We start from the raw sequence: 129,686 nt of genomic DNA on the forward strand, positions 1-129,686 counted from the left end.
AATCGATAGCTGAATCATACAAGCCACAGCCGCCCCCTCACCGTCTCTGTCTTGCTCTCTCTGTCTCCAGTTCCCTCTCATTACTGCCTAATTTACAGTGCTGTGAAGCAGACCAAATACCATACTGCTGCATATTTCCGTTGGTCTTACAAATATTAAGAGTCTAAAGTTCAATATTTTCCAATAACAGCGTGTCCTGACGTTTTATTCCTCTTAATTAAACAATGGTACGTTTTTATCCAATTATAGCAGTAATATTTAATGTTGTGGAACATCAGTCATAAATGTTAGCTCCTGTTATAACTTACCTTATATCAGATGTCTGTGAACTGTCTTCCCCTCAGCAGTCTCTCTTTTTTCTCTCTCTCTTGATTTTAATAAGACAAAAATACAGTTTTGTCATGTTACTGAGAAACCACAAAACCCTTCATCCTAAAAACTTTCACTTGTTGGAGAACGTAGAGCTTTTGCTCTGATGGTTACAAAGTGGAATGTTTAAGTTGATACTTTAGAAATTATAATGTGTTAGAACCACTGCATTAGTATAAACCTGTGATTTGCCTTGTAGCCAGAATTATTGTCAGAGCTGCTGTTATAGAAAATTCATCACCAGCTTCTAACCAATCAATATCGAGCATTCATTCAACACTGATGTGGTATACCGACACAGTAGTGGACCTCTGATGTGATGGAATTACAGACTGGGCTTGCATCATGTGACCAAATGTTTGCTGAATGTCAATGACAAGGATTAATCAAACCCTCCAAAGAAATACTCAGCATTCAAAATGGCAGAGATGACCGAAATGATCCAGACTCTAAAAACAAGGTTTTGTGATATCAGTATAGCAAAGGATAATACTGGAATATCAATTCTGGAACAATATTTTGATTTGATTTTAATCCTGGCTGTTTTGTTATTTGTAGACAAATATAAAAATAAATAAATAAATAAAATAAAAACATATTAATGGCATTCAGAACAGATTTTGTAAATCTTTTACAAATTCTGAATGCCATTAACATGTTTTTTTGTTTGTTTGTTTGTTTTTTCCCTCCCCCATGCAATGCAACTTTGTTTAACTTCAAATTATGCTTCCTGGAACTTTAAAAGCAATCTTTACATGGTACTATGCAAAAGAATAATAATTAATAAAAGGAGGATAAAATAAAAATATTGTACAAGATTAAATACATAATATCAAAAGGACATTTAAAAAATCCACCTTAATAACATTTTTTATCCTGAATTTAAGGGTTTGGTGCCTTTATCATCTGGTCAATTGTAAGCCACGTCTACTGACTGTGAATTCTTTTTATTCCATCTTACTCAGAATCTGGCTTTAAAAAACTGCGTACACGGAACATGCAGGCATAACTCAAGAATTGATCTGTCTTTTTCTAAAGGTCAGGCTGTAAAGTATTTCTGTGAAGCTGGAGAAAGATTGAAGCATTCTGACATTTTCATTACAGAGGAGATGGACAATGCAGTGTGCAGGAAAATACTGCTAATAATTAATAAACAAACTGAAAAAGGTTTTTGAAACAGTTTGCTGGTTAATTTTTTTTAATCTTTTTTATGGTTTAAAACCATTTTTTTTTTTCAGTGTAAACCCTCATAACCCTGAAACTGAGTGCTTCTTGTTGTATAAAAGTAACCAGCAGGGGGCATTGTTGCTTTTCCAATGCAACATGTCTTCTCTATAATATACACTTCTAGCCATGATCACTGGTAATTAAGTTTTAAATAGTGTTATGATTCACTCTATCCCTTTCATAATTTATCTTAATAGTTTTATAGTTGCCTTGAAAAAGCATAGCATGCTTAAAAACGTGCATTATTTTGGTATTCGAATCAATATGCTACGAGAAGTATTAGACTGACACATGGTTGTAAACATACCTGTTTGTTAGCTAATGGCAAAAAGTGAAGTTTGAAGAAGAAATAAGCACAATTTAAAAGACCAGCTGCTCATTGCACTTTTGTGCATGGTTATGAGATTTCTTATTATCTTATATCTTATTATATTAAAAAACACCATAAATGGTCAAGGTCAGAAATGAATTTCAGGTGCTGGAAGACTGATGAGATTAGATAGCAGTGGAACCAGTTTGAATGTGTATTTTCCCTGTAACAATTTTAACAGCACAGATAAAGAGTTAGTTAGTTGCTAAGGTTCATGAGTTATTCTCACCAGTGCTTATTCTATACTTTTTCTTTTTATTCTTTTGTCTCTATTCAACTCTTTTGTTTTTATTCATTGAGTGTAATACGTGAGCATTTTTTCCTGTCTCGCTTAATTTTTAAGCTGCAGACCAATCAATGGCACTAATTTGGATTCTTCACAGGCTGGCTCATTTACCTAATTGCACAGGAAAGGCAAAATCAATATCACTGTATTTTAAGTGTTTCTAGTATGTGTGAAGTCATATACAGAAAGTATTCAGACCCCTTCAATTTTTCCACATTTTATTGTGTTACAGATGTAATTAAAATTAAAGCTGCAAGCAGCGTTTAACAGGGCCAAGCAACGAATGCACAGCAAGTGCAATGCGGAGCCTGAAGAACATGAAGAGGAGAAATAGAATGTACATGAATGAATAAAAGATAGGTTCAGAAGCACAGCTAGGTGTAAGATTGAACTGGAAATGAACAGAACAGAGGCATTTATTTGCATGCCAGAGGTTGAAAGGTTAGTGCAATGCTGAGCCACAGAAGAAAGGAATCAAAAGACACAGCATTACACAAACTTTTAAGAACTTGCACCAGACAGGAATCGAACCCAGGATTTTCAGATCTTGTTTATCACAGTGCACCACACAGAGAAGGTATGTACATTTGTTTTGATGCTGAGGAGAGCTTCCGAGGTGAAAATGAGCACACAAAATGGTTAGTTAAAACAGTCAACAGATTAGTCAACAGATACTGGATCATAACTTTTGAGCAAACATGAATATCAAAATTCTGTTGTCATTTTGTGCGCTAATCATCTGAGCTAATTTTGGTAAGGTTTTTTTTATTATTATTTTTTTTTTACAAAAAATCTTATATCTCTAGAACACTAGGTTGCACTATGTTCAGATTTCTCAGGTACATAGAGGACATACTATGAATGATCCCTACCAAATTTTGTGCCAATATGTCAAATATTTAAAAAAATATTACAATATATGACAAATTTCAAAATGGCAGACAGGTGGGTCATCCGATCCTGGCAAAATTGGTATCCCATGATCCAATGAATCAGTAGACACCAAGATAATTTTCAGATAAACTATTCAAAAGTTATAAGCAAAAACAATCATTTTTCAAATATCATGACCTGTAGGTGGCACTGTTCTCAAATTTGGCTTGGACCCTCAGATCATTCTGCTGAAATAGTGTACCAAGTTTTGTTATGATTGATCAAAGTATGTCCAAGATACAGCCTGTGATCCAATTTTGAGTCAACATCGTTAAATTTGAGACACCATAACTTTTGAAGAAATATGAATATCAAAATTATATTATATATTATATATGCAGCTCTGTCCACTGATCATCTGTGCCAATAATGGTAAATGAGCAGTAGTGAAAAAACTGAATACCGTACATTGAAACATGGTGACTACTGTAATGGGTGGAGTAATTAGGAGAGTAATCTGATTAACTAAATTGCTTTTCTCTAGGACAAAGTGTTCAACAAATAAAACCATTTGAAAAGTGACTTTTTGAACCACTGGTGGCGCTATAGAGTTGGTCCTAGAGACCCCATAATTGGTCCTGTTCATGATCATATCTATGAGTGTGCCAAATTTCATCATTTTCCTACTTACGGTTCATAAGGCTGCCATAGACTCCCAGTGGGGAAGAAGAAGAAGCAGGATAATAATAAGAAGGAGAAAAAAACTTGTGCGGAGTTTGCATGTTCTCCCCGTGCTGCGGGGGTTTCCTCCAGGTACTCCGGTTTCCTCCCCCAGTCCAAAGACATGCATGGTAGGCTGATTGGCGTGTCTAAAGTGTCTGTAGTGTATGAATGGGTGTGTGAGCGTGTATGTGATTGTGCCCTGCAATGGACTGGCACCCTGTCCAGGGTGTACCCCACCTTGTGCCCGATGCTGCCTGGGATAGGCTCCAGGTTCCCCGTGACCCTAAAAAGGAGTAAGCGGTAGAAGATGGATTGATGGATGGAAAAAAAACAACTGATACAATAGTATACCTATATAGTATATCTATTATACTATAGTATAACTATAGTAGGTTCCTACGCACCTTCTGTGCTTGACCCCTAAATAGATTACATTTGCAAATTTATCAGAAAACAAAAACTGAAATATCTCATTTAAAGAATTATTTAGACCCTTGACTAAGGCACTCCAAAGTGATCCACTCCTGAGTAAAAGGTATATGGCAGGCACTTAAAGGAATCTGACAGCACAAGGAAAAAGACTCACTATGAGACAAAAATGTAACTTTGGGCTGAACCCCAAGCACTATGTCTTACAAAAATCAGGTACTGCTCATCAACTGATAACACCATTCCTATGGTGAAGCACGATGGTGGCAGCATCATGCTGTTTGGGTGCAGCAGCAGGTACAGGAAAACTGAGGAAAGGATGATAACCTGCTCCCCAGTGTACATGACCTAAGACTTGGGAGAAGGTTCATTTTTTAGCAAGACAACAATCTGAAGCATTCATCTAGAGTGGTCCAGCCATAGCCCAGTCTCTGAATGTCCTTGAGTGGCCCAGCCATAGTGCAGAAACCCAAAAACATCTGTAGAGAGACCTGATGATGGCAGTTTATTGATGTTTCCCATCTAATCGGATTGAGTTTGAGTGGATCTGCAAGTATTAATGGGATAAACTGCCCAAACCCAGGAGTGCAAACAAAATGTCCAAAAACTGATCTGATCTGAATACTTAGAACCCATCAGTGACATATGGTGGTTTTTAAAACAGAGGAAGCACTGATGTCTGTTACTGAAGTGTATATCTCTGTATGTTCTGTTTTATCTGTTCCTCTCTTGGTCTGCCCTCCATTTTAATTTTCAATCTCTCCTCATAAGTAAGAGCATCAAAAGACTTTTCCAAAATCTGGTCAACAAAATTAGTACTGTTTGCCAGCTAAACGGCTAACTAGCTAGTTATGATTAATGATCAAATAATCAAACACAACATTATACTTACAAGTAATTTACAATATTTACAGTTACAATACTAAAGGAACTGTTATGGATTCAGTTACTGATCGACTGCTGGAACACTGAGCACTCTGCAGGTCTGGCATTGATACTGTATGTTGAAATTGGAGCTGTCAGTCATGTTCATTACCATTCCACTGACTGGCAGTTTGTTACAAGGTTCAATCCCTTTGAGAAATCTCCCAATCATCATATGGAGAAGACGTGCATGCGAAGAGCACACTGTTCCATAAACATTGAGATATCTTTTTTTATGCAAAATCCACCCACTCACACTCCCATTCACCCCGACAGAAGCCGTGCGTCCTGGCAAGACCCAAAATGATGTATTAAAGCATTTTGTCGGATGAGTGTTAATCTTTGCTCCCATTAAAACACACTGTATTTTAATCTGTTGAGAAGGCAAAAGAAGCCATGCTTCAAAGCAGTTCTATGGGGGGCGTGTTGGGGGGGCGTCAAAGGAGATTTTCACACAGGCTGTGCTGTCTACTGAAAACAGTTTGTGTTAAATGAACAAACGGCATGGCATTGCAGTGAGATATTTGATCATTTGATTCGCTAAAATATTGAATTTCACCCAAAGTAATGAATAATAAAGACCCAGTTCTACATTTAATATAGAAACATTTCATTGCTGCATTTTTTATGAAATTTTGAGGGAGGCAGGGCTTCCCATTGCCTCCAGCACACACTGTGGCCTGTAACTACAAACTGTAATGGCAACTAAAATGTAAATATTGCTGATGTTTCTAGTGTTACTGATGGATTAGTATAGTGTAATCCAACTATTACAATAGAATCCACAGCTTTCCATTAATTATTTAATAGATTCTTTATTACAATTGACTGAAACGGTCAGTACATTTTTTTTTTTAAATTGCCTCACTCTGTTATTTTCTTAAAACAACTTGTTTATGATGTAACAATAGGAGTGGTAGTTCAGAAACGATTTCCTGTCACAATTGTACGGAACGATTCACTGCCACGCCACAAGAGGGCACCCTCCCCTGAATTCTAGCACTTCCTCAGTTTGTCTCAGTCACTTCCTGTACACTCGCTATATAAAGCACATGGTCACACTGTTTCTATGTATACCTTGTACCTGGTTTCCCATGTATCTCTATGGGGTTAGAATTGTTTCATAATTCCAAATAAATAGATTACAATCCACAAAGAAATGTAGTGAGATTTACAAAAAGAAAAGAAAACAAGCAAAATTATGGGTCATAAATTCTTGATTTAATGAAATATATGTGTTTTCACCAGTGTTTCCTGCATCACTACTGAATTCACGGCGAAACCCGAGTTGTGATTTTACAGTAAATTGAGTGTGGTGAGATTAAAAGACTGTGTATCGGGAAAAGATGGTATTGGCAAGAAAATTCTTGTCCTCACAGGCAGCACAACCAGTGTCATCCAATTCACGGGTTAATGATACCATTGTCTAAACGAACCGTGCTAAAAGACTCATCGTAATCTATTTATTTGGAATCATGAAACAATTCTAACCCCATATATCTCTGCCTTTGACTTGTCCCTCTGAGTTCTGGATATTACTAAAATCATTGTATTTAACCCCTTTCTGTTCTCTCATTTACTGTACTCTTTGGATCTGTGCTCTGGCTCTGAGGTTATTCTGATTCCTGTGCATGACCTTGGGCTGTCTAATGTTTCTGATCTTTGGATTGTGGAGTATATTGTCAATACACCTCCTGCCAATGGATCCTCCCAAATTCACTGGGTCTGTTTATGTTACAGAAGGCTTTGTCTCACAATGTGGATCCATCAGGGGTACACAACCTTCAATCAGCCATCGAATCAAGGTACAAGCTATATCAAATCTCTCCATCATGGAAAAACTGTAAGAGGGATTCACAGCCCTTACCACTGCTACAGCCGGATATGATTGTGGGTAACCCTGTTCACCTCATAATCCGAGTAAATCAGTTCTCGCCTTGTATTGCTCAACCTGACAAATATGATGATTCTTTTGGTAAATGCAAGGGCTTTCTGATGCAACGCTCTATTTTATTCGCAAGTTCTACATCTGTCTATCATAGAGACGTGGATAAAATTCAACCATGCAAACCGGATGAGTGCTGACATGGGCCATTGCTATGTTCAACCAAGGGGAAAGGGACATTTCTGCACTGAATGACAACCATGGCCTAAGGACATCCAGCATAACCAGGTGAGCCACCCCTTTACGCCCATGATAGAGAACAAGAAAATATATTTGAAAAAGAGAACAAGAAAAGATCTATCTTTGTATGTTTATTCTGGTGTTCACAATCCCAATACTTTCCAGTGTTCAGAGATTCTAGTGCAGATGGAAACTTTTTGGATGAAGAAATCGCCTGTTGAAAATTTCTCTTGTCTCATGCACACGGCTTGGACAGATCACAACTAGGGCCAGGAGAAGTAACCAAGTGTACCATCCCACTACAAGTGTGCACTAGAGTCTTGCAAAGTAAACTATTTTCTTCATTGTCACAAAATCGATCTAGAATGACACCATTTTAGGATCATTGTGGCTCGTCACATATGACTCAAACATTTTCTGGAAGGAATGTGAACTTCTTTCATGGGATTTAAAGTGTTTTACTAACTGTCTCCCTTTTCCCTGTCACATAAACCAGATTGAAAGCCCTGAAGTACAAATCAAAGTTAAGATACCCACTCCTTATCTTACTTAGAAGTGATATAGCAGAGGAACTTCTTCTGAAGTTCCTCACCAATCTTGGGATTCTGCCATCAATCTGCTACCTGCACCATCCCACCCTCATAGCAGAAACTACCCTCTGTCGATTCCAAAGTCAAAGGCTTTGGAGAAGCATATCCAGGAAGTCCTTAAACTCGGGTACATTCCTCCATCCACTGGGTTCTTTTTTTGTGGAAAAAAGATGGAGCTCCTCAGCCATGCATTGAAGCATGGATAAAGTACACCATGAAGTATCGGTACCCTCTCACAAAACTTTCAAACACCATAAAGTATTACTACCCACGTTTTCGCAAAACTTGATCATGTAAGTTTATCTGCATCTGAGAAGGTGATGAATTGAAGCCTTAATGATGACATCAGGCCACCACAAATATTTGGATATGCCATATGGGCTCATCAACACATCATTCTTCCAACCCTTCCTAAATGAAGTCCTCAGAGAGTTCCCGAACCAGTTGATCGTCAACATTGATGGCACCCCGATCTTCTCAACCAGTGAAGAAGAACATGTTCAACATGTCTGACAAGTGATGACAAAATTGCTGGACAGCTACTTCTTCGTCAAAATAGGAAAATGTTAGTTTGATTATCTGTCAGTAAAATGTTTGGACTATGTGCTCAATGACAGGGGAGTGGAGATGGTTAAGTCCAAAATGGAGGCAGCTACTTTGCACTACTACGGATCTGCAAAGTTTCCTTGGTTTCTCAGACATTTCATCTGAAACCTCAGCTCTGTGGATGCTCCATCAATTCCCCTGCAGAAGTAAAAGCCCAAGATACTTAAGTGAACAGAAGAAACCACTCAAGCATTTGAAAAACTGAAAAAATAGTTCATTGGGGCTTCCTTATTGCACCATTATAACATTTTGCTGCCTTTAATTGTGAAGGTTGGTGCTTCAGGGAGTGGAGTTGGGACTGTGCTTTCTCAATGTTAGGGGAATCCTCCCAAAAGGCCATCAAACCAGCACTTGAGGAGTAGCGACATTGGGTGTCATGGGATGACATCCATTCCTAATCCTTATGTAGGTTACATCAGCAAAGAGGGAGGGAGTTCTGTGATCTCTGTCTGGGACAGTTCACCACCATGCTACCAGAGGGCACCCTCCCCCAAATTATAAGCACTTTGTCAGTTGTCTTAGTCACTTCCTGTACACTAGTATGATAAGGATTTAATTATTTTAATAATCACCTATAATGATTCCAATCCTTTGCCAGTACATCTGTATTCACATTTCCCTCCTAAAATTAGAATAGCCGCTTACTTTTTTTTGGAAAGTTTATATTAAGTAATCCATGTCAAACACTATTATTCACCCTAATCTACCTGAATCTTACATGGCATTTTCAGATGCCTCTGCAAATACCCTTAATCCCAGGTCTCCCCAGACCATTTACCAGTGCACCCTTCGAAGTTATCAGGCTTTCTGAAATGAGATGTACAATTAAGTATTCTAAAGCCAATTATGATAATGTGCAACTCCCAGTTGTTCTCACCAACTGAGTAAGCTCCTTTGATAGGGCGTTAATTAAAGCAGGGGAGAAAAACAAATGAGTAGATGACTCTCACGGGGAAAGTATAAATGCATCTTAGTTGTCATTTCGGATTTAATGAGAAATGTGCTAAACTTCCAGTCCAGTTGGGTTTAGAGTGTGATCAGTTTTTAAGGACTACAGGAAATAGAAAAGCATGGTTCATCAACTACAGCATGATCTGTGTATAGGCTAATGTACCATTCAATGCTTCACTTTAATTCACAAACATAAAATACTTGCCATACCATCTGACCAAAGCCTCTTCTAGTCAGTTTCCTATTGATCAAAGGTCATCTTTCCATTCACTAGGGCTCTGTAATTTCTAGTTGTAGCATGATTTGGATGTTTAACTCCCAAAAGGCTTATGAGTTTTACATTGTTAATCTGCAACTGCATAGTGGACCTATGAATTATTGAGTATCAATTGTCTTCTTACTGGTTCTATTAAATTAATCCCAGATAATCTTGGTTATTCCAATAAACATCATGTAAGTGGATTTTTGAATGATAAACCAATAATATAGCGGCTAATATAGAAAGTAAATCCTTAAGTTGTCCAATTTGCCATAACATATCCATCCATCCATCCATTTTCTATATCGCTTATCCTTCCTTCAGGATCACGGAGAACCTGGAGCCTATCCCAGGGAGCATGGGGCACAAGGCGGGGTACACCCTGGACAGGGCCCATAACATATGTATGAGAAATTATCATTATTACCATTTATTACCATAATTATTACCATTTTTACACATAATGCACATAATTTAAGAGTTTCCTTTATTCAGTAGATGCTGGTTCTTGCATTCCATGCTCTGTGCTGTAAAATATGATATCAAGTTAAAATATCGTGCATATAATCAAATTCATCTACACTGTATAGCATAAAGTATGTAGACAAATGACCAATTACACCTTTATGTGCTTGTTGAACATCCCATTCAAATTTAGTCCCCCCTTTGCTGTGATAATAACCTCCACTCTTCTGGGAAGGCTTTACACTAGATTTTGGAGAGGTGCTGTGGGGATTTTTGGACATTTAGCCACAAGAGCGTTAGTGAGGTCAGGCACTGATGTTGGATGAGGAGGCCTGGAGTGCAGTCAGCTTTCTGGTTCATCTCAAAGGTTTCAGTGGTGTTGAGGTCAGGACTCTGTGCAGGACACTCAAGTTCTTCCACACCAACCTTGGCAAACCATGTAACCATGCACAGTTTAAGACTAAATGCAGCTCATGCCTCCATATTACTCCTTCATCCATGGCAGCAAATTATAACAAATAATAAAAAAATGCCTTTATAACAAGGTAAAAAAAGAGAAAGATTTAGAAAAAGTATTTCCCCTATTCCCTGTTCAGAGCATAGTATACTGTCACTGAGACCCAGACTACTTACTTGTTCAGCAAATTCAGTCTCATCCCTATTCTGCTGTTCCTGTATCCCATTCTGATTACCATGTGTAGTCTTTTTCTTGCCTTGCGGCTCCTGCCAGGTCTTCTGATCATCATCTGCAAACTCAGCTCAAATCCCTTTTTCTGAGCATTTCTGCCAGTTCATAGCTTCAAGGTTCCCTCTTTAGATCAATATCTGCCATCACAGGTCGATTCAACAGTTCAAACACAATCAGCCTGTCACTCTAGGCTTTCAGCTCCAACTGTGATATCTTTTTGACTTTTTTTGAGTTCCTTCAATGAGGCTTGAAAGAAATTACCCTTGAGAGGAATTTGAATTGCCCTGAAGTTTAGAAAATACCACCTTATAAAATAATACCCACAAGTTTTAAAATGTACCTAATTTATATTGAAATTGACTTTATTGTCAGAAAAGGTCTGAAATTTTTCTTGCATGACAGTATGTTCATTCACAATTCATAAATCACTAAACCTTCACATTCAAAAAGGGATAAGTACAACAAATACACATCGCACAAAAAATGTATTCCAATTAGCGTAGTTCTTATTTTTTAGGTGCCTTATTCAATTCAAGGACGGCTTGATGCACGAAAGACTTCTTTAGTCACACTTGATTAAATTTCGGTCGCTCGTACTGACGGTTAGATGGTAAAAGTACAGATTCATTGTGCAGCACATGATTTGGGTCAGAAACAATATTATTGGCCAACCCTAAAAGACTTAATAATTCCTCACTTCATCCATATTTGACAGTGTCAATCATAACTGACCAACAAATTAATATTGAATTTATTACACCTACCGATTAGTCTTAGATTATTTCTGAGAGTGTAGGGCTCAATAACATTTCAGGTCAGGGGAGAATTTTTTTTTCTCATAATCCACCGAATTTCCTTCAGTTCTGAGATGCAATTAAGCATCATATCAGGAAAAGTGTCAGAGTATCCCACAGCCCTGGAAAATCAAGCTGTAGTAGAAAAAGTCTGATAATGTTTCTGAAAAATTAGAGTAGCTGTCAGCCCTCAGCTATGGAGGTGTCTGATCTTCTCATTATGTGGTGAAATATATCATTAATCAGGTTCTATGAGCTCACTCAGCATTCTTGCTCTAACTCACGGGAAATGTTTCAGTATCCCACTGTGCAAGTTCATTATAAATGACAGCAGGTGATTTGACATCTCCACAGTGGTGATAGTAGTGGATCTGGTGTTACAGGGAAGATAATATATGTTCAGATGTCCTATTCTATGATATTCATGGTGCCAGATGAAAAAGAAAGATTACTTTTCTTTTTTCGTGTCTTGATTCCTGCCGTGGCCCTGTGTGTGCAGAGTTTGCACGTTCTCCCTGTGCTGTGGGGATTTCCTAATGGTACTCCGGTTTCCTCCCCCAGTCCAAAGACATGCATGGTAGGCTGATTGACATGCCCAAAGTGTCCATAGCATATGAATGGGTGTGTGAATGTGATTGTGCCCTGTGATGGATTGGAGCCTGGTGCCCCATGCTCCCTGGGATAGGCTCCAGGCTCCCCGTGACCCTAACGGATAAGTGGTATAGAAAATGGATGGATGGGTGGACTTTTCTTTTCATAAATTAGAGTCTTATTTAACTGAGTAGTGGTAATGATAATAGTGATGGTGTGAACTTATCTGTAGAGACTATTTAAAATTTTCACAGTGTGCTGGTAGTTTTTTAAAATAGGTGAAGCAATGGAGTCTATTATTTAAGCCATATCGTACAAGCAAGCGTGTGGTTACACTGAATACCAGCATGGCTGTGAGTTGGATGTAGGCATGAGCGTAGGCAAGCAGGTAATCACAGCTGTGCCGATACATCAGTTCTGTAAACAAGTATGGACACAGTATGGCCCAATGTTCAGTTTATTTTTGCAAATTAGTTTTAATAATAGCTCACATTAATTTACACATTCCTGTTAAAGGTGTTTGCGGTGAAATCGGTGTGCCTTCTTCGTTTGCATTTTCATTTGATGAGCTACCCACAGGTGCTGACCCATGTTCACAACAATCTATATTTAATAATTATATTAATAATTAAGGTTTCTGGGTATTAAGTAATACTTTGGATGCTATACACTTATCCAGTTAATATATACACGTTTAAAAATAAAAGGGTTAAGGGTGCAATGGATAAATAATGTTTTGTTAGCTTCCAAAAAAGTTCTGATAGGATTATTGGAGCACGTTTAGTGGTCTTATATTTTGTTATTACCTCATAAATGTTTTATGAGGTTGGTGGTGCTGGAAGCATACATATGCTTTTAATACACACAGAACTAACCATGACTGCATCTCCCCTCAAGTTTCCACATCATGTCACTCATATCTGTGACTCACAGCAATGTGAAAACTGCCGAACTTGCAGATTTGAACCTGAATATCAAAAAGCTTCTGTCAGTATGAGCTGTCAGGAGAGATCATGTCTTATGGCCAGTGAAATTTCATTATTCATAATGTAAAAAAATAGAAAGAAAAAAAAAAACCCTGTTCATTTTCCTTCTTACTGAAGGAGCACATTTTTGTCATTCACTGATACTAAAATCAGGGGAACGTTACTAATACTGTCATAATACAAGATTCTATATTCACATATCGCTTTGAAGCATGTCATATGAACTACCAAATTAATATCCATAATGGTCAGCGAAATGTGATATTAGCTTCCTGCAGTATATTTAAAAATTATTTGGTAATAAATCTACATAATAATACATAATAACCCTGTCTTAATGCAATGCTTATTAAACCAAAACTGCATTAGAAATGACTCTTGATCCTGAATCTAAGTAAATGAATACCAAATTGGTTTTAGTTTGACTTTTTATGATCTATATATGCAAAACAAGAAATGCATTTTGAAAAAGAATTCCTGTGTTCGCACTTGTCCTGATTAAATCTTCAGCCGTATTTATAAGTTATTTATACGTAATATAAAGGAATAACAGTGTGTGCTGGAATTGTTCTGAGCACAGCTGAGTTGTATAGCTGTATTGCATTCTGGAAATTTCCATCCAGCATTTGCTGTCTCCACTACCTCTATGCTGGATTTCTCATTAATATGATATTGAACACTGCTTGGAACCCCCCCCCCCCCCGCCCCCCCCAAAAAAACCTTACATTTATTTATCTAACAGTTTCTTTGTGATTGTTGAAAGTACTCACAGGAATAATGAAAATATAGCAACAACCAACAAATTAGCACCAGCATCAATAAACACATGTTGAATCATATAAACATGTTGAAATGTTCCTATCATTTCCACAGAATGATTAGAAACAAATAAAAAGCCATAACTAAACTCGAAGGCTGGAATAAATGCAGATAGTCAGGGATACTAAGCACTGGTCACTGGTAGGCTTCGGCTCCACCACGAACCCTCACCTGGATGAAGCACTTACTGAAGATGAATGAATGAATGAATTGACTTCTCCTCATTGCACTTTCCCACAAGTAAAGAAAATGATTAAAAAGTGACATTAATGGGGCATAAACATTTAATTTGAAGCTTTTATGACCTAATGAGCTAACAATAACTGCAATCAACCAAACTGTGTGCTGGCCTACTGAAACAGGGCATGCATACAGAAATGACAAATATGCTTTCATTTTTAATATAACCTATTGGACCAGAGGCAACAAAAGACATACACAAGATTAACCAGTAATAGCTCAACAACTACAAGCGCTATACTCATCTTAGGGTCTCAGTAACATCTACACTGTGAGAAATAAAGGTACTGTACAGGCAGACATTAGATTGTAATAGAACTTATGGGAGATAATTTCTCTAACTTTGGTTTATGCAAAAGACAAACAGAACTCAGTGTTAAGTACTATCATTTGATGGGCATCAGTGGGCATGGTGTCTTGGTGGTTAGCATGTTTGCCGCGCATCTCCAGGGTTGGGGTTTAAATCCCGCCTCTGTCCTGTGTGCGGAGTTTGCATGTTCTCCTTGTGCTTTGAGAGTCTCCTCCGGGTTTTCCGGTTTCTTCCCTCAGTCAAAAGACATGCATTGTAGGCTAACTGGCCTTTCCAAGCTGTCCGTAGTGTGTGAATGGTTGTGTGAATGTGTGTGCAATTGTGCCCTGCAATGGGATCGGCACCAGGCTCCTCTGTGACCCTGTGTAAGATACGTGGTCTGGAAAATTGATGGATGGATAATAGATCATTGGTGGTATTAATAATGATGATGCAATACATACAGTATGCCAAAACTGACAAATAAGGAACATTGACAACTTTCAGCCATGATTAAATTAAGTCCTTAGGACAAAAAAAGTTTATATATATATATATATATATATATATATATATATATATATATATATATATATATATACACAGTATCTCACAAAAGTGAGTACACCCCTCACATTTTTGTTAATATTTGATTATATCTTTTAATGTGACAACACTGAAGAAATGACACTTTGCTACAATGTAAAGTAGTGAGTGTACAGCTTGTGTAACAGTGTAAATTTGCTGTCCCCTCAAACGGAAGGTGGAGGAGCACAAGGTCTCTAACATCCACCAGCTCCGTGATGTCGTCATGGAGGAGTGGAAGAGGACTCCAGTGGCAACCTGTGAAGCTCTGGTGAACTCCATGCCCAAGAGGGTTAAGGCAGTGCTGGAAAATAATGGTGGTCACACAAAATATTGACACTTTGGGCCCAATTTGGACATTTTCACTTAGGGGTGTACTCACTTTTGTTGCCAGCGGTTTAGACTTTAATGGCTGTGTGTTGAGTTATTTTGAGGGAACAGCAAATTTACACTGTTATACAAGCTGTACACTCACTACTTTACATTGTAGCAAAGTGTCATTTCTTCAGTGTTGTCACATGAAAAGATATAATCAAATATTTACAAAAATGTGAGGGGTGTACTCACTTTTGTGAGATACTGTATATATATATATATTTCCATGTTAACAATATTGAGAACCCTTTGCTGTATATAGTAAATCCTAATTGATCTACGTTGTACGGGTATATTTTGCTTCTCAGGGTAAAACCACTGGAAATATACCCTTACAGTAAATGTACAACATAATTTTCCAATAATGTGTAATAATCCAATAACGTGGTTGATATACATGCAAAATAGAAAGATATTTATTTCAGTCCAGGAAAGACCTGTTAAATTATCTTTTAAATTATTATGACATTTCTGTATTATAAATTCTTTATTCTAATATTTTCGAGATATTGTATTTTTGATTTCCACGAGCTGTAATCATCAGGATTAAAACAAACAAACAAAAAAAGGCTTAAAATATTTCACATTATGTGTAATGAATCTACAATGATAATAATAAAAAAAACAAAAAAGAAAATTCTACTTTTTAAATTAAATTACGGAAAAAAAGAGAACTTTTCCACGATATCCTAATTTTTTGAGATGCACCTGTACCCTGTACACCGGGGTAGTACCATCAAGTGTATCTTTAGTGTACATCTGGAAAGGTACTTCTAGTGTAAAGTATTACTCTAAAAGCGAATTAAAGATTAAAGATACAACAGTGGCCCTTAAGGACCAGTTGTATATTTGTAAATGATTTTTAAAGGTAAATGATATTTTGGGGCATTATGATGGTGTTGTCTAAAAGAAATCAAATGGATTGTCAATGAGGAAGGAAGAGAGAGAGAGAGAGAGAGAGAGAGAGAGGGGGGGGGTGGGGGGGGGGGTTATGGATTTGTTTGCTGTACAATCCGGTGCCTGGAGCAAACCGGGGTCGCCATCTGTTTCCTCCGAGACTGTGAGTCAAATGGTAGAGATCTGTGCTCGCCGTTGAGGGTGTGCGCGTGCCGCCGCTTTCCCCGGTTCTGATGCAGCCTCTCCAGCCTGTGTGAAGAAAAAAGGAGGAAATGACAGAGGGGACATTTGGTGAATTACTCTGGGATGGAGATGGAGGATGTATCACATATTACACGGGTTTCTAACCTGATCGTGGGTAGATTATCTTTCTCTCTCTCTCTCTCTCTCTCTTTCTCTCTTAGAATAAACTAACAAACCCTTATAATAAAGAAACGGAGCGTCTCTGCGGTCATCACTAAGGATGCCATGCTGAACGGGAAATGTGCCACTTTTTCTCTAAATTGGTGAGACACATATTACTTTTGTTTATCAGTATTAATAAGCAGTTCTCTTTGGAGAAAAGTTTTTTTTTTAAACAATAAAAAATAAATAAATAATTAAGCTCTAATTGCAGTAGGAAATTAAATACACACGCTCTAGCTAATTTTCGCATAGACTAACATTTATTGATTAATTGATAGGATTGTAACCCACGCCGTTGCATCCTGTTCTTTGCTTAAATTGGTATTAAATTCGGCATGCATGGATTATAAGGCATTAACTGTTGCTGTTATTATTAGGAAACACGCTATTGCTGTAGCAGCCTTGAATAAAAACGAATCCATGAATGAATGAATGAATGGGGTGCAGTGTGTGAATGGGAGCAGTAGGTCTTAATCCTAATAGAAGTTGCAGACAGGTCGCGGCCTAATCACTTTCTCTTTTCACTGTAATCTGACAGAGATCCTTTCCTCCAGATCCTTGCCCTGATTCTTGACATTGGCCACTGCGCTGACTAACACCCAGCAGGAACATCTGCACCAAGTCATTTCCCATCTCTAGAAAACAAAAACGCGTTTTTATTCTCCGCTCGCCTCAGCGGACGACAAGTTTGGCCTCGGTGAGCCGCCGTAGAAATGGGAGACAGTATGTCGAAGAGATTAAAGCTGGTGACGGCGTCTGAGTCGGAGATGGAGGAGCGTTCATTTCCTAATCCCTTTCCCGACTGGGACCAAGGAGTTCTCACATCTTCATCCTCAGCAGCTAACAGCAGCACCGGAGACCTTTTTGATGCAGATGGAAAAGTAAGTCATGCTGTAGTTTTGCAGAATTTAACCTGTATTTTCCTGCAGGTCCCGCCTCCTTATGCTAAGCTAGACGCTAGTTTAGGTTTGGTTCCAAATGGCTCCATAATCCCTATATAGGTACACTATGTAGAGCACAAAATAACCACTTCTACACTGTATATAGTGCACTATTAGTGTGATAGGGAGCAATTTGGACTGCAACTTCAAAACTGTTGGATGATAAATAGTGCTTTAAATGATACAGTATCTGGTTTACTGCTTAATTAAAAGTGGCTAAAGTTCATTTCATAACTTTGTTTAGTTTATCTAACATTTTATTCCTTATTTTTTAGATGCCTATAGGATTTAACCTGTATCAACTAGTACTAGTACTAATAATAGTCATAGTATTACAGCTAGTAGTATTTCTAGTTATTTCTTATTAAATTTTTAATTTTGAATGCACAGACTAAGGAGGAGTAGGCCAGGATTTCATTTAACTTTAAGCTATATACCATATATAACTGTGTATGTGACACAAAAACTCTGACCGATTTTACCTTTACCATGTTATTTGATCATTTAGATACAATATTTATATGTATAATAATAATAATAATGATAATAATAATAATTATAATAATAAGTCAATCATCACTTATTCTTCTGACGTTAAGGTGTAAACAAGCCTGTACAATGCCTTGCATAAGTATTGATCCCCCTGACCTGTTCCACAATTTGTCATATTAGAAACTGAAATGAGTTACACTATATGGCCAAAAGTTTGTGGACACCTGACCATCACACCTGTATGTGCTTGTTGAACATCCCGTGCAGGGTTTAGTCCTACTCTTTTTGCTTTTGGGAAGACTTTCCACTAGATTTTGGAGCGTGGCTGTTGGGGATTTTGTGATCATTCAGTCAGAAGCGTTAGAGTGGTTTGGGGTGCAGTCAGAGTTCCTCTTCATTGCAAAGATGTTCAGTGGGGTTGAGGTCAGGGCTCTGTGCAGGACACTCGAGTTCTTCCACTCCAACCTTCACAAACCATGTCTTCATGGAGCTCGCTTTGTGCACATGGGCATTGCCATGCTTGGACAGGTTTGGGCCTCTTAGTTCCAGTGAAGGGAAATTATAAAACTAAAGCATACCAAGACATCCTAGATAACTGTGTCCTTCCAACTTTGTGGCAACAGTTTGGGGGAGAACCTCATTCACTAATATTATCACCCTTGGTAAATACTAGCAAAGAAGGCTGTGAAAAATTGTCTTTATTGTTTAACCTTTTGATCTTTTGTTCTAAAATTTCACAAAAATACTCTGCTCTCATGGATATCAAACAACTGCAAACAAAACAGAGGTGTATCAAAATATAGCTTTGTTAAATATAGGTGTGCACCAATTATTGGCACCATTTTAGTCAATACTTGTGGAAAAGTTCAAGGGGGTGAATACTTAAGCAAAACATTGTTCATTTAACTGTGTCACTGTTAAAGGACACAAATAATAGTATTGTTTTACAATTATTTTCCATTATTATCCTATATTCCTTCAAATGTAGACATCTTTGAATGAAAATAAGGCTTCATCACATTGATTGAACAGCACTTTTGAATGCTAAAGACAATTACACTGATTTAAAAAAAAAAAATACACTTACCACTTTATTAGGAATAAATATGTCCACCATCTCCCTCATGTAATTATCCAAGCATTTGGCAGCAGCACAGTGTATAAAACCATGCAGATACAGGTCATGAGTATTTTAGAATAAACATCAGAATGGGGAACAAAATGTGACCTTGACTGTGGCATGGTTGTTGGTGCCAGATGGGCTAGTTTGAGTATTTCAGAAACTGCTGAGTTCTTGGAATTTTCATGCAACGCAGTCTCTAGAGTTGACACAGAATGGTGTGAAAAGCAACAAATGTGATTAATTGTGCAGTCCTGAGTTTGTCCATTTTGAATAGCTGCTTGCTGTATTTTGCTCCTTCCAATTCAGAAGCAGTTTTTTGTGTCTCCACCAGAATTATCTCCCAGATGCCCTCTGTTGGCTCCTGGCTTATTCAGTAAGCTCATTTATCCGACGACGGCCCACTTAGACATAGCTCAGTGTGTGTGTGTGTGTGTGTGTGCGTGCGTGCGCACGCACTGTGCTGTAGTATGTGTGTTGGAGAACTGTTAAGGTCTTTACCTCTTTAAAGGTGACATTAAAGGTACAAATCATCTTTTTATGAATTCAGACTCATGTCATTCGTTTAAAAGTAGGCTAAGTAATGGATCTAAAATGGTATCTTTAGCTTAGTCTCAGTTTCAGCTTGATCCTCTTTGAAACAGTGCTTATTAATAAAGGTGATACACTCTGTCAAATGACACATAAAATTGACACTTCGTAGTAATTTTCACAATTTAAATGAACAAAAAACGGATCAGTCACATGGAAAAAGTAAGTACACCCCTACACTTATCACAACTTCAAATCCATCAAAATAGAATCAGGTGTTCAGGATTGGGTGCCAGTGATCAGAACCTGCTTAGGGAGTGCAGGTGGAACCTGTCTTATTTACACCCCTCTCATATCTAGTGTCTGGTGTTCCCTTTGCTATTGAGGTGTGTGGTGTCATCATGCCAAGATCTAAAGAGTTCTGTAAGGCCTTCAGAAAAAGGGTTGTGAATGCCTTGCCTGTCTGGTAAGGGATTTAAAAAGATCTCCAAATTATTTGAAATACCTCATTCCCCTGTAAGGAAAATCATCTACAAATAACGCAGATTTCAAAAGACTGCCAATTTGTCCAGGACTGGCCGTCCCAGCAAATTCAGCCCAAGAGGAGACCGTCTGATTCAAAAACTAGTCTCCAAGAACCTCAACATTTCATCACAGGATCTGCTAGTAAGTCTTACAACTGTTGGTTTCAAAGTGCATGCTTCTACAATCAGAAAGAGATTGCAAAAATTTGTCCTGGATGGGAGGCGTGCCAGGAAAAAAAAACCCTTTGCTGTCTAAAAAATTTTTTTTAAGTTTGCCAATGAGTATATAGGCAAACACCAGGCCTTTTGGAATAATGTGCTCTGGACAGACGAATCAAAGAGAGAGTTGTTTTTCCACAGTAACAGAAGACATGTTTAGCGCAGACCAAAGACAGCTTTTCAGGAGAAGCACCTCATATCAACTGTGAAGCCTGGTGGTGGAAATGTTATGGTTTGGGATTGCTTTGCTGCCTCAGGGACTGGACAGCTGGCATTCATTGATTCAACTATGAATTCTGCATCATATCAAGGAGTGCTCGACGATAATGTGAGTCCATCTGTCCGAAAATTGAAGTTGAACCGAAGGACCTTTCAACAGGATAATGATCCTAAGCACACTAGCAAATCCACCAAGGAATGGCTCAAAAAGAAGAAATGGAGGGTTATGGAATGGTCTAGTCAAAGCTCGGCTTTGAATCCCATTGAAATGTTGTGGGGAGATTTGAAACAGGCGGAACATGCAAGAAAACATTCAAACATCTTGCAACTGAAAGAATATTGCATGGAAGAGTGGTCAAAATTTCCAGCAAGCCTGGTGGACAATTATGCAAAAAGCCAAAAAGTTATTTCTGCTAAAAGTAGCAATCCTAACTTCTGAGGCCAAGAAGAATTTCACATCTTTCGATATGTCTTTTGAATGAATAATTGAAAAAACTATTTTTCCCCTGTGCTTTTGTTCAATGTATCAACTTTATTAATAGGCACTGACTGTTTCAAAGAGGATCAAATGTTTGCTTGTCCAGATATGTCAAAAAAGCCAACCATTTCCATGAGGTGTACTTATTTTTTCACACGAATGTATTTTGTACACTTTTCTGGCCACAAGCTTCATAAAGTTTGAATGGTTCTCTGCATTTCCATGTATGCACAGTTCTGTGTGCATGAGCAAAAAAACTTTTGAATACTGTATGCATTTCTGAGTAAGATATAGTCACTAGATTGAAAATGGTTCATGGAAATACCTTCTTTAACAGTTATTAAAGAGTTTGTATGAAGCACTTAGGGTAGGAAAAGGTCTGTCCTGTGACCTTTAAAATCAAAATCCAATGTTGATCGCATGTTTGCTTGTAGATAAACAGGGACAACTGTTTTCTGCGATCATTTAATAGTGTCCAAAAGCAGTCTTGTTTCCAGCCATCATGATCGCCACAGAAGTGGAGAAGTGTCTAATTGATTGACTCCTCTTTGCACAGTAAAAGCCTTTCGTTTTGCTCTAATTGGACATTTCATTCATTATTTATCCAGGCTTGTTTTCTTCTCATTAGACATAGCTACTCTATTTTCCTCAGATGTGAAGAGAACTAATAGTTCATTTCTTTGAGGTTTAATTCTCACTTCATTCTGGCTAGTTACCAAGTAAAAGCACCAAAAGTATTTGAATAAATAAGATACCGCTACTACTCTCTCCATTTTTTTCACCTGAGATCACATCAGTGACGAGGATGAGGCTCGGTAGTAGACAAATCAGTATCCTGAGCACCTGTGACCCATAGAAAATAGAGTTCTTGTCAGGGTTTTTAGTTTGTTTATTCATAGTTGTCCCATAGACATGTAGATCAGTAGACTTAACAACCAGAAGAACCTTTGTTGCAGAATAAAAGTTTTCGTTTGGTATGCACATTGGAAGAATAAGCTTAATGAGTGCACTTAATTCAAATGCATACATCAATTTCACGTGATTCGAATTTACATTAACGCAGTTTGTTTTTTCGTAGTTTCATCCAACATGATTTTATCAGGTATTTTCAAAGCCCTGAATAAAATCGAACTCTGTGCTCTCACCTGGACTGAGGATCAAACCCAGGCCTCAGCCGTTTTGTATTGGACACATTACCGCTACATTGTTCTACCGCACATGTGTTAATCAAGTTACTTTAATACTATAGTTATAGTTCCTTTAACTGTTATACTGTAATTGGTTTATGTTAATACTATGTGAATGGATCATGTTTACTCTATATAATTCAACCTAGAAATTAGAAATGTGTTTAAGTTTACTCAGTGAAACTTTTATTTTTTATCGAAACTATGCGTTATATAATTCTCTTAAGTCTGACTGACCACGTATTCCCATTTCTTCAGTGTATGTTTAAAACTTCATTGATTTGATGCACCTCGATGCTGTAACTTTCAGATGTTGCTACTGGATCTCTCCATCTGCTGCAATACAGACAGCAGCCAAGACATGATCCAGGTGGTGGTGGAATGATTTTAGCTGGATTATTTAGCGTGCATGGATAGCATATGACTTTTTCAAAATCAGGAACATGTAGGTACGTGGAAACGATGAAAAAACTGAGTGAAACGGGAGACAGGAGTGTGCAGAGAGTGAGAAATTAAATATGCTATCTTGACTCATAATACTCTCTGTGTGTGACGCAAGGACTGAAAACCAAATCTCATAGAAGAAACATTCGGCTTTTTTTTCGCCAAGGGCGCAAATGCAGAGTGCTACATGTTCATGTACCTATTTGTTGTTTTCAGTCTGTAATAATACACTTGAACATTTAAAAATTTGTTTTTTTTTTTATCCTAATCGGTTTCCGGCAACAAAACGGAAGAGGACAAGCACATTGGAGCTTTGCTAACCTGGTGGGCTAGCTTATGAATTTATTATTTGAGACTGTAAGGTGTGAAACAGGCTTCTGTTGGTGTGGTGTATTTGATTGATAAGGCAGATAAAAGTATAATAATGAGTCTTTATTGGTCACATATACATTAGAGCACAAAGAAATTCTTTTCTTTGCATACCCCAGCCTGTCAGGAAGCTGTGTTCAGAGCGCAGGGTCAGCCATGATACAGTGCCCCTGGAGCTGAGAGGTTAAGGGCCTTGCTCAAGGGCCCAATAGTGGCAGCTCAGCAGTGCTGGGGCTTGGACCCCCGATCAGTAACCCAGAGCCTTAACCGCTAAGCCACCACTGCCCCTGAAAAGTACACCATACACTGAAAAGTCTGCTATCATGTTGGATGAAAATTATGACCGAAATAAAACACAAGGGATAGAACTGTGTGAAAACAAGGGAATATTATTAAGGGAAAAGGGTACACAGGTTAAGAATGAGGGCTGGTAGGAGAATAATCAGTTGGGGAGCGGGGAGGAGATGGAGAAGAGTGTGGAGAGTAACTGGGAGAGTAAGGAGAGGGACTGGGAAAATCAGCCGAGTTATCAGCAGGGCTAAAACCATATTCAGCCCCAGACGCAGTCATGTCTTCATCAGAGGGCAGCTCAAAGGGGTCCCCAGAGAAAAAGACTGAAGTTCTCTCTGTTTGCGCATCCACATAAAACTGCAGCTGGGACAATCCTGTAGCAGAGAGGTGGCGGAAAACCAGAGACACTGTGCTCAGCAAGGAGCTGTTATATTGATATGCTGTTACAGCGCTTATTGTTGAGCTCTATGTTCTGTTTCTGCCGCTATTATGGGCATTTCTGTCCCAAAGATTCCGGCAGTCATGTATATAATATCCGATCAAGGACTTTTTAGGTTTTTGCCTTCACATTTAGGCAATATTAGATGTATGCAATGCGAATGTTTGCTTTAGTCTCAGATGAGCTGAACCCACATGCCATCTGCTCATTTTTCACTGTTTGTTTTCTCTGTCAGTCTGTGGAGGAGTGGAAGTGTCTGCTCGCCGTCTTTATCTTCTGTATGTTAGCGTGCGCTCTGCAGCTTAACACTCATCATGAAGCCTGTCTGCATAAGGGAGTCATTACTGTATCAGTTGTACACAGGTTGCTTTAGTTTGGATGCAGTTACGGATGTTCTGACTGGACACTGAGTATCAGATCAGGGCTGATGGTGGCGTCTTGGATGAGATTCGACATAATTTCCAATCCAGCCTGCTGTATGTGTAACACGACACATCATGCACATGAGCTCGAGTCCTCGCAAGTGAAAACGATTCCGCATCATGGCAAACACAGTAAACACATAGATTAAAAACAAAACAAAACAGTTGTAGCCTAATATTAATCAACAAAATGTAAATCCTTCCAGAAACGTAGCCCTCATGTTCATCTATTGAGTCATGATCATGCGGCAAGTTTAGTGTTCTGATGAAATGCGCTTATTGCACATGACCACTGCAAAGCCACTGGTATTAAATGCAACATGATTAACATTGGAGCATTTGCAAGCCCTGCTGTTCTGTCTTTTTGGTCTACTCGACAGTGTTTAAGCACGTCAAGCAACAAACGAATCCTCTAGCTGATGAATGCAAAAACTCTGTAGGCCATATAAAAATTGAAGCGAAATCAGTACCCAGGAATTCGGATAATGATCACATTTTCACATCCCTCGTGAACAGGACACAAGTTATCTTAAAGCACGCTGCCATCACGCCTCTGCAAGTGTCTGCTGCCAAGTCACGAAAAACAGAGTCGGTGTCGGCTCGGCTGCTGAACGTGTCCCAGTATCAGGAGATGTGTCTGTTTAGATAGTTAGCCAGATCCTGTTTACCTCCTTCCAACATACTGATTAAATTTCCTGACTTTTATGACCCTGTGTGGCTGGGATTTTAATACGTGGGTAGACAAAACTAACACAACAGCCAGTTGACTAATAGAACAAGTAAGTAGGCATGAGACGATACACTGAAGCCAGGATACAAGACATATCTTGACACAGGCTTCACGACATGATATTGACACACATAAAATATTAAATTAATTACATTTATTTTGTTATGACAACAAATCGAATCACTGACATATTAGTACATTTAAGCAGATCAGAATTTATAATTTAAGGTGTGATTTCCCCCTGTTATTAATGTTATTTTGATCTTTTTCGGTGTCATAAATGTATTTCATGGCAATGTTATTAACATGGAAAGGATGTTTGATGGTAGATTGTGCTTTAAATATCAAACGTGTGTCACCGCGGACATCCACCCGAAATGCAGATGTTCATCACACTTACCAGTTTAATTGTACAGATGAGAAAAATGGGTTTAATGGGTTTATTTAGTATATTTTCCCATCCCTACTGGATTCATTTCTGGTTATGCAACTGCCAGAACAACAGATGAAGTGCTTCCGAATTGTCTTAGACATGAGAGGATCTTGCATCAAGCACAGCACACAGACATTGATTTTAAGCGTCTCAGGCTGCGGTCCAGCCACTGTAGAAACTGGAGTGCAAGTGTATATACAGTGGTTTATGATGAGTACCCTTTGGATAGCTACAGATCTGCTGTGAATTTTGTACCATGTGCAAATGTCGAGCCGTGGTGTACTACGAGCCGTTTCAGTATGATTTTTTTTTTTTTTTTTTTTTTCCCCCCAAATGAAACAAGGCTGCCGTCCGTGTGTTTGACACATGTGCCATAACGTTTTTGGACTTTAAGTAAGCTTTCTTCGAGGCCGTTAGGTTCCCACCCGCAAACTTTGTGCTTTGTATGAAGAAGAGGTAGAGCTCATAATGAATACTAAGCTTAAATATTGTAATTATGCTATATGAGCAGCACATTTCTTTTAGTATTTTGTATTGCGATATTCCAGACAACGATATTCTGTCTCATGCGTATAACCAAGTAGTAAAACACTTTAGGTCATTCAGTTATAAGAAAATAATCAATGACAGGGTGGTGTGATGTGGCTTAATGTGAAGCGGGCTGAACTTGACTAATTGACGAATGAAATTCTTGGATTGTTGAAACAGTGTTTTTTTTTTTCCCCTCCATTATTTATTATTATATACATTTTTTACTTTTCACCATCTCAGACAACAGGGTGCAGTGTGCTGCAGGTCTGAGCTGAGCCAACCTTCTTTTATTAGCATTCATCTCTCAGAGAGCACTGCTGCAAATGAACTGCCAGTAGACTCTATTCACTTCTTTCTTTGTGTTCGAGATACTGATAACAACTTATCTCCTGCCATGTGTGTGAGAGGAGCTGATCGGTAGTGCTGCACTAGCTCTGAACATCCCTCTGTGATTATGATCAGTAGCCTCTGAACCGTCCTTTCTCTGCAACTAAAGGCTTTCTTTGTGTCCGAGCCAGCACCCAGCTCTGTACCACTGTCAGCCAGGAACAAGTCTTTCTGTTGGACTGACCACAAAGAGATCAGACTTGTTCTGTTAACGTGTTGATTTTGTAAGATAATTTGGTAGAAGTACCTCGGTCCATTGAAATGTAATAAATTACAATATAATGACCTTATAAGGAACACAGGAATCTGTTCGCTATATGAGTACATAGTGTCGGAGCTGCAACGTTATAGGTCTAAGGCAGGGATTCTCAACCTGCTTTGGTCGGTGACTCCGTTGGCGTTTTTATAATTTCAAAATTCATTTTATGCAATAGCAGAGCAGCGGTGCTACAGTCCCATGTGCTGCTTAGATTATGAGCATAGAGTGCAAGGTATGCCATGAATGTTGTATTTTGTAGTGTTTCTAGATGAAACGTGCCACCGTGCCTCAGAAAAATGATCTTCATACAGTGTGTGGTGTAAAGACCACTTTGATTAGACTGTCATGAGAGCGTGCCAGGCAAAGTGGTGTAAAATGGGCTCAAGATTAGCTCCAAACTGAATGAAGACTTGAAATGTTAATAATAATAATAATAATAATAATAATAATAATCTGACAGTTTGAATTACTTTTATAATATTCCTTAAATTAAGTTCATATGCATAGAACCACATAACTGTTTGTACAAATCTCTTGTAATCCCAAGGATGAGAACCAGCGGTCTAAGGCTTGGAGACTACACTGTAGTGTGTTGCTTTGCTTTGTTGCAATATTGCAAGGGTTTATGTTTATTTATATATATATATATATATATATATATATATATATATATATATATATATATATATATATATATATATATATATATATATATAATATAAAAAAATATATAAAATTAGGCCCTTAATGTACTATTTCTCCCAAATTCTATTAATTTCTGGAAGTGCACTGTGAGATCCCACACAGCTCAATGCTGGGTCTTCTACTTATCATATTAATGCAGTCTCGAGTATTGCCTTTATTGCTTTCTGCTGCTAAATCCAATCCAATGTCTGTCAGTGTTTGTAATGGTAAAATGATGAATTCTTTTATTTATGTAATAAAAAGTTAAGATGTGCAGCTTTAATAAGAAAAGTCAGCAGCCAGTCACGTCTAGATGAAGAATCCTCAACAAAGAGTCTTTTTTTCATAAATGTTAAATAAATGTCTGCGTAAGGGAAGATGATAGATTTTTGCTAAATAATTGCACATTTTTTATTATTAGGTTTGGGTTACGTGGCACGTCCTCCATACAGTTCGCCGTGTAAGGTGTTAGTACAGACGTGATTGCATGTTAGAACAAGAGCATTAATATAAAACTGTGATCTGCCTTGCAGCCAGAACTGTCTGAGCTGCTGGTAGAGAAAATGAATTCAACAGCGCTGTAGTTTAAGTATTGTAAGCTTATCACAGCGTTCCACTGGTTGGATTTATGCAACAGCACATTCGCAGTTTTTTTGTGCCGGTGTTAACTGCTCAAAAGGTTTACATACAGCCCTAGTTTTGTTAAAAAAAAAAAAACCAACAAAAAAACAAGACATCTCTGTTTATGACTTTTTGTTTCTCACTATTAACAAACAGATCACAGAGGCCTTCCAGAAGAAAGTACAGAATAAGATCAAAGATCTTCTCCAGCAGATGGAAGAGGGACTAAAGACTTCAGACCCACATGACTTCTCCACCTACACCGGCTGGACAGGTGAGGGTCCTCTGGTGGCCTCATAACAAGTAGTGATTTTCCCCATTCCCATTTAGTTCCCCAACTAAATTGAACTTCATCATTTGTTGACATTTAATCCCTGTCATTCTAGTGTGAATTTACTGACAGGAAGTTATGTGATTGTACTTTAATGATTGCGTGGCATGTTATTTTAAAGCGGTCGTTGATGTTCTGTAGGAATTGCCCTGCTGTACCTGCAGCTGCATCGTGTGAGTGCTGATTCCTCTCACTTGCAGCGCTCTCTGGATTATGTTAAACGTACGCTGCGCAACCTGAATGGCCGGAAAGTCACTTTTCTGTGCGGTGACGCTGGACCACTGGCTGTTGCTGCCGTCGTCCACCATCGACTAAAGAACCAGGCTGACTCAAAAGAGTTCCTCACCAAGTATGATACTAATTTCACACCATGTCCTTCTAACTCTCTTATTTGTCACCATCTTACACAAAAATGTTCCTGCTTTGACACTGCCATGAAAGCTATGGTTTAAACAGCAGCCCTGTGTGCAGACATTGTACATGTAGAGGGTTGGGAGGTTTAATACCCAGTTTCTACAGACCAGGACTGTGAAGTGGTGCAGGGTCTGGTGCTTGCTCCAGGTTGAGAGCAGAAATGTCCTTTTCAGATGTGAAAAATTGGTGGCTAACAGGGTGGCACAGTGATGCAGAGGTTAGCATTGCCTTCTCAGTGCTTCAGGGTCCTTAGTTTGGTATGTGGAGTTTCACATGTTCTCCATGTGACCCTGTAGGTTTTCTGTGGGTTCTCTAGTTTCTTCCCACCTCCTAAACACAGTCCAGTAAGTGTATTGGTGCTAAATTGCCCCAAGACTTTCCGTAGGTGGGAATGTGCATGTAATGTCCTGTAATGGACTGACATCCCATTGTGACTGGATTTTCTGTCTCGCAACCAGTGTTCCCAAGATCCACCTCAACCCTGACCCAGATAAAGTGGTTACTAAAGATGAATGAATGGATAAATGAATGTATGGTTGGCTGAATTGATGGATGAATGGCTGGACGGATTGAATGGATGGATGGAGAGATGGATAAATGAATGAATGGGTGAATGAATGAACGAATGGCCGGTTGGGTGAATGGATGGATGGATGGGTGGGGGGATGGATGGATGAATAGATGGATGGATGGATGGATGGATGGATTAATGACACCTCTAGAGACTTTCAAGTTACACTTTTGGCTTTGAAAGTAGAATTTTACCATCCAACATCAAATCCTTCAGCATCTATACACAGTACAAAGACATTACCCCAGACAATAATTACAGGTAGAATGCTAGATGTGTGCTAGACCTTTTTATTCTGAGTTTGAAGCTGCTTGAAAGCTGTTTTTTAACATTAGCAACATCCTATTTAGTTCCAGTTGCTGATAAATGGTTCTTTCTTCTTGAATTGCTATAATGGCAATGAAACAACACCTGCAAATGTCAACATCAAGAGTTCAACATGGTGGTAAAACCGAAGCATTTGCAGACAAACCAGTTTTCAGAAGAGAAAGCCCTTTCACATCAGCATAGGGCTAGTTTTAGTAATGACTGCCTATGGCTAGGGTGCTTTGCCAGTGTGGCCATTTGCATACTTACAAGTGTAGTATAAGTAAGTAAGTCAATTTTATTTATATAGCACGTTTCACACAGCAAAGCTGACCAAAGTGCTGAAGAGAGTAAGGAAAGTAATAATAGAAAACAGAATAAAACCAAACAAAAATAGACAATAGTAAAAATTAGATTAAAACGCCTTGGAGGAGAGATTTGTTTTAAGCCGCTTTTTAAAAGTGGTAATAGAAGATGCAAAGCGGATGTCCAGTGGCAATTGATCCCATAGATGAGGGGCAGCAACTGAAAAAGCTCTATCCCCCTTTGTTTTTAACCGGGAACGAGGGACATGCAAAAGAAACCTATTAGAAGATCTTAGAAGTCTGCTCGATAAATGTGGTGTAAGAAGATCCTTGAGATAGGAAGGAGCATTAAGAGTTTTAAAAACAAATATCAGAATTTTAAACTGAATCCTAAAACGGACTGGGAGCCAATGGAGCGATGCTAAAATTGGGGTGACACGATAAAATTTCTTTGCCCTAGTCAACAGCCTTGCAACTGCATTCTGAACCATCTGGAGATGAGCCAGAGAAGACTGAGGATGACCCAAGTATAATGAATTACAATAATCTAAGCACGAAGTGATAAAAGCATGAATAACCTTCTCCAAATTTTGGAAGGACAAAAATGTTTTAAGTTTAGAAATAATCCGTAGTTGATAAAAACTATTTTTAACGACTGAATTTATTTGCTTGGTTAAGCATAATTCTGAATACAGAATGATGCCAAGGTTCCTAACCTGGGAAGAAATTGAGGGGAAATGGTTACGAAGCTCATTAATGAGACCATCTCTCAATCTCAGGGGGCCAAAAACAATTATTTCGGTTTTGTCTTCATTAAGTTGGAGGAATTTATTTGTTAACCATTTTTTGATGTCATCCAGACAGTCCAACAATGGCTGAATGGAGTCACCAGCTTTCAATGGGTACAACTGGGTATCATCAGCATGTAAATGAAAAGGGACATTGTGTGCCCTAATAATATTCCCCAATGGACGCATATATAAGTTAAAAAGAAGTGGGCCCAGAATAGAGCCTTGAGGTACACCACTAATAATAGGAGCGGAAGATGAGGAGAAATTACCCAACACTACCGAGAAGGACCTGTCCTTAAGATATGAGCTGAACCATTGTAGGGCGGTACCCTTGATACCAAACAGATGCTCTAAGCGCCAAAGAAGTATGTTGTGGTCTACAGTATCAAAGGCAGCTGTAAGATCTAGTAGCATCACCACAGTATTTTTTTTTTTCTTGCATCCACTACCAGTAAAATGTCATTGGACACTTTTAACAAAGCAGACCCCGTGCTATGATAAGCATTGAAACCAGATTGTAAAGGTTCCAATAGCATAGCTGAATTTAAAAACAGGAGCAATTGTGACTGTACTACTTTCTCTAACAGCTTTGACAGAAATGATAGCGTAGAGACAGGCCGATAATTATTAAAGCAACCTTCATCCAAACCCTGTTTCTTAAGCAAAGTTTGAACAATAGCATGCTTAAAACAATTCGGGACCACCCCAGCATCCAAAGATGAATTTATCAACATCTGGATACAGGGGCCAATTTCAGAAAAAGTTGCTTTTATAATCACAGAGGGAACAACATCAAGTGTAGTGGCCGTTATTTTCATCTGGTCAACCAGATCACACAGTTCCTTTAGAGAAATATGTTGAAATTGATCAAAGGAAACCGGTATAGCCAGCGAATTCAGGGATGGGTCTGAGAACTGTGAAGTGAAGGAAGAACGAATGGTAATTACTTTATCAGCAAAAAACATTAAAAACTTCTCACAAAGTTCAGCCGAAGGTTCCCCATGGAATTGGCAACTCGGATTAATAATTGAATTTATCGTGGTGAATAAAACCTTAGGTCTGTGACAGTGTGTAGTAATTAAATCGGAGAAATACCTAGACCTAGCTGACTTTGCTGCATTCTGAAACTTAAACAAACAATCTTTAAAAAGCTGAAAGAACACAGTTAAATGATCAAAAAGCAGCATGGGGTGGTAAGGGGTGAGGTTGGCAGGAGTGTATGGGATAATTTGCTGCTTTGTGTACTCGTGCATATTCATAGATACGTGCATTCTTTAGGATGGAAAAGGTGTCGATTTTCATATGCCATTTTTTTGCGGATCTTTTTAATGGCAGTTCCATACACAATTCATTGGCGTTTTTGGCATAACCGCTCACGACTTGACCGGTTTTTTGTTTCCAGACCAGCAGGTTTCTGGTGGTGTAATGGAAACATGATTTCTAGCTGAGAACCTGATCTTTTGTGTTGGAAAGATATGGCTCCATCATCTTCATTTGGCATTGTGCACTGTGCACTATTGGTTTGTTCATATTAGCTGTCTGAGTTGAAGCTGAATGCCTGAAGGCATACTACATACCTCACTCTGGGCTTGTGTGTGTGTGTGTGTGTGTTGAACGTTAATGAGATTAATGAGCAGGACTGCTTGCTGTGTTCAGTGCACACCCCTGGCAATGAGAACTCTGCAGCTCTCAGCATGAGACTGAATACATATCATTTAAACTCAGATCTTGCTCTGTAATATACACATACACAGCTGATAAATTAAAGAAAATAACAACATAAAGTGTCTAAATTATGTGTTTGACTGCCACAAGCCACCAGAACAGCTTCAATGCACCTTGGCACAGATTTTACAAGGGTTGAACACCATTCGTCCAAAAAATATTTGCTGTTTTGATGCTGAAGGTGGAGAACACTATCTAACATGTCACTCCAAAATCTGTTCAGTTGGGTTAAGATTTGGTGACTATGAAGGCCACTGCTTATGGTTGATTTTACATCGTTTTCATCTTCATCAAACCACTCAGTGAACCCTCTTGCTCTATGGATGGGGGCAGAGTCATCTTGGAAGAGACCACTCCCATCAAGATATACATGTTTCTTCATAGGACAATGATGAGTCTGAAGAACTTTGTATTGATTTGCAGTGACTGTTCCCTCTGAGGTGACAAGTGAGCCCAAAAAATTCCGGCAAAATGTCTCCCAAATTATAATGGAGCCATTGTTTCTTTTTTTAATTTGCCACCTGTCTATATATATATATATATATGACTGCCAAGTCATCGTCTTCTTTCACTGTTGCCGTTCCAGCGTGTTTTGTTTTTTTTTCCTCAGCCTGTAGCCCATGCTGTAGTATGTTGGCAGTTTTACTGTCCTCTTGCTGAGTAGCCCATCTGCTTAAGACTAGCTATATCACTGAAATGACTTCTTCATTCTTTTTCATCTCTAAGAATCTCTTTTAGAGGGCAATTTGGTACTGTGGCAATTTTGTATTTGCATCTGGTTAATAAGTTTAAGATGATCCTTTTCCTATTTCCTTTGATTCTGGGATTCTGCAGGCTGCTTCAACTCCAGCGATCCGTCATCAGTCCAGACTCGGAGATTCCAGATGAGCTGCTGTATGGCCGTGCTGGATACCTTTATGCCCTGCTCTATGTTAACAAGGAGATCGGCCCAGAAACGGTGGATGAGAAGATCATTGCTAATGTGAGCACCATCTTTACTTCAACTTTATACCCAATTTAGTGCACAAACTGGTTTAGGGCAAGCAAGGGCACACCAAAATCCTGCCTGAATTAATTCATTTTTATAAAGCATGGATGTTTGCTTCGGTATTATATGCAATTTATATAATTTATATATATATATAAGGGGGTAAAAGTGAGCTAAATCCAAAAAGGGCAAAGCACAAACGGGATTAAGAACAGGTGTTAATCAGTGCAACCATTTGAGTGACACAGGATGCATATGATGCAAAAGAAGAGCAGTGGTCTGCATAGGTATGTAGTATGATGAAATCGGGAAAGCGTCAGTCCAATCAATAGGAAACCAGGAGGTGGAGTCAAGGCACGTGGATATCGTTGATCATCCAATGAGGAACCAAAGGCATGAACAATGAACACGGTGATGGGCAGGACCTGAAAGATGGAACACACCCACATACACACATACAGGATGCAGGACAGATAAAATTACAGTAAAGGTAGGTAGTAAAGTGTTCACAATATTCACTAGAGTGGCAGTGAGAGTGGCAAAATCGGCCACTATATTTTCAGAACCATCTTAAAACCCTGCAAAATCTAGCTCACTTTTAGATGTTGGCACACATTTATCTTAAAATTGAAAGCAGTGATGCACTGAAATGAAAATCCTTAGCTAAAATGCAAACCACAAAGTCAGAACGCATTGAAAAATATTGAATGAAATGTATTTCATTTTTTATTTCCTTATGCATTCGAATGAAACTTAATTGGCGGAAAAAAAGTTCAGCATTGCAAAAAAAATTAAACATGAATTGTTTACCAATAGTAAAGATTAAGTGTTGCTAGAAATATGATGTGTGCAAAATGGACAAAGGACACTAAACATATACTGCGCCCAATCTGGCAACCCTGGATTTATTGAATCGTGACCAGTCAAAAAAAAAAAAAAAAAAAAGAGGGAGTTTAATTGGCAAATTATAACCACCAGCCCAAAGCCATTAATATTAGTGTCAAGGTCATTTAGACACAGGCCAGGCAAAGCAGTTTGGCGACACCGAAGGAGTTGGTCACTTTTTGAACTTGTCTGTGCAGGAGAGCAAAGGGAATTAAAGCAGTGTAACTACTTTACTTTCTTTTTGTTTTTCTAATTTTGTTGACCAAAATGTAATTGCATGTGGGATGGTGTTTTCCTCCTCACTGAACCATATACAATAACGTGAATTAAGCTAGAACAAAGATAATTATGTTTAAAACGCTTCTCAAGGAGTTTAACTTGCTCGATCTGTTCCAGTTCCCTATACACCCGAGGCACTTACTGGCACACTGACACATTTGGCTCAGTGGATTGGGAGCTGGACTAGATAAAAGCACAGCTAGTTTGGGACATGTTTGAGATTTCTGTGGCAAGACACAATCTACCACCATGCTGTGTGAGGATATGGAAGCGCTGATCTAGAAAGGAGCAAAAAAAGTGTTGGTGCTGGAGTAGCTAAGGTTTGAAAATCCAAAGACCACGTGATGCTGCTCACAGGTACTGCTTTTTCAGCTTATTCATAACAAAGTGGCTTTCACATTTGAGGGTGGTTTTTTTTTTTTTTTTTTTTCCTGCCACACTTTGAAATGCATTATTTTCAATATAATGCAGGCATGTGGCATAAGTGCGTTTTAATTGCAATTTAACCGAGAATCTGGAAAGCATAAACACTTCTGAGCTGATAAACATTGCGAAACACCTTCACTATTGCAAAGCACTTACAACTGAGTCTCCTTCTGTAAGTATTAAATATGTTAACAAGACATTTTTAAACACAGTTTATTATGTGGAGCGTTCACTATACAAGTTCCTGTATGTGAACTGTTGCTATAGAAACAGTAGTTATAGTGTGTGTGTACGTATATATGTGTGTATAATAATAGTTAACAAAATCAAAATATTACAATACATTACTATTGGAACGAATGCGTTACAGTATATTAACTGCTCATGTTATATCTGGAACTGTTTTCTGAACCGTGCTGTTATATGGAAAAAAATGCACCCCTAAGAAAATTAATAAACACCTTTGTGACCAATCAGATTTGTGAATTCAAGAGCACTGTGGTATAAAATTGGTTAAAATTACACTAGCTAAAGAGTAGCATCTATTTTTCTTGACCTTAGATCAGGTATAGTGGGCTCAATATAATGTAAGTTGAAATAAGGTACCTGTATAGAGAGACTGTGAGGTAACAGGGACTGTGATGATTTCAGTGCTAAAGGTATGAGAGGAAACCATGTGATTTGGGAAAGAGGAAGAGAAGAGGAGAAAAAGCACAGAGAGAGCAGTGAGAAGAGGGGAGAGGAAAGGGTAAAAAAAAAAACTAGAAGAGAGAAGATGATAAAGACAGAAAAGAAGAGTGAGTGTGCAGTGTGAGTGAGTGAAATGAAGAAATGACGGAGCAACATTATGACTTGTTGCAGCCAGTTATCTGACACCAAGGTGATAAGATGCTTAAATAACTGTGTACTCGGGCAATATTTTACCTGATTTGTAACCCCATGCCTTTTAGTGATATTACATGTAGATGCAACGTCACCATTAATATTAATGAAGTGGTTGAACTTTAAAGTGCAAGAGCAAGAAAATTTCTCATTTGTTGCTTCTTTACATCAGGAAGACCTCCCAGTAAGTAACTTATGTTTTGTGTGAGTCTCTTAGAAAGAGAGACTTTACTAGACACTGACCTTAATACTGTGTAAAATAAATAAATAACATTTTATGGGAAAAGGGATTACATGGCACATTTTCCCTTCAGTTTATGTATTTGCATAATACTAGTAGTAGGAATATTTTTGGTTATAACTACCTAGTGTATTTTGTGTAAACACGGTGTGTTCAAACATTAAGTATTTACTGAACAAGAGGCATGTGCTGCAATTGACTCCTTGCCTATCCCACCAGATAACAGAAGGGGCAGGGCCTGTTGCAGACAAACAGAACAAAAATGGTTACCATTTATGGCAGTGAAGAGTTTGTTGTTAGTGGTGTTTTTGTATCCACCTAAAAACTGCAACTGGTGAAAACTGCAAAAATTCTATATTACAAAGAAAATACCTAGTATAGTTCGTTAGTTAAATCAGCAAGCTAACATTAGATACCATTGCCCCCCCCCCCCTTTTAAAAAAAAAAAGTGGTCATGTGATTATTTTAAAAGTACATTATTTTGTTTATTGGGTGTAATAGAATAGGTTAACATGTTTAAATTTTTCATATATTGTACATTATTGCAGTACCTCTATTCCCAGGCTGCCTGAAACGTGCCGATTGAAATCCGGTTTCTCCGAAAGCCCAGAATGCTCCTTCCTCCTTCCGAAAAGCCCAGAATGCTCTGATTGTTGCTAAGCTTAATTACACATTTATTTTTAACATCATAATTTTGTATACAATCTTAAGTATTTTCCATATAATGTTTGACTATACCACATTGCTGTCGAACTGTTTTTCTGTAACAGCAGCCATGATAGTGCTGACTAAAATTCAAATCCAAGGTTTATATTAATACGCTCTTTCTAACATTTTATCGTTTCTATAGTAACAACTTACACAGAGCCTTGTATGATGGACATTCCACACAAGTGTATTTTATAAATGTGTTTGTAATGGTTATTGTGATATGTGATGTGTGTATAATTGTGATATGGTGGAGGTTTTCTGAATTAGACATTTTATATAACTTTTTTTTTTATGGAAGGAGTCTCCAGTGTCAGCACTCTTTAACAATCAGAGGAAAAGTTGTAACCTTTTAAGTTTTCAGACACAAGGATGTTCCAGTTTCTGTAACATGACTAGGTGCATTTTATTTTTGTCTTATTAACATAAAGAAAGAGGGGGAAATAGAAAGGTGGGAACGACTGTAAGTGATAACAAGAACTAACTTGTCTTGCAAATGTTCCACATTATTTGTAAAAAAAAAAAAAGAAAAAAAAATGTTGAAAAGTATGAAGTCATTCTTTAATACAGAAAGAATTGTTATTGTTGGCACATTGCTTTGGTATATTGTTCTTTAGCGTTGGTGTGTATATATTTTTGTTGGGCTGCATCATACCACCCCGTCAGTGATTATTTTCCTGTACCAGCACTTCCTGTCATGTTTTATTCCTTGCTTGGTACATGTCAATACTTTCCAGTATTATGCCACAGTACTTAGGATGCATTTAAGACACAGTTGGAAAGATGAGAATATGCCATTTTTTTCCATTTCACCTCAATACCCAGTATCAAATTTGTTCCTCCATGAAAATCCATGTAGTTTGATAACTACAGTTTGGTGTTCTTAATCTTTCTGTCTTTTTTATTTGATTCTCTGTCCTCATGTTCCTCACTCTTGCTTCCTCATGTACTCTCTGGTGGTGCAGTGCTTCTTCGATGACAAAGCTGTTTTGTGGTTGTAATTACTTGGCTCTGTATCGTACCGGAAAATAGGCCTGTTGTGGGAGAATGTCATGTTCTTTTCAGTCATCCATGCATAAACTACGAGCTGATTGGGTGGAAAGCTCCGTCTGTGAACACACGAGGTTAATGCTGACTCACGGAAAACCTTCCACTGGGGCTCTGGTTTTAGATTTGTTCCTGGGGTAAAAATCGTAACATGATGCATATTTATGACTATTAAACACAGCAGCAGAATTCTTTCTTTGAAGGATAATTGCTTGTGGTACTGAGGGATGTTTTCTAAATAACGGATGTGGAATTGCCATTTTAGCATTGATTTAAGTTTCTTCAAAAAGAGAGCAAATGTACACGTTTCTTAAGTGAACTTAACACCGTTATATGTAACCGTGGTTGTTACATGGCTGGGGGAACCTACAGTATAACTATCATACGATTTCATTTGTTCTGAATTCTTTCCTTTGCCTACTCTGCTTCTCATAGGTGGTGACCGCCATCTTGGAGTCAGGGAAGAACCTGTCCAGAGAAGAGAAGAAGACCGAACGATGTCCGCTGCTCTATGAGTGGCATAAGAAGCAGTATGTTGGAGCAGCACATGGACTGGCAGGCATCTACTACATGCTGATGCAGGTGAGTAGAGGCCTGAGACACTCATAAAACAGCATCTGATCTTTTATTCAGCTCTTAATTAGTAGCTTATTACGAATGAGAAATGCCTGCACTCAATCATGCACGTAAAGACCCCTGAAGGTAGCAGTGCTCTTTTATAATCAAGAACGGAGTGTTTGTGTGGCTGTGTGCTAATCCAGTAATTGATTGGAATATTGCAGGAATGTAGGATAATTAACTGAAGAGGAAAGATACTAATACACACTGTGTAGAGCAGTGTAGAGCACTGTAGTGCGGAAATATTGACATAAGCTTAGTTTAGTCTTAAGCTTCCCACATAAAAAGTTGCAACAGCTTATTGTACAGTGGGCCTCTTTAATCTTTCAATAAAGTCCTGTGTAAATGGGTTCATAGGCCAAACCAACCCCAAAATATCCTATGATTTATATTTGGGTAATGCTGACTTTCTTTGTACTCACATTCGTATGACGATAGATGCCACTCGACTGTAAATTATTAAATGTGATTTCAAAGCACGGCTGATTTTCATTGTGATTAAGTTAAGACGACAAAATGACAATTAAATGATTCCTAAGCGTGTGTGTGCTAAAGCTTCCTGTTATGCAGCTCAGCCATTGCAGTCTGTGGTAGCCGATGCACGTGTACTAACTTCCTCCTTTTATACTCAACATCAGTTTTGTGAGGTTGAATATAAAATTAACTGTATAGAATTTAATTAATCAATATAGAATTAATTAAATGGCTAGTCTTATTTGTCTTAATTTATGGCTTTATTTTAGATTGCTTTCGGACACAGTGACTTGGTGATTTAGTGGCTAGCACGTTTGCCTCGCACTTCATGGGTCGGGGGTTCAATTCCACCTCTGCTCTGTGTTTGCGGAGTTTGCATGTTCTCCGTTTCCTCTGGGTACTCCGGTCATGTGGGGGGGAAAAAAAAAAAAAAAAAAAAAAAGCTTTTGCAAAACTGCAGTTTGTCAATGAGCATATAGGCAAAGACCGGGCCTTTTGGAATAATGTGCTCTGTTCAGATTAATCAAAGATAGTTGTTTGGCCACAGGTATAGCAGACATGTTTGGTGCAGACCAAAGACAGCTTTTCAGGAGAAGCACCTCATACCAATTGTGAAGCACGGTGGTGGAAATGTTATGGTTTGGGGTTCAAACGCCTACAAGAATGATTTGTGCTAAAGGGGGCAGACTAGCATTTGAGGCCAGGGATGCACTTACTTTTTCCATAGTAGAATATCACATCTATTGATATTAGCTTTTTCAATAATTTCTTCAATGTTTGCTTGTCCAAATATGTAAAAAAAAAAAAAAAAAAAAAAATACCCCAACAATTTCCATGGGGTGTATTTGTTTTTTCACATGTCTGTATATTCTTTGTATACAGTTTTCAATAGGATGCATATCTGGATAAATGGAACTTACCATTAACCATATTGTTAGACTTTTGAACTTTGTCCATAGAAAACACAACATTGACACATTCACCAATTGTCAGTTTGATGGAATTATTTTACAACAACAAAATCGGCATTCACAGACTAGCTGAATCCCATCCGGCCAGTGGAAGAATATAGAATATTGGAAGAAACTATTTTAAGACATTGGTGTCATCCTTACTTGACAGGATTAGGTCTGTTAGTAAGTTAAGGAGAAGCATAACCAAATACTATGGAAATAATGACTTTTTTCTGGGTAGCTTATTGTCACTGCAGTTTATGTGGTGAGTTCCAGTTAATTCATTTATTCATATTCAGCAAGTGCTTTATCCTGGTCAGGGTCATGTTGAATCTGGAGCCTATGCCGGGTACACTAGTGCATCACAAGGCACTATGCGTGTGCACACTGACACACTCATTCACACCTAGGGACACTTTAGAGTCACCAATCCACCTAATAGCATGTTTTTGGGAGCTCGGAGGAAACATGGACAAGGGGCGAACATGCAGAACTCCAGACAAACAGTAACCTGAGCCCAGGATGGGACCCTGGAGCTATGAGGCAGTAACACTACCCTCTGTGCCACTAGTCCCAATTAAATTTTACTTTATTTTGAGAATAGCTTGCAGGAGATTATTATGACTGTGACATCAAAATGTGAGATTATGATGGCTGTGACCTAAGGGAATTTGGCCTATGTGTTACCTCATATTTATACCTGTGTGAAACAGGAAGTCATTGAAACAAGTTACTGTTCCTAGTCACTCAGGTGTACCAAAAAAAAAAAAGTAAAATATGAATGGGAATATTCTTCAAATATTTTTCTCATATGAATTCACAGGGGTGCCAATAATTGCTGCACACCTATATTAACAAAGATATTTTTTTTTTTTTTTGATAAACCCATGTTGTGTTTGCAATTGTTTGACATCCATGAGAGCAGAGTATTTTTTTTTTTGTGAATTCTTTTAACAAATGGTCAAAAAGGTAAACAATAAAGACAATTTTCCACAGCCTTCTTTGCTCATTTTTACCAAGAGTGCCAATATCAGTGGAGGGCACTGTATGTATTTGTGGTAATGTAAGCCAGTGTGATTTAATTGATTTATTTATAGCCCCGGAGTCTTTCCTGAAGGTCACAGAAATGAAATGGCAGTATATGAGCACATAAGAAGCTTTTATTAACTGTCTCTTTACATATGTGCGTAGTCATCATTTTTAAAGTTATTGGACCGTTCAGTGTAACTTGGGTCATAAATCATGACGGATGTTCCAGCAGTCATCCAGGTGGTGAAGTGCGGCTTTTTAAATGTGGAATTTACTGATTTTTCTATTTCTTTGTATTTTTATTGCTCTCTCTTTCTCTCTGCCTTGAAAACAATGCAGACAGCAGGGCCCAGAACACATGCATTACTGTTCTCAGGAGAATTCTGCAGCTCTCTAATGCTAATGCTTTATTGTGCTGTGTAATGCAGAATATCTGATAAAGGCATTTGTTGTGTCTCGGATTCTGTTCTTTGTCAAGCATCATGACCCAGGCTGGCTTCTGGAATATCCCTAAAGATTATCATCCCAGGTTACACTGCATGATTCAATACTATGTGCATATGTAAAGAGACAGCTAATAAAAGCTTCTCATGCACTCAAACACTGCCATTTCATTTCTGTGCCCTTCAGAAAAGACTCTGGTGCTATAAATAAATAATCACTCTGGCATAAAATAATCATAAATACATATTTGCCTGGGCAGAAGTTGTTTAAATGATGCAGCCAGCACAGTCTTGCCTGCATGATGTTCAGACTTTATTCAAGTCGGTGATAAACATGTAGATTTAATCAAGAATACTATGCATAATTCAATATTCTGGGCAGACCCCCCACATTCCTATTATTTTTTTTTCCCCTTTAATTTTAAACCACTACTTTATAAATAATACGATCTCAACCTAGTTCACCTGTTCAGTTATTTGGAAAACCCTGGTGAATAATTTATGTACGTACTTTTTAAGACATCATTCGCATTCAAGGAACACGGGGCGTGAAATGGAAAAACGCAATGGAGGGGACTCCAGTCCATCTCAGGACATTTTTAAGATATCTATTCACATTTACCCGAGTATTGATGTTTACTATATATATAATCTACAAGTTTTAATCCTGCAGTTTTGCTGCTTTATTAGCACATACACTATATGGCCAGAAGTACAGTATGTGGGCACTTGACCATCACACCCATACGTGGTTCTTAATGGTAATGATGATGAGTCTTTATTTAGTACGTATTTACGTTACAGCACAGTGAAATTCTTTTCTTTGCAAAACCCAAGCATGTTAGGAAGTTGGGGTCAAAGCACAGGGTCAGCTATGATACAGCGCCCCTGGAGCAGAGAGTGCCCAACAGTGGCAGCTTGGCAGTGCTGGGGCTTGAACCCCCGACCTTCTGAACAGTAACACCGAGCCTTAACCACCCAAACCACCATTGCCTCCGTTCTTCCACAAACTGTTGCCACAAAGTTGGACAGAATTACTTTGAATGCTGATGTATTGCAATTTCCCTTTACTGGAATTAAGAGGTCCAAACCTGTTCTAGCATGATGGTGCCACAGTGCACAAAGCGAGCTCCATGAAGACATGGTTTGTGAAGTTTGGAGTGGAAGAACTCGAGTGTCCTGCACAGAGCCCTGACCTCAACCCCACTGAACATCTTTGCAATAAACTGGAACACCGACTGCACCCCAGACCTGCTCATCCAATATCAGTGTCTGACCTCCCTAATGCTCTTGTGACTGAATGATCACAAATCCCCACAGCCACGCTCCAAAATCTAGTGAAAATCCTTCCTAGAAGAGTGGAGGTCATTATCACAGCAAAGAGGGAGTAAATCTTTAATGGGATGTTCAACTAGCACATGTGTGTGATGGTCAGGTGTCCAAAACTTTTGGCCTGTGTATGTATTGTCTTGAATGGTTCCTCTGGTCGTTTCTATTGAGCATGTGGTCCGATTTTAGTTTCCCCTCTCACAACTTTAGTTCCAACCTGCAATTAGTTCAGGTTTACTGTTTGATACTCGAAAATAGAAGAAAAACATATCGATGTGGTTTCATCTTTTCCAGTCGTACACGACTTCTTATTAAGTCTTTGTATAGAGACATTAAGAATAAAAAGAAATGAACTGGAAAATGAACTCTTTTTTTTTTTTTTTTTTTTTTTTGAATGTGCAGCTGAAAAAGCTGTCTTTGCTTATGTGGCCTGATTACTGACATGCATGCATAAGTGTAGCTCTCTAACCTCCAGTGTGTGACTGGTCATTTAAACTCTGATTTAAACCCTGGAGCTCTCTAGTTTCTTTTAATAGTACTTTCAGAGCTGCCACTGCAAAGCCAAACAATGGCTATAATGAAAATCTATGAGGGAGGGAGGGAGGGAGAGAGAATGTGTGTTCATGTTCGTTCTTGCATGGGAAGGTGAAAACGTAATGAGGTGATTAAATTATGTGTGAACTGTTGTGTTCAGTCAAGAGAGGAGAAGTCTGCATGCGTGTGTTTTTTATTGTGCTGTTTTTGCCTCCTATAGCGAACCACATTGACAAGGTGCAATCGCCAGCTTTCCTGATGGCAGAATTTCAGGAAGATAACGCACATACATTTTATTTCTTTTCTTTTCCTCCACTTCCTCTCTTATTCTCCATCCACCCCCACCCTTTATAACTTCCTTCCAAATTATCGATCTGCTCACATAATGGGACAGTTCCAGCTTCTTCAACGTCCGCGAATGCGGATGAATTGTCAGCTGCTATCAATAAAGCCAGCCTACTTGTAGCTTTCAGAAGCAAAGCGTGGTATTCACAAATAACACCTCGGAAACACCCAGTGGATCGTCTTAGGATCGTGTCGAAGGCAAGAAATGAATTATTAATAAGAGTCATAAATTGTTATGCTTGAACGTCATCCCATAAATGTAAGTTAAGGTAGAGGAATTGGCACACACACACACACACACACACACACACACACACACACACACACACACACGCGGACCTCACACAGAGCTTGTGAGCTGATTGGGTGGAGCTCATGCATGGTTGCTAAGGCGATAGGACCGTGCGTAATGGTGACGCAGATGGGCATGCGCCACTGCTCATAATAATGCATTGTTCTGTCTTTGTAATGGTTCAGGGTGTGTGTGTTATATGAGATTTGCTTGAATTCAGCCTCTTTGCTTGTATAGCTCAAATGTATGACAATTGACAGAACACAATATAGTGTCAGGGTGGAAAGGTCAGCCTTTAGAGCACCGTATGAATTTGTGTATGCTACTGCAGCGGTAGCTTATGTGTTCTAAACAGACGTAGCATCACTGATATGCTTTTGAGAGGAGGTTTACTGTAAATCCCTGTGAACAGTGCTCAATTTGTTCCTGATTAGTGTCAACAATATTGAAATTGGTGTGCGTCGTAACCAGCAGTGCTGTCAGCAGTGGTACCTGCAGCAGCTGTGCCAACATTGGTAGCCCGTTTTCAATGCCATCTGCGTAGAGAGTGTTCTGGCAATGCAGTGAGACGGCACACAGCTGCTCTGTGCAAGCAAGACTGAGCGCTCATCTCACACCTTCGACTGCTCGCACAGCAGTATGCCATTATTCTTAGAGGAAGCCTTCGGCAGTGCCTCACACCCAAGCCTGGTCCTTTTTTTTTTTACATCCCTCCAACCCTGAAGAACAAAACCAGTAAAAGCTCTGCAAAAGCAGCAGGAGTGGAGAGTGAGGGTAAAAGCTGGGGTTTTGGTCCCAACTGAGCTGCTTTTCTGTCAGCAAATGCCTCTGTGTACATGTACTAGACTGCACAATAAATAGCATTTTGGGTATGGAAATGGTTTCTCAGTGGTTAAGGCTTTGGACTGCTGATCGAAAGATTGAGTTCAAATCCCAGAATGTTCCTTGAGTAAAACCCATAACTTTGAACTGCTCAGTTGTGTACTGTCTCAGTTATAATTCGCTTTGGATCAAAGTCACTTTGTTTATTATCGACTCATTTCCTATGACTCATTTCCTTTCAAATCCTATTGATTCATTTGAGATGAGTTGTTGTTTCCAACAGGAACATGCTGGAAATGGTCAAGAAATTAGTCCTGGTTTTCTTCTGTTGATCTGATCTCCTTCATGAGACCCTATTGTATGACTTTTTCTTATCACAGCTAATGTTGCACATTTTTCTCTTCCACTGAAAAGCTCCCTGCTTTTATCGCTCCAAACCATTTCTCATTGGAAGTTGGATCATTGGTCATCCCCCCCCCCCCTCTCTCTCTGTGTGTCTCTCTAGCCCACGGCTAAGGTTAATTCTGAAATTCTGACTGAGTTGGTCCGGCCAAGTATAGATTATGTACGGCACAAAAAGTTCCGCTCGGGCAACTACCCATCATCCCTCAGCAATGAGACCGACAGACTGGTGCACTGGTGCCACGGAGCGCCTGGCGTGATTCACATGCTCATCATGGCACGTAAGGTGAGTGACAAACAGATCCCCAATCCTTACACATACACACATACAAAGCACAGTGTGTTTATTCTTTAACATACACACAATGGAGAGAGATACCCATGCAAGAGGAAGCTTCTTGAAATGTTTTGAAATTCAAATGGACTCGCTTAATGAATTTTGTAAGCAAATTTGTAACAATTGAATGATGAACTGTGTAAATAATAATTTTCACATGGCCTTCCTGGAGTTACAGGTCCCTACATCTGTCTTTTTGTTTCACCCAGGGGTTGTTTAAAAGATAAGCGGCAATGTTTTGGGCTGTAATGATGAATATCAACTATAGGCACGGGGAGATAATCAGAATGATTGATGAATGCAAAAAAAAGATGAATGACCAGCAGTGAACAGGATTCAGACTCAATAATGTAATAACTCATTCAGTTCCCACATCCGAGGTTTTAAACCTGTAGATTTATTAACGAGGTCAGGACATCCCAATACCGTTCACTGAATTTCAATGCCTCCTGTTTTTCTCTAAGAATACCACAGTGCCATCTAGTGGTTGAGTTACACATGAACACACTATATGGTTTAACATAAACATAGTACTACGTTCTAGATCTACCAACAAACCAGTGGCTAGATTTTAAGGCAAGGTGTTTCTATGCTGAAAATTAAAATGATAATAATAGATGGCTTGTTATGGGCTAACGTGAGCAGCATCCAGGATTATGCATCAGTGCCTCTGTGATCTCATACATGTCCTTTTACTAACATTCGTCACAGTCATAGTGAGCTTAACGTTGTTCGAGTAAAACAATTTCTCTTATCTGGCATGCAGAGGAATTTGAACTGAAATGGACTTTTTATCGCAGCTAATACGCACCTGCTCCAGTAAAAATTAAATAATTAAATGAATAAATCAATCTTGCCTGGCTTTGCTTCTCACTTCTCATGAACAGATGGGCCATTTGCTTCCATGTTCATTTTCTCCTTCTCTCTTTCTCTCTTACTGTCTCTGACAAAATTGATAACGCCTAAGGGCAGTTAGGGGAAATCGAGCATGTGCTATATTTGGAAACTGCATTTCTTCAGTAGCATGTTTAACTCTGCAGTTCTGATAAATTACACTGTGCTATTCAGCTGTCACTTGAAAGCCAGAGTCAGATGTCTAAGAAGGCATATGAGACTAGGTTTACACCCACCACAGTCACAAGCTTCTTAAAATGTAGGCACATTCTTGCGTTACGTTTTCATGTTATGGTAACATTATTTTATTTATTTTAGTTTTTTTTTATTTTATTATAATTATTGGTTTCTCAATATACAGTGTATTAAAAGTTTATTAACCTACCTGGTGGCGTATGCACTATATGGCCAAAAGTTTGTGAACTCCTGGCAGTACGTTGGTAGCACACAGTTGTCTTGGAAGTCTTTTGTATGCTGTAGCCTTACAATTATTATTATTTTTTAATAAACCTGTCTTTTGTTTGCAATTGTTTATCCATGAGAGCAGAGTATTTTTGTGAATTTTTAGAACAAAAGATCACAAAGGTTAAACAATACAGACAATTTTTCACAGCCTGCTTTGCTCGTATTTATCAAGGGTGATAATACTAGTGAATGAGGTTCTCCCCCAAACTGTTGCCACAAAGGTGGAAGGACACAGTTATCTAGGATGTCTTGGTATGCTTTAGTTTTATAATTTCCCTTCACTGGAACTAAGAGGCCCAAACATGTTCCAGGATGACGGTACCCCTGTGCACAAAGCGAGCTCCATGAAGACATGGTTTGTGAAGCTTGGTGTGGAAGAACTCGAGTGTCCTGCACAGAGCCCTGACCTCAACCCCACTGAACACCTTTGAGATGAATTCTCACCCAACGTCAGTGCCTGACCTCACTAATGCTCTTGTGGCTGAATAGGCACGCGCTCCAAAATCTAGTGGAAAGCCTTCCCAGATGAATGGAGGTTATTATAACAGCAAAGTGGGGACTAAATCTGGAATGAAATGTTCAACAAGCACTTACTGTGTAGGTGTGATTGGTCAGATGTCCACATACTTTTGGCCATGTCGTGTTTGAAATGCTGCTGTAATGATAAAGAATATGCTCATTTTTAAATTCAATACACTTGGTAGTGTTTGATTGTTTGAGATCATTGTGGAAGAGTAATGATTTTATAATTGTAGAGGAGGTCTGGTTCCTGTCTCAAGGGGATTTTCATTGCCTCAGTCACGTCTGGCTTGCGTATCAAGGATCTAAAGCTGCATCTGAATTTTTCTGCTTTGAGACAATGTTCATTTTATTTTAACTCGGATGATCAGCAGGATTCAGGGCAGCCATCATACACTGTATCTCCTGCTCTGTATTCTTCGGTAGGGTACATATGAAAGATAGATCAGACTAAGGTAGTTGGATAGCTACCACATAACATATGCTGTCTCTCAGCTCGCATGGCATTGAATAACCGAGTGTGAAATGAAATTAGGGCTTAATTAAGAGTAGTTGAAAGAAATGATTGCTTGTGGCTGGTGATCAGCTGTTTGTGCATTTTTTTGTGTGTGTGTGTTCTCAGGTGTTTAAGGATGAGAAGTATCTGAAGGATGCGGCAGAGTGCGGTGAGGTGATTTGGCAGAGAGGTTTACTGCGCAAAGGCTATGGCATCTGTCACGGCACCGCCGGCAACGGTTACGCTTTCCTTTCCCTGTACAAGCTCACACAGGAGCAGAAGTATCTGTACCGTGCCTGCAAGGTATACAGCAAAACATTGAGAGAAATTGTTTGTGTGGGTGTTCTGCTCAGCAAATGCTGTTCAGTTTGATTTATGTTTATGTAGATAGATCAGTGTTGCAATTATTTTGTCTGGATTTTTATTTTTGCTCCGCCCACTCTGCCAAGGGCTGAAGGGAGGCAGCACAGCTCTGAGAAAGCTATGACATTTTAGGTGATACATGATCAGTCTTTCTCTCTCCAGTTCCAAATTCAAATAACACCTTCACAATGCAGCACTTTTATTTTTTTTTCCCCCCTTTCTCCCACTTTCACGTGCAGTTCATTCAGCTCCTCTGAGTGTAAACTGTGGGAAAACTGCCATTTTTGTGGTTATTTTCCACACATTTAAAAAGCACCTCGAGTCAGACTGAACAGTGAAAATTGTGCAATATACACTTACCGTTCACTTTATTAGGAACACACATACAACTGCACGTTCATGCAGCGATCTAATCAGCCAATCAGGTGACAGCAGCACAATGCAAAAAACACCTTCAGATCAAAAGGTTTTTAAGATCATGAGAAACATTTCAGTCAAATGTCTCCAAACTTTTGACCGGTAGTGTACATCTTTTATTTATTTTAATATTTGTTAATAGTTAATATACATTAATTAATATATATATATATATATATATATATATATATATATATATATATATATATATATATATATATATATATATTTTTTTTAAAAGTACAGTACATTTTCATGGTACAGTCAGTACTGTTTATTTTTGTAATAAAGTTCAGTAATATTTTACTTCAGTATTTTCATTCAGAACTATCAAAACTATCGGTTTCTTTCAAAACTATTTGTTGATTAATCGGTTAGCGGCAGGTACTGCCCAACTTGATTATCGGTATTGGTAAAATCCACTCAGTCGACCCCTACACAACCAACAGTCTGTAGAGTCTACACAGAGGGGTACGAAAAAAGAACATTGAGTGAGCGACAGTTCTGTGGGTGGAAATGACTTGTTGATCGACAGATAAGAGGAAAATAGCCAGATTGGTTCAAGCTGCCAGGAAGGATATAGTAAATCATATAATCACTCTTTACAACCACTGTGAGCAGAAAAGCATCTCAGCATGCACAAAACATCGAACTTTGAGGTGGACAGGCTACAACAGCAGAAGACCACATCAGGTTCCACTCCGGTCAGCCAAGAACAGGAATCGGAGGCGATCATGGGCACAGTCTCACCCAAACTGCACATATTTATGTCCTGTATAGTGTATATTGAAAGTGTGTGTGCGTGTGTGTGTATATATATAAAAAACCTGAGACATATTAAGAAGTTGCCTATGGACTGAAGAACGTTATCACTTGTCCGGTTAATTTAGACAGGAAAGTAACAGAGGTGGTAACCACCTGATGCTAAATATTGTCTATTTCCCTTATGACTTTACAAATACATGATCTACAGAGAAATGTACTATCATGTTTGAAAATGTAGTGAGTAGAAACTAGGTTTTTATTTTAAATAAGTCAACTGTGAAAAAATAACTGAAGCAGATTTTTTAGCATTACACTTAAGTATGGTAAAGTATTTGAAAATTCAAGATTCAAATACTTACACTGTATTTTTATATTTATATATTTTTATACTAATTTTTTTAAATCTAGAGTGGACCATATATTGTTATATTGAACTTATAATTTTCTTTCTTTTCAGTTATTTAAAAAAAATAAGTGTGTGTGTGTGTGTGTGTGTGTGTGTGTGTGTATATTTTTTATAAAGTGATTATTTGATGGTTTCGCCACAACACTGTGGCAACATTGTGTACAACAACCTCCTGGATCAGATGGTTTCCTAAAACATTATGCATGCTGCAGCTCACAGCAGAACTGCTCTCCACACTGACTCTCTATCCCTCTCACTACTGAGGGACAGAGGAGGAGCTGAGAGGGGAATACAGAGTGTCCTCTTCTAGTGCAAAGCCACATTCCTGCTAGAACACTGATAATTACTGCAGTCTACCCAAAGTGCCATGTAATGAAAGCATAATGGACTCTGCTGTTCCCACATCATCACAGCAGCCTTTTATAGCTGGAGTCATTTTCTAGCACAAATGAATCACCAGCTTTCATCTGAGCCTTGGTTTACTTACTGACTCCTGGTTGAAGCGAAAAACTCAAATGTGAGGCACATCAGATGTTCCTGAAAAGGTGAAACAAAAATTGCCTCGCCTTATCCAAACAGTTTGATTGCACCAATTATTCGGGTGTTTATTTTTATTCAAGCAAGAATTTTATGTGAAGACACAGGTACAGGTCTTAATTTCAACTTCATACTTTTAACGCAAGCTAAAAACGACTAGGTAACAGGGGTGTACACGCCATAAATGTGTAAGCTAGCCCATCGTTCAAGTAAAACCTCATGTGCTGCCCAGTCTTGTGTTTTGGTTGTTCAAAAACGTGATTGTATACTTTAGCTACCACATTTTAGCTTAATGTAATAACATGTGGTGAGCTAGTTTTGTGATGTAGAGCCCTCCAAAAACATTTGGCTTGGAGCTGTGGTGTTTTCTCTTCACTTCGCTTATAAAATATCAGTCCCTCCAGGATTCTGCAGATTTGCGGTCGCACAAATTAATGGGAAATCAAGCAAGCTTTGTTTTGTTTGCAATTGTTTGATATACATGAGAGCAGAGAATTTTTGTGACTTTTTGAACAAAAGATCAAAAGGTTAAACAATAAAGACAAATTTTCACAGCCTTCTTTGCTCCTATATTTAAATTAAAATGAAAAAAGGAGTAGGCTTTCTTTTTATTTGTATGGTTTCTTACTTGTTCACAGAATCATACACTAATAGCTCGTACACAAGATCTGCTTGTCCCAGGCACACGGGAGGATAACAATAGGAGGATTTCAATGTAAATATTTAATCTAGAAATACACCTCTATGGATTTTCCATTGATCTCTGTTGGACCCTATTAGTGACAGAGCAAGTACTGTTTCCTAATGCATATCATATTTACATTTTTTTTTTTTTTAAACAATTAAAAAAAAAAATCTGATTTCTTACCAGTTAAATCTCTCATTGCCTATGAACAGCACACAAACAATCCTATGCAACAGTTACGCACACAGTCAGATATAGTGTGTTATGTTTAGCGTATAGCTTTTTAGTGTAAAGAATTTTGTTCACATGGTAAATTTAGCATTTTCCCATGCAGTTGGCTTTCTTGGATCATTGATTCACAGTTGATCAATACTTTTTCACATTATTTTCGTATACAGTACAGGTTTTTTTTTTTGTTTGTTTTGTTGTTGCTTGAGTTGTTACTGACTGATTTTTGATTTGCTTCTAGGGGCTTAATGGTGGTAGAAAGCTTGTGTATGCAGGTTTATGCACACGCATACAAACCACTGTGATGTTATTTATCCCTTCTTGTTGTGTATGTGTTTTAGTTTGCAGAGTGGTGTCTAGACTACGGAACGCATGGCTGCCGTATTCCAGACCGACCGTATTCTCTCTTTGAAGGTAAAGTTTTTGTATCCGTCTCTCATACACGTCACCCGCAAATTATGTTCGAAGCACCTGACCTTAAATATCTGCCGTCTAAAAAGTGAGTCGGCGAAATGATTGCCATAATTACTGTGACTCATTCAACCCAGACAGCATTCTGCAATTGTAATGATGTTTTTATTTATTTAACAAAAACTAGTTACGAAAACGTCATTAGGCGTATTTTTTTTTTTTTTTTTGCCTGTGTGCTTATCTATAAAGAAACATGCCCTCTTGTTTAACTCATCTGTAATCAGACCTAGTCATTGTCTGGGAGAAAATGACAGACAGAGGTTTCTGTAAACTCTCCTTTGTCTGGTTTATGTCTTTCTGCACGCTAAGCTATCATCAGTAATGAAATCCTGGGTTTTATACTCGTGGGATGAATGCAGTAAAAAGACAGTCTGTACACTCATTAGGCAGAATAGAGCGAGTAGAAATGGAAGAGGAGTAGACATCAGCCTTTTAAAAAGTCAATAGCCGAGTGTTTGCCAATATAAAATGAAAAGAAGCTTGCTCTTTAATAGCAAGACTAGGAAGACTAGAAAATGTATTATTGTTCTCAATTTCAGACTACATTACACACTCACAAATTGCCCGTCATCATGGCAGGTTCAATTTAAACACGAACCATTATTATTGTTACAGCCCTTTTTCCAAATACCAAACTGAAGCTATTATATTTTTATTATATAATACAGCAGTGGGTAAGGTTTCTCATCAGGCACTCTGGATCTGAGAAGGCTTCTTCAAAAACTTTCCGTATGCACTTCACCCTTGTTAAGGGGATGATAAGCAGGTGCTACATGACCCTGAGTCTGTCCACATGGCACCACAGTGGCACTCTGGGCTGACTGCCAGCCTGCCATCTAACTCCACTCCAGTCTCAAAGAGTTGGCATCCAGCACCATGTATCTGCTGCCTCACCTTATTGTTGCCATAGTAACACCCTTTTCTGCTCCGGAGTCCGAGTAGTGGTGGCCTCTGATTGGTGGAGCGGTTCCTCTCGGTAGTTTCAGTGTGGCTAGCAGTAGACATGAGCCTCGGGACACATTCCCACACACACACGTGTAATGCTCCCACAGTTTTCATTCAGTGTTCCCTCAATGTGCTGGATGATCATGTACTGACTTGTTGATCATTTTTAGTGCAGGAAAAATAAATATGCTCACTGGCCACTTTAATAGGGACACCGTTCCCATGCGCATTCCTGCAGTTATCGAATTAGTCAATGGGCTACTTGCACTCCTATCGTATCATTGGGCACGTTAGCTCGCGGGTTGTTTTGCATCACTAGGTATTTTCTTACCTTCATAGTTGTTTATGTATGATGAAGCATACAGTCTGATTCAGTTCACATGTTCATATCAAACATCAAAATGGGGATTTTTATGGGATATTCACACACATTTCTATAGAGTGTACACAAAATGGTGCAGTTCTGTGGGCGAACAAGCTTTGTTGATGAGAGAAGTCCACCATCCTTCCCATAGACTGTTCACACTCGATACCAGAAGAATAATCCAGCCTCCCATGTTACAGAGCCACATTTGTGCTTTCGTTTAACAACCATAATAGTTAATATGACGCTTCACACCTACTGCAGTTCTGCAGCACTCGTCTAGCCATATGTGCAGCAAAAAGCTGAGTGTGTAGAATACTTATTATTATTATTATTATTATTATTATTATTATTATTATTATAGTAATGTGTGTGTTAATATAGTAATGTATATTAAGGTGTATTAAATACATGTTCTTTTTGTAGTATTGTTCAGCCATGACCAAAAAGGCGTTTGAAAATCTCTACTACTTGTCAAATTTCCAGCTGTTTTCTTTTGTTAGACCTTCCAGCATTAAATAATGATCATGTTTTCCTTATTGCCTTAAAGCCAAATCATTATATCAGTGTAGTTTTGGTATATGGTTTAATCTGTCATTATGTGACAAAACACAGATCTGGTGTGCCTTCAAGCAGATTTTCTGAAACCAAAGGCTTTGTGTCTTCCTCTCTCTCACAGGAATGGCCGGCGCGATCCACTTCCTCTCAGACCTCGCCCAGCCAGAGGGTTCTTGCTTCCCTGCCTTTGAACTTTGACCTGGGCTTCTGGGCGCACTGACTTTTACTTTGAACAGTTCTGAGACTGTGAAAGCTTTTCTGGCTCTTCCAGCACTGAACAGCATCACTGAACTTGTGCAGACGCAAAACAAACAAACAAACAAAAAAAAAAAACACCTCCTGCCTATAACTTTAAGCCACATTGAGTTCTCACTGTCGTTTCCAAGTCTTTGCCCCTTCTGTGGTATAATTTTAAATATAATTTTTACTGTAAAAATGATCTGTGTTGCCATCCACGGCACTGTTTAATGTTTTCACTTCCAAAGCTTAGCATTCAGTTGAAATGGGGTCTTTATGCTGCATGCTTGTGTTCTGATTGTATTGCACTGCCTCAGTTGACCTGGTCTTCGTCTCGTGTATTTCAGTCCTGTCTTTGTTGTCTATGCATGGGGATGGCTGAAATGAGCTTGTGTACGCTTTAGCAAAAATTATTGACGTCTGTAATATCAGTTAAGCGTCCACAATGGCTTGGGTGTCACTCTGTGTCTGTATGATGAAACTGTGTTTTTGAGGTTGATAACTTGGTGAAAGATTGTGAGAAAATGAAGCAAACCTTTCCATTAAATATCATTTCATTAGGCAATGATGTTATGAATGTTACAATAAATTGGGCTCCTTTAACTGAACCACATGTGACTGCATTTAAAATCTATTATATTGAGAACAAATCACAAGGGCTTGGCATGATGCCATTACCACCCCGTTGATTATTTTCCTATAACAGGAAGTCTTGAAGTAGTTCATTCCTATTCCACAGCAATTTGCCACCAATTGTTATTTTTGGATAAAAAAAAGTGATACTTTTTGTCTGTTTATAATTACATGTAATCTTGTGAAACATCCCCAAACAGTTCTTGTTGTCATGTTACAGAGAACATGTAAAGCCCTGAACACTTAGTTACAGCTTCACCTCTAACTGTTACAAAGCCTCGACACTGGAGACTCCTTCCCAAAACCTCACGTCAACATCTCCTTCTGATCAGTTGGAATGGAGAATTCAACAGCATTGTGAGGTAACAGGAAACAATGCCTGCAGTCTTTTTATTATTGAAAATATTGATAATAATAATAATAGTAATAATCTTGTCTATAAATGTGTGAATATTTGAATATAACAGAGATGAAAAATCAATTAAACTCTGAAATTATTACACATAAGGGACAGATGGTTGATGAGATAATGGATAGAAAGAAATACTTAAGCAGTTGGAAATTCCATTAAGTACAGTGAAAAGTTTTAAAAGTCTGGCGCAGTTGAAAATTTGCCAGAAATGAGGTGCATGAGTATACTGACCTGCACAGTGAGAAGGATGGTGAGGGATGTGGAAAAAAGATCAAAGATTACAGTTTCAGAATTGTTTCTTGAGGAGGAGCAAGTTAGAAAACTATTAGATGCTACCTTAGTAAAAACAAGCTGTTTGGACATGTTGTGCAGAAGAAACCCTTCCTGAGAGCAACATGCAAACTGCAGAACCTGAAACTCGCCAAGAGTGATTGGAAGTACAAATGGATCTGTGTTGTGGCCAAAATCAAACTTAAAAAAACCCCCAAACAATTATCCTCCATTATATTTCAATGAATGTTGCGTTAAGTGTGATATTTTATTTTATATGGATTTTTATATGAAGTGGTATTTTCCTAAAGGTTGCTTGTTAATAGCAAAGTCCAAGGTCGACTAAGGAGGGCTGCTGGTAATTAACAGGCGTATTTCGACTTTTATTTAACAGTTAACAGTCATTAGTCAGCCTTGGACTCTTGGCTTTCACAATTAATGTCCAATTTTCAATTTAGTTTTCAGTTAGATTTTCAGTTAAAACCAACTGGCCACTTCAGAGGTCTTAAAATGGAGAATAATTCTGAACAAACATTATATACTTCTTAACTCCAAGTGGTAAAGGATTTAATTACCGTGACTAATTCAAGTCTGATCTATGAGGGTGAGTCAAATGAAAACCTTTCCTATTTAAATGATTATTTTTTAAATTGTTTATTGCAAATAGGTGTCTCAAAGTTGTCATGTTTAAGGTTGCAGTAGATGGGGGACATGTAGTACATATTTCCTTTTGCAACTACAAATGTACTGTTTCTCTAATTTATTACACACTTTTAAGGCAAGATCATGTGACTCAAATTCGTGTATGGTGATGGTGTTGTGGCATCATAGTCACAGTAATGATCACATATATTTGAAAACATATTCTGGACTTTTACCTCTATTGAACATTGTAGAATACTTCTAAGTTTAGTTTTAAATAAGGATCCAGACCAGCATGAACATCAGGAGGCATCATCATAAACACTCAGGCAGGATTATTAGTATTCCAGTAGTTTGCAAGTCTTTAGTTCAGAAATCAGTGTTTTCAGTTGTTGTTGCAGTACAGTGGGGTTCAAAAGTCTGAGACCACATCAATTTAAAACTGGAAATAAATAGTGTGTTAGAATTTAGAAAATTCTAAAGAAAAAAAATATAAAAAAGCAAATATGCAACATCTTGACTATTCAAGATGTAGTACAATTTCTAGGTCCCTATTTAAATGTAAGCAAATTTATGATATTGACCATGTTGACTCCTTTGTAGGGGGGCACGGTGGCTCAGTGATTAGCATGTTTGTCTCGCACCTCCAGGGTTGGGGGTTTGAATCCCACCTCCGCCCTGTGTGCATGGAGTTTGCTTATTCTCTCCATGCTTCTGGGGTTTCCTCTGGGTACTCCGGTTTCCTCCCCCAGTCCAAAGACATGCATTGTAAACTGATTGGTATCTCTAAATTGTCTGTAGTGTGTGAATGTGTGCGATTGTGCCCTGTGATGCGTTGGCACCCCGTCCAGGGTTTCCCCCGCCCTGTGCCCCCAGTCCCCTGGGATAGTCTCCAGGCTCCCCCACGACCCTGTGTCGGATAAGTGATACAGAAGATGGATGGATGGATGGATGGACTCCTTCATACAAAAGGTCAGATTTTCTGTGAGTCTTATCCCGTCCACTGAAGGACGTATTCAGACAACACGCTGATGGATTCGATATAACATGGATCATCAGGTTTTGCACAAACTCGTGGAGTCTGGGTCAACTCGAGTGCACACTCTCAATAAAGCAAAAAGGGGACCATATCAAATACTAAGAAACTCTGAAATTCATGTAAATATTTCTAAGATTTTATTTTTCACTCAAGCTGTTGTCAATAATATAATTTGTAATGAAAATTGTTGTATTAAATTAGAAAAGAATGCAAAATACAAACATTTTCCCTAGTGCTCTCAGACTTTTGGACTCCACTGTATTCATAAAGGGGATATGCACCTAAAAGTTGAAAATAACTATCAACTAAAATGTCTCCAATTGAGTCCTTATAAATAAAGTTAAATGTCTTACTGTGTACAGTTGCATGGATACTCACTGCATACAAATGCAGTGTGGAAACGGGAAAAAAAAGCACTTTTCTGATGAGAGAATTAAATTTTTGTGTTCATAAATCCTCTGACATTAAGCATGACACTTGTTTGTTGGTTAATGACATGTCAATGACGGTTTATTGGATACAATATGACAGAGAACAGTATATCTTATTTAGATTAAGGACGGAAATTCTTGTGTTTTAATTTTTTACGGCTTGTCACTTGATTTCATGTAATAGCACTTATACCTTAAACCTGCATGTCTTTCAGCCAAGTCTCATACAGTGATACAACACACACCTAACAGCTACGCAAGTTATACGTATAACAGACCCGATCTTTACCTTGCATAGAACAGCCATGAAAATGTACATAATCAACACAAATATAACTAGCAAGTGTAATCCTGTCCAAAATTTTACTTCCTCATCTATCCTACTCAGCCTACTTGAACATTTTAACTAGAACATCTAAAATCCCTCAAAACCTTTTAAGAATACCTCAAACCTTTTTTCTTTAAAGATCAATTTAAAGTCCTGTTTCTTTTACATGATAAAAGAACGATGTTGGGCTTCAATGCATGTCATCATTAAGGTGTTAATCAAATGCTAATTACTTATTTCATCACTGTACCTTTTTGTCAAAGAAAGTTGACACAGCTGTGATAAGAATAATAATTTATTGTCATTTTTGGGCTGAGTTTCTGCCTAGGTTTTATGCACTTTTCTTTCAACCACAAAGCTATAAATTGCTAAAAAGCATAAAAGTTCATATTAGCTGTTAATTGTGCACTTTGTAGTTCTTATCTCCATCCATCAAGAGTGTGCTTTTGAGTGAACGCTTTCGGTCCTGGACACTTTTACATGTATTTGTGATTGGAACAAGTTACAGAGGATCACCAGACTGCCTCCATGTTCAAGGGTAAAATGGCAAGTCCAATAACTACATTAGGAAAACACAAAGTAACTGATTTTGATGACTTACATTTGAGCAAGGTGGCTTGACCTCAGCTTGGCTGTATGTATGGCAGTGAAATGGCTGCATGCTGGGTATCAGGGATGGACTAACCTTGGCCTTGTCCTCATCAGTTATAACACCGTCAAGCTATTTGAAGATGAAGCTGATTCAGGATCCGACCTTCACTTACAATAACCAATGGCCTTTGGTGTATAATGAATTACGAGGATGAATGAATGACCTGTATTGACCTGCTTGACTATTGGATTGAAAGGTGTGCTGTCCTGCCGGCTTGGGTATCACCACACTCTGCTCAGTTGCCTTAGATGTGTCTTCACACTCTGCTTCAGCACAGAAATTGTCGGTGCCTGCAAAGTTCCTCTTCTTCAAACACAGCAAAGTCCTTGCTACAGTCCCTAGTAAAGATGGTCTGATTTTCTCTGTTCCAAGCCTCCAGGCTTCCAAACTGCCCAACCAGCACAGTGGACTTGGTAAGGGAAGATGTCCTTCAAAGATAAGTCATTTTTGTCTGTACAGTTACTGAACAACAGTAAAAACATGACACAGTTGGATTTACTGCTATCCTCTTTCCAGTGTACCATTGTCCATCTTTTGCCTCCACCCAGTTCCTTTACCCTGAACTCTGAAACTCTGAATATTTGAGCTGAGATGCAGTTCATGTTCTGCATGTCCTTCCATCCAGAAAATCTTCATGTTCTTTTTTTAAATTTTTTTTATTTAAATACAGTCCAATAAAAGCAGCTCTGTCCACCTCTAAAATGTTGAACAATGAACATAAAAAATGCTGTATCCTAAAACAAGCACACAAAATTAAAACAAGCCACTTGAAGCTACTCGAGACTGAGTTGTAGGCTGCCAGAGGTTCTGGGCAGCATCATGTCGAGTCGTCCTGACTCAGATCGCTGATCTGCTGGAGTGTGTTGTGCCATGGTGACCATCTGGACCTACTTCTTTTCTGTGGAATTGAAGACCTGGTCATAAGATGGTGGAGGATGGTTGCAGTAGGACGGCGGTGGTGGGTATGAACTCATCATGTGGGCTGTGCTGGGTTGGCCCGGGTAGGCCGGGGCCAGAGGCATTGTCATGGCAACGCTGGGGTCACCATAGCCCTGAATACCAGGCTGCTGAGAAACTGTAGAAAGAAATATAATAGATTGAGCTTCTTGTAAAAACGAACAAAAATACACAAAGTATAATGATGTGAAATAAGTTAAATCAACATCAGTTTTGCCTAAAGACCAATTCTGAAAATTACAGATCATTTACATTTACTGTCACCACAGAGGTGCAATGAAATGATCAACAAAAGATGCACATTTGCTTCTGGTAGTGTTTACTTTCCCTTCCTTTGACCTGTGAATTCATGAGCCTTGGTCTTGTGAGCCAACAGAAAACTAAGTGGGTTGGACTATGGTCTCTTATTCAGTTAAAAAAAAAAATCTAATGAGTTGCTAATTATTAAGTAGGGGGTTATACCAGACTTTTGCCTTGCTGTTGCTTGGGACAAAATGACAGAAAAAAAGAGCTGATTTGTGTAAAAATACTGTTTTTTCCTTTCTCTCTAGCATTTTATTGCAATGTTGCTTCCTCTATACTTGTATTCTTGATGATTTCGTGTCTATATGTGTAACCACAGATTTGATTTTGGGCATGCTGTTGGCTCTTTAAATACCACTATTGAAAGGTCAGACATTTCAAAGGGCAGACAGACAACATCAGAAGAAATACAGCATTTCCTCTTATCTATGTTATGATGTTAACAATTAATAGGGATTGGTGCTCTGCAGGGAGACAGATGTCCTTTAGAAACATACAACTTGGTCAATTTTGAAGGTTGACAAGACGTGGAGGACATGACCTTGTTTGTTTTTACTGAAGGGAAATGCAGAGCTCTCAGACCAAAGGAAGGACCAATAGTAAATCCTCTCTCATACTATTGTTATAGTTTTTGCCATTTTACTTTCCTTATATCTATATTATTTCTGCAGTGCACTATTATTGCTGAGAGCATCATAAACATGTTTTATTTTTTACTTTGACAAATGCTCCAAATACGTCTGCCAAAGGGATTTTGGCATTTTTGGACGTTCAGACTTATTTAATAATTCTTAGAAGGTGCAGGTGTCCATGGAGACATGGCTAAATAAGCTAATTCCAGTGACAACAGAGACCATTATGAATGGAGCAATGAGGGAAATCATTAAAAGGTGCTATTTGGTTTTATATTAGGAAGATAAACCCATATATTTCCCCTGAGAGTATTTTGTATTCTAACTGCCATTTCTGTTCTTCCTCAAACCTGTTCATATGATCTACAGAAGAATAGATAATTAACATAACGTATGCCACCAGGAAAGAGAAAACGCTTGATCATTGCTGCACTAAAATCAAAAACAAATACTGTGCTGTCCTTTGCATGGCCCTTATGCATTCCAATTACGCAGAGGACCACCTTATTCTTTTATCCAGGCAAAGATTGCATTGTAATAAGGCTGTGGTTAAAAGAACAGCATAATGGACAAGTGGAGCTGTCTTAAAAGCTCTTTTGATTCCTCAGACTGGAACGTTTCTAGGAACATATGAAGGACTGTTATATTCTCAAGTATGACTGTGATACAATCAGAGACAGTTGCAATCAAAATTATCCAACCTCCATTGCAAATCAGCAATGAACAAGCAATGAACAAATCAAACAAAAGCAATTGAAATAGTTCAACACAACAAATGCTTCAAGGAGTTTCCCCAAATTCAACTGAAAATGCAACTTCTTATGATTTCTCCGGACTCAAAATTATTCAAAGCCCTACTCGGTACATCTTCAGTACTGAGTAGAGCACCCTTTTGCTGTTATGACCTGCTGCAAATGAGATGCATAGCCAGACACCAGCTTCCTGAGGAATCTCAGCCCATTCCTCATGAGCAATGGCCTCCAGTTCAGTAATATTCTTGGGTTTGCGTGCTGCGACCGCCTCCTTCAAATCCCACCAGAGATTTTCTATGGGGTTTAAGTCAGGTGACTATGATGGCCCTGTAGAATCTTCCAGGACTTCTTCTGCAACCAAGCCTTGGTGGAATTTGAGGTATGCTTGGAATCATTGTCCTGTTGGAAGGTCCAATGATGCCCAAGCTTCAGCTTCCTCATAGATGTTATGACATTTTCTCCTAGGATTTCCTGATACTTCACTGAATCCATCTTGCCTTCCACACGCTGCAGGTTTCCAGTGCCACAGGATGCAAAGCAGCCCCAGAGCAACACCGATCCACCACCATGCTTGACTGTGGACAGAGTGTTCTTTCTTCATTCTTCTTCCTCGAGACATACCGCTGATCCGTCGTGCCAAAAAGTTCCAGTTTTGTTTCATCGCTCCACAGAACAGAATCCAAAAACTTCTATTTATATGATTTCGAGCACATTTTCTTGTGCTTTTGGGTCCGTAGTGGTGTACGTCTTGGAGTTCTGGCAAGGAAACCTTCTGTATTTAGTACATGCCTTACTGTGCTCACTGAAACCTCAGTGCCTGTTGCCACCAAGTCCTCATCTTTTGCAGTCACTCCAGGGTTTTTCACAACCTGCCTGCTCAGAAACCTGGTTGCAGCCGTTGATCGCATCCTTTTTCTGCCCCATCCAGGTATTTAATGTATTTTCTGCCCCGTCCAGGTATTTCATACATTTTCTGCCCCTAGCCAGTTCAGGTGTTTCATGTGTTCCAGCTCAAGCACACCTGGTGCAACTAATGAAGCTCTTGATTAGTTGCATCAGGTGTGTTTGAGACAACATCTGTTTTGCATATTTGTGCTATTGTGAGGGATTCTGTTCAGGGGGTTGAATAATTTTGAAACTGGAGAGATCATTATAAATTGCATTTCCAGTTGAATTTGGGGAAACCACTTGAAGCATTCTTTGTGTTGAACTATTTCAATTGCTTTTGTTTGATTTGTTCATTGCAAACAGCTGAAAGTCTGTAAATTTTGACAACAAACCTGATTTGCAATGGGGCTTGAATCATTTTGATTGCAACTGTATATGGCTTAAGTTCAAACAGTTTTGTCAAGCAAGAGATTAGATAACAGGCTTGGGATTAAAGCTAGAGTACTCTAAGAGACTAAAATAAGTCTTCTCTGCTAATGCACCTATCTACAGTTGCATGAATGCAGACTAGAACAAACTACTATTACAAACTAGTGCATTAACAATTATCATCTGACTTAAGTTCTAACGAAGATTTTAAGAAAATGGTTAATCAATAAAAATCAATATTATATAATGATAAACTTAATTTAGTTGAATACAAGACATTTATTAACTTACGCATGTTCTTTTAGTTTTCCACTGGAGCTGGTGGTATACTTTAAATGGCAAAAGATCTAATTAAAATCTGCACAACCAAACATGCAATTAACATAGATCGTTTTGGAAAACTCTGCACTTGGATGCAGAATGGCTTTAAGAAGATGTTGAGCTGAGCAGACTTAATATCATTACAGCAGTACCAGGCTGTAATGCCACTGCAATACCATCTCGCTCATATCTACAGCTACCCATAACCAATGATAATCAATGAGAGGCTCTTTGAAAGAGAAAACTAGCGACCTTATGATCCACACTCTCCCCAGCCATACTGACCAGCATTCTTCACTTACCACGTATCTTCGACCTGCCATTGAACCGTTGCATTATTGCACATTGCATAAAAACCTCTGCGACAATAATACCCAAGGCCCAAATAATGCTGACATCTGTAGAAAGGCATCACAGATCCCATCTCAGACACCATGCAGTTAGCCTGCAAGACCAACACATTTATGGATGCTACAATCATTCTGCACCTTTTGCAGATACTATTACATCTGCCTGGAAGCACATGCAAAGATTCTGTTTCAGGATATTACCAGTGCATTTAACACCATCATCTCAAAGCACCTACAGATCACATTTTCTGAGCTGTCAGTGCTGTAAGTTGTCAGTAGGTGGACCAACAACTTTATTTTTTCACAAACAGGAAACATAATGTGAGGCTTAGCAAATTTACTGTACATGTACTGTAGATCTACTGACCCTTAGCACTGGGCTGCCACAGACTCTGTACTGTCACCTCTTCTGTTTTCTATTTACACCAATGATTGCATCTTAAAATAGCTCTCTGTAAAACTCCTACAGTTTGCAGATGACACCACACTGTTTGGACAGATACTCAGTGGGGATGAGTCTGCTGTTAAATGTATGCTCGATTGTAGACTTTAAGAGATCAATCCACCTGTACCTCATTCTGGCGACCATAACTGTTACATGGTTATAGGTACGTAAAATATGAGAAGTAAACATACTGCCCCATGAAACAAAAATCTTTTTGCAATGTGTTACTGTATCATGTTGTGGAAAAGGACTATTATAGTCTAGAAGGTTGAGATGCTGGAGGTACAAATAGGTTTCAGAATGTGGTGTTAGTCCAAAGTAATCAAAGTCCAGTAAGTGTCAGGGATGAGTCATCAGGGGCAGTAGTTAGGGGTATAAGCTGGTTTTAAACTGGTAATTACAGATGTCTTTTAAGAGTATTACTAGTCACACTGTATGAGATGATCCCAATAAAATGTTGGCTGAATTATATAAGGGGTTGTGCGAGAACCTGAGTTCTCCATGTCCAATTATACGATGAAAAACTAATGAGTGACAGACCTGAAATTAAAGACAATTAGTATGTTATGCTTACAGAAGAAGAAGCCTTTATTTGTCACATATACACAGCACAGTGGAATTATTTTCTTTGCATATTCCAGATTGTTAGGAAGCTATGGTCTGAGCAAAGGATCAGCCATGATACTGCACCCCTGGAGCAGGAAGGATTATGGGCCTTGCTCAAGGGCCCAACAGTGGCTGCTTGGTGGTGCTTGAACCCCTGACCTTCCAATCAGTAACCCATAGCCTTAACCATTGAGACACCACTGGCCATCAGCCATCAGTGCACCGGAGTGGCTGGTGCAAAATGTTTTTTTAAATAATAATGATAAATCCCATAACTAGAACTGTGCTTCACTGTGAGCTTGATCAAATATTTATATTTTATCTGGATATTTTTTTTCTGTCCATTAGCATGTTTGGTTTATGTTTTGCCATTGCCTCTACTATATTTGTTGCTGCCAGTTTTGAATAATCCTATGTCATCCTCCTATTGGTGGCTTTTAAATGAGCATTTTAACAGAAGTCGCACTCAGAGATTTTGAGAAAATATTTCTGACACTGCCAGAATTTTGTTGTAATGTCACTAAACCAGCTAAGATCGTTCTAAGATCGTTCAATCTCAACTCTCAACCAAAGAATTCTTTACTATGTGTTTTGTCTTCAACAGCAAATATGGGGTACAGTGTAAATCTATCTTCAGTATTGGGTCTAGATGTAGGCAGTGATGGTGTACGGAGGAGCCAGGAGCTCAGCTGGGTAACAACGTTGTGTGCACAAATGTAAACCTATAGCACTCCTCAGATGGACAAGCAGACTGGATAGATCTGGTAAAAAGGTTGGGTTGTTTAAACGTTTGTCTGTGAGAGTTTGTCTGTGAGAGATTTTTTCATAATGCTCGGCTGAAATCAATGAATAACACTGTGTAAGACATGCCAGACTTTGTGGGGGTGTTGTTTCTGCTAGATTATAAGTAGCTACCAGATTAGGATGAATTATATAATGAATGAATACAGTACATAATTTAAAACCCCCTGTTCAAAAATAAAACACTGCTTTTGGCACATTTTAGAAATTAGTCTTCTTAATTAATGAGGGGATTAATATATTTTATATATCGTTACTCTTGTGTTTTAGTGCCTAGTTTATCTCTTTTCAAAACTGTACTATTTTCCCCTATATTATATATTTTATACAGTCTGTATTGTACAGTATATGAGGTCCGGCTGGCCTAACAGGGGTCGTGAGTGAAGCAGAGAGCAGGGTGGTGGTGAACAACCACAGGGTGTCACTAAGCACAAATCAGTGCTGCGCTGGCAGTTAATCAGCTAAGACTCTGTTCAGTCTGTTCAGTAGAAACACTCTTGACACACAAACCTCAGTTCTACAATTGAATGAATGCACTTGTACAATTAGATAAAAAACAAAAACTGAACACTGTGGGATTTCCATGTTTCATGTTCCACAGAGCACGCATGAACAGTCCAACCTTATGAAAAGAATTAGGTACTGCTCTGCATTATTTAAGCTTAATTCAGTTTTCCACATGAGCGAGTGTGCTCGAGAACCCAATTAATTCCCCTCAATTCATATAGTGATGATTCAAAAGCCAAGGAAAGCCAATCACCTACTTTTGTCTCTAAACGCTAATGAAAAAAGGTTTTAAAAAATAAAAAGTATCAAGCTAAAGATACAGAAAGCAAACAAAATTACAGTTAAGTACAGTACTCACAGTAAAATACAGTATGACCATCAGCATTTTACCCATTCAGTTACAGTAAGCATTAGTAATTTTAATGCTGGAAGAAGATTTCTAGTCTTCCTTTAACTTTAGTTTGGATTATGTTTTGGTTTATTGTTTCATTTCTTTGCTATAGATTTAGTGTTTATTAACTAGAATAAATTCTAATCTATACTGTCACTAAATGATTGAAATCTAAGTTATAAAACCTATATAAAAATCTACATAAATGAAAACTATTCTTCTGGTGGGATATAGTTTCTGAGTGGTTAAAATGTCTGTAATAATAAATTCATGCAGGATAAACACTCTCTGTATGGATGTAAATCACAGAGAGGGGAGTGTCTTCATGATGTGCGTATGGGCATTACTTTAAAAATTCCATGCGTGTTCTGTACATCTGGTATTAATACAAACTGATTGTTTTGACCTTTATCATAAGCACTTGTTGGCACGCAGGTTAATCATTAGTAGGTCACATGACTATAATATGTATGCAGGCTATACTGTACTTGTGCTAGAAATTCAATAACTTACGTAATAAACCCCTAGAATCATCACTTCTCTGACACATCCTGTTAAACATCATGTATATTTTATTGTTCTACTTGAATACTTGATTTAAGTTTGCTTTTGATGTGAGACAATAGATGAATAAAGTGTCTCCATACTGAAGAAAAAGCGCAAACCCTCTGTTCCCACAGTATATAACAGAACTTTACTGACATGTCAGTTTAGATTGGGATATATATTACTCAGGGTTATATCTACTGGTCATTTTATAGTAGGTGAAAGATGGTGTAATCTTTCCAAATGCGGGAATGTGAAGTTTGTAAAAAATGTAGATTGAGACAATCCCAGAAATACACTAGTAATATTTAAATTAGCCAACACTCCCCATGCAAAATTATTCCAGCCTGAATAGGGCTTAACATAACTAAACTACAAAACTAAAATAAGTGAACATGATATAAAAAGCAACTCTATAATAATACTGGAGGATACCTTTGGAGGAAAAAAGGGTCCATATTTGTAACACTAGTGCATGTGTTCTAATGCTCTTTAAAATGAACGCCAATACTTTTGGATATTCTGATACTTACAATAGAACAACAGAGATTTTATCCTACTATGTAAATTTCACTATTCCAAGTACAGCATGGTGAGTACAGAATTGTGTACGCATGCAGTTACAGAAGTCTGTTGCTCAGTAATATTGTTTGCCTCATCTAGTCTGAACAGCAGGAAGTTGGTGGTGGCCATATGCTCATGCCATATTTGTTTACAATCACACAAGCTTTATCTGAGCGTTCCTGCTTATCCTGCATACAGAGAGGGAGAAATGTTGGGAAGGGCAGAAACAGAGGAGATGCAGTTGATGAGGAAATATCTCACGCCTGTAACTAGCCTGTGGCTCTCTGGACCTCAGAGTATAGGACTAATAATAAATGTCTGTCTCACTGTCTGAGCTATGGCTCCCCACTGTACTCCAAGCTTATGTGTGTTGGGAAATGTGGAGGTAGAAGGATCATTAAGAGCTTAAGTAACACAAAATCTGTACGAAGTTGTGTGTAGACAATCCGGAATGTCCTGCAATGATATAGCAAGATTAAGTGTCCCATTGTTCATGACCAAAACAGAAAAGCTAAATAAACATAAAAACTCCTTATAACAAACTGGACAGGAAGTAGGCATCCTTACCTGGTGTGCTCACAGGGTGTCTGGTGAATGACACGTTAAAGGCGGGCTCTTCGCTCAGAGGAGATGGATACATACGTCGGCGAATGAAAAAACCAGCTCCGCAGCAGAAAAGCACTCCCATCATCAGCAACAGCCTAATTTACAGACAGGCAACGGAAATGAGAGGAACACCATCACGAGTATGTTCTATTACATTCATCTCTGTGCATTATCCTAACTTCATTGAAGCTCCCATTTAATGGGTATATTATTAAATCTGAAGCTTTTACAACATCCGAGAAACAATGCTCCCTACACTTACAGTATATTCTCTATCAGAGTTCGTCATTTTTAGAGATCTTGGCTTTGTTCAAGGCTATCAAATGATCTGAAACCTGTGTGTGTCTGGTAGTGTTTCATCTACATTAAGAATAAAGCTATATGAATATGTACAGATGCCTTAACCCCTTAGAGCAGGGGTCTTCAATCCTATCCACAAAGGCTGCAGACAAACAGCAGGAGCCACACCTGATTTCACTTGTTTAATCAGTTCACCTTAGTCTCCCATCGACTATTAAGTGTGCCTCCAATATGGCTGTAAAGAAAACCTGCAGCCACACCGACCATTTGCGGATAAGAATGAAGACCCCTGCCTTAGAGTCTTCATTAATCATTCATCTTAAAGCATATCATTCAGTAAATACTATATTATTTAATTCAATTCTATTCAGTTTCGTCTGTATAGTGCTGTTTTTAACAGTATATATTATCACAGAGCAGCTTTGCAGAAATTCAGATGTAGAATTAGATCCTAGAGGTGGCAGTGGCAAGGAAAAATCTCCCTGACATGAGGAAGAAACTGTAGAACTGTGTACTATGAAGTCAGATAGTACTAATAGTGTTGAAAGGATGTTTATTATGAGTGTCATAGTGTTTATGCTTACAGCAGCAGGTCTTAGGTACAAATCTACAGTAGCCAGATGACATTACCCACTGAAACAATCATAAGACCTAAGCATAAGCTGTTTTTGGTGTGTAATAAACATGCATTTTATGGCATTTTGCAGATGCCCTTATCCAGAGCGATTTTGAAGTCTCTATCAATAAATGCACCCTGATACCGGTTCACTAGGTCACGGACTAAGAATACCATCAGTATGAAAAACTCTGTTGGGAAGGTTATATAGTAATAAAAGCACACAGCCAACACTTTTCTAATTTAAGTCCTTCAGGAAGAGTTAGCTCTCTCTTTAGACATCATTTTGAAGACTGCCAGTGACTCAACTGTTTGGACAACTGGTGGAAGTTCATTCCACCACCTAGGTGCTAGAACGGAGAAGAGTCTTGATGCATGCCTTCCCTGTACCCAGACAGATGGTGGGATCAGTCGAGCAGTGATAGAGGATCGGCACGAGCATGGTGCAGTGCTTAACATAGTTACCCTAAAGCACTATAATAAAACTATGGCAGTACTGTGGTTTAGCATATAGTATCTATAGTACATTTATGGCTGTATCATGGTTGGGTTTGATATCTGTAGTAAAGACATAGTGTATCACACTGAAACTACAGTGTTATAGCAAAGCCATAATAAAATATAGTGAATCATCATGTACAATGATGACTATGTACAATACTAAATCTACATTAGTATTTAAAAAGAAATAGTAACAAGTTCAGTTCAGCAACAGGAACTGAACAAAATCCAACAGTTATATCTGTGTGTTACATACCATGGTATAAATACCATTCTGATTAAAGGCATCAGGCCAAAACCACGCCCTTTGATATGTGTGTTTAACCTTTCTGTACCTGGGCAGAGTTTTCAGCAGTATAAAATTCAAAAAATAACCAAGGGAAGTGCACGATGCAGGAGATTAATAGCTTTGAGTCTATCTCTCGGTCCACACACAGCAGGTGACATATAGCTCTATAAGGCAGAGTATTGATCTGTGAAGGCAAGAAGCCGAGCTATTTTCTTTACCACACCAAAGCTGGACATTCTACAGGTGTTGTATATGATTTAACACACGACAGTGGAGCAAATTATTTACCAGATGCCTGATATGTTTGTTTAGAACGTTTAATATCTGAATTACTTATATAAAAAAAGCAACTCTTACCAGAAGTACCAGAGTCTCTGGATGGACAGAGCGCGCACACAACAGCGAGTCCCACAACAGTCCTCATACGAGCGGCATCTGTCCACACAAAGGAGATAAGAGTTAGTTGGAGCAATATTCAAATGCATGTATAGACAATGTAGTGGAGGTAAACAAAGAAAACAACCGGTATTAAAGGTTATGATTTGTGACGTGGCCCTGTGAAACCCATCAGATGCTGATGTAGCAAAAAGGTCTTGGATTTTTATGCCTAAAACATGTTGTGATGCCTTAACTTTAAGAAACCATGAATATATTTCACTAACACAATGTGGAAATGTTGCTTTTATGTTTTAAATTTTTATCTTGCTTAGACTATCTTCGTACAAATATCATGTTGGGTAAGGAGCCAGTTTAACAAACAGTAGTAAGACAGTCAGTCTAACTAAAGTCTGAAACATTGCTGAAACTTGAGCTTCTCAACACAGTAAATGTCACAAATTGGGCCTCATTTATCACTCATTTAGTAAAGTTGTGTGTAAATGTTCGCATAAGCCAAACCGAACAAATCTTTTCTGCTGGTTTTACAGAAGTTAGGGAAACACTGATTTACTTCTTACTCGCATGTTTATATCGATCACCTGTGGAGTGCAAAAGTGCGTTCCTGACATAGCTGATTTGCATTTAGGGATGCCCTCAAAACTCCATAAAAGTTCAGCACACAGAGGGTTGGAAATACAAAAAAAGTTATTTTGACCAATATGCCAACAACATATTTAGCACCGTAACAGCACCTGAAAAGGTCAAAATCTAGTGACAAATTACAGAAAAGTGAGGTGAAGAACATGGTGTGACATGGAAACGAAAAAAGTCTACACTGTATCCAGGCGTTCATACACACTGAGTAGGTCACACAGAGAAACTGCTATTTTAGGGTTGTTTTAAGTGCCTTAGCTGACATGCTTGAAGTGTTATACAGCATAAGAAGTAGGTGCTGTGGCAAACGGAACCGATTTATAAGCCAGCTTTTCTCCTCTAAAAAAAAAAAATCATACCTTACCCTAAAAAAAAAAAAAAAAAGAAATCATATCCATACCCTCATAAGCACGACCTTAATCTTCTGTCAGCTGAGGCATTAGTTCACGGCTTACTGCTATGCACAGACAGACTGGCCCATCCTCCGTTTATACGGTGACATTTCTTTTGCTATAACTGAATGAATAATTGTATTTGTCTTAATTTATGGGGTTGTGTTGGCTCACTTTATTTATCTCAAATTCTTTAATTAATGGCAATAATATATAGTAAAACAAAACTTTATATTAAGTCCCTGACTTAATAAAAATAAGCAATTTATATGTGACAATATATACCATATATAAAAGTGCAATAATGCTTGCAAATTATATAATTTGAAGTCGATCAAATCAAGATTTACATTACTTAGTATTCTTATGCGTAAAATTAACACACACTCAGTAGCACAATTAGGATACAAACGTTTTTATAAAATTACGGGATTTTTATGAATACTAAAATTTCTTGTGTACTGTAAATGTTTTTACAAAGGTTTTACGAGTAAATCTGTTCAATGGCAAGCTTGATAAATGAGTTATTAGATAGCTACATGCTGCAGTGAAACGTATATAAACCTAATCAATTCAGTGTGTAATCGGATACCAGCTCTCAAAATGTCTGTGATGCTCCTGTGCCACAATCAGAACTGAATCTTTCAATACAGGTTCTTTCTGTGTCACTTTTTGGGGGTAACCAGAGATTTAAAATGCTTTAATTTTACTTGATATTACGATACTTGCAGAAGAGAAACTTATTTGATATCCATATATTCATATATCCATCCGTAAGCTGTTACATTGAAAATACACCCAGTGGACCATCTGCATTAATACCAATTAATAAATAAGGAATAACACACAATGGGGAATACTGTTATAAGGTAGTGGGTAGTGTGATGCAGTTACCACTCTGAAGTGGATTATTTTTTTATAACAGCATATCTTGTAGTGTTTTATTCTTATACCACAGCACATACCTTTGCCTATGATTACATTTTTGATTTATTAGAATGATACATTAGCCATTTATAGTTAGTTACGTGTTCACGGAAGAGGTGGGTCTTTAGCCATTTTTGAAGGCTCGAGGTTGGAAATTCATAACACCACTGAGGGACAGTCAGTCTGAAAGTTCTGGAAAGGGACCTTATGCCTCGCTGAGTAGGCACTACCAGGCGTCGGTCGTTAACTGATTACTTACCTTAAAGCAGATATAAAAAGTCACCGGCATCTGTTTTGTTTTTCTCACTTTTGAAGTTAATAAGAAAGAAAACTGCAACCAGAAAGCACAAAGTTCTCTGTGCTGAAGACTGTTCCGTGGTGTAAAACTTATTGACTGTTTCATAGCACTGATATCTGAGACGATTTCAATAAATAAATACCAAATAAAAGTCAGAAAACTTGAGCTGTCAATAAGTATACCTTTGTCTTTGTTAAATAACACCACACAGAAAAAAAAATCCATTTATTATTAGCTCTAGATTACGTTGAGGGTCCGCAATACAAATCCCTCTGAATGAACTGTTACTATAAAAATGATAATGAATGAATGAATGAATAGAATTAACTCATAAATATAATCCTATCATTTGAATTACAGACGCTGCTACTGTTAGAACTGCAGTAACAGAATATTAATCAACACCTGAAATTTGGAGCCCTTCACCCATAATAATGACTGCTCAGACTGCTCTTCCTGAAATGTCTAGAATTGCTTTACGTTTGGTCTAATGATGTCCTAACTTCATTTATTTTAAGACCCTCCTGTAGCCTAAAAAAAGGATACAGAATGGCTGGACCCAAGTCCCAGTGCTTATACAATCTAATTTCCGTGGTGACTGTGCACCTGGAGCCTTGCCATTCCCCCATGTGTTAAACTGTATATCTTTAGCCATCTCCAAGCAAGCAAGCAGGCTCTCTCATGCAGGAAGTGATCAATTATAAATGAAGAATGTGCTCGTGTATACTCGCGATGAGATGTGGGCGGAAGGAGGGTACTATGATTGTATACCTGTCACTCTAAAGCACATGGGGACACTTCATTTCCCCTTAACCAGAAAGATCTGTCTGAGCATTTGAACCTTCAATACCTGGAAAAGGCAAGCATTGCTGTCTAATCAAGTGTCAGGACACACAATTCTTTCTGGTCCAGTTGAGAGAAAAGACCAGCTGTTAGTTCTATTAGCTGTTTGACTCAGTGTCACAATAAAGAAAAAAAAATCAGAATTCAATCAGATTCAATAAGAATGAATAATCAGTCTTAATTATGGTGGCATGGGGTGTGGGGCGACTGTGGCTCAGGTGGTAGAGCGGGTTGTCCACTAATCGTAGGGTTGGCGGTTCGATTGCCGGCCCACATGACTCCACATGCCGAAGTGTCCTTGGGCAAGACACTGAACCCCAAGTTGCTCCTGATGGCAAGTTAGCACCTTGCATAGCAGCTCTGCTTCCATTGCTGTGTGTGAATGGGTGAATGAGACACAGTGTAAAGCGCTTTGAATAAAAGCGCTATGTAAGTGTGCCATTTATTTATTTATTTATTTTATTTAATTACATAAACATAGACTTTAGCTTACAGGGGTATATTATTTGATATGCATACACTGTATTAATTTCAGTTATGCAGGATTTTGACTGGAAGAATGAGTAAATAGATTAACTGCAACTGATCACATGCAATTGTGCAACTCTACTTTTCTCCTGCCCAGAGGATACTACATAGAGTCTGATTACTACATATAATTTAACTTACAGTAAGTGTAATCATGCTGTCTATGGATCTGATTCGATTAGGTTTAAAGCTAAATAGCATGTCCACATTCCATGAGGTGTGAATAACAGGTGATCGATCACAAGAGCACTGAACATCCAGGAATGACATGGAAGTGAAGCAGTGGTCACAGGTCACAGAGCAAGCAATTGCAAGCCAGCTATGTGTGACTTAAATGCCTGATGCATTTAAATAATACACTTTGAGTTGCTTCAGTCTCTGGGTTCAAGTGCTCCAGTACTACTAATCTATTGGACTTCATCTTATGGAAAAAAAAAAGATAAAAAAAATAAATTTCATATAAAATGATATTATAAGAAATAAAAACAAATGCTGTCTCTTCCCTTACCCTTCCCTAACCTTTGTCAATATTTTTTGCAAATTAAGTTAAGCAAAGTTCTTTATTATTATTATTATTATTATTATTATTATTATTATTATTATTATAAATAATAATACATACATACTAATTTACACTTATGTATTATTCTCGGTTGTTTAAATTATGTTACAGAAATTAAATAAAAAATAAATAAAAATGGCTAGGAAAGAGGCTACTTTTTCATTTTTTCCCCCTGTATGCACTCATGTCTCTTCTGACAGATGCATTATGGGTAATTCAGACACACCGCCACTGCCTATAATAAAAGAAGTATATTTAAACTTAAACCTTAAATTTAAACATAGATTAAAGCTCAGCACAGGAGCTCATCTTCCTTCACAAAAACATGATATAACACCATATTTTAATACTCTGTTCATCACAGACTGATGGAAGGCCTAAAAATGACCATTTATCAATCTTTTTAATTTGATCTTCCTCCTCTGTGCACTGTGAAAAATTTATGAAGCTTCCAGAAGCAAAAGCCTAAGTATGCAATAGCTATGCAATATACAGTATGCCTGGAAAAATGTTCATATTGTGTATTTGCAGTTTCAGTGGTTGTAGGCAGAGACTGAAAAGTGAAACTGTTTTTAAATTCATCAACATTTTTAAAATTCAACAAGCTCAGATAAAATTGGGGAATAAACAAAAGTTATTCATTTACATTACATTTCCATTTATGGCATTTGGCAGACGTCTTTATCCAGAGTGCTGGTCCATTTTTTGGCTTTGTAGGCAAGCATCAGTCTTTTAAATCTGATGCGGGCAGCTACAGGATGCCAATGCAGGGAGTGTAGCAATGGGGTGGTGTGGGAGAATTTAGGAAGGTTGAATACTAGTGATGTGTCGTTCATGAATGATTTGTTCATTTTGAACAAATATTTAATATGACTCAGGAAGAACGAGATGTCTCAGAGAATGATTACTTCATTTTTGACCGCGCATGCGCTGCAACATCCCCACAGGTTCTGTATAGGAAATATAAATGATTAGTTCACGTCTCGAGTCTTCAGGTTAAAGTCGTTCGTTCTTCCGGTGACTGCCCCATAGGCAATGCACCATGCAGTACCGGAAAATTATTAGTTCATGTTGCGAGTCTTCGGGTTCGGGTCGTTCTTTCATCACATCACAGGCCCACTGCACTCAGCCTATGGGGCGGTCACGGGATGAACGAAAGACTCGTGAGCTAAACTAATAATTTCTGTTTCCTGGGAACAGTGTTGCCAAATGCGACGTGACAAAATGTGGCGTGACAAAAGCATCACAGAAACGACTTGGATCGGGAGGTGAGGTGAACTAACAGACTGTGTAGCCTGATGACCCAGCTAGGTTATTAATGTATCATTTCTGTTTCTCATAATTCAGCCTCGGTTGCATTAGCCTATAGTTTATTTATTATTCCCAATGTGAGCAACGTTTGCGTAAGTAATAGATGTGTTGGAGAATTTAACATGTAACATTTTAATTATATGCTGAACGAGATTCAAAGAGCCAAGTCAGTAAAATGATCTGAATTTCCCATTACTATTGGATACAAGTCATGCAGATGCATTTTGTATAGCTGCAAAGGTCTAATGGCGCTCAGAGGCAGACCTGTCAGGAGCGAGTAGCTGTAGTCCAGTCTCGAAATGACAAGGGACTGAACAAGCACCTGAGTGGCCTGTGTGGCTAGAAATGGATGAATCCTTTTGATTTTGTAAAGGATAAATCATCGTGAGCATGTCAGTTTAGCAATATGAGAGGCGAAGGACAGTTGATTGTCCATGGTTACACCAAGGTTGCGTGAAATGACGGATGGTGAGACCTAACAGTTGTCCAAGATCCTGACATGGGGATGCATCTCCTGGGATGAACAGCAGTTAAGTTTTGCTGGAATTAGGTTTCAGCTGATGAGCTGCCATCCATGATGAGGTGTCTGCCAGGCATGCTGAGATCCAATCTTTTTATTCATCTTTTAATTCACTGCTGATGAGGTTAGCCCTTCAGCTTAACAATATAATAGTGTAGATACTGTATAATTTTGTGAAGCTATTTTACCTCGATAGCAGCTGAGACACAACGCAGTGGAACACAAAAGAGAAAGCCATAAAGCAAAATAGATTTCCAAGGAAGACAGGAAATAAGAAATCATTTTACTGTCCAAATCAAACAGATGCAGAATATTGCAGGATCTTATGTTTGAAAATTTTTATCTATTAGACAGACTTTCTAATGATTCACATTTTGAGAAAGTGAAAACCGTGCCCTTTTTGTTTCACAAAATACTGAAAGTAGCACAACCTCTGCAGAGGCAGTTTCATATAAAACAAAATCAATCAATCAATCAACCAACAAATAAATAAATAATAGGAAGGTCTTGAAAAACAAATGGCTCCCATTAGAAATATTCGACAATATTACCATACTTAATGGGCCATATAAGAGGGAAAGCTTGGGGAATATGCAGCATAGTAGCATTACTAGCATTGTGAGAGCAAGCAAGTGGAGTGCCTCTTTATCTAAGTGGAACTCTGTTATAGCAACACAAGCTGAAATAGACTCCAGACTGAACATTTAGCTTGAAACAGAACTGGCCTGATATCTGAAGACTTAACTTGAACCCACTTCAAATCTCCTGCTGTTTGGATTGCATTCATTAATTCCTAAATCCAGTAGGGTAGCACATTTCCTGTGTAGTGATAACAATGATTATTTTCACATTAAACTGCAGGGCTATTCTAAATGGGGTATGCCTCACCTGTCTTTCAAAAAATATAAACACATCAATACAAGGCTTTATTTTTGGAATCCACATCAGATTTTTTTAAAGCTGTTTTAAAGATTATTTAGGTACCAGGTGCAACAGCACCACATGGGTTCATTAGATAAAATAGAGAACCACCCCCCCCCCCCCCCCAACAAAACAGAATGGTAGCAAGACTGGGGATGATTTCTTTCTAGCCCAGACTGTAGATTCATGCAGCCTATCAGTGAGAGTCATGTCAGGCGATTACATCGACTGAAACACCTCCAAGGCTTTATCTATATTTGGGCTAAAATTTTTCAGACCACATTGTTGACACATCCGCAATGTGTCATCTTCAGTGATTGAGAAGAGAATGTGAAATACAGTCGCAGGAGTAATTAATGCGAACGAGGTGTATTATTTACTCCATCATCCTTTATTTTCATAAAATGACATTGGAGGAGAAACTAAAAGATAGATAGACAAAGACCTTAAGGTTTTATTTTTATATTGCTTGAATGAAAGGATTCCAACTTTTCTATTTGGTATTTGGAGGAAACATGGTATTAACCCACTAGGGCATTATGGATTTGACAGAAAAAACATTTATTCATGAATGCAGCAGGATATCTGTCCTCTGTGTGTGTGTGAGGTTATGTAATCAGCGGTCACTGGTATACTGTTTTATACAGTAGAATGATGACTGCAAAACACAATATTTATTTATATCTAAAACATAACCTGATCCAATGAATTACATACAAGTCATATTGTCAGCTGCTACTGCCAATAGACCCGTCATTAAAATACGGTGGTCACGTCAGTACAATGACTTCCATGAATTTCCATTAAATATGTATGGAGCTGCAGCCAGTATTCAGTGGTGAGGGATTAAATATTTCAACGTATATTGTGCAGACACATGCAGTATAATGGCTGAATGTTTTGGCTGGATTGAAATTGGCTGATGAAACATTGTACTTTGCTCAGACTAAACAAACAAACTGTAATCAGGTAACGATCAGGTGATAATGCAGTGTGTAGATTAGGACAATGTTATTCAATGTTACTCTGTCTATACTCCAAAAGAAAAAAGAAAAAACAGAGCCCATTTCAGAAGACCAAGCTGATTGGTAGCCTGTACCAGAGCCAGTTTTCCCACCAAGCTTAATGCACTTCAACTAAAGAGGGAAAATGTTAGAAAAAATGTTAAATTTTTTGGATAGAAAGACTCGTTTTTTATTAAAATGATAGAGGAATTCAAAGCTCTGAAACATTTGTTGTAACAAATGCAGCAAAATACCCAGAAGCAGCTCTCTGTGGAGTGAAATAGAGTGGAATGAAGTGGAATGTCTTTGGTTATATAACTCTATTAGAAGGAAATGGCCTGAAAGACATCTAATGGCTGTCTCAGTTTTGAAATTCGCTTTAATAAAATGACTCAAAACTGAAAGAGAAGTTATCTCGCTACATGGGAAAGTTGGTGCAGACAGTTGGAAATGTGGGTCATCATTAAATTTAACTAGTGTAATAGCTTGGCCTCTGACCTATGTTTAGCTAAATCGCTCTAATTAACAGTGAATGTAAAGTAGATATTTAAAAAATCTACTCTCCCCACCCCCGCTTTTTTTTTTAGTTTTCTGTTTTAGATAAACAAATTAAAACAAGATAAATGATGTCAGATTTTTTTTTCCACCTTTAATATGATATAGCAACCACCAAAATCCAGATGACAAAACAAACAGAAATGTTTTAGGAAAAAAACGAAAAGAAAAAAAAAGTACATTAACCTGGTTGTAGAAGTTATTGTAGAAGTGTGAACACTCTTTTATAATGGGGCTTTAAAATTGTGTGTGTTTGTGTATGTATGTGTGTGTGTGTATATATATATATATATATATATATATATATATATATATATATATATATATATATATATATATATACACAGTATCTCACAAAAGTGAGTACACCCCTCACATTTTTGTAAATATTTGATTATATCTTTTCATGTGACAACACTGAAAAAAAGACACTTTGCTACAATGTAAAGTAGTGAGTGTACAGCTTATTTAACAGTGTAAATTTGCTGTCCCCTCAAAATAACTCAACACACAGCCATTAATGTCTAAACCACTGGCAACAAAAGTGTGAACAATGTCAAAATTGGGCCCAACTAGCCATTTTCCCTCCACGGTGTCATGTGACTTGTTAGTGTTACAAGGTCTCAGGTGTGAATGGGGAGCAGGTGCGTTAAATTTGATGTCATCGCTCTCACACTCCCTCATACTGGTCACTGGAAGTTCAACATGGCACCTCATGGCAAAGAATCTCTCTGAGGATCTGAAAAAAGAATTGTTGCTCTACATAAAGATGGCCTAGGCTATAAAAAGATTGTCAAGACCCTGATACTGAGCTGCAGCACGGTGGCCAAGACCATACAGCGGTTTAACAGGACAGATTCCACTCAGAACAGGCCTCGCCATGGTCGACCAAAGAAGTTGAGTGCACATGCTCAGCGTCATATCCAGAGGTTGTCTTTGGGAAATAGATGTATGAGTGCTGCCAGCATTGCTGCAGAGGTTGAAGGGGTGGGGGGTCAGCCTGTCAGTGCTCAGACCATATGCCGCACATTGCATCAAATTGGTCTGCATGGCTGTCATCCCAGAAGAAAGCCTCTTCTAAAGATGATACACAAGAAAGCCCGCAAACAGTTTGCTGAAGACAAGCAGACTAATGACATGGATTACTGGAACCATGTCCTGTGGTCTGATGAGACCAAGATAAACTTATTTGGTTCAGATGGTGTCAAACGTGTGTGGCGGCAACCAGGTGAGGAGTACAAAGACAAGTGTGTCTTGCCTACAGTCAAGCATGGTGGTGGGAGTGTCATGGTCTGGGGCTGCATGAGTGCTGCTGGCACTGGGGAGCTACAGTTCATTGAGGGAACCATGAATGCCAACATGTACTGTGACTTACTGAAGCAGAGCATGATCCCCTCCCTTTGGAGACTGGGCCGCAGGGCAGTATTCCAGCATGTTAACGACCCCAAACACACCTCCAAGATGACCACTGCCTTGCTAAAGAAGCTGAGGGTGAAGGTGATGGACTGGACAAGCATGTCTACAGACCTAAACCCTATTGATCATCTGTGGGGCATCCTCAAACGGAAGGTGGAGGAGCACAAGGTCTCTAACATCCACCAGCTCCGTGATGTCGTCATGGAGGAGTGGAAGAGGACTCCAGTGGCAACCTGTGAAGCTCTGGTGAACTCCATGCCCAAGAGGGTTAAGGCAGTGCTGGAAAATAATGGTGGCCACATAAAATATTGACACTTTGGGCCCAATTTGAACATTTTCACTTAGGGGTGTACTCACTTTTGTTGCCAGCGGTTTAGACATTAATGGCTGTGTGTTGAGTTATTTTGAGGGGACAGCAAATTTACACTGTTACACAAGCTGTACACTAACTACTTTACATTGTAGCAAAGTGTCATTTCTTCAGTGCTGTCACATGAAAAGATATAATCAAATATTTACAAAAATGTGAGGGGTGTACTCACTTTTGTGTGATACTGTACAGTGAGGGAAAAAAGTATTTGATCCCCTGCTGATTTTGTACGTTTGCCCACTGACAAAGAAATGATCAGTCTATAATTTTAATGGTAGATTTATTTGAACAGTGAGAGACAGAATAACAACAAAAAAATCCAGAAAAATGCATGTCAAAAATGTTATAAATTGATTTGCATTTTAATGAGGGAAATATATATTTGACCCCTCTGCAAAACATGACTTAGTACTTGGTGGCAAAACCCTCGTTGGCAATCACAGAGGTCAGACGTTTCTTGTAGTTGGCCACCAGGTTTGCACACATCTCAGGAGGGATTTTGTCCCACTCCTCTTTGCAGATCTTCCCAAGTCATTAAGGTTTCGAGGCTGACGTTTGGCAACTCGAACCTTCAGCTCCCTCCACAGATTTTCTATGGGATTAAGGTCTGGAGACTGGCTAGGCCACTCCAGGACCTTAATGTGCTTCTTCTTGAGCCACTCCTTTGTTGCCTTGGCCGTGTGTTTTGGGTCATTGTCATGCTGGAATACCCATCCACGACCTATTTTCAATGCCCTGGCTGAGGGAAGGAGGTTCTCACCCAAGATTTGACGGTACATGGCCCCGTCCATCGTCCCTTTGATGCGGTGAAGTTGTCCCGTCCCCTTAGCAGAAAAACACCCCCAAAGCATAATGTTTCCACCTCCATGTTTGACGGTGGGGATGGTGTTCTTGGGGTCATAGGCAGCATTCCTCCTCCTCCAAACACGGCGAGTTGAGTTGATGCCAAAGAGCTCCATTTTGGTCTCATCTGACCACAACACTTTCACCCAGTTGTCCTCTGAATCATTCAGATGTTCATTGGCAAACTTCAGACGGGCATGTATATGTGTTTTCTTGAGCAGGGGGACCTTGCGGGCGCTGCAGGATTTCAGTCCTTCACGGCGTAGTGTGTTACCAATTGTTTTCTTGGTGACTATGGTGCCAGCTGCCTTGAGATCATTGACAAGATCCTCCTGTGTAGTTCTGGGCTGATTCCTCACTGTTCTCATGATCATTGCAACTCCACGAGGTGACATCTTGCATGGAGCCCCAAGCCGAGGGAGACTGACAGTTCTTTTGTGTTTCTTCCATTTGCGAATAATCGCACCAACTGTTGTCACCTTCTCACCAAGCTGCTTGGCGATGGTCTTGTAGCCCATTCCAGACTTGTGTAGGTCTACAATCTTGTCCCTGACATCCTTGGAGAGCTCTTTGGTCTTGGCCATGGTGGAGAGTTTGGAATCTGATTGATTGATTGCTTCTGTGGACAGGTGTCTTTTATACAGGTAACAAGCTGAGATTAGGAGCACTCCCTTTAAGAGTGTGCTCCTAATCTCAGCTCGTTACCTGTATAAAAGACACTTGGGAACCAGAAATCTTTCCGATTGAGAGGGGGTCAAATACTTATTTCCCTCATTAAAATGCAAATCAATTTATAACATTGTTGACATGCATTTTTCTGGATTTTCTTGTTGTTATTCTGTCTCTCACTGTTCAAATAAACCTACCATTAAAATTATAGACTGATCATTTCTTTGTCAGTGGGCAAACGTACAAAATCAGCAGGGGATCAAATACTTCTTTCCCTCACTGTATATATCTGCATAAATATTACCTAAAATATCATCAGATTTTCACACAGGTCCTAAAAGTAGAAAAAGAGCCTACTTAAACAAATGAGACAAAAATATCATACTTGGTCATTTACTTATTAAGGGAAATGATCCAATATTACATATCTGTGAGTGGCAAAAGTATGTGAACCTTTGCTTTCAGTATTTGGTGTGACCCCCTTGTGCAGTAATAACTGAAACTAAACATTTCCGGTAACTGTTGATCAATATTGCACATCGGCTTGGAGGAATTTTATGCCATTCCTCAGTACAAAACAGCCTCAGCTCTGGGATGTTGGTGGGTTTCCTCACATGAACTGCTTACTGCAGGTCCTTCCATAACATTTTTCTTGGATTAAGGTCAGGACTTTGACTTGGCCATTCCAAAACATTAACTTTATTCTTCTTTAAACATTCTTTGGTAGAATGGCTTGTGTGCGTAGGGTTGTTGTCTTGCTACATGCCCCACTTTCGCTTGATATTCAATTCATAGACAGATGTCCTGACATTTGCCGTCACCATGTTTCACAGATGGGATAAGGTTCTTATGCTGGACTGCAGTGTTTTCCTTTCTCCAAACATAATGCTTCTCATTTAAACAAAAATGTTATATTTTGGTCTCATCTATCCACAAAACATTTTTCCAATAGCCTTCTGTCTTGCAGAATTACAGCAATGTTCTTTTTAGAGAGCAGTGGCTTTCTCCTTGCACCCCTGCCATGCACACCATTGTTGTTCAGTGTTCTTCTGATGGTGGATTCATGAACATTAGCCAATGTGAGAGAAGCCTTTAGTTGCTTAGAAGTTATCCTGGGCTCCTTCGTGACCTCGCAGACAATTACATGGTGCTCTTGGAGTGATCTTGACTGGTCGACCACTCCTGGAGTCCAAACTCTTTAGAGATGGTTTTGATGCCTGATGAGCATCAACAACTCTTTTTCTGAGATCCTCAGAAAGCTCTTTTGTTCATGCCATGATACACTTCCACAAACATGTGCTGTGAAGATCAGATTTTGACTCAGACCTGATCGCCATCGCATTGATTGAAAACACCTGACTCTAATTTCACCTTCAAATTAACTGCTAATCCTAGAGGTTCACATTCTTTTGCCACTGACAGATACAACAATCTCTCCTATTCTGCATGTCTGGGCTATGGGTAAGGTGGCAAGACAGAAGTCATCAAATAAATAAAAACATCCAGACCCACCTAAGTCACCCCAAACCATGTGCCAAAATGTGGTATAGTCTGATGACATTTTTGGGCATAATTTTAAAAGATATTTTTGTCACAAAAGCAAGACAGTTTGTCACCCAAAGAACACTATAAATTCAGTGAAGCATGGTTGTGGCAGCACCCTGCTAAGGGGCTGCTTCTGTTCAGCTGGGACTGGGGCTCTAGTCAAGACAGATGGAACCATGAATAGCTTCAAATCCCAATCTATTTTGTCACCTAACCTGCAAGCCTTTGTAAGACAGCTGAACATGAAGAAAAAAATTCACTTTCCAGCACAATAATGACCCAAAGCACAAATACACGTCAACAAAGCAATGGCTTTAGGAGAAGATGATCAATGTTTTGGAAATGCTCAGTCAGACAGGAAATCCCCTCACCATTTGATAGATATGTTTTTGACAGGAAGCAAAAAGTGCTTTAAAAAGTATTATTTAAGGGGTGTGCACACTTGTGCAACTATGTTGTAACATTAAAATGGAAAAAAAAAGGTTCTGACATGATTTATATTGGTTTCTTTTTTTTTTACAGTACAAAACCCAGCAATTTTAACAGGTGTGTACTGTAGCATCATCCAGGTGGATGCTACACACTGGTGGTGGTTGAGGAGATTTCCTCCCATACAATGTAAAGTGCTTTGAGGGCCTAGAAAAGCTCTATATAATTCTACTGTATTTCGGATAAGACTCTTATTTAAAAATTACGAAAACTGCCAAACAGCAGCTTTAAATGGTGAATGTTTAACAGAACACCAAACTCATGACCAAACTAATATTGCCTTCTTTTAGATTTCTTATTCACAATGTTCAATACCAAAATGACAAATCTGAATCTAAATATTAATGTAAATGTTGTGAGCTATGCATTGATACCTAGTTAAAGACTTCATTTGAGCCTCATAATACTGATGTAATAATATGACCCCTGTTCCATCAGAAAGTTCTGCTTGATTATACTTCTACTGGATCAACATTAGAAACAATTACAGATCACAAATGCAGCTGCATATCTGCCTTTAAGAGTGTGTGTAGTGTGTGTATGTGTATGTAATAGTATTGTAATAGTATCTGTCCACATCATTCTTATTAAGCCATGGATGAAACCTTGTTAATGCACTGCTCATTAGCAAGAGTCAAGATGATCAAGATTCATTGTCTAGCAACTGATAGATATTAGATTTTAGCCTCCAATTTTATATCACAGACAGCTGTCACTGCTTCCAAACCAAGATCTGTACTTGTATTACAGTGAAATATGCTGCTGTCTTTGTTCCAATGGGTGTGGAAATGAAAATGATGGATATTCTGAACCCGACACTGCAACTATGTTAGAGTGAATCTGCTGTTTAATCTTGCTGTTAAGGGCACATGTCAAACATTGTGACAATAGCTAAAAAAGAAAGGCTGGAAAATGTGAAATCTGTAATACTGACATTTCAGCTATGACCGTAAATCAAAAGGGTGTTGGGGAAAAAAGGCATGTCAGAATGCAATTTTGAAAAAAATTACAGTTAGAAGTATTCTGTTCTGGGTTCACAAACTTTTAAAAGGTCCTCTGTTAAATTCGCAGCTATAAAAAGACAAATGTTTGAATGGCTTCCTATGTGTGTGACACCATGGCAATTTTCTGGAGGATCTCCGCTTCCACTGAACAGACTGAAGAGGATAATTACCCACTGATAATAACCTTTCCATAAAATGCCTCAAATTGAGGAGTCCAATTACTGGCACTTTTTCAGAGACAATAGCTGCCTTTTAAAGAGCAGGGTGGCATGCTCAGAGAATCTGATATTTACTTGGCTCAGTCAGGTGTAATGGATCTCTGCCTGAAGAATCACACTCCTACAGTTATTCACGACATTGCAACCAAAAACACACACCACCTGCTTCTAAGCTGTGAGAGTGGAACAGGATACCACCCTTAATATTCTTTATCACAAGCAATATGAAGTATTTTATGGTTTGCTGGAATGAGGAATAATGTATGAAAATACTATTTTCCTAAAATAACACATTTGTATGAAATTAGGTAAAAAAATTTCCAAGAGGTTTCACTTGAGAACCCTACAGCTCATTGTTTCCCTATAAGAAACAGTTCACACTAGAAGCATTTTGGACAACTGAGAACACTTATGTATCCAAACAAAGGGGTATATCTCCTAAGACAAAAGATTAAATGGTGTATTGTATTGAAAACAAACCTTTAATATCCATCCATCCATCCATCCATCCATTCATCCATTTTCCATACCGCTTATTTTACACAGGGTCATGGGGGAGCCTGGAGCCTATCCCAGGGAAAGCAACACTCCTAAGTTGAGAAGATCGAGTGCCTGGGGTGGAACTTCATTTCCTCACCACTAATAAATCATGCAGGGACTCATGCATCACCTCAAAGACAGCTTGCCTGCTCTGGCAGTTAAGATAAGACAGAGGTCAGTGTGCTCTCGGTGGCATCGGTGGTGCTGCACAGCACACAGTAAAAATCAGATTTTTCTGCCTATAAATTATACTATATGGCCCAAAGTATGTGGACACCTGACCATCACACCGATATGTGCTTGTTGAACATCTCACTCCATATTTAGTCCCCGTTTGCTGTTAAAATAATCTCCACTTTTCTGGGAAGACTTTCCTCTATATTTTGGAACGTGGATGTGGGGATTTGTGCTCATTCAGCCACAAGAGCATTAGTGAGGTCAGGCACTGATGTTGGGTGAGGAGACCTGTTCCAGTTCCCCAAAGATGTTCAGTGGGATTGAGGACAGGCAAACCATGTCTTCATGTAGCTCACTTTGTGCACAGGGGCATTGTCATGCTGGAACAGTTTTTAGCCTCTTAGTTCCTGTGAAGAGAAATTGTAATGCTACAGCATACAACGACATTCAAGACAATTGCGTGTTTCTAACTTTGTGGCAACAGTTTGAGGAAAGACCACATGTGGGTGTGATGGACAGGTGTCCACAAACTTTTGGCCACATAATGTAATCTGACACCTCAACCTCAAGAAACAATAACTATATTTCACCAAAATGATGTGAAAATGTTTTATTTACTTAATCTTTAGTCTTACGTTGGCAAGATCTACAGAGTTCTGCGAAGATCTACAAAGATCATGTTGGGTAAGGAGCCGGATTATCAAATGTAGTGGTAAAAACAGTCTGCCTGAAGATGTCTAAAACCTTGCCAGCTTTCTCACACAGGGAATGTCATGCTTTGATCAAGTTCTTTGATAGTCATGAGACATAGCAAAATTGAGATTAGGTCTCTCCCTTTTCACTTCTGAGGGTAACAAGACTTTTAAAAGGACTTGTGGTGGATACATGTTTACAACCTTTGGTTTCACTACAAATAGTAGAAAATGTCAAAGTTTCACCATGTGAATGTGTTTTGTATGTAGAATGTCTAGTTACAGTAGCATTAGATCCAGCTGCACTAAACGAAATGACTGTGTTGCCTTAAAAAAGTTTTTCCCTTCAATACTTTCCATCCACTAGAAATATATCTCACCAAACATAGACAACAGTCCATAATGAAAAGAACAACACTGCTGGCTTTCTCGATTTGTCTCTGTACGCCTGCATACTGATATGAAATAAACCCAACTACAAGGTTAAAGTACACAATGTCAGCTATTAACAGTTATGGATGAAACATAAAGCAGTAACTCTTTTTATTCAACAATACCCCATATTTCAGGGCTCCAGCAAAATAAAGTGATGAGCTGAGCCTTTGAGAACACACACCCGCAGAGGTAATAAATAGCACTGTAAATTTTCTGCTATGACTCAAACACTGTGGCCCTGATTCCACCCACACACCTGTCCACAAGAGTTAAATCAGCAAACTGTGCTGCTGCCGTGCGTCTGTATCAGACCTGAATACATGAACGTGGAATGGGGCAAAAAAAAAAAAAAAAGATCTATGGTCCGACACCAGACGTGACCATGGGGCCAGCTTTCATCATCTTTGAGAGGTTTCAAGGACTGTTTTAGCCTCTTAATGCAAAACTTTAATCTTGTAGAAACATGGACCCTTATGAAGAGGACATAAGAAGAATGCTGAAACATCAACAAAAAAGCTTTCCTCCATTCACTTTTCAGTTCACCTGCTTGATTAAAACCACTGATGTACTGTATGTTTTGTAGTCTATGAAGCAGCCTGTAACTGAGGCTACCAAGCTAAAAAGTGGTGTGTGTAGTACATGGATATGCACAAGCTCTAAGGTGTAATAAATACAGAAGCTTGACTGTGAAAGGTAGAAAAAAAAAACACTTAAGAGTACATAAGAGTCCACTCAATCTCAGCAAATGATTTACTATACACAATTTGGAAGCCAGCACAGCAAAAAAGCTCAATCCCTTTTCTAAACTGTTAATCTTAAAATCACCAAAGTGGTTAGAGAAATCAAATCAACAATTAAGAACTTGATTATAGTTTTTACCATAATGTTAGCCTATAGCACGGATTGTCCACTAGTGGAAAGAATTGCCGAGGATTGAACTGAGCACTTGAAAAATACTGTAGCACAGCCGATCAACATAAAAAACAAAACAAAAAAGCAGTCTGTAGTTCAACAAATTCAGTTTTTTAAACATAAACCAGAGCAGTTTCTGTAGCAGATCCTCTGTTGAGTCCAATAACATGCATATATGTAAATTATTTAACTGAGTGCAGCTCACAGAGAAATGAAAGTGTTCTCACAGACTTCAGATTTTTCTTTTAATTCAATTACCCTCTCTGGTCTGATAAGTGAAATGAAGACATGACTTGTTTTTTTTAAATAAAAAAAAAATCAACGAAAAAAACAGTATGTTGACAGATGTTTAGACAGGGATGTATGTTTTCTACGTGAGAGCACCTGGGCATGGCCTGTATCCATTGTTTGTAGCTTTGTGATTACTTTCGATAAAATGTCAAGATTTTCTCTACTTGTTGCAAGTAGCCTTTTTTTTCAGCTGTGTTTGTTCAATTCAATTCAATTCTATTTGCATAGCATCATTCCCTTCATACACATCATAACATTATTATCTTCCCTACATACACTGCCACGATAGTGATGTTTATTGTTGATTATTATACATTATCAGACCTGCCAACTGTCACGCATTTTGCTTGGCGCTTCCGCAAAAACAATGGAGTACGCTTGGATGAGATATCACTTAAAAAATATGACAAAACAGCAGTATTTTTCTCCTCCATAAAACGGGAGATGACTGACATGTCAATCTGGAATGATTTTCGCAGTTGTTTCTACCCTCTTCCCACATCTCATGTGCTCTTGACTAGGCTCCCTCTCTTTCTGTAAAGCTTTTGAGTTTAATAATGTTAAATAAAATCTATCAGGGTATATTCGACCTAACTAACATTAGACAAGTATACATTTAACATTAGTTTACTATGTTTTATTAGGGATTCCCCTAAAAAAAAAGGACAAAGATTTTGAAGCAAAAAGATAAATAGGCCTACAAGGAAGATTCAAGTCTAACACGTTACAGATAATGTTAATGGTGATGATAATTAGAAAGTGATTAAATACGCTGCCTTTTTTTTTTTTTTACCGCCCCGCTCCTGTGCTCTCCTACTCAACACTGTGATCAGCATCAGCAGTGAAAATGGCAGGCATATGTACATTAGACAACTAATTTGTAAAATGATTATATCGAAATGTACATATTTGCTGAATGCAGAATCACTTACAAATCCACCATCCAAGTACAGCTGAGGTCATAAGTTGACATGATTCTATTTTATGAAAATTTTTTGCAGATTCTGCAAGGCATATGTAAACTTGTGACCTCGACAGTAGGTTTTCATGATTGCCATAGTTCCGACTGCACGGTTGATAATAGTGTGTGTGTGTGTGTGTGTGTGTGTGTGTGTGTGTGTGTGTGTGTAGAATGTAGATTACTAGTGTTCTGTGTAATGACAATCTAATCTCCTTTTCCTGTACAGGGGCAGATGGAGCTCTAGTTGGACTTGAGCCAGGTCTGCCTCCTGTAGCCAGCGAGATCTGGTGTTATCTCATTACCTCTGTGATCCTTTTTCATGCGTGGGTCTGCTCGGTTCCTAATGAACACACTCCGACACTGGAGCTAACAGTCAGTGAGAATAAATAGCAGGCTTAAACAGAGGGGATGTGCACTGGTCTCTGTATTAAAGCTAGCCTCAGATTTCTATACAACTCCTGGACAGCATGGAATAATGAGGTTACTATAAGAATCGTCTATGACCTGGCTAGTTAGGATAACACACGTTTGTGGGTAGTAAAAAGAAAGAAGTACAATACAATAAATGGACTTAAATGATCAAGGGGATTGCTTTTATAAGGTGAAAATGTACTTACATGAAGTAGGTGGGATATCCTTCTTGAAAATACCAACAGTACTTCTTTGCTTCTATACACTGAAATAAAATCAAATGGATTGAGTCAAAAAAGACAGAAATTTTGTAACAGTTAGAGTATATTAATGAGCTGAAATGATGTTTGGTAAATGTGGTTCATTCAAATATATCTGTTTTATTTCCAAAAATAACACTGCCACTTTGACACAAGAAATAATTATGATGAATATGACTGTCCTTAAACGAGGTACATTTATTTATTAGGGTCCTAATTAAAGGTAAAAATAGCAAGCTTGTCTCTACATGCATTGTACCACTAACAAACACACTGGACAAAAGTCTGACAGACTCAAGCTACCAACGCCCACGCAGGCACAAATGAGCTCAGTGGTGGACTGCAGTCAATGCGAAGGTGATTTGCCCTTGTGCAGTCGACCCTTTCATTCTGACAGCAGTAGAATTATGCACGTTTGCAGTGAAGTCAATGTCTGTGGAGTTTAACCATCTGTCACAGTGCATCATTCTGAGAAGCGCTCGCGAGAGTCTGGCCTTCAATTTGGGTGTGCTGGGTGAAAGTTCTTAATGGGGCAAACACAAACACTTTACAGACTATATGACAGCAATACATACTCCCAGAAAGAGAAATGAGCTGTCATATTTTCTTTATGAACCCTGTTATTTTGGGTGTGAGCAGCACAGTAATGAGGCAGAGAGCCAGATGCAAAAAAGGATGACCAAAAAGAACACACAATGCTGTATTATTATTATTATTATTATTATTATTATTATTATTTATTACTACTACTATTCTGTCTTGGAAACACTGTTCATAAGACAGGAATTCACCCTGGATGGGATGAATCACAAGGTACCATGCACGCACACACACACACACACACACACACACATTCACCCCTTGAGGCATGTTTTAAGATGGTGGGAGGAAACCAGAGAACCCAGAGAAAACCCACATGACCATGAGGAGAACATGCACAACTCCATACAGACAGTAACCTGAGCTCAGGATCGAACCGAGGACCCTGAAGCTGTAATGTGACTACATTATTATTATTGTTGTAGTTGTTGTTTTGTTGTTATTATTATTTTAATGACTTCTTTTATGGAGTGTTTACAGCAAATGCAGTGCCAGCACTTATTACCATACTAGATCCCCTGGAGTAGAGAAAAACAGATCACAGATGCTGTACTTCATCTATTGCAACTGCAGAAGTTTGGACTTGGAGACTACAAATGTTTGTCTGGCTCATTAGTTCAGTTCCTCCAGAGAAGTCGTCAGTCCATGTTATTCAGTCATCTATTCAGTTCTGAGAACCAAAGCCTACAGTCCTAAGTAGCCTGTACAGTATATCACAAATGATCCATAATTAAACTTAACAATATAGCACTACAATCATCACACAAAATATTGTTAATGTGAACATGTCTAAATATCCTAACTACCACTGTATGTCATTTGAATGATGAGGTTGAGAAGGTAGGCAGCAATTTGGGGCAGCTTTTACATTCATGAGATAAAGAATGTCTCATTTGGAAGAAATAATGGTAAATGGTCTGCAATTTTATAGCACTTTTATCCAAAGCGCTTTACACTGTGTCTCATTCACCCATTCACACACACACTCACTCACACACCAGTGGTAGCAGAGATGCCACACAAGGTGCTAACTTGCCATCGGGAGCAACATGGGGTTCAGTGTCTTGCCCAAGGACACTTCGGTATGTGGAGTCATGTGGGCCGGGAATCGAACCACCAACCCTACGATTAGGGGACAACCCGCTCTACCACCTGAGCCACAGCCACCCCTTAATATAAATAATATGGACAGCTTTATTGTTCACATATTTATTTTGGATTTTTACATTTAAATGGCACCAATGAGAAGAAGCAATGGTAAAGAAATGTAGTATTGTTCTTTATATAGTACGTCAGTGCTGTTGGATTCTCTGATTAGTCAATAGGTGTTGATTTCTATGACAGCAGCACTGACAGCAGGCAAATTACTGGTATATATTAATGCACTCATTTAATGTTTCTATAGTAACAACTTGCACAGGTACTTGTATGGTGGATGGTCCACATACAGTGGGGGAAATAAGTATTGGATGCGTCAACATTTTTTTCAGTAAATATATTTATAATCAGGCTATTCACATGAAATTTTCACCAGACATCAGTATTAATTCAAGAAATCCGGAAATATAAAGAATTCACAACATTAAATTCCATAAGTAAAGTTATGTGTAATAAAGTGGAATGACACATTAAAAAAGTATTGAAGACGCTAACTGAAATTTATTTATTACTTAGCGGAGAAGCCTTTGTGTCACGGTCTCCCCTTTAGGCAGCGCGCTTGTCGAGCCGGAGGGCGAGCGCGGACTATCTACTATTATACTATACTATATATATCATTGTCTATCTTGACCTGTGTCCCTGTACCATGTTTTGTTTCATAGTTTATGTTTAGTCTTAGCCACAGTATTTTGACTAGCTGTCTTAGTGTCTTTGTTTTGTTGTTTGTTTGTTTCTTAAACTGTTTGAAGATCTGTGCTTGCTTCTGTATCTACCTTTGAAACGTGACACTTTGTTTGTAATGACAGCTTCAAGACGCTTCCTGTATGAATAAATTAATCGGCAGTGTTCGGGTGTGATTTTGGCGCATTCTTCTAAACATATTGTCTTTAAATCTTGTTCAATTGGATTCAAGTCAGGTGACTGACTGGGCCATTCTAATGCCATTCTGAAACCAATTGAGAGTTTCCTCTGCTGTATGCTTTGGATCGTTGTCCTGCTGGAAGGTCCACCCACGTCTCACCTTCATCATTCTGGAGGATGGCAGCAGATTCTTCTCAAGAATCTTCCGGTAAAGAGTAAATTCATCGTTCCTTCAATTATATGAAGTCTGCCGGTACCATGTGATGAAAAACAGCCCCACACCATGATGCTTCCACCTCCAAACTTTTTTGTTTTAAGGGTGATGTGCAGTGACATTTCTTCTCCAAACATGGTGTGTAGTTGACAGCCAAAAAGTTAAATTTTGCTCTCGTCTGACCAGTCTACACTCTCCCAGTATTTCAAAGGCTTGCCCAAATGAGTTATAGCAAACTTTAAACGAGCTTCGACATGCCTTTTCTTTAGTAATGGAGTCTTGCGGGGTTAGTGTGAACAGTGGAGTGGATTGCCTATTGTTTTCTCTGTGACGATGGCACCTGCTGCCTCCAAGTGATTCTGGAGCTCTTTCCGAGTGGTCCTTGGCTCTTGGGCTACTCTTCTGACTATTCTTTTGACTCCCTGGTCAGAAATCTTGTGAGGAGCTTCTGTATGTGGCTGGTTGGTGACAGAGTGATGTTACTTCCACTTGCGGATAATGGCCCCAATGGTGCTTACTGGAAGATTCAGAAGGTCTTGAGAGAGCTCTTTGCTTTTACCCATCATGAGATGTTTCTTGTGTGACACTTTGGTAACAAAAAGCCTTTTTATAGACCATCAATTTACTAACCCAGCTGATATTAATTTGCACAGATAGGAGGTATAATTACTTATGGATTTCAGATGGTTCCTTGCCTTACCTTGCCTTGGAGAACTGCTTTTTCTTAGCGTGTTCAATACTTTTTTCCTGGGTCATTCCACTTTATTACACATAACTTTATTTATGGACTTTAATATTGTATTATGAGGAAACGGTGGCAAGGAAAAACTCCCTGAGACAATATGAGGAAGAAACCTTGAGAGGAACCAGACTCAAAAGGGAACCCATCCTCATCTGGGTAACAACGGATAGTGTGATTATAAATAAGTAAATCCTTTCTATAAATATGCTAATACTACATGGTCAAATAGTGCAATTGTATAACCAGGAATATTCATTACAGTTTTTACATGAAGTATGTTTTGTTGAACTGGAGTTCAACATTTTTGTTGAAATCCACTGTTCACTGATGGAAACTTGAGTGCAAAACTGTTTGTGGTAATTGCAGTCCTAAAGCTATGATAGCAATTGTAATCCTACACAGTCTACACTGGTAATATCAGTTGTTAATCCAAGTGCCTTTAATCCTAGCCATCATAGCATAACTGTTCATATGAATTGAGGTCCAAAGCCACCTTATGGTTTTTCAGTAGTACCAGAGATGAGACTAAACAAACAGCAAACACAGATCCAAGATGGATCCCTTTTTCACTTTCGTGATCCCATGTTTGAGTGATAAACAAAAGCAGTTTCAAAGTCAGAGTTTGACTGCAGGACTCTGGAATTTCTCTCTGAGTGCTACAGATGCACACATGTGTGCCATGTAGTTTAATCTGTTGGAATTTGGAAGAGCTGAATAAATACCAGATGACGTTTTACTTCAGTTAACTTTAACTCCAATATTTATACCAAGCTTACTGAAAAAAGCACATGCAAATTGTTAGTGCTGCAAATGCTTTTAAACTGTAACAACTCTAGAGTTTCTATGTAATATCCATAAAGAGCACACTGTGTCCTACACAATCTACACTGGTGATATCACTTGTTAATCCAAGTGCCTTTAATAGTTTTAAAAGTGTTAAAAGTGCCTGTTTTTAGATTCCTCGACATTCTTCGGATGTTATCTCTCCCGTTCCACCGATCACACACAATGAAAGGCTTACATAGAAGGAAAGCAATTTGTATTATCAGTTAAGTGGTGGGAACTGCACTTCTTGTTACAATACCAGAAGCAATTTAGGAATGGAGACAATGTATCAAGTTGAATCCGAGCTCTAAAATGTTTGTTCAATGGTTTTTGCACATTAGAATCAAAGAATAGCTTGTCTTCCTGACAACTGCATATAAACCATGACAACGACAACTTTAGCTTCAGGTCTGTGCTGGAGTTGAGATTTCTCATGAATATTAATTAAAGAATGACTTAATGAGAGAACTGCATAATCAGGAGAGTAGTAGAGCCTGAGATGGCTGTGCAAACTCTATAGGATCCAACTATCCAGACATAATTTTTCAAATACTGGTCTTGGATAGAATTTAAGCACTCAGAATTTCAGTCCTGATTATGTAAGTAATGACTGTATGGTTATACCAAAATAATCTAGTGGATGAGTGGATTATTTTTGAATAACCACACAGTCGTTCATGTTACAGCAGGAACTACTGTCTGAGCTGTGCGGATATAAGAACACCTTCAGACCAATCAGATTTGAGAATTGGATCACTGTGATATAATGAAGGAATATAACACGGATAATTTTCCTACAACAGCACACCCAGAAGTGTTTTATTCCTCATATTACAGCAATTTGCCAACAACTAAATTTTTTATTGATTAAATAACGTCATACTTCTATTTAAAAAAAAAAAAAAAAAAAAAAAAAAAAAGGTTATAGTTACATTGTGGAACATCTGTGAAACAGGGTAATTCCTGTTATCATTTACATTTTAGCTGCTATAAACAGTTGCTCTGTCACCAACAATTTCTTTTCCCGTCTCTTGAAGTTAGTAAGACAGAACTCTAGCTTGTCATGTTGCAGAGAAACTGGAAAGCGCAAATTCCTGTCCTTAAGGCTTTCCAGTGCAGAAAACATGCTGACTGTTACAAAACGCTGACGCTTAAGACTCCTTCCATAAATATTAAATAAACCTCTCCTTACAGAAAGATTCACCATATCACCGATTAGACATTTTTCTTTGTGTTGTTAACACCTTTTAATCAATTTATTTTTAGTCTTAGATTACATGGAATGCTGGCCATACAAGTCCCTGTGAATTAGCTGTTACTCTAGAAATTATAACGTATTCAATTGAGCGCACTAATATAAACCTGTGATTTGCTTTGCAGCTGGAAGTACTGTCAGAGCTGCTGTAATGAAATTACGCTGTTAAAAACAAACATTAAACTTAGGCTAGACGTAGGATAAATTATCTGATATATTCATGCACCTAGTGCACCCCTGGAACAATGCGTTTGTAGGTTGTGTAAAGTTTATTGATACTGAAAACATTTGGGATATTGTTGGAAGTCAGTAATCAATGGATGAAGTGGTTGAAGTGGATTTTTTGGTGGATTTGACTGATTTATTTAGTTTAATTTTGTTTACTGATGCTGTGTTGATAACTGTCATTGTTGCTAAGGTACCAGACACCATCATTAGGAAGGTGAGAATTGATTCGGCCTCCAGATGAAAATGGTCGGCTGCTATCAAGTTTGGACAAAATTTAGTCAGTTTAAATGAATGTTCTGATTTATAACTTGTTACTGTGGGTCAAGTCAGATGGGACTCAAACAGATTGCTCTAATCCAGTGTTTAAAATCTCAGGTCCAATTAAAGCTATAGCAAGGAGAATAACATAACATTAAGAATGCGCTTTTTAAATAAAAATCATCCTTGCTCTTGGCTGACTCTCTATTCTCGACTGACTGCTCCATGCACTATTAAATCTCTATTGAGCAGTCACTGTTGATGTTCAAGCATTAACATGAATAGAATAAAGCTTTTAAACCTTGTAAACCTTGTAAAATATAGAATATAAACATCCTGTTAGCAAATGCAGACAACATTCTGTCTTATTTCTGCAACAAGAAATGAGATCCGACAGGAAGATAAAGGTTATGGAGACCTTTTCTGCAATGCAATTTACAGTGTGGCCACAGAGCCAGAGGCATAGCAGCATGCCATTGTTTCTGCCAACTGCTTAGAACAATATAACTGATTAGTGGCCGTCTAGAACAAGGGGCAGGTAGAATCACAAATGATTCCTAATTGTTGTAGACCAGCATTGTTTTACTGACCCAATAATCATACTGTTTAAAATTGTTTATACATTATGTTAAGTGACAAATTTATAAATGTTTTGCTAAAAAATAATTAAGCAGTGGCAAAATGATATATGCAGGTAATGTCTTGCAGTGCCAAAATACTACATACTGTCACTGCCTGCTGCCAAAACTGTCAAATATTCAAGTATTTTCTGACAGTTGTATTACAGATTTAAGTACATCTTGGATAATGACTGGTAATGCACTTGTCTAATACACTGCAATTTGTGCCTACACTGGAATAGTATAGCCTGTGCTGCTTCCACAAGGATTTTTCCCACACATCCTGTCAATTAAAGGCAGAAGGGTGCCAACTTCAGCTCCAACATTCAACTAGCCTTAAGCCGTCATCACTGGGATAAACAGGCTGACGGAACAGGACCCACACAATGAGGCTTTTGTTAGACACTAGGAGAAAAGACAGCAACAGGCACTAACAGCAGAAATGTTTTGGCAGAACATAGGGGTCCAGGCTCAGCAAGACTGCTCCATGCCTTAAAGAAACACGAAACGATACTAGACACTAGACTAACGTCACAACCAGCAAACAGATGAATACCAACCTCACTAATAGGCTCCTCCTTTAATCTGGGACACAAAAGGCATAAATTATACAGTGAATCACATCTACCCTAATTGCATCCTGTGTCTTTGACACTTTGTGCACGTTGCTTGCTACTTTGCACTGGCAGTAGCATTGCAGAGTGCTTGATTAAACCTCAGAAGGGAGACTCGTTTTAAGGAAGGTTAAGGCTAGATAGATAGATAGATAGATTTTCCATTCCAATTTTATTTGTTATATAGTTATCATTTAGGCTTCGTTTTTTTTGTCAATAAAGTTAAAGTTGTGCATGGTAGTGACTCTTGTAACAAGACTGATATTTTAAAGCCATACTGCCAAAAAAACACCATGTCATCTGCTGCAAAGCTCATGTATGATTTTATTGTGTAGGGATAAATGAGAGGATAGTGACACATTCAGAAATTACGGCATTGCTTAATGGCTCCTCCTTGTCCCGCTGCGATATGCAGTACACACTACCTAGCAATGGCCCAAACACAGCTTTATACAGTATTACTCTAGGAGAGCAATCTGTCAACTAAATATATGAAACTATAACTGAAGAATTCCCTAGATCTTCTGAAAGTTCTTCTCCCTCTGCTCTGCTGTTGCAGAAGCCAGTGGCAAAAACATGACTGAAGTCATAGCTCACTCATCCTTAGAGAACTGCAATCACTGCAGACACATGGATATTTCTGCACTTCAGCAGATGATTCAGGGAATTTTTTTCTCCACGCTTCAATTTTTTTTTGCTTTCGCAACACACCCCATCAGTACACAACATGGAAATTGATCAGTTTCCAGCACTCCCATGGCTGATTCCATTAGCAAACAAAAACAGACCAAAGAGAGCAATTTCATCCTGCCCAGCAGTGGCAGCAGATTACTGAGGGACTCGTCATTAATCCTCTCAAAAGAATTTTTTCACAGATTAGTGCACGTTGCTGCAGTATTATGGCCCTTTGCTCAAAGCCATGGCCACTTTAGCTCAAAGTCAAACTTTGGAAACAGTGTAGGTCCACTTAATACAGGACAAAGAGAAACTAGCTCAGATGAAGTGTGACATAATACAAAGCCTGGCATATTTCAGAGTGCTAAGAAGATTTTATTGTAGGATTTTGTTCCTATACAGAAGGACATTGCTGCCATGCAAAAACATGTATATTTTTAAATCCCAATCAGCATCTCATTATTTTGAGATCTGTATATCATTGCTACAAGAAAAGAATCTCATTATTAAATTTGACTAATTCTGTTAACTGTGCCATTGGTAACTATGTAGGTTACGAACTACATTGTGAAAACAAGATCAATAATGTTGTTTATACATACTTATCTCATAATAAAAAAATATTTTTTTCTTGTAATAATGAGATGTTTTCTTGTAGTAACAAGATGCTTTTCTCACAATAACGAGACAGTATTTTCTCACAACAACAAGATACTGTTTAGGATTTTTTCTTACATGGCCGCAATTCACTTTGTAGTACCTTATAACTGGCTTATATAGCTGCCATTTTATGCTTTTTAACATTCTGTATTTTTATGATTGACAATAAAAGGAGACACCTCTTTTGCTGGTGGGCTTGGCATTCACAACATAGCGAAGCTCTGTTTTATGAAGCTTTCAGACCGATCAAAATTCAATTATCACATTAATCAAAGATTCACGTTTCAATTTGGGAACGTCAATTATTCATCAAAGTAGTCAATGATTTAAACACATGCTGCATGCTAATGTGATTATTACAGCACTGAAACAGGAGAGAGCGTATACAATGTCTCCACACTTCTTATTTCTTGGCTGACTGAACTAAACAATGGCTGTGCGACAGTAGCGATATATAAACATACAAGAAGGTCAACTTGAGAAATGCACTAAGCTCTATCTCACAGGACACATGCACACAGACAAACACATTACACCATCGTCTTCAAACACATTACGAAAGACTTTACATTAACAGACCAATATTGACATATACTAGCCTTAAATGCTTTATTGTTTGCTGATTAAAGGTTGGAGGATAATATTTATTCAGGTACTAGCAGTCAAAATGGATCTCTTGAGCTTTTTGTTTTTTTGACCAGCATATGTTAATCCAAATACAAAGCAAAGACAGTTGAGCACTGAGAATGAGAGGTGATCTGGGAAGGAAGCTACAGTAGAGAGTTAACTGAGAATGAGCCAAAAACATTAGGATAATACCTTTGCCTTTATAAATATACACTTACAGATCAGACAGAGCAAGTGCCCATATCATGCTCAATAATAAATAAGACCAATAAAACAAACCCAATAAGGCAGCTCATAAATAAATAAATAAATAAATACATACATACATACATACATACATACATACATACATACATACATACATAATCAGCCTCAGTGCTATATTACTTTAGCTCCATTACCAATGCATCTTCTCACAGAAATTTAAATTCTGAAAGAAAACATACACCTGGCACTTTAGTGTTGCAAAATCAACTAAACAGGACGTTTAATATGGATCAACACACAATGGATCGTGCTTTTATAGGAATCAGTGTGATTTCACATGGAAGTGGATTAGCACATACCACAGCAATTTGCCAATGATTTTTTTATTTTTTTTACTTCATAAAGAATAACATGTCAAGCTTTTTAACTGCTTATTGTTACATTAATGTTGTGGAACGCCCATGTAAGTTCTTGTTATCACTTACATTACAGCATCCACAGCAGTGGTCACCAACGCTCTTCCTTGAGATCTACCTTCCTGCAGATTTCATCTAACACACCTCTTTTAGGTGACGTATAACTTCTTAAGGCAATGACTAGATGGTCAGGTGGGCACGATTATGGTTGGAGCTAAAGTCTCCAGGAACAGGGTTGTGACCACTGATCTACAGTATAAACAGCTGTTCCCTCACCAAACTCTTTTCCCTTTCTTGAAGTTAATAAGATAAAATAATGTTACTTGTCGTGTTACCAAGAAATTGGAAAGCCTGCTATGAAGACTCCCGCAGTGGAAAACTCACTATAACAATAAATTACTGACGCCCGTGACCCTTTCCATAAACATTACATAAACGTTTCCTAATAGAAAACTTCACCATCAATAATTATACATTTTCTTTGTTAACTAAGAACTCAATTTTAAAAACCTATTTATTATTCAGCTTAGATTATGTAGAGCGTCTGCCGTACAAGTCCCCATGAATTATCTGTTAAGTCACAGCCAGGATTACTGTCAGAGATGCTACTACAGAAAATTAATCAAGACCTTCTGATGCAAGAATTCAACAGCACTGAGGTATAATGAGATATATATATATATATATATATATATATATATATATATATATATATATATATAAAAATAACCTAAAATGTTGTACTTTATTATATTAGTAATAAACGACATATTCACTACAAGGCCCATATTTTATGCTTTTCTTGTGAATTTCTTCCCGAAATTCACAGTGGTTTATGTACAAAAACAGCCACTGTTAATTTGTACATAACCAGATCTCTTTGTTTATGTCATAGAAATAAACAGGAAATTTTAAAAATAGAAAAATTTGAAAATTAATATAAAAATAAAATCTCTTATGACAGAATGAATTCTTTACAAGCTCTTCCACACCACAGCATTTGTAGAATTATTTGAAAAAAAAATCCAGGAGACAAAGAAAGCCACATTCTCCACACATACAGCCTTATTTTATAATTTTTTTTTTTTTAAAGCCAAAGTCTCTTAAAACTGAAAGGAAAGACAATAAACCGGCTCCACTGCAAATATTACAGAAGGCCATTTCAGAAGGGTAAATTCATAACTTTGTTATTTGGTGTTATTATTTTTACTAGAAGGGTGCAGTAACCTTTCCCTCAGCAAAAAACAGATCTCCATGCAACACCTTCACACCAATATGAACAGTGACATTATAGTATTATGCTTTAGACAGACGTGACAGCTCGCTAGGTAATATGATTCAGTAAAGCTAATCTCGCTCACAAGAAGACAGTATGTCTAGGCTAATCTAAGCTAATATTGCTCATATTGGAAAGCTAGACACAAGGGAATTTTGCTCATGGAAAACCTCAAATTATGCATGTTACTTTTGTAAAATAAGACTGCCAGATGCGTTTACAAATCTCTCTTCAATACATCCCTGAAAATCAGCAGTTCCAAAACTAGGCAAAGATTTAAAAATTAGAGGTTTATCTTTTTCTATAATTGGTAGCTATTAAACTGTAAATAGGTAGTAGATAAATAAACAGATACATACACTCACCATCCACTTTAATAGGTAAACCTGTACACCTGCTCATTAATGGAGTGATCCAATCAGCGAATCATGTGGAAGCAGCATAATGCATAATCATGCAGATACAGGTCAAGAGCTTCAGTTAATGCTCACCTCAAATATTAGAATAGGGAAAATTGTGAACTCTATGACTTTAACCATGGCATGGATGTTGGTGCCAGATGGGCTGGTCTGAGTATTTCAGAAACTGCTGATCTTCTGGGGTTTTCACACACAACAGTCTCTAGAGGTTACACAGAATGATGTAAAAAAACAAACAAACAAACAAAAAAAACAATCAAACAAGAATCCTGAGTGAGAGACAGTTCTGTGGGTGGAATGTGGTGTGCATCTCTGCTCACCATGGTTGTAAATAATGATTATTTGAGTTACTATAGACTTCCTGTCAGCTCAGAGGAGTTTGGTCATTCTCCTCTGATCTCTCTCATCAACAAGGTGCTTCATCTTGCAGACCCTCCATACACATGGTGTTTTTTGTTTTTCATACCATTCTGTGTAAACTCCACAGACTGTTGTGTGTGAAAATCCCAAGAGGTCAGCAGTATCTGAAATACTCAAACCAGCCCTTCTGGTAGCAACACCCATGCCAAGGTTAAAGTCACAGAGATCACACTTTTTCCCCATTCTGATGTTTGATGTGAGTATTAACTGAAGCTCTTGACCTGTATCTGTATGATTTTATGTATTGTACTGCTGCCACATGATTAGCTGATTGGATAACTGCATAAATAAGCAAGTGTTTAATAGGTGTTCCTATTAAAGTGGACAGTTACTATAAATGTAAATACTCCCATTACTATTAACACAATCACAATAAAACCTGCTAGTTAGCTCAATACCATCAGTGCATATGCTGGAACTATATAGTTAGCATATTACTAATGGTGCGTTCATTGCTATCTATTAATCTATTTTTAAACATGATTTTCAGATAAACATGCACAGCATCTTTCCTCAGATCTGAACCAATAGCTCTGCTAGATTCTGCAATAAAAGCTCTTGTGCGTTGTCTAATATTGATTTACACTGTGTACTGAGAAGGACGTCATATGTTTACATGCCATTTTGACCTCCAGTAACCACAATGAGTATGTTTTACTTGAACCCCAACAGCTAGAATGGCCAAGCACATACTGGCTTTATGCTTCCTTTCTCCATCCTGAGAGCTTCTCTGCAAGTGTACAGGTTTACTAATTATGTGTGAGGGTTTTTGCTGTTGTTGTTGTGGGAGTCATTGTGTGACTGTGCGAAAATGATTAATGAATTCACAGGAATGTGAATTGCAGATGTTCACAGTATGTGATGTTTCAGAAGCATACAAGATGGCTCATACAAGTAAAACGCAGCAGTGTGCTCTACTTTTGGAAACAATTAAATATAACCGCCATGTAAGCACTTCACAGCAATTCCATTTTTTTCCAAGAGTAATTCATCCTGAATTTTCAGATGATCCTTTTCTGCACCACTAAGTGGCCTTTAGATCTGTATCTACAGCAAGCTATGTAAGCATCTAAGCTATTTAAGCAAAGCTGAAATGCAGTAGTTATGAAGACATTACTGTAGATGCTGGATACAGTATCATCAGTGTCATCTGCTCATATTACAGGGCCTACAGGATCATGGAACAATTGAACAAAAAAGACTGTTATGTACAGTATAAGTACCATGTGATTTTATATATATATATATATATATACACACACACACATACACACACACACTGTATCTTCAGCAATCTTGATCTGTACCTTCCAACAGGACAATGATCCCAGGCATACCTCAAATTCCACCAAGGTTTGGTTGCAGAAGTCCTGGAAGATTCTACAGGACTGTCACAGTCACCTGACTTGAACCCCATAGAAATTCTCTGGTAGGATTTGAAGATGGCGTTTGCAGCACGCAAACCCAAGAATATTACTGAACTGGAGGCCATTGCTCATGAGGAATGGGCTGAGATTCCTCAGGAACGCTGCCAGAAGCTCTGCATCTCGTTTACAGCAGGTCTTAACAGCAAAAGGGTGCTCTACTAAGTACTAAAGATGCTTGCCATGAAGGGGTTGAATAATTTTGAACTGGAGAAATCATTATAAGTTGCATTTCCAGTTGAGTTTGGGGAAACCACTTGAAGCATTCATTGTGTTGAACTATTTCAATTGCTTTTTGTTTGATTTGTTCATTGCAAACAGCTGAAAGTCTGTAAATGTTGACAAAAAACCTGATTTGCAATGGGGGTTGAATCATTTTGATTGCAACTATATATATATATATAAATTGTTAATTTTGTCTTCTGGGAGATATGTAAATATCTTATTCAGCATCTGAAGGGAAGTACTAAATGAAAAAAAAAATCTTTGAACAAAATAATAACAATTTACACCGATCCTCCTGTTCAAAAGTTTACATCCCCCTGGCTCTTAATGTATCGTGTTACCTTCTTGAGCATCAGTGAATGTTTGCACCTTTTGTAATAGTTGTGTACGAGTCCCTCAATTGTCCTCAGTGTGAAAAGATGGATCTTAAAATCAAATTGCCACTGTGAGAAAGCGGTCAAATATGCAGAAGATACTGTAAAAGCAAAGAATGTGCAGGACCTGGAGGGTTTTTCTGAAGAACAGTGCGCAGTTTAACTGCTCAGGACAAACACGAGACTCATGAACAACTATCACAAAACATAAACACAGTCATGGATCATCCAGGTAACATCACACAGTATTAAGAATCAAGCGAATGTAAACTTTTGAACTGGATATTTTTTTATAAATTCAGCTATTATTGTGTCTTGTGAACTATATGTAAACATCTGTTATGTGAACTAGCTTATTCAGGGCAGAACTAAATAAAAAACAACATGGTTTTTATGATCCCTCTTATTTTGTTAACAGTATTAACATTTAGCAGATTCTGCAAGGAGTATGCAAACTTCTGGGCACAACTGTACATATCTTACCCATATACATATCTTATCTAAAAAAAAAAAAAAAAAAAAAAAAGATACGTACCACTTTACTCTAATAGCTAATTTCCAGACAATTATGTAACTTAAATCAGGGTTAAAGTTTACATTATGTTTACATTTACAAGGTATAAAAAAAGATAAAGGTAGCACTCCAGCTATAAGAAAAGGTACAGTTTTGTACTCTTTTTCTGAAAGTGTACTACACATCCTGATCTCAATCATACCCTTCAAGTAAAGTTGAAATAATATCCTAGCATTAAGCCAACATGATGGAGATGTCTTGCTTAATCTCATTAATATGACCAATACTATAATGCTAGCCTAATAGGGTTGTGCTGTTGATAAACAGTAATAAAGGTAAGAATGTTGTGTGTGTGTGTGTGTGTGTGTGTTGTGTTACTATGACTTATGACACTAAGCGGTAACACAAAGGATTTCCGAAATGTGACACATTTGCATTCATGATCTTCAAAAGCCGGACCGGTGATTACACTGAAAAGTGTCTGAAAGATCTAACCGGCTCCCATCTGTAGACATTTCTAGAAACCGCACTGATCTTGTATCTCTCTCTCTCTCTCTCTCTCTCTCTCTCTGAGATCTCTGTATATACATACATATATGTAAAGTCATCTTTCAAGCGACTCACCTCCATAAAGAGCCACAGCGTCAGTAAAACACACACTCCATGCTGCTTCATCTTTACTCGCTTTAGCTTTAATTTTGGCACCTGAGCGCAAAAACAGAGAGGATTTCCGGTCACCACGAAGCTTTCATAGCAGATCTGTGTTTATGGGCAGCGCGTAAAGAAAGATCCTTTCAGTCCATGGTGGCTTCGGGCTGCAACACAAAGCGCTAGTCGAGGCTCGGTGTGTATCCGTAGCGCCTACTGTCAATGCGGGACGGACGGACGCACGCGCGCGCACACGCACACAGACACGCGCACACACACACGCACGCACACACACACACGCGCGCGCGCGCGCGCACTCTCTCTCTCTCTCTCTCGCTCTCTCTCTCTCTCTTACAGTGCCAAGATTCAGACTGAACTCTCTCAAAGGAGACCTGAACCTGAACCAACACACATGAACAAAAAGATTAGACTTATTTTCCACGCGCAATTTGACTTTAGTGTTGACCACAGGCTCGCGCTGAGCAGCCTCCGCAATCCCACGCCTCTTAAATCAGTGCACATACACTCCAGAGTGCACTGAAGTGCAAATAGCTTCCCAGTGTCAAAGTACTGAATGGCAAAGAATTCAGTGCAGGCCTACTTATCTTCTTTCAAGACAACGGTATACAGTCAACTCCTGAATTACTTGCAGTATTTAAGCATGTAGAGGGAAAAAAAGTGAATATATTAATTAATTAATTAATTCATTCATTCATTCATTCATTCATCTTTAATAACAGCTTGGTCAGGGTTACAATGGATCCAGGGATTATCCCTAGAACACAGGGTGCAAGGTGGGATACCAGTCACCGGGCACACACATTCACTAGGGGCAATTTAAGATAGCCAATCCAGGAATCTGGAGAACCCAGAGGAACGGGGAAGTGCAGACAGTTCCTCAGGGGCAGGGGCTCAAATGTACAAAAAAAGAAAAGAAAAGAAAAGAAAAATAAACAAGGGCTATATCACCAAAGAGCTAATTTTATTACTTTACTACTTTTAACTACTTTACTAACTTTAATATAACTACATGTTCTTATCACCCTGGTAGACATTGTAAACAGACAGTGTGTGGTCACAATAATGAATATGAGAATGACACTACTAATATATCCTAATGGTATTTTATTTTTTACATTTATAGAAATAATTACATCAAAACGGCAACTTTTAGTGAAGAGATGAATCCAAATAATAATTAAAAGAAAATGTAAACATTATGAAAAAAAAACTATAGAATTACCATCCACAAATGTAGTGACACACCCACTGTAAGTCAGTAAAACTATTAATTTCACAATTAAATTTAAATTTGGAAGCAGCACTCTGATTTCCATAAAACTGCAGCACTGCTTGTTGAACTGGCTTTTTCGTCTCAAAGTTTTAAGCTGTCCCTTTTGTGCCTCCTTCTTCAGTTTTTCTTTAATTTTCTGCAGTCTCTGTCAGAGGTGTAACCTGGCCTGGACATTAGGGTCTGTAGCCCCAAATATTTTTTCTTTAGGCCCAGAACAATTCTCCACTTGGAGCAGATTGTCACTACATAACTGAACGTCAGTAAAAGAAGACGGCTGTGTTGTAATTTTATATCTTCATTGAACGGAGGTGAGACCAATCAGACAGGGTTTACAGGAAAATACGTGGAAACACTCGTGTCTTATTGGCTGACAGTCTCTCAATTCTGGGTTGATCTGGGTTTAAATTCATAGACCTAAATGGCCACGTCAAATTGGTCATTGATGGGGTTTTTTTTAGCAGTTATTTGTGCATTTGAGTTGGGTCATTATCAGTGTAATCACTGTTCACAAGAGCTCATGGACCAGGTTTTATTCGGATGCATCTGACCCCAACATATGATTTCACTTGTAGCTTCATTGATTGTTCAGGAGATAAATTTTGTGGGTTGCTCTCAGGAAGGGCTTTTTTTTCTTGCAACCTTTCCAAACAATGTGTTGTTATGGAGGTGGGTTTAAGCAATTGGCAAACCAAAGAATCAACAAAACCATTACTGAGGAAATTATGGCCCCTATGGATTAAAATGACCACAATAGCCTGCTTCACATGCTAAAAAGAGTCTGAATGAGCAGCTATGTATTTGTGTCATGCAAACATACTTAAAAACATCAGTCCATGTCCAAGACATCATTCATGATTATTTAAACAATAACCTGATAAATTTAAATTATATGATTTCTGCAGGCAGGCAATGGGCCACATATGGCACAGGCACTTATATGCACCATAGTCTATGAGTATGCACCATAAAGAATTGCATTATTCTTGTAACAAAATGACAGGCTTGAATAAACAGTTAAAATGATAATATTACATACAGACTACATTCCTATGATCCACAGCCCACAGATCTTGCAACATAATTATCAGTCACAAGACCAAACACCTAGACCCATTTTTAATCTCCAGTGTTTGGACTCACGTGTTCACACTGACCCACACTCCCATAAATAACCTGGACAAACTAACAGACTTTGTGAAGTCTTGCCCTTGAATAGCTGAAAACATCTTCATCAAACTGTGCAGTGCATATACAGATGCAATCAAAATTATTCAACCCCTAAGTCAGGTAAGAGAAGGTGTTGAGTAGAACATGGCCTGTGGAACAACCTCGGGACAGTATGAATACTTGGTAATGCCATATGGACTGCTCTCTGCCCTCTTAGTTTTTAAAGCATGCATCAATTATCTCCTTAAAGATATGCTGGTAAAATTTGTGGTCACCTACATTGATATCATCATTATCTACTCAAACTCTCTGGTATAATTTTTTAAAAAGGTGTTTCAGAAACTCATCTAGAACAACATTTCTGATGAGTACAGTATTATGAGACAAAAGGGTGTTGTCATGGACACTGCCATAGTCCAAGCAGTAGAATTTTGGCCCACTCCTCAAAATGTATATGACCAGCAACGTTCATTCACAACTTCCGCACCATCCCTACACCTCTCATGTCACTCCCAAGGGAGAATAAAAGAAAATTGTTTTACAATTTTGCCAGAGCCATGTTTCACCTATGCCATTATCCGTGACATTGACTGCCAAATCTCCCAGACACTTCAAGATCACCCTGCAGAAAAAAAGTTTCTCCCAATCTTCATGATGCCTAAATCAACTAGTCGCTTACCTCCCTATCTACAAGTCACCCAGGTGTCACAAAGACTGACCAACTACTTTCCAACAAATACTGATGGGAATCCATGCTACAGGACATTGATAGTTTCCTCCTCACATTTATAGCCAAAACATATTCTTAGTTGCCAGAAATCCCTTTTTGCCTGGAACACTAGTCCCACTAATGCACCATCAGTCAATGTGTGGTTCCAAATGTGTGACGGAGCATGGGAGGAGACTTACAGACAAATGTTACAAGAAATTTCCTAACAATCAACATTTGAAGTCTTCTGTCTATGAACCAGAACACTATGTATGGTTTCAATAAATGACTTTTCATGAGGGGTAGAAAACTCATGCTTCATTACATCAGCCCATTTCAGGTCATTCAGCAAATCAATGAAGTATTGTATAAACTGCTACACCATATCTATACCACTTATACCCAAGTTTCTATGTCTCACTTCTTAAGCCTGTCATTCCAGGTCTGCTGGATGAATCAAACCCCAATGAAAGCTCCCAATGGATAATGAGGGAGCACTACCATTCTCTATAAGTTTCATTTTTGACTCTCACTGCTACCGAGGGCAACTCCAGTACTCCACTGAATGGGTGGGCTACGGCTCTGAGAAACACTGCTGGGACAAGATATCCTGGACACCAAATGGCCTATGTCCTGATTAACCAGCCCTGTGTCCAAACCCAGGAAAGAACCTCAATAAACTCCTTGAGTTGCAGACTACAATCGCCATTAACCACAGACACAAGACCAAGGCGTACTGTGACAGGATGTACTGCATTTGATGCAGTATCTACTACACAGCCGTTGAAACAGTACATACTAATCAGTATGTGTGTGTAGTATGAATACAATCCTGGACATACTACAGCAGTCATATTGGCATTGTCATGTGCCCTTCAACGTCATCATGAACACAAAAATTTTAAAGGGACCACCAGTTTAAAGCAACCGCACTAACGGCAAAATGCACATCAGGAAAGTTAACGGTTTTAGCAATTTAAAGTGGACACTGTTAACAGGTTGAGGTAAATTCGTTGCCATTAGCATGGCCGGCTAAGGAATGATGGAGATCACAAAAAAGGTTTCAAACACTGTGACAACCGTTTTCTTGTTTAAACCTTCAAGAAGTTAAAAATTTATTCTGGTATTGTTAATCAAGTCATGTTTATCCAAGGTTTAATACTTAAAAAGTATTAGTCTTCTGCATTTTTTTAAAAATCTGAGCTCAGCAGCATCAGTCTGGTTGCATTATGGGATTATTGACTGGCATAGTGTCCATCGGTTGCAAAATCTTGCCGGAAGCAGTATTCCATCTGGGTATTTATCACCTACTGAGAATTCGGACATACTACCCCTCTGGCATACTGCCTTTTGCCTGCTTTTTTTTTTGTGTGTAGTAGGGTAGTACGCAATTTCAGACGCAGCCCAAACACCTATTGCTGTTTTTGCAATCTCCAGATTACTGATTGGACTCACCTGTACACAATCACCCACATTCCCATAAATAACCTGGACAGACTAATAGATTTTGCAAAGTCTTGCTCCAGCATCGCACCTGTGAAAATTTCAAGCCTTAATTCTCTGCCCATCTGCCTCTTTGTTTTGACCTTTGTCTGCTTATCATTATCCCATTAGCATTGTGTATTTTATGCATATTTGCTGAAGTCTTGACCCTTAGCATGACTCTCTTTTTGGAGTATTCACTAGCCCTTTTGTTTGTTTTTGACAGAGTGGTTTTACTTTTTTTTAGCGGGGGTTTCCTCCGGGAACTCCGGTTTCCTCCCCCTGTCCAAAGACATGCATGGTAGGCTGATTGGCGTGTCCAAAGTGTCCATAGTGTATGAATGGGTGTGTAAGTGTGTATGTGATTGTGCCCTGCGATGGGCTGGCACCCTGTCCAGGGTGTACCCCGCCTTGTGCCCGATGCTCCCTGGGATAGGCTCCAGGTTCCCCGTGACCCTGAAAAGGAGTAAGCGGTAGAAGATGGATGGGTGGATGGATGGATGGATGGTTTTACTTTTTAAAAAATTATAAACCTGCACCTGTATCCGTCTGTCTGCCTCCATGACAGGTATTTAGTCTGCAAGGGTTCTTGTGTGCAGTTGCTGCTTTAAGCCAATTACACAGCTGTCTCCTATAATGAAAATCACAAGAAAACACTGTAAAAACATGTCAGCACCAATAGAAAGAATAATAGGAAATAATCCTAAAAGCCTTAAACAAATTTAGGATTATGTATTTATAGACTGTATTATAAGGGTTTTGTATTTACGAAGTATATACCTGTGTGTGGTGCTTGAATTTTAATTAACTCCATGCTTCATTAATAATAAGGCCATAAAGAGTTTGTATTATTCAGTGAACTGGGTGATAATTTAATGGGAATGTGTTGAACGTTAGCACAAATTCTTAAGAGCTCTCCATTTTCTTTGCCACAAACCTTTGAAGACAGGCTGGGGGAATCCAATTTGTCCTATGTTATGACTTCAACATGTAACTAGCCATGAAGCTCAGACTGACATATCCTGTTTCTGCATTCAGAATATGAAGTCATCCAATGTGATGGCTGTTGAGTTGAAGTGTTGAGCTGCTTCCTTGATTGGATTAATCAAGATTTCCAATCTAGAAAGTTACATTTTTTCCTACCAGAAATGGGATATTCTATTACAGTAAAAATTATCAGCAAATATTATGAATTGATTGAAATCCTTTATTAAAGTTCACTTGCCTGATCTGCATTTAAAAACTACCTTATCCTGTATCTAAAATCTTAAACAGCACAGCCAACCAAACATCCAAGATGATGAAATTTGGACCATATTGGGTCATTTTTGCTTATATCACAATAATTATTTAACTCAAATAATAAACAACCAACTGTATTTAAGACGTCACTACTTGGTTAGACTAAAACATGGCAACATTACAATGAGTGATGCTTAATGTAGGTTCTCGCTATGGAGGCACAAACATTTTGATCAGCACCAGCAGGAAAAACAGCCTGGGCAGTCAATGTGAATGTAATTTTGCTATTAGATGGCATATACCTCATCCTTCCCACACTGCATCCTTCCCACACTTGTCTGAAAATGTACCATTATGTAAAACATATCAGATAACATATTTTTGGTTTGGCAGATTCTTTTATCCAAAGCCACCGACAAATGAGACAGAATTCAAACCAAGTACACAACCAAGCAGCTCTGCAGTGATCACCAGCCATGTTCCTTGGGATTGTACATTTCTACAGAATTCCACTCCTAATCGAACACACCTGATCTAGATAATCAGACTACTTGATTAAACAGATCAGCTTTATTGGATTTGGGATATAATTAAATTCTGTACAAATTCAGTCAACAAGGATGGTAATAACTTGCTTAGTTCATCCACAGTGAGCATGTCTAAAAATACGCCAGCCAAACACACACAGTACATCGGGTGAAATATTTTCATTCTGGAAATTTCTAATTTCTTATTTCAGGTCCAACTTCTACAGAATTAAAGCAGCGTGCTTAAAGTGCTACATGGTTTGAAAATGCAGTTAAGATGGAGATTCATGTTTGGGACTTGGAGTCGAGTTGCTCTTGAGTTTTTTGTTGATTGACTCATGATTTGACTCAGATTGAAATTGACTGACTTGCTAATTGAATTGGAATCTATACAGAAGACTTTCAACCTGTATGAAAGCATTAACAACCTTACTTTTCTGCCCTACACACCCTACATGTTGTTGATGTTGATGATGTTGACCTATGGTGCACAAGTGATCAAGGGCTTGTGGGTGGAAATGTGAGCATTTGAGACAGCCTTAATGACATCATCAACTTCCTGGATGCTCCTGATGCATTGTTGTGTTCAATGCAGTGCTTTCGCTATGACTCACTATTCAGTATTCTGGGTCAAAGACTTAGAAACTCACAGTGTAATTATTCACTCTAATGCTTTAATTGTTTCTGCAAGCTCTAAGACAAAAATAATTAGAAATACTTAGAAATAATTGGCTGCACTGACATAACCAGCAAAAACCTAAACTTTGTATTCTACTCAGAGAAGAATGATGTTCATAATCCTTCTGTCAATTCAAATGAGGTTCACAGACCGCAATAACAAATTCAAATGGTGTACAGTGGTGAAATCTACTTTTACAAGATTTGTTTCACATACGTTGCAACCATAATACTGCTTAATGACAAGTTAAATTAATAATTAACAAATTAATTTTCTCTCGCCTTGCTTCTCCCCTGCTATGGTTAGCCATTGCTGTCAATTGCAAAGGGTTTGGCGTAAGAGACCACTGCTTTCTCTTGGGCCTGGATTCAGATGGACATCCATGGGATCTACTGATATGCGGAACTATAAGAAATTGGCTAAAAACATAAGTTTATCCTAAGCAAATTGGGTTCTGGATTCACCTAGCTTCTGTATAGTGATTTCAAATGCTGGAAAAGGGTTGTTGTAAATTATAAACTGTAAAACTAACCTCCCTACCAGCTCTGGATGTTTTAGTTGTAGAAACACTTCTGTTCTCAATTAATGAGCCTTTATTATAGGGCTTAGTTATAAAAACCTTCAGTGAGATGAATATGATTAAAGTGCTATGGGCAATAAATGCAGCATGAAACTAAAGGACATCAGCACTTTCATGAGTAGTTTCAGGTTTTATAAGACACTTTAAAACACACAGAAATGTTGGGTAGTTTGGATAGCCAGTGTGTTATCTATCCAGTGTGATAACAAGCTTTATTGTTATGATATGCTTGTTTATACAGTACTGTGCAAAAGTTTTAGGCACATACAAAGAAATGCTGTAGAGCAAAGATACCTTCAAAATAATGAAATTAAATGCTTCTACATTAAAAAATACCATAAAAAGCAGTAAACAGTAGTAAATGAAACAAAGTCAATATTTACTGTGACAAAAAATAAAAATAGTCTCCAGTACAATTAGGGCAGTTTTATAAGGAAATGAGCTGTAAGTTTTATTGAGCATCTTGCAGAATCAGCCACAGTTCTTCTAGAGACTTTGACGGTGGCACTTCTTTCTTATTTTTGCAGCAAAACCCAGCAGCCTTCATTGTGTTTTTTGTCTGAAAAGTGTCTCTTACCACTTAATATACTGCTTTCTTTACTGACAAACATCTTTCTGTAACATTTAATTTTGTGCTAGAAAACTAATGTTGGGGAATCTAACATGTTTTTTGTACTGACTTGATAATGTAGAAGTCATAAAATACAAATCTATAACAAAGTTTGTACTACGAGAAATAGGGTGCCTAAAAAATTTGCACAGTACTGTATGTGTCCATTGAATTTTTGCTATTAAGCTTTAATGGTCACATACAGTGAAAATAGCATAATAATATAGCAGTGTTTTACTCGTGCACATTAAACCACTTACACCCAACATTTTGAGTGTCAAGTGAAGATGAAGAAGCCAAACAGCACATATAATTACAGCACAGTGAAATTCTTTTCTTCACATACTTTATCTCAGCTTATTAAGAAATTGGGGTCAGAGTGCAGGGTCAGGCACAATACTGTGCCCCTGGAGCAGGGTTGGAACATGGCATCTTGACCATGTTGGAAGCCCCGACCTTCTGATCAGTAACCCAGAGCGCCACCACTGGCCTAAGTGTACTAAAGACTGAGACTTGACTTGTGAATATCCCTGTAGTTAAAAATAATGCCCAGTGAATTATTGACATGATTAGTCTGTTGTTTTTCTTCAGAGCAAGAATATGTAATCTGAGACAAAGCATACTCTGTTGGAGCTGGTTCCCATGGTATCTGTTTACTGTAAATCAGTTTAATTTGTTTGTATTGTGAGAGAGGTGATGTAACCTCATCACTTCAAGTTCAGTGCAGAGAAGTCCAGGGGTGTCATTGTCTATATAGTTCACATAAACTTTAATTAAAAAAAAAAAGTTTATATAATAACTTTCAAGGAATTAACAAAACAACAATCAAACAAACTCAACAATCCTGTGTAAACTCTGTGTATGAATAAAACGGATTATTAATGGCAATCTAAAACAAAACAAACTACAATAACAAAAGACTATATGGATTTCCTAGAATAAGAAGACTTACATTAGTCATTCTCGTAATCACATACATTTCCAGGTCCCTGGTTCAATCCTGAGCCATAGCTACTCTTTGGAGTTTTGCATGTGCTCCCCATCTACATTGATTTCCTCCGGGTTCTCCAGTTTCCTTCTCCTCCTCAGTAGGCAGATTGGCTACATTATATTATCTTTATATAGGTGTGAATGTATGTGTGTGTGCATGGTGCCCTGCGATGGAGAGGCATCCCAATCAGGATATGTTCCCGTCTCATGCCCACTGTTTCCAACTTAGTCTTCAGATGCACCCTGGACCAGGATAGAGTGGTTACTGAAGATTAATAAATGAATAAAAAAGAAGCAGCTGGCAACTACTTAAGAAACTTTAAGAAAAGCCTCCTGAAGCTCCTGCATGAAACTGGTTGACAAAAAAAAAGTAAGTTATTGGCTGTTTGCCAGAATCCCAACACTGCTTATCACCCTGAGAACACCAGTGAATGTGTGAAGCACAGTGAAGCATGGTTGGTGGTGGTAGCATCATCTTGTGGGGATGCTTTTCATCAGCAAGGACTGGGAAACAGGACAGATTTTATGCTAAATATTTAATATTTGTAATGAAAATGTGTTTATAATAAACATGAAGGAAATTGGATTTTGTCCCGAAACATACAGATATTTATACACCACGCACATATACAGAGATTCTTTCTCATTCTCTATATACAGTATGTGAGTGGGTGTGTTAGAAGTGGTTGAAGTCATAGAGATGTTCTTATTATTAACATTAGAAAGAGGCAGCAGGGTCAAATGGACAAGAAACTAGCTTTAAAACCTAGACACAGTAAAGAAAAAACATGCCTCAGAATTACAGTATGAATTCATGACCATACCTTACAAACTTACACCTAACAAAGGGTATACTTTGTATACACACACTGGGATGACCAAATAAGACACATGTGAGAACACTCTGCACTAACAATGACCAGGGGGAATGGACAGAATAGAGGTAAGACAGGATTTAGGGAAAACAAGGAGTAACAAAAACCTGTCATGACCACTGTACAAATGAACTGTGATTTACTTATGAGCTAAGAGTACAAGATTAGTTATGACTGAATATTTCAATACTCCTGAGGCATATGTGGATGTAAAACCATTTTCGCCCACAAATTGTCATCAAATAATGTAACAGTCATACTTTTCTTGCTGTAATATTTCCCACAACCAGAATTTGTCAAAAGTTTTAAAATGTCTGTCTTACATAATTCTTCTTTCTCTCTGTAGAGGCAAAGTGACAGCCCTTATAGAAGCCAGTCCTTTTTCTGCTGAGTCGGCAAGTTTGTACTGCGAGGCAGGATATTAAACTCCTGAGCTGACGCTTCACTGATTGTGTGGAAAGTGAACTGTGACTAAATATCCTATTAAAGGAAATGAAAATCCAATCTCAGATCTTGCTTTGAGGGGAAAAGGGGCAAGCCCATAAACAATGGTTTAACACATGGTTATTGATATATGAACAGGATTGGGTCAGGTGTAGCATTTCTAGAATTCTTTAATTTCCTAGTTAGGACACCTTTGAGTATGGGGTGTCAATTCAATCTAATTTCATTTTTAGAATGAGTGATCCAATCAAACTGGGATAAAAAAAAATTAACATGGTCTTGTGAGAAATTCATACAAATTAAAAATGGGTGAGGGTAACGTGATTGGATCTTGTTTGAATTTTCATACATAAGTCATAAGAACCTGCCCTACCCTAACCTTAACTATGGTATCTTTTCATACAAATGACCTCAACTTCTCAATCACTGCTTTATTATTGTGTCAGTGCCATGGGATAAAAAAATTTCAGCCCAAATGAAGATCAAATGTAAGGGCTGTTCCAGTCTGTGTAATCACCGGACACAACTGTCACTGGTAGGCTCCATGAATCTACAGTCTGTGCTAAAGAAATCAGCCCCAGTCTCAAATTTTCTGCTGTTCTGTGTATTTTTCTTCTGACCATTGGTGGTGCTGTTACACTTGGTTCCTCAAAAATCCAAAACAATCTGCCTTAAAACAGAAAGTAATCTCAAGTGGATGCCAAAAATAAAACATTTTATCTTTGAAACACAGGGGATCTTTTCTTATACTTGTTCATTTGATCAATGTGGTTAAGTAAAAAAAACCAAAAACAATAACTACTATAATAGTATACTATACTGTACTATAATAATAGTAAATAGGCCTGTTTTTTTTTATTTTTTAAATCAGCATATTAGTCAAAAGTCTAGAAGCCTATTTTTTTCCATCCTGAGGTAGAAAAATGTAGTGACCTAAGTGATGATAAAAATACATATAAGTGATCAGAATTACACATTTAGAGACACTCAAGCTAAAAGGACAAGTCTGCTGTATTCTTTCAAAGAAAACAGCAGAATATGAGCACATAATTCTACCATCTTACAAATAAAAGTGCAAAAGGGGCCACATCATCACAGAGGATCTAAGGATTTTTTTTTGCTGCTATTGACATGGCAAGAGAATACCTCAAGCAGTTCTCTGTAGACAATATGAAAAAGAAAATGATGATGACAAGTGACACTATAAGAACAAGAATACATGGAATGGCATATTGCGTATACGCCCTACAATGTGATCAATGGCCTACAGTTCCACTGTTTAGTGAAGATTTACAGACAGCCACAATGGCAGGATCTATATTCAGCACACTCGATCTTTAATTGGGTTTGACTGACTTGAGCAGAATATGTGTAGTGGAGGTATCACAGGTAGGGTTAGCTGCATAGGGGATGTGAGGAGAATCTGACAAGGTGCTCTGCTCTACATGGAACCACTTTTCCTTATACAATGGACTGTAGCCAAAGACATTGTAAGGGATCTCCACAAAATGGAAAACATGAGTAAATTTCATTTAAAAACATGTAAAAGGATTGTCAATTGGTGCAACAGAAAAACATTCACAAGTACAAATCCCAATCATGTTCAAGAGCACAAACCTGTCCCTGCTTTCTACATGGGAAGATTATTTTGTTGTATGTCCATCAGAGTGAAGAGGTCAGTTAACGTTTTCACTTTGAGTATGTTCAGCTGCTACGTGTAGCATGAGCAGCAGTGTGAAGATGTAGTGTCATCTAGTGAATGGGAATTGGCAAATATAGGTAGATGGCTTAGTGCAGGTGTGGGGAACTCATTTGGGGTAGGGGGCACATTGGCTAAAAGATCACCGTAAGCGGGCCGAGAACAATCCGAAAATTGAACTTGACACTTATTTATCACCCAAAATGGAATTCTGAGGTAAATTTTCTTATAACAGCCATAATAGGCAGGATTAGGCTAACACACAACATGAAGGATAAAACTCATACAAGACCAGACCCATCATTTCATCACAACACACTGAAATTGTAATTCAAATGTACTTCATCCTCAATTTTAATTACATTTTCATTTCAAGGAAAAAAGAGGGAGACAACAGACTGCTGCTTTTTAAGTGTTGCAAACTGTAATTTGCTATTGGAATTTGGCCTATGTGTTACCTCATATTTATACCCCTGTGAAACAGGAGGTTATGGATGAACAGTTTCCTGTTCCTAGTCACCCAGGTGTACAATTTTTTTAAAAACAAAATATTAATAGGAATATACTTCAAATATATTTTTCTCATATGAATTCATGGGGGTGCCAATAATTGTTCACATCTATATTTAACAAATAATAAAAAAATGTTTTTTTTTGGAGAAACCTGTATTTTGTTTGCAATTATTTGATATTCATGAGAGCAGAGTATTTTTGTGAATTTTTCAAACAAAAGATCAAAAGGTTAAACAATAAAGGCAATTTTTCAGAGCCTTCTTACTAGTATTTACCAGTGATTCCAATATTAGTGGAGGGCACTGTATTTCTGTGCATGTTTCATCAGGGGTTTTTCTAAGACTACATAAAAACTGACAATCAAAGGCAGAATGATATTCTGGTTGTCATGGCAATTGGATGGAAGGGTGGATGGAAGGAAGAAGATGTGTGCCAGCATCAACTTCACTTGTTAAATTGATGCTCAGACATGGTTAATCAGGAGTGAGCTGTGTGTGCATCCAGTGTAGAACATGTTCAGGCTCCCAAAATACACAGGCTCTGAGCTTATGTTGATACATCCCTATACATTTATGCTCCATTTTTATTGTACAGATGAACAGGAGGGCAAATTGTTAAATGCAGAGTTGACTATTCAAGCTGGCAAGTTAAAACTGGTAAATATGCAAGATACAAATGTTCCTTGTGAGGACCATCTACTGACATAATTATTAATGCAGTTACACAGAAAAAAAGGGAATGTGGTCGGTCTGATTTTAGAGAATATATTACATAGTTTACATCAAAATATTTGGTTCTCATAAAAATGTGATTTCATTGCTTATACTAAAATTAATTTAACTTTTTATTTACAAGTAAATTATGTAGAGTGAGCATAATCAGTTCACGTAGTATTAACATGATCCGATTACATTGTAAAATCTTGCAAGGATGTAGGCGCTGATGAAATAACTATAGTATTAAATTAACCTGATTAAGTCATGTGTGGAATGATAACAAAGTGGTGCTGTTGCTGCCTCACAACAGCAGTTACCAGGGTTCGATCCTGTGCTCTGGTGAGGGAACTGAACTGTAGGGTTTGATTATGAAAATACAGGATAAAGTTGTGTTGGATTCAACAAAATAAGTTGTGTTAATGTAAGTCAGTTCATTTATGTGGACCTGATATACACATTTGAATCAAGTAAGTAAATTCAGTGTGCTTTTTTTCAGTGTAATTAATACTGTGACTAGGCCTAAATTTAATCCTAAGATTAATATCAGTGATTAAAAACCATTTGGCTCTTTTGTTTATTTATTCTTTTTTTTCTTATTAAAGGCTGTAGTGTTTGTGTAAAAAAAAAAAAAGCCAAATTATCAAATCAAATAGCAAATATCCTTAGAGAGAGAGAGCTAGAGGATGAGAGAGAGAGAGAGAGAGAGAGAGAGGGGGGGGGGGGGGTGGCTATTCATCTTTTAATTTTTTCCAATAAAGAAATTCTTTGAATGTGCTTTACAGTGGCTTCAGAATACATATTTTTTTAATAAACATTATTTATTTATTTATTTATTTATTTATTTATTAATCATTCTGACTTTTCTCCAGACAAGGGGAAAAAACTATTAACTGCTGCACAGTGTGAGTGTAGCTCTATCCATATGAAATAAAAACTCTGAAAATCTAATTGAATGAACACAAAAATAAAAAATAAAAGACACAATAAAATGGTACATCTATTTGTAAACTGGTGCAGTAAAAGTACAGAAAAACTGGCAATGCCAGTAGGGTTCTGTAAAATTATAAGCTGTAACTTGTAAGCTATAACTGTAAAATGCATTACTGTAGTTACTGTAAATACTGTACATAATGTATCTTACTGTAATACATAAATAATTGTAACTTGAGTTAACAGTAAATCACAGTAAAAGTAGTCGTTTGGTTTTAACTGCAAACAATAAAATCCACAACAAAACAGGAAGAAATAAATAAATAAAATTCACACCGTATATTAATGAAAAATGGATATAGCATTTTCCCCATTTTGTTTATTTATATATCATTACATAAAACAAATGAACATTGGTATTTATATTAGGTCTTCAGTAACATGTGTAGTACGCCATTGTAAAGTTGTTAATTCAGGCTTTATATTGTCTAGCTTTCCTTTAAAATGCACAATTTTTTTTTTTTTTTTAAATAGTGTAAGTGCCAGGCAGCTCATTCAGTGTGAGTAGAGATATTGGTGTGAATATTCAAATGACATTCTGTTATATGGACAGTCCATAACGGTTTCCATACTCAGCAAATAGCAGGCTTCTGTCAGCAGGTCTGCATATTAAACACTTCTGTCACACTTCTGCATCGGGAAGCACACACACACACACACACACACACACACACACACACACACACTGTATTCGAATCAAACACAAAGGAGTAAAACACATAGACCATGCTGTTACACATCATAAAAGCTCAATGGCTTGAATATATCACAATACAATCTGGAAATTATTAGAGAGTGATGACCGGAAATCAATCATTACAAAACATCTGTAGTAATCTAGTTAGGTAGGCAACATAGATAATGCAATAAAATTCTGGATGTTACTTCAATATGTTTGGCTACAATTATATAGATCACAAAAACTGAAATAATGTAACTTTAACCATACAGAAATCCCATCCATGTCTACAAGTGATGAATGCAATCTAGTTTATTAGCAGTTAGCTAACATTAGCACATCATGTGCTAATGTTTCCTGCTGTGCATTTTAGTTGTAGAGTATCTGGAAGAATGTCAGTAAACACTAATAAAAGTTGATCATTACTACCATACATACATTCTGATGCATCAATAATGTCCATATTTTGCTTAGAGGTTAGAATGTTTGCCTCGCACCTCGAGGGTTGGGAGTTCACTTCCTGCCTCTGCCCTGTGTGCATGGAGTATGCATGTTCTCCCCGTGCTATGGGGGTTTCCTCCGTCTACTCTGGTTTCCTCCTCCAGTTCAAAGACATGCATTGTAGGCTGAGTGGCATTTCCAAATTGTCCAGAGTGTGTAAATGGGTGTGAGTGTGTGTTTGTGATTGTGCCCTGCGATGGACTGGCACCATGTCTCGGGTGTCCCCCACCTCGTACCCTGAGTTCCCTGGGATAAGCTCTACAACCCTGTGTAGGATAAGCAGTGCAGAAAATGGATGAATGCATGGATAATCCCCCCTTTCCTTTTTTTTAGTCAGGGGTTGGGATTAGAGAAGGACATGGGACAATTTGAATATTAATGTATATTCACATATTCATATATTCTCTATAAAAATAAACGTTCTAGATATGTTTAGCTGCCTCCTTTTAGTGATATTTAAGTCACTGATATTGTTATTTACATATTATTTTAATTGTTTAAAATGAAACCTATAATGGTACTTTAATTTCATTGAAAAGAGCAAATATCATATTTGAAATGGACTGCTATAATGAATATTACTGCAGAGTGCACTGCATGGTAGAGCAGTGTTTATCATATAGTTGTTAACCTTCCCTCATTAAAAGAACATAACGTACATCAAATATTTATTGTGATGAGAGATTGTGGAATGTACCTTTAAAATATGTAGGGGTGCACAAGGAACAACCTAATGTGGGGCAGCAATATATAACATGGTGTTTTTATGCAATTACACAAGGACAAGCAGTATGTATTTCTGATTTATATATACCATATTTGCTAGCGATTGTCTGCAGCCACGCTTCAGAACGAATTGCCTGTATTCTGTGTTGAAGAGTGTTTTCAGGGCCTATAAGTAATTCTGTATTTATAAAGTTAATTTAAGATTTTAAAAAGTTGTTTAACTAAGAATGTTATTCTTGTTATTCATCAGGAGCAACAGCAGGCTGACATTTGCACAAAAAGATTGATCACAGTTAAATGCTTATGATCAAAGCAACATGTTTATCTTCATCTGTACTGTACATTACTTGGTGCACAGTTGTGTTCGTGAATCACAGTAACAGAATTTGAACCTGTTTTGTCATGCAGGCAGTGTTGTGAGGATTGTCTCCATTTGGCAAAGGAAAACCACAAATGACTAACTAAAGAACATTAAAGCAAATGTGGTGAACTGATGGAATACTTTGCTACAGTTTGAAGTATTTCAAAGCAGGAAAAAACTCATGAATATGGTGGATAAGTAGTGTACTGCCCTAATAAATTAAAGTAAAGCAGGATTGCTAAAAGGCTCTAGTATAGATGTTATGTAGAACTGATTCATCAGAAGTCAGTAACCTTAACTACACCACAATATTGAGGGAAGTGGTTTAGGTTGGATGTCTCCATTTGAGAGTTTGCATTTGTACCATATTAGAAGTAGACAGTGTCTGCAGGACTGCAACTGGACCCTATCCTAGCTAATATGAACTAGCTTACTAGCTATTCAATTCATCTTGCAGATACCGATTTAGCTTTTCAAGCTGACTAGCAATGAAGGCTACAGTATATAGCCAGCAATGATATACAATATCTTTCATTTAATTTCACATCTATAACAAATCCTGCCATTAATATAGCATACTTACATAGCATGTTGTTCCTATGACAACTAACAGTACTTTTATACCTTTATGCAAACCATGTTGAAGGGTGGATTCTGGAATCCCCTGCCTCTTCGATATATATCCATTGAGTGGTTTGTAATGAATTATTAATCAACATTTAGCTTTCAAAATATCAAATGATTTGAACGGCTTCTTCAAGCTTATAAGATTTACTAGTACATGTGAGAAAAGCACCTAACACCTGTTAAAAGACTAAATTTACTTCTATGAAGAAATTTACCTCTTCTTCTTCTAGCTGACCCTGACAGCCCAGGCCATTAGGGGTCATTCTGGCCTGTGCCTACTGACTATTCTTAATTAAAGCATTTACTTTACTTTTCATCTTCTATCACTAGAGAATAATGATGAATATTGTCTGAACTTCTTACTGAGAGAAAGTATATCTAATTATTATGTTTTGGGAAAGTTTCCTGGTCAGAGCTAGAGCTCGACCAAGTCCAACCTTGAAGAAGCTGTGTATCTGTGTGTGTGTGTGTGTGTGTGTGTGTGTTAGCATTCTTCTGTCACAGGACGTTCGGAGGTTAACAACTGGCACACAGGGGAGGTGAACTGACCACATGATGAGACTACAGATAATCGACGGAGATATTCTTCTGATTCACAGCCCATATGTGGAAAGTTTTAACCAATCAGAATCATGCAACCTGACATGATGACCAGCTTAGTGATTTTGTGAGAGTATAATTGATGCTATAATGAGTGAGCGGCCTACAAACTCCTTGCTGAGTGTGAAGCTGACTTCTGTTTGATGAAACTGCAAACTATTCTTCAGTAAAATTTTCTTCAATTGATTGCATCTCTTGACTCCTGGTCTTCATTCATCCAATCTGGTCCTTGGGTCTTTAACTGTACATTCCTCTACAGTGTCTTGACATACTGTATGTGAATGCGTCAGACCCAAACCCCCTGGTACTTACTGTGTCCTCTTTTGATTGATAGATACATGTCTTGATTTTTTCCCCTTCTATGCAAAGAATAACAGATGAAAAGATTGGTGTCACATAATTTCGAGAACTGTAGATAGACAGAAAAATGAGCAAAACAGATCTGGCAGTCATAACCAAGATAGGCACAAGTGTGTTTGTGTGTTTGTAGATATCAATATTTTTTAGATGTAAAATTTGTATTGACTGTACAGTGCATACACATTTAAACCTGAATTCGTATTGGTGTATATGTTTTGGACCCGGTACTATAAGGAAAATGAGTGTGGACATCTGGATGGTTTCTATTTCATCAATCTATTTTGACCAAATTGACTAATTATAATAATTCACTCATAACTCTATCATTTATGTTTTGGTGAAACACTCCTGAACCGTGGGGCTTAACCAAACATATTAAATCAAGACCACTAGAAGGAGCCAGAGCCTTTCCATCACAATTTCACTGAACTACATGTGACACTACTGCACTCTGCTGGCCAGTGAGCTTCACTGGTTGCCTTTTAGAAAGAGGCAGTAGTTTGGTGGTCTGGCCAGTGTTCTTGACTCCTGTATGTTCTTGAAATTGTGTCGGTATATTCGAAGGTCACAATGAGGGATTTGTAGATGATCAGTTTGCTGCTCACGGATAAGCATTTAGATCAGTTTACATTTTCAAATTTTATACTTTAAATTTTATAAGCATGATCATGATACTCATAGCACAAAACTTTCAGTACCAAATGTGCCAGCAATCATCGTATTTGGGCACTAAAGTTTTTTGCAATTTTAAACGCAACATAAACAAGAACATGCAAGCGATAATATACATAAAATGTGTCTTCATCAATTTTATTCATAAAAAAATTACTAATGTTATACAATCATCAAGTATATTCAGTATTACTGCAATGTGTGTCATTACAAAGAAAAGCTAAAAGCTGGTCACCTATCAGTAGATAATCAAACTATAGCATTTTATACATAGTGACTTTATTGGCTAAAAACAACTAGTGGTTCTGTGAAAAGTTTCTCATCCAGTCCTGGATGTAAGGTAGCAAGAAACCAGGAAATGATCAGGACACAGAGGAGTTCATAGAGATTCTTCATGTCGGATTCACTATGTGCATGTTTACCTCATGCTAGTTCTTCAAACCAGACTTCTAGCTTTTGATAGGAAGCTTCACTAAAAGTAGCCTCTGCACAGGAAAAGGCCATTTAATTGACAATGCAGCTGACCAACATAGTCCACAGAGACAAGTGTCAAGCTTGAATACCTTTTAAAGACACAATGTGGTGAGTTTTTTTTGTCAGTGACTATTTTCCTCTGAAAAGTTTATTGAGTCAGGGTGTTTGTTTACCTTTTGGAAGCTAGTTCATGATTCGGAAAAATGTGGTTTACAATAAGCACAAAAGCTCTGTTGGCTCTAAGTGGAGATTTGGAGGCCATGACTAATCCACACTGTCCCCTGAAGTATTGCAACTGGTTGCATCTGTTATGAAGAGATAATTTACATGTTAAGGTGTTTGGCAGACACCCTTATCCAGAGCAACTTTTAAAAACAAGCTTATCTCATTTATACAACTGAGCAGTTGAGGATTAATGGCCCTGGGGCCTCAGGGGCCTCGCTCAACGGCCCAATAGAGGCAGCTTGGACACGCTGGGATTTGATCGCACAGCCTTCCATCAGTAGTTCAATATCTCAACCACTGGGTTTCCAATTCCCTGATAATAGTTTCAATGTTTTATTTATTTTCACATTTAATAGAAGTCTAAGGATAGTTGGTGGGACAGTCAATAAACATTTATGCAAAAAAAGGGTCACAATGGATTTAGTAATTCTTTAATTAAAGCTACAATTTAGCCACCAAATGTTTCTAAATTGTCTTTTAAGAGATGACCATGCTTTCTCTGAGGCAATAATTCATTATCAGTAAACCTCAATGAAAGTATATGTATCTGAAACAGCCAATGAGATTGCAATTTTCTAGATTCTGAAGCTTGCAAGAAAGGTTTAAAATATGTATCAGATACCTTATGGATTGAGATTTTAGACTGAGACTAACCCCATCCAACTGTAAAGGTTTTTGTCTTGAGAAAAAACTTGCTATATTATATCTTGCAATATTAATACATTGATTCAGTACTCAAGTTCTGACAATCACATTTTTTTGGTTTTAAGTAGGCATATTTTTGCATATTTAATAAGGCAAAGCCTAATTTGCATCAATAAATTTACATTTTAAAAACTTCCTATACCAATAATACTTATAAGAATATCAGCAATAAACTGACAAAGATTGATGGTGATGTCTGCTGTGGTTTAGTTGCAGGGGAATAGCCTCAGGTGCATAGCCAACATAACAATGTCTCATTTGCCCAGTCTTACACAAAATCCAGTGACCCAGATGCTAAAGATGTCCCAATTATTGAGAGAAACTGACAGCAAATCAGTTTTATTAGGTATTGTTATAATGTGTGCAAAACGGGACATCCATTTCAAGCATACAGTGAAATTTATTATTTCCATAACAAAGACAATCTCTTGGAAATGTTTGACGTTAATTCAAAGCATAACCGAGAAGTGGAAATAGATATCAGTCTGATGAGAATAAAAACTTAAAATGTGTTGCTTGAGTGCACCACTTCTTTGTTAGAATTAATCCCATGTTGCATGATACTTATTGAATAATGATATCTAAAGATCTAAAGTCAGCATATGCGTGATTTGGGTTTTTGAACAGCAATAACTGCTAAGGGAATATAAGAGAAAACTCCACAGCTCTTGCAGAGTTTGAGCTGGACCCTTTTCTTTGTGTTGGATTGTGCTTTGACAGTAATCTGTTATGATAGGAAAAACTCAGGTGGTGCAGGTGATAGTGAAACAAGCATTTTCTAGGACTGCATTAACTGAAACTCCCATTGGCTAAATCTCTGCACAGTGGCTTCAGTGTCTGCCCACATTCTTTAAGGCATTATATATTCTACATACTTGAACTTATAGCCATGCTATCTTCTTGGAAATTCTGAGAGAGATCCACCCCAAGTGACAGTTCGTGGAGCTTGAATGCTACTCAGACATGTGTTCAAGCTCCAGAGTAAACATGCTGCAAGATGTGCTATTAATGAAGATTCTTTCTCAATGCTCGGAAAAGCCATATTACACATTCAGAATAAGAAGTTTTTGTTTCTTTTTGATTTTAATTGAAAGTTTTAAACTGTCTTTCACAGACACTATTGGAGTGATAGTGATAGTCACATTTAATATACAACAGTAGGTTCATCAGGGATAAGTTAATGAAAGTTAAAGATTTAAGTATGAATTAGAGCAATTTATTGCAATTTAGTGGATTTCATAAGTCATAAGAAAAGGTACAGATGTAAACCCCACCCCTAATTCTAACCATGGCCTTTGCTAGTTCTCAAGTTTTTGTATGAATTGCATTGTGTAAACAGTTATGAATGTGCTAGTGTGATATCTTTTGTGTGACTAAGCATTATATTACTGACTGCAGTATCTGTACTGGTTTTAATACTTAAATATTTATTTAATGTGCAAGTGCAACAGAACATTTCAATGTTTTAGACAGCTTCCTCTTTCGCTGCTTCACAAAAGAGAAAGCTGTCTAAAAATTTTAAAGGTTCTGTTGACTTGAACATTAGAAAAAATATTTAAGTATTAAAAACAACACAGACTTTGCATAATATAGAATATATTATGAATAGAGAGATTTCAGAAAAAGATACATATGTCATTATATACAAGTGGCAGATGTCTGTTTGCTCATTTTATTATAAGTGATTGAATAAAAGGGTTGCAGTGAGAAAAAGGGATGAATAGCACATTGGAAAGTAATAACCAGTGGAAAACAGGTATTGCAGGCCATCTCATCAGCTCTGCTTTCAGCTGCTCTGCTTTGTCCATCACAATTTGAGTAAATCAACATGCAATATCTCAGAACCAGTAAAGAGAATTGAAGGACCCGATGGACCACACTCAATTCTAGCTGGTTGATGTGTTCTGAGCTTACACCAGGGAGCCACATGCTCTCTGTGCTCCAGTAGCACCAGACCGCTCCCCAGCTGTGGTGACTATCCTTCCGCAGTGAGGTGCTGCCCCAGAGTGGACCCCTTTCATTAGAAAAGTTCTGCGCTTCCAGCAAGTGAGCCTGGATTCCTCTTACTGAGACGAGGACAGTTTTCATCTTGTATCATTTGGGGTCCAGTTGCAGATTATATGTTTATAATGTATATAATTTACTTCTGAAAAATTCTACTCTACTATAATCCATGACAGAAGTCGGTACTATACATAGCAGCCTGGCTGAAGCTAACTGGCAAATATAATAATGTCTGTGACATATTTGGATGAAAGGGTGAATCTAGCCTTATACGGATTAATTGTGTGATAAGTTTCAGTGTTCGGAGCTCCAGATTTCACAGTGAACACAGTAAAGATCACAAGGAGAGTAGACATGTCCCAAATGGCCTGCTCCTTGGTACGGGTACATGGAAGCCAGTCATTCAGTACACGCAAAATGCCTGCAGCAGTAAGGAGAGGCCGAAGGCTAGGACTTTCACTTGGAATGCCTGTCTTTGAATAGCAAACCTTAGACAACATCTTGGATAAAAGGAATATTGGCAATAACATAAATACCAAAGACAAATTGCAAATTAAATACAGTTAGTGGACATTATAATTCAAATTAAAAGGCCAGTAAGGACATGATGAAAACTAAAATTGTGAAATCACTACACAAAAACCAGTCAAAGCTGAGGGACCATTCACTCTCTCTCTCTCTCTCTCTCTCTCTCTCTCTCACTCACACACACACACACACACACACACACACACACACACACACTCTCTCTCATATACCAATCAAGATGTGATTGAAGTGTCGACTTTCAGCTTTAATTTAAGGGGTTTAACAAAATATTGCATTAAGACGTTTAGGAATTATAGCCATTTCTTGCAGAGTCCCCCCATTTTCACAGGCTCAAAAGTAATTTGACAATTGACTGAGAAGCCGTTTCATGGCCTATTTCTTCATTATTTCATGACAAATGAATGGAAATAAAAGGCCTGGAGTCGATTCCATAAGTGTTGAATTTGCATTTGGTAGGTGTTCATGGGAACTCTCAATATGCGGTCCAAAGAGGTGTCGATGCAACTGAAGGAGGCCATCATTAGGCTGAAACCCCCCCAAAACAGACCTATCAGAGAGACAGCAAAAACGTTAGGAGTGGCCAAATCAACAATTTGGTACATTCTTGATAAAATGGAATGCACTGACGAGTTCATCAACACCAAAAGGCCTGGAAGATCATGGAAGACAATTAAAGTGGATGTCTACACTTCAATCACATCTTGATTGCTTCATTTCAAATCCATTGTGGTGGTGTACAGAGGCAGCAATACTAAAATGGTGTCCCTGTCCAAATACTTATGGACCTGACTGTATATTGTGCATTCTAATAGAGAAGCAGTCCAATTAAAAAACTGTCCTTTATGAAGTGTCCCAATGAGGAACTGGTTCAAATAAAAGCTCAGGTTCAAATTCAGAACCAAATAAAAGTGCATTCATTGTTAGACACTTCATGTACAACTCTGGAAGTAAGAAAAAAAAAAGAATTAAGGATGCAGTAAAAATCCCACATGTCAGACACATCAATGTAGAATTCCCACAGAATGCAGACACCAGATTGATGCCTGCTCCTAAAAATAGTAAGAAACAAAACACTATTCTGCAGCACAATTTGTAGTAAACCTCTTACTTCAGAACCTGGACTAAAGAGTCAAATGTGATTGCATACTGGAGAGAAGCCAGTTGCTTCTGAAACTAAATAAAAATCAGTTCTTGGTTGATTGATAGTTCTTGGGATCAGACTGTTTGAGTTGTATCATGTACCTTTAGGGGGCAGTATAAAGTCACTGTAGATACCATGAGTCAAGACCTTGTTAGTTTTAAAATGAAATTATAATTAATACCATGTTATACCAAAGTATGAAAGATTAGTCTTTAGGGGCTGTGTTTATTGGAAATGCAGTTCAGACTATTAAGGAATTTTAGTTCATATGAAATTGTAAAAGTATGACAAGAATTTCCAAAATGTCTAGAATGAATTCATCCTCATAGTGGCTCTAAAATGCACAATGATGAAAAGCCTAATTATTGTTCAGCATTGCTTTTTGTGTATTTTAATCGATTTTTAGACACCACTAACATTTCTACATTCTTATCCACATGTGAACATGTTTAGAAAGAAAGAAGACTTGTTAGACATCTTCACTTTTGCGTGATTAAGAAGGCACTCCACTGTGCTGTAAACAAACCTACACTCAGTAAACCAAGTCTTAAAGAAGACTCTGTGTGGGAATAACCTTTTTTTCTGAACATGATGTGATTAAAGTTGATGATGTATTTATAACGTATTCTTTTTTGGAGTGCCACTGCAGATTTAATTATGACAAATACTGTACGCATGTAGGTGGATTGGTCACTGTACACGCATTCACACACTCATTCTGCCCCTGGTTGTGACTGTGTGTGTGAATGTGTGTGCTGGCATCCCATTCATCAGTGTTCCTGGGTTCCATAAGTAACCTTGAGAAGGATGAAGTGGTTACTGAAAATGAACAAATTACCTCTACCACTACTACTACCTATTATTATTATTATTATTATTATTATTATTATTATTATTATTATTATTATGCCAGAGTCATCAATCAAGTCAAGAA

General features: G+C 38.1%; 2 protein-coding genes across 3 annotated transcripts; one reads left to right on the plus strand and one right to left on the minus strand.

Moving 5' to 3' along the window:
* The first annotated feature begins 16,859 nt into the window (after window positions 1-16,859).
* Window positions 16,860-54,941, plus strand: lancl2 (LanC lantibiotic synthetase component C-like 2 (bacterial)). 2 transcript variants are annotated; one of them, XM_053635698.1, is made up of 10 exons: window positions 16,860-16,967; window positions 17,405-17,747; window positions 28,344-28,461; window positions 28,660-28,867; window positions 33,465-33,612; window positions 38,522-38,668; window positions 45,431-45,613; window positions 48,165-48,341; window positions 51,781-51,853; window positions 53,899-54,941. In XM_053635698.1, exons 2-10 carry the CDS (start codon window positions 17,580-17,582, stop codon window positions 53,973-53,975), a joined length of 1,299 nt encoding a protein of 432 aa, XP_053491673.1. In that variant the 5' UTR covers window positions 16,860-16,967; window positions 17,405-17,579; the 3' UTR covers window positions 53,976-54,941. The 2 variants fall into 2 exon arrangements, with proteins under 2 accessions (XP_053491673.1, XP_053491672.1); XM_053635697.1 differs by lacking the exon at window positions 16,860-16,967 and having other exon boundaries at window positions 17,053-17,747.
* A 2,012-nt stretch (window positions 54,942-56,953) lies between these two features.
* vopp1b (VOPP1 WW domain binding protein b) lies at window positions 56,954-104,867 on the minus strand. Its single transcript, XM_053635708.1, has 5 exons — window positions 104,588-104,867; window positions 89,298-89,356; window positions 69,583-69,660; window positions 67,481-67,614; window positions 56,954-59,496 (listed from the first exon to the last, which is right to left on the minus strand). The coding sequence occupies exons 1-5, from the start codon at window positions 104,636-104,638 to the stop codon at window positions 59,309-59,311; spliced, it is 510 nt and encodes a 169-aa protein (XP_053491683.1). The 5' UTR covers window positions 104,639-104,867; the 3' UTR covers window positions 56,954-59,308.
* Between the last annotated feature and the right edge of the window lie 24,819 nt (window positions 104,868-129,686).

Source organism: Ictalurus furcatus, chromosome 1 (genome assembly GCF_023375685.1).
Source record: "Ictalurus furcatus strain D&B chromosome 1, Billie_1.0, whole genome shotgun sequence".
Lineage (NCBI taxonomy): Eukaryota > Metazoa > Chordata > Actinopteri > Siluriformes > Ictaluridae > Ictalurus > Ictalurus furcatus.

Bases quoted from the DNA above. Each gene is read 5' to 3' on its own strand.
- lancl2 (XM_053635698.1), top strand. From the start codon at position 17,580: ATGGGAGACAGTATGTCGAAGAGATTAAAGCTGGTGACGGCGTCTGAG. The intron at 28,462-28,659 runs GTGAGGGTCCTC...GATGTTCTGTAG, and splicing joins CACCTACACCGGCTGGACAG to GAATTGCCCTGCTGTACCTG. The intron at 51,854-53,898 runs GTAAAGTTTTTG...TCTCTCTCACAG, and splicing joins ACCGTATTCTCTCTTTGAAG to GAATGGCCGGCGCGATCCAC.
- vopp1b (XM_053635708.1), bottom strand. From the start codon at position 104,638: ATGAAGCAGCATGGAGTGTGTGTTTTACTGACGCTGTGGCTCTTTATG. The intron at 89,357-104,587 runs GTGAGTCGCTTG...ATTTTATTTCAG, and splicing joins CGCTGTGGCTCTTTATGGAG to TGTATAGAAGCAAAGAAGTA. The intron at 59,497-67,480 runs GTAAGGATGCCT...TTCTTTCTACAG, and splicing joins ACACCCTGTGAGCACACCAG to TTTCTCAGCAGCCTGGTATT.